Genomic DNA, 144179 nt, shown 5'->3' on the forward strand with positions numbered 1-144179 from the left:
GCTAAGTAATAATTTCTCACACTCACTGTCTCAAGCAAAAGTAAGAACAAAAGAAATTTTAACACTTACTTACCTGCATGCTCATTATTAAAATACGTTCGGTGATTATTTAGGTGTTATATTAGTATCTTGGATAAAACATTTATAGTTTATTATTTTCTTTCTAAGGTGCAATCAATTATTGTCACTGTTCAATAAAGTTAAACGGTTTTTTTCTATTAAGACTCTGCAAAATATGCAAACAAGAAAAATAAAGACACAATGAAACTCATGTACAATCTGTCACTTATTTTGGTATTGATAGCTTGGATGTTGAAATTCAATAAGTCATAGCAATTAGCTAAAGCAAACACGCGGGTATGACTGTGTTGTTCATACTTAGGTTAGTATAACTCAATACTCACAATATTTGCAATTATGTAAATAAAATGCTAACGTAGTTTATTACAATACGATTAAATCAGCATACATTGTGAGCACCCCTCCCCTTGATATCCAGCAGCACAACCAGACCGACATCCACCTGTAGCTACAAAACATGTCTCAGTTGGGTCGTTACAGTTGCAGGTCTTGGTACATTCTAGGCCGTATTTTCCATGCTGGCAATACGTGTCTAAAATTGGTTTATAAAATAGACAGTATGTACATGTTAGACGTGCTGACTAGTATTCAGTATTGCTAGAAAGCATATTTTAACCAACTGATTAACTGTTTAATTTATAATCCCATTTAAGTATGCAAATGATTAAAATGAAATCAAAACCAATGCTACCAAACAGAAATTTAGTTTTACAACCTAAACAAAAAATAAATATCAACCGATGATTAAAGACAATGATTCAAAAAAAGTAGTATCAGGTGAAGATTGTTAAACAACAAAAATGATAAATAAAAAAGGTTGAGCTTAATACTTTTGAGCAACAATTGCTAAATACATTTTAAATATTTCTACAATAATAATTTATATATATATATAAATATATATATATATATATATATATATATATATATATATATATATATATATATATATATATATATATATATTGTACAATGATTATTTTGTCTTGATGCGTTTATGGAGAAGTAGATAAGTTAAGGCAACTAACCACTAAATATTTCAACCTCACATAAAGTGAGGACATCCGTAACGGTTATGACAACAGTCCTGACAGCCATTGATGTTGTTGTGATGGTGTACACAGACTGAGGTTGTTCTTCTTGATCCGTGTAGTTCAGTACCACAGTGTTGTTTGAGTTGTAGGCCACAAGGTTAAACCCTTGGAGGCGATACTGACTTGCGTCTTACAATATACAATAACATATACTGTATATACATATATATTTATCCATACAAATATATATATATATATATATATATATATATATATATATATATATATATATATATATATATATATTTGTAAATTAGCGCCCATTATCTAACATTACAAAATTTGAAAACTGACCTCGGTTGTAAAGAACATATCTGTGCACATTTTCTACATTAGCCAAAGTAACTTTCCAGGAGCTCTTATCGCCGCCAAGTGTGTGAGAACAGGAGAGATAGGTGTAGAAGTTGTTGAAATTATGGCCGTCTACTGCTAGATAGGAACCAAACTCAAAGTTAGGCTCTCTATAGACAGATGACTGCCAGGTAGCTTGCTTCACAGCAACATTGCGACCTAGAGATAAATTACTAATGAAACGTAATGCAAAATGTTCATACATAGACATTTTTTACCATTAACTGAGGTGTTTCTATGGAGCAAATCTTGCTATAAATTTTAATATAGCTATATGTTCTTTTATAACCATTTGCTGTAGTGTCGTTGTTGAAAGAAATTTCCTTTTAGGGCCTTATTTTACAATGGTTAGCTGAATTTAGAATCAAAGACATTCCACAATTTTTATTCCGACAATGGAGGATTTCTTTCTTGGTCACTGACCTGTCTTCTTATTGACCCTACTGTCCCATTACCCTTTAGATGAGCCCTGTATGAAATAACGATTTAAAAGCTTCTCAACCTACCACCATTGATGTTGATGGTACATAGTGAGATGCTGGTACCAAAGTCGAATGTAACTACCATGGCGAGTACACCACGGGTGAGTACAATGTCTGTGAGTCTGCCGTCTACATGCAGCAAAGTTATATCCCTTACGATTACAGAGCAATTGTCGTTACAATTCTCTGTTACGGACAGTGTTATGTTTGAAAGTGGTTCTGTCAAAACAAAAAAATTAAAAGTTTTCGTAGGTATACCTGTAGCATACAATACTTGGTAGGTAGGCCTACAGTGAGACCATTATACAGTGCCATCAATGCATGTTAACATATACTTTTCAGAAAACATAACAAAAAGAATATATCCTTTTTAAATACAAGCTTAAGATAAAATATAGGGTATTTCAGTTTAAAATATTTAATTAAACAAATCTGCTATGGATGCCATATATAACTGTTATATACTTGATGTTGGTTGTAAATAAATCATTAGCGCTAAAATGAAACAGCAAGAAGGGTGTTTTTATTTTGTTAAAAACCTCGGACAAGTACATATATAACTTTAGCTTTTGTGTATTGAATTAATAATAAATGTAAATCAAGTGAATATCGTGCGCAGATTGTAATCCAGCACTCAGTGAGATGAATAACACAAAATGAGGAAACTGTCAACTTATAAATCAAAAGAAAATCGGAATATCCAGTATCACTTTCATACCAAAACGTACAGCAATGCACAATGCTAAGGTTCTTAATTTCACACATATATCCATACACAAAGATACTGTGATTACAATTACATAATTTTGTTTATCTTAATACTTTTCAAACCTATAGACCATCTGACAGTAAAGATTATATTTGGTAGGTTTTTCAAAAAAAAAAAAGAATCAAAATAAATTTGAACAATTATATACATGACTCCCATGTTTATTCAATAAAAGAGAAATGCTGTTAATATTGTACCTTGTCCAATCAACTCTAATCTTGCCCACGTAATCTGGTGTGTTATATCCCACGTGATCGTTATTGATTGCAAGCTGGAACATGTTTCGTCATTTCCGTCATTGACAAGACTGTTGGATGGTGTCACAGTAGCTCCGACCGTCGCCAGGTCCTCTAAACACAATAGACAGGTCATCAAAACATTTGACATTGGTTAAATGATAGAGTTACTAAAGTTAACCTTTCTGTAAACTTACGGTACTGACAGAGTGGACCAAACCAGCCCCGCTCACAACTTGAGCCAGCTAAACACAGACCTTGGTCATCACATCTGTTGTTGACACAGTGACATTTGTATTGGCAGCTGGAGCCAAACCATCCGTCAGTACAAGCTTGTTGAACTACACGGAACATAATTTAAGACTTAAAGATAATTTGCTGTTACATTATTGTATACTATGAGTAAAACAAAATATAGTGACATTTTGATAAATCCCAAATTACTGAACAATTAATCGGAAAAACTGTGTTTTTTAATCTAGGCTATGTGAGTATTTGAATGTGTTTGTATATATATGTGTGTGTGGGGGGGAGGGGGTGCGTATGTGTCGTATTCAATTTGTAATTTTGTCATTCTGACTGATATGGTATTAAAGTTATAGTGTTTACAAATACACTCTCTCATTTGTTTTTGTGAGAGAGTGTATTTGTAAACACTATAACTTTAATACCATATCAGTCAGAATGACAAAATTACAAATTGAATACGAGGTCGTATTCTTTGTTATCTATAAATGTGTAAGCAAGCAATTGATGGTAATCGGAAGTGGAATTAACTTATTTCCAGTTTTTCAGAGCCGATAACTTATGTACCGCTTTAGTTAAAATGAGGAAATTGCTTATGATTGTATATCAATGAATTTTTAACGATTTTCAATAAATAAAAGTAATCTTTTCATCTATATCTTCGACAAGTTAAGTACTTTTTCAGACAAGCAATAATCTTTTGAGGTACTAAATAGTTTTTTGTTCAATATTTGTTCATGCGAATCCAAATGCTCGACATAGTTAGTGAGAACGTATTCTAATATTAACAAATAAATCACAGATCATATCATTAGATTAGTCACCACTAGAATACTGGGCCACGATAAAGAAATAAAAAGTGTACCGCGCGCCTAAATACACGATCAACGCGCGCATGTATAGGTAGCGTTGACACAATTTACGACTTAAGTAGGAATTGAATACTACTCCGGCTTGATAGAACCTAGGCTAAAAACCATGTTTACAGGTTTTCTAATTATCATTTCTCATAAAAAACTGTTATATTTGTTTATGTTTTGTTTAAATTATAAGATTGTCAGCTCTGATGCACTGACTGGGCTGGACGCCGGATTACAAGGACCTGATTTGAACAAAGTAACGGACGTAACTCAAAGCGTATCGGTAGTAGTGTGGACAAACTAGCGCCCCAACAACTAAGATGGTTCGTATTGGTGGTAGTATGGACAAACTAGCGCTCCAACAACTAAGCTGGCTCGTATTGGTGGTAGTGTGGACAAACTAGCACCCCAACAGCTAAGCTGGTTCGTATTGGTGGTAGTGCTGACAAACTAGCGTCCCAACAACTTAGATCCAAGAAATAAAGTGCCGAAATTGTTCACATGTATTTACCACTGTTCTAGAAAACAAGGCAATCGTCTCAAATAGGCCATTCACGTTTGATATTGTTTATATATATATATATATATATATATATATATATATATATATATATATATATATATATATATATATATATATATATATATATATATACTGAGATCATTTGTCCTGAGATCATTTGTCCGTGAGATAATTTGTCTGAGATATTTTGTCTGAGATCATTTGTCCTGAGATCATTTGTCCTGTCACCATATGTATATATATATATATATATATATATATATATATATATATATATATTATATTTGAGGGGGACTAACAAAATTGTGCGGGGTGGCCCTTTTTTTCTAGCTCCGCCGATGGCTAGTAAATATATGTTTATACTTACTCGTGTTGTTTCCAAATACAAGTCAATACACTTTCAAAACATGTAAGCATTATAACAATTTTAAAAAAAAAATAATTAGACTTCAAATGGTTTATGTTGTAAACATACCTGCTTCAATCCGCAAGAATTTAGATAGGAAAATGCAATAGTAAAACAATATAAGCGTCATTTTGTAAGGGGCTTAATTTCGTAATTAATAATCTATAATTAATGTATTAGACACGTGTAGTCTTCAACATATTTTATGCTTTCTTGTTATTGTTTAAAATTCTCAGTTAAGAACAATTCACCGTTTAAACAATGCGACTGTTGAAAAAAAAATGTTAAATGGTTCCTTGACTGTAATTTTTAGAATGATAAGAACAGCGTTAGGGCTCACCAATCGATATTAATTTAATTTCCTTGCGTTTTCATCTGGATTCAATTGTGCTTTTGACTTTTGTATTTTTAGCCTTTATTCCCCGCAAAGTTGTTTGGTGGCATCGAATATCATAAACTAATATGTGCATAGTGGCATCATATTACCAAAACTTGTATGTGCATAGTGGCATAGGTTACATAAACCAATATGTGCATGCTTATTCATATAATATGAGGGAACCGTTTTTTTTTCCAAAATGTAACGGATCTATAACATTTGTTTAACTATAGTTAAACACAACTAAACTAGATAGTGGATTAGCTTCTAATTTCGCCTCACATTCCAGTTTTTATTTATACAAATAGCGATTTACAATAGTCATAACAATTTGTTCCTGTATTTCAATTTTTTTACTTCATTTTTTTAATTTTTTATTGTTACTGTTAAAACTACACTTGCATATAAAAAAAGTGAACTTTGACAGGCAAGAGAAAAAATACTTATGACGAGAAAAACGTACCATAAGTATACGTTAAATATGTGGAACCTACACCAACATAAGACACGTGTATAAAAGCAACCCAGCAAGTGATCAAATTGGCTGACCCATCACAAAGTGGTACAGACATTTTAGATAACAAGGAGTGATTACTTTAATCATTCTTGAGTTCAAGACTAACATAGTTATTTCCCGTCGATACTTCGTCACCCAACAACCGCTACAAGGTAAAACAGATTTATACAGTTTCCGTGGAAAATTTACTATCAAGACACTTGTTTGTTGCTGTTTTTTTATTCCGTTTAACAGGTTTCAAAAGTTGGTGTAGAAAATCAGAGCAATCCAATTTATTATCAGCGAGCCAAAGTCGCTGTCAAATAACTTTTTAAATGTCACCATCTAGGCTCAGTTTCATGAATTCAGTCGCTGCCGACATTTGTGACTCATAGTGTATTAACGTTTGATTTATTGTTTTTTTAAATTAACTACAGCTTCAGGTATCCTTAATCATTGTGGTGAGGCAGAGGCGTAGCGAGAGCGGGGTGGGGGGGGGGGGGTAACCATTTAGGGGGATGACACCAAGTCAAAATATTGCATTGTACAGAAGAAAAATACCTCTTTGCCATATCCATTAGTGATTACTTTAAGTTAAATAGTCTTTTATGTACATATCGACAATTACTTCAAGAGGGTGGAGGGTGTGGGGTGATACCATGACGTAAACGTGCTAACAATAAAGACTGTATTATTAACAGACTATAGATAAACATTCTTACAACTAAGTCTGCAGTTATTAAAGCTTATACACATACATGTAGCCTCATGTTGCATATATTAAATTATATGTCTATCTAGGCCGATACACACACAAACACACACACACACACACACATATATATATATATATATATATATATATATATATATATATATATATATATATATATATATATAAACTTTATTTCTTGGCGGGGGGGGGGGGGGACACACCACAAAGTGTCATACCAGGTGACACCCGACCTAGCGACGCCACTGTGTATGAAAGGTGTGTGCGTGGGACGGATCACTGCTGGTTTGCTTACGTGTATGTTGTTGTACGGAGCGAAGGGAAGCGACTGGTCGAGTGATAGCGGGTGTGACAGGGAGAAAGGAGGTGTGTATGGGGTGAATGTGGATGGCAGTTGGAGGTCTCATTTAGACAGTATAAAGAGAACAGAGTAAAAAGACTTGTGTCCCAAGCTCAACGATTTGCGTTGGTGTGTCCTTTGCATGTTTCGTATGAGGTCCATACGCTCATAACACAAAGTATAACATTGTTTGTATATTGGCTTTCTTTCAAATATTAACTTAAGTAAGGAAAGCTTGTACTGATGTAATAAGCCGAATTGAACTATGAACTTAAGTCACGGGGTCAGAGATTCGAAGTGTCTATTCACAGTCGTCTGGAAATAGTCGCATTAGGGCTATTCCCACTCGAGATTTTTTTTGATAAAAGTAATGTTAAAAACGGCAAATATTACACGAAGTTGTGGTCGAATGGACATGCGTGTGACTAGCATGCCGTATATTGCGGGTTCGAATCCATGTTAAAATATATATGGGTTTCGTTGAAGGAATATCCACCCAATGCGACACTTACAACATGGACGTGCTTCCACAACCTGCAAGCAGCCCTGGTGCTCAGATAGTTGTATACAGTTTCGTACCATGTGTCTTGCATGTTACATTGTACTGCTATATAAATCGAACTATTTGCATTTATACTGCAGGAAATGTAATTGTAATTATGAAATATGCAATTGTATTTTTTAACAAACTAAATTTATATTTTATAAAATACAAATGTATGGACAGTAAAAATAAATCAATACAGTAACATTAGAAAAAGTTGTATTTATATATACATGTAAGTACTGCAATGAGAAATCAATCAATGCCACAACAACAGAAATATAAACAAAAAATCGCTAATTCAAACTAAGCCGAAAACTCCCGATAAACTCGCAACCGACATCTGTGTAGGAATTTGATTCTATTCTGCAATTTTAAAACTATTTTTTTACTACGCAATGAAACGCAAATGCTTTAAATCAAATATTAGCATGTCAAACTAATACATGTTTAAATAGTCCATACCATAAAAACGATATTATACGTATATAAAAATAACATGTGTAGTTTGCTTTGAGTTGTGATTAACATGCAGCAGAACCAAAAGTAATAAATCTGTTGATTCTCTTTCGGTGTGCTAGAACTGCTCAGACGGATGTAATGCTCATCTATCGATTACATTTCATTTCGAGAACATTTTTAAAATTCAGTTGTTTTTCCAAATTAAATCACATTTTGAAAATGTAAACGAATGTTTCAATCAGAGATTAAACGCGGTGTCTGATTACATAATCTAATCATTTCGTGAATGTCCATCTCTAATGGATATCAGGTTCACAAAGATATCAGGCATTTGCGCAAGTGATCTGTCATGTATATCATATATATATATATATATATATATATATATATATATATATATATATATATATATATATATATATATATATATATATATATATGTCGGATATTGGAGATGCACACTAGCCGGCCAGTTCGCGAAGTGGCCGGTCGACTTTAGTCTTTTTGCGTGACATAGATATAGGACAACATACAACATCTATAAATAGTCCACACAAAAGTATATGTTTGTTACAATAAGTTTATTGCCCTTCCTGATGTCGAAGTGTTGGTTTGAGTAACTTAACAGGGTGGCTGGAAAGAACCGCAACGGAAAAAAGCGCAACGGAAAAAAGCGCAAAACAAAAAGCGCAACGGAAATAAGCGCACACGGAAAAAAGCGCAAAGAGAAAAAAGCGCACACAGAAAAAAGCGCAAAGAGAAAAAAGCGCAAACGGAAAAAAGCGCAAAGAGAAAAAAGCGCACACAGAAAAAAGCGCAAACAGAAAAAAGCGCAAACGGAAAAAAGCGCAAAGAGAAAAAAGCGCACACGGAAAAAAGCGCAAAGAGAAAAAAGCGCAAACAGAAAAAAGCGCAAAGAGAAAAAAGCGCACACAGAAAAAAGCGCAAACAGAAAAAAGCGCAAACGGAAAAAAGCGCAAAGAGAAAAAAGCGCAAACGGAAAAAAGCGCAAACAGAAAAAAGCGCACACGGAAAAAAGCGCAAACGGAAAAAAGCGCAAACGGAAAAAAGCGCAAACAGAAAAAAGCGCAAACGGAAAAAAGCGCAAACAGAAAAAAGCGCACACAGAAAAAAGCGCAAACAGAAAAAAGCGCAAACGGAAAAAAGCGCAAACGGAAAAAAGCGCAAACAGAAAAAAGCGCAAACGGAAAAAAGCGCAAACAGAAACAGAAAAATGCGCAACTTGAAAAAACACAACGAAAAATGTGCAAAAGAGAAATTTAGCACAAAGACCATATGGACTAGATGACACATTTATACATGACTGTTAGGGCTGCTGTGAGAGTGTCGTGTTTGATCACGTGATCTACTACCATTTAAAGCGTACCACTACCATCTGCATTCCCATCACCACGATACAGGCGATAATCACTTTACACAATGCCTATTATTTTCTTGGTCAATAATTATTCAACTACTATTCTCGTATAAACATAAAACTATCGACATTACACGAAGTATCTTTCACATTCTCCCTAGTCCGAACTACCTAGCTTGCATACTATAACAACCCGTTCCTATGGCAAAACTTCACTCTCTTTCATCCGCGTCATCAAACATGCATTCGTCATATCTCTCGTAACAACATTCATTCGCACCAAAATAACAATTTTGTATTTAATATTTTTTCACATCATGACGCACCTACCTACCTACCTACTACCCACCTACCCACCTACCTACCTACCTACCTAACTACCCACCTACCCACTTACCATTTCCCGCCTACATACTTACCAAACTACCCACCAAAAAAGTATCGGCGAAGTTCGTAAGTTTCGTAAACTGTACTAGACATCATTTTTTTAATGAAAATTCATTGACATCATTGACATTTGTTACATATATGTTACATTTTGCGACAACCTTAATTAGTGCGTTGGGCTTGTATGAAAACTCACTTCGAACTAACTCAATTACATGCTATTTATTTTAACATTTATAAACTTCATCTCTCTTTGTTTCTTTATAAAAAGGTTACGGAAGGTTTTTAAGGTATTTTACTGAAATGTTTACCGGACGAATGCAAAATGATATAAACAACCATAGCTCTTCTGTTATATAGGCTACATGCAGTGTTTCTTCCAGACTTCCCCCCCCCCCCTCAAACTGTCGATTGTACCCCCCCCCCCTCAAACTTTCGATTTGCATATATATATATATATACCGAGGGGTCTATTGGGGGGGGGGGGTTATGACCCCCCATAAACCCCCCCCCCCCCGCCTACGCCACTGCATATAAGTATTCGCATAGATTTAGAGTAGCGTCCCTTTTGTTTACATGTTTTCATTACCCTTCAAACAAAAGTCTATTTTAGTTATATTGAGATTAAAGAATGTAAATAAATAGTATACACAATTCTGTAGAATAGGAACGATTGGGAGGGAAGTGACATTTAGCGCAGTAAATTTAGAGGTTAGGTAGGGTATAATAAATGGTGGGGTTAGGAAAGTTAAGGGGTCCATTCTCTAATAGGCAATCTATGTCTCTTTCGTACTTTCGTGTTGGTTTATTGTCGAACCTGTCCTCACCTTACATCACAACAGTTGGGTGACGCTTACCGTGTAATGTTAAAATAAATAGCATGTAATTGAGTTAGTTCGAAGTGAGTTTTCATACAAGCCCAACGCACTAATTAAGGTTGTCGCAAAATGTAACATATATGTAACAAATGTCAATGATGTCAATGAATTTTCATTAAAAAAATGATGTCTAGTACAATTTACGAAACTTACGAACTTCGCCGATACTTTTTTGGTGGGTAGTTTGGTAAGTATGTAGGCGGGTAAGTGGGTAAGTGGGTAGGTGGGTAGTTAGGTAGGTAGGTAGGTAGGTGGGTAGGTGGGTAGTAGGTAGGTAGGTAGGTGCGTCATGATGTGAAAAAATATTAAATACAAAATTGTTATTTTGGTGCGAATGAATGTTGTTACGAGAGATATGACGAATGCATGTTTGATGACGCGGATGAAAGAGAGTGAAGTTTTGCCATAGGAACGGGTTGTTATAGTATGCAAGCTAGGTAGTTCGGACTAGGGAGAATGTGAAAGATACTTCGTGTAATGTCGATAGTTTTATGTTTATACGAGAATCGTAGTTGAATAATTATTGACCAAGAAAATAATAGGCATTGTGTAAAGTGATTATCGCCTGTATCGTGGTGATGGGAATGCAGATGGTAGTGGTACGCTTTAAATGGTAGTAGATCACGTGATCAAACACGACACTCTCACAGCAGCCCTAACAGTCATGTATAAATGTGTCATCTAGTCCATATGGTCTTTGTGCTAAATTTCTCTTTTGCACATTTTTCGTTGTGTTTTTTCAAGTTGCGCATTTTTCTGTTTTTGTTTGCGCTTTTTTCCGTTTGCGCTTTTTTCTGTTTGCGCTTTTTTCCGTTTGCGCTTTTTTCCGTTTGCGCTTTTTTCTGTTTGCGCTTTTTTCTGTGTGCGCTTTTTTCTGTTTGCGCTTTTTTCCGTTTGCGCTTTTTTCTGTTTGCGCTTTTTTCCGTTTGCGCTTTTTTCCGTTTGCGCTTTTTTCCGTGTGCGCTTTTTTCTGTTTGAGCTTTTTTCCGTTTGCGCTTTTTTCTCTTTGCGCTTTTTTCCGTTTGCGCTTTTTTCTGTTTGCGTTTTTTTCTGTGTGCGCTTTTTTCTCTTTGCGCTTTTTTCTGTTTGCGCTTTTTTTCTCTTTGCGCTTTTTTCCGTGTGCGCTTTTTTCTCTTTGCGCTTTTTTCCGTTTGCGCTTTTTTCTGTTTGCGCTTTTTTCTGTGTGCGCTTTTTTCTCTTTGCGCTTTTTTCCGTTTGCGCTTTTTTCTCTTTGCGCTTTTTTCTGTGTGCGCTTTTTTCTCTTTGCGCTTTTTTCCGTGTGCGCTTATTTCCGTTGCGCTTTTTGATTTGCGCTTTTTTCCGTTGCGCTTTTTTCCGTTGCGGTTCTTTCTGGGAACCCTTAACAGCTACATATTTGATCAAAGACAGTCTCGCCACAAGCTCCATAAGACAGCAGAGGTATGCTGCAAGTAGAGATTCACATTAAGTATGAACAGTGTTTGTGTATACAAGTTTAAAGCTAGGCTACATTTAACAAGTTTTAAACCGACCTCGTTTCTAAGGTAATATACCTTATAGGTAAAAAAAAGGCCCTAGAATGTTTACGATGTTAAATGCAGTGATTCTTCGAATATAACATAACAAAGTTGCTTTTTCTTTGTAAAAGAATTCGTCGCTAAAATGTGTAAGATAATTTATTCGCAATAACTAAATTGTTTTGACATTTCTTAATGAAATTTAAATAAGACTAAATATGCTGAAAATAAGAAAAGTATAATCCATAGCTTGCGACCTAAATTGTTAAGTCCAAGGTAGGTCTCAGGCATGTAGGCAATCATCCTATATGACCTAGATTTTCACAACCGTCCACATGACTGAGCGAGTATCTATATCTATATATATAATTCTCTGTAAACGCGTGCCCTACCATCCCCACCCCTACATGGTCTGGTGAGCTGTGGTTCACGCTGTTTACCTTCGTGGAGTCGGGTTTAGTGACGGCTATTAGGGGCAGAAAATTTAGTTTGAAACGATTTTAAACGTTGGGGGGGGGGGGGGGGGGGGAAGGAAGGGGGGGGGGGTTATGGTCCTTAACGAGCTACTTATAGTGTTTTAAAGAAATATTTTCAGCTTCAGCGTTGGTACTGTCGAATTCACAAATTATGAATTACTGAAAAGTAGAAAAAACAATTACTAAATAGCGGCGTATGTTATGCCGCGGGCCGGCTCGTGTTTGTTAATGCTCAATGACCGCAGTTAAATGTCCCTGCTCTTTTCCTTATTGACCTAAGTTAAATTTCCTCAATGTATCGTAACGACAACAGTTAAATGTCCCCTCTAATCTCCGTAAGGACTACAGTTGAATGTCGTCTCTAATGTCCTTAAGGAAGACATATGTTGTGCTTTTTAAGGACTACAGTTAAATGTACTCTTTAATCTCCTTAATGACCAGGTATAAAAACCATGCTCTTTACTTTAGAGATCGAGTGTATTTATATGGTACCTGTTTATCTTCCAGAGAGCGTAGGGGATCCTGCTGAAGACCTCAGGGAAGATGTTGTTTAAAGTAGAGGCACCTGATATAGAGTTACAGCTCACTATTCCAGTATAGGTTGCAATTTTCTGGAATTAAATAAAACCCATACATACAACTGGTGCTATGTAGTTGTCGAAGCTGTTAGATTAATTGTCCGATCGTAGACTAAATATAAAATGATTAGGTGTAATTCACGTTTAGGTTTTTAATACTCTTTAAGGTATACACATCACTTATTTATTCGTCCCGTTGTTTGTACCTTTTACATAATTACCTATTATTGAAACCTAGCAATCATTTGACTAATATCGTCTCTTGACTCTCTTAGCGATGAATTCTACTGTTTATTACAATTTCTCGCCATAATATTATTTTTCTCCTCTAATAAATTGGTTATTTTTCGTTTCTGTTCTAAGCTCGTATATTCAAATAACGAAGTTAAGTAATAAGTCACAGACAATAAAAAAGTTGATTCGGTTAAATATGTAGAGCATGACACCGTGGAGTTTCCTTTCTTGTAAGAATCGTTTTATGCACACGTATTGAGTCAATGAAAAAGATGAATGTGCTTTGTTTAATAGCGTTAAGCATTGGTACATAATACCATTATGTTATGGGTTTAACACCCATAATATGTCATCCGCTTACGTAACTACATGCTTGTCACGAGACAAGTATTTATAACATGGGGCTTGTTTAGATTAAAACTACAAGCTACAAATGTTCAACCATACTTAATCGGAAATATCAAAAAATAAATTATCAGCAGTCAACGGCCATTTTCTCGACATTACCATAAACCAGAGGCGTAGCGACCCTTCCCAGCGCCCGGGGACAAACTTTTCGATTTGCACCCCCCTCCCTCAAGATTTTGATTTGCACCCCCCCCCTCAAACTTTCGATTTCCCCCCCCCCCCTTAAACTAACGATTTGTACCCCCCCTCGACCTTTCCATTTATTTTTCCAACCCATTTTGGAGCCCCCTAAGGTCGGCGCCCTTGGACATATGTCCCCCACCCCCCCTCTCGCTACGCTACTGCGATAAACTGGCAATTGATATGTCACTGATAGCTCTAACATGATAAGCAGTGTGAGAGTTAACTCCCGTTTGAACTAATACTTCTTTACTTGACTACTTGACAATTTTTAGTTTTCCAGGTCAGTTATGTCTTTTCATCCTCCCACATACCCCGTCTAGATGACCACTACACTCTGGAGAGGCTCCAATGAACACATTGTACTCCACTGGTCTGTAGATGGTTTCACACTCCGGACGTGTTGAGAGTGAAGAGAGAGGCAGGTCGCTGAACATGGAGAGATTCAAGTTCCCCGACCTGAGAACACGTGATAGAATCATGTACGGCAGACCGATGTATACAGTATGTTGTCCTGGTACAGTACATACACTGTTGTGTACAGATCTAAACATGAACATGTATAGATGTATGAAATCTGATCTGGAGACTCGACTGAACAAATCAGTGTTTAGAGGCGGCAGTTGTAATGTGTATGTTGTAAAGTCGGCTTAATGTTTTATTTATTGGATACTTTGCAATCGATACGAAATTTAGACTGAAGTGTAATGCAGCCGAAGAGATAATTAAAACTTGTGTAGATTATATTTGACTAATTAACACATTTAGTCATTGATTTTGAAATATCTTCACATTTTGTGATTCGAAATTATCAATTATTAGATGGAACAATATTTTTTTTTAATTGTAAAAAAAAAAGTTTAAACAATTTAAATATGAAAATGGAATTAGGTGACTGGCGATGTTGGCTGTTTGAGTGAGGTGTGATTCTTCTGTATCTACGAAATGTGAGACTGCTTAAGCATTTACTTATTCAGTTGTACTGTTGGTGTGTCGAAAATATCAATATTGGAATATTTTGTTGCATCATGTGCTGTTATATACTTGTAATAATAATAATAATATCAAAGCCATGCTCAACTTTTTGTATTATCACACCACAACGTCTTTAAAAATTATCGTAAAAAGATATTTGAGTTGTGTCCCTTACCCCGCAGGTAGCGTGATTGTATAGGGTAACATCCTGATATAGCCCTGGCTAGTCTGGCTTACCGCCATGATCTCACGTCTAAATAGAACAGAGTTGATTTTCTCTTCAAAGTATAGAGATTTACTCTGAAATAACACGGATAGGTAGGTTAAAAGTTTACACCACGGCAAAGGCGACATACAAGTAAGCAGCTGTATTCTAGAAGAGGAAAAAACAAATAAACAGCTTAGCGTATACTAATATGAAATTCTTGGTATACTATTACAGCTACACGTAATATAGTCAGATTATCTTAGTTCGATAAAGCATACCGGCTCTACACATGCTACATCATTGTTATATGTGCTAAACACAACGATAAGATTTACTGAAACAAAAGTTGGTGATACAACGAGCTATCACATAATTCGTAGCCCACAGAAGGGTGGATTAACTTTAGATACTATGCGAAAATTATTAAATCCACGTTGTAGAGGTAGTTAAATTAAGTACGTATATATACAATCTATTTTTTTTTTACGCAAGCTCATGTTTGCTAGACCAAAATGTCTCCAGTTCGAACCTTGATGCGGATAATGCTGGATAGCTGCGGACAGCTACTCTTCTAGGAGAGACAACTCGATAGCTGGGAACAGCAACTCTTCTAGGTGAGACAACTCGATAGCTGGGGACAGCAACTCTTCTAGGAGAGACAACTCGATAGCTGTGGACAGCAATTCTTATAGGAGAGACAACTCCAAAATAAAACAAATGCTGCCTAGCAGTTTGTGCTTGATTGGGCGCAGGTTATCGAAGAAATCCAAAAAGGAAAGCGGGCTGAAATCGGAGACAACTGTCTATTTAACGTATTACATTTTGACACGTAATATTTACTAGTTTTATAGGGAATCCCCTACAACACAAAAATAAGAACGAAGAAGAAGAAAGATTAAAACAATAAGTATGCAATCAACCTACAGGTTCGAGGGCTGGGACATCCACCTGTTGAAACTTCATGTACAGAACATCTTGTGTTGAGGCTGGGCCTACAGTCCCAACATCCCCAGCGTTGCTGTACTCACCAGATATCAGGGCCAGGTACCTGGTCACTAGTGGACACCCACAGTCTGGGAAACGAGGGTCAAAATTGTGAGTGATCATTAGAGTGAGGTAACCTACATACACTCTCACACATATACACGCAGGCTACACTTCCATACAATATACTATTGTTTATTTATTTTTAGTTTTAGTTTTTCAAAAGTGAATACACCGTTTTAATGCCACCTTTATACTTAAAAAATAATGGCATATAAATAGCACAGTGAACTATTTAGTGTAAATTTACTCACCAAATGTAGACGCCTCCCCCAAGACAGATGCTAAACAGAAGACAACAAAGGCTATTTGACTAACAAGAGACATCTTTATATATTTTTCGAACGGTTAAAAACATCATCAGATTCAAAGTTGTATGTAATAGATATGCATTAGTAACATTGCCTTTGTCTATATAAGCGTGAGTAATTTAAAAGTCCAAGTATAACTGGTTCGTTTTAAGACAACATGTGAATGCTATTTTATTGACTATGTGACATCATTACATCACAAATCTGTTAAACTCTGAGTTTTTCTTCTGTGTGAAAAGTCTATCATGTCACACTGAGAACACTCAAATACGTGAGTGATATACTATAGCAAGCAATAAGAATCAAACTGTAGGTTTTAGTGAACACAAACACTTCAAAAACCAAACTGTAGGTTGTATTGAACACAAACACATCAAAAACCAAACTGTAGGTTTTAGTGAACACAAACACATCAAGAACCAAATTGTAGGTTTGAACAAGTAAATAGAAGGTTTTTTGACTCCCATTTCAGCTGCTTTTCTTTGGATTTGCTTCCATAGCCTTTGTCCAACCAAGAACAAACCACAACGCAGCAGTTGTTTGATTTTGTAGTTGTCTCTCCTACCAACCATGAGCTTTACCGACTCAACCACGCCGACCCCCACATCTAAAACGAAACTGTAGGTTTTAGTTAACACACACTTTAATAACCAAAATGTATGTTTTAGTAGATACAAATCAACCACCAAACTGAAGGTTTTAGTAAATACACCCAGATAAAAACTAGGTTTTATCACGCATAATAAAATTGAAATTTAATCGAATGCAAGCGCCATCTATTTTTGTCAATGTTGTTGCACCTGTTTATATGTATGTCTTGTTGATGATATGTGTTTTACTAAATATGTTGTTCATGAAGTACCATTGTGGATGGAAGTTATGCGCTGAAGAATTTAAGTGAGTCTGTATTGGCTGTGTTTGTGTAGGCTCTATCTATGATTAAGTGTATGGACGATTGAGTGAGTCCATGTTTTTTTTTTGTGCCTAGGATTAAGTTCGGGTTGTCTATCTGTTGTTTCATGTGTTCGCTTTTTAGTGTATGTTTGAGCGATTCTGTGTTTTAGTGTGTCGATATTTTAGTGCGTCAATGTTTAAATGCATTTGTGGTCTGATGACTTTGTGTTTGAATGTTTCTGTATTAGCTACTTTGAGAACGCTAGAGCAACCCTATTCAATATTGAGCGTTGGTTTCTACTCCAGTCTAATAAAATAATAGTCCGATCAAACGACACTTTCGCTCCAAGCACGTAGACACTCTACTCCAGGGGTTCCCAACCCCGTGCCCGCGGGCGCCATGGCGACAGAGACATATTTTTTTTCATAAACATTATTGAAAGGTTGAAGGGGATGGAAATCGAAAGTTTGAGGGGGGGGGGGGGGGGGGGATGCACATCGAAAATTTTGTCCCCGGGTGACGGGAAGGGTCGCTACGCCTCTGGAAGGAGTTTGTCGATTTAAAATAGGTGGTGCCCGCCACCCAACCGATATTTTAGAATGTGCTCTAGATTAAAAAAAGGTTGGGAACCCCTGCTCTACTCTTTATAGAACAGTTAATTTAATACGTTAGTTTAATGCTTCAAATGTGTAAACAAATAGCGGCGAGTTCAACACCTAGTACTAATACCCAATGGTCTTGTTATACAAATAATCTTCAATATTGTGGTCTTTAAGCCCTAACATTAAATTAGGGAGAATTTTTGTTTGAAATCAAATATTGAATGTATGCAGATATATTGATCTAACTTTAGATATTCTACAGCAGACTTTAACTTCGTCCATACCACATCAATTTAAAGTACATGTATCCAGGTATCGTGTTTTAACACACAGTGTCGACCTACTCAATACCTGTGTGTGTGTGTATGTGTGGGTGTGTGTGTGATTTATTTGTCAGTTGTACGACGTGTGGGTTATTGATTAATTTATATTAAAGCTAACACAAAAATTGATACATGATGCGATTCGTTCACAATATGCAGGACTGTATAACCCAGCCTCTCAGATCGGTAGAGGGGGGGGGGGGGGGGTCAACTACACATATCTTCAAACTCATCATGTAAGGTGAGTGTGTGGGTATTGCTGAGATGACACATGTTCAATACCTGTCAGAGATATGTTAACATGGATGCAGACGGTATCACAGGGGTTTAAACTCTATTTTAAGGCTATTTTCAGCATTCGTATGCACAACCCACTTGCACAACACAATATTAAATATTTAATATTCTCCAGATTGAAATAGACCGTACACATATTACAAACAGCTGAGTTATTTCTCTTGATGTTAGTATAGCACTATGGAGCAATTTTCTCACAGTGTTCGTTAAACGTAAATCCAATAATGTTAGCGATTATTGTCCGTATATGTTAGCTTCCAAAGGCCCTAACATTTTTGGGGGTATTTTCTACTTTGATACTCTCAAACAAAATCGTTCCTGATCTGTAATTGATGTTTAGTCTTAGAGTTTGTACATATACACTACAGCATTCATGTGTATATTTTTCTTTGTGAATATGTTATATAAATCATCATAGAATAGCTTGTAATAGATGTATCAAAATTCTATGGTCTATGTCACATTCATTTTAATAATAAAATGTATTAATACATTGTATTAAAATGTGTTTTATAACCGCTGCTTTTCTAAAACAATCTGTATAATACAGTGTTGATACAATAATAATACATAGGTTAACTTTTAAGTGACAAGAAACACAAAATCTTACTTTTCTAAACATGGGTTTTTATTTCATTGTGTTAAACTCAAAAAGTTAAACACATTTAAAAATTATCAGTTTCACCGCCATTCGTGTCAATGTGGAAATTGCGTCAACAGGTGCAAATGTCATCTAGAATAGATTCACCACAAGAACCGTAACTTAACAGTGGCAAGCTGAAAGTAGAATAGAACTTACAACTGGCTGTTAATTATTAATCTTCAATTTTCTAACTTTTAGTGAATCAGTGAATGTCTATGTTTGGCATGTATTATTATTGATTGATTTGCCTGTGTTTAATATTTTCTTCAACTTCTAGCGTATGGACGCTCATGGTATACACTTGAGAAAACGTTCTCACATATATATATATATATATATATAAATATATATATATATATATATATATATATATATATATATATATATATAGTTATAGTTATAGTTATAGTTATAGTTATAGTTATAGTTATACAGGAATCTATTTTATATCGTTCAATCACCGAGACTGTACTGTATTTAGAAAGACAATCAAACCTTGATTTAAATCCACCCGTTACTGTCTCATGAAAACACCAATCACTACTGTGTAGGGACTACTGTTACGTATGTTCTTTTATTCAATGCGAAAACGATCCGAGAAAATATTCAATTCTTTATTTGTTCTCGTCTTTACACATAACACAGCAGCCCTCGTCCCTAGCTGCTAACTAAAAGTCCCTTACAACCGTTCACTCCTTCTTTTATACCCGCAATGGACGTTGGGATACAATTAATATACACCCCGGGATTAAATCAACTCATACACCAGTGGCGTGCAAATCGGAAGTCTGAGAAGGGTGCAAATCGAAAGTTTCTCCCCGGTCGCCGGGAAGTGTCGCTACGCCTTTGAGGGGCCCACTAACACTTTTTGCATGGGGGCCCAAAAATCCTAGCTACGCCACTGTCACACACACACCTCTTTCCTACGTTCTGGACTATTCTTGCCTATTCTAATCTAACGAACAACTGACCCGAACAACTATGCCTAGGTGTGTCCATCTAACTTTACCTTTTAACCGGACTAAATGCTTCTCTGCCTGACTTCTGTTACTGCCACGCACAACTGTGGCTGTCTTAATTACACTATACACAAAAATGCACGTAAATGTGTCTATCTAACTAACTCCACACACAACACACACACATACAGACACACACACACGTACACACAATGTGTCCACACATCTTATAAAACAACAGTACCTGCTAATTTTCCACATAGAGTAGGGAATATGGCTGGACGCCTCAGGGAATAGGTTGAAACTTGTCACAGTTGCGATAGAGTTACAGCTTAACATAACAGCGTAAGATGCGACTTGCTGGTACATAAACTTTGTGTTAATAACTTAAAGTAAGTAGTATAAAAACAAATATGTAATGCCATTTAAATACATTCAATCGTTTACATAATCAACTTTTTGTTCAAACTATTATTTTTAACCAGATTTATTAATAGCAAACACGTTTTATATCAAGTAAAATAATAAATAAAAGCCAAGTAAATATGTTAAATAACATCTTCATATTATTGATGTTGTATATTACTTGCAGTAAAAACGAATTCTCAGAAAAAACAATTGAAAAATAAAATAATTGGAACTATACGGTTACAGTTTACATCACGTCTCTCGTATGACTTGTACTAAACTCTCGTATTGCTATTTATAAAACGTACCCCATCAAAGTGCCCTGTGCAGTCAGGATAAGTTCCGATAAAGATGTTGTACTCCATAGGTCGGTATATGGACACACACTCAGGGCGGGATGAGAAGGCGGATAGGGGCAGGTCACTCAGTAGCGAGGTACTGAAGTTACCGGACCTTGAGAGACAACTTAATTGTTACAGTCGACAGGTGTATATGCAGAACTCTTCAATTTGACAGGAGAATTTCGGTGTGGGTTATTTTTTGTGTGTGACTCAAAATGTGTGTGTTTATGTGTTGTGTGTGTATGTTTGTATGCCTGTGTGTGTACGTATACATTATTTTAAACTTAAGAAAAAAATAATCTTTAACTTCGTGCACCAGGAGCTTTGATAAAAACACAGACATAGCACTGCGATCAAAACTTAGCCCAGACACCTAGGGGTCATCCATAAATGACGTAGCACTCGTAGGGGGGGAGGGGGGTCCGTAATTTTGTGACGGTGTGTGATGAGGGGGAAGGGGGGGGGGAGTTCAGATGTTGCGACGTCACATTTTTGCATTATAAAAAAGCAATGTTAGAAAACGAATTTTAGACGTTATTTCGCGTTTAAGATAACTGTTTTAATAAATTGTAATAGTTTAGACAAGATTTTGGAAAAATATCGATGTTTAAAAAGAAATGCAACAGCAATTTTGAAGGGGGTTGTAGGTTGAGGTGTGACGTTATTTTAGGGGGGGGGGGGTCTTGCTTTTTGTGACGACGTGTGACGGAGGGGAGGGGGGGAGGTAAAAGTCGTCAAAAAAAGCGTGACGTCATTTATGGATGACCCCCTGCACTGTAATTAGACCGTTACAAAGTGTCTCTCCCCCAAACACTCTACCCTGTAATTAGACCAATATCTACTGTCTCTACCCCATACACCGACACATACCTACTGTCTCTACCCCATACACCTACACATACCTACTGTCCCTATCCCAGACACCTACCATGTAATTAGACCAATACCTACTGTATCAACTCCAGACACCTACCTTGTTATTAGACCAATACATACTGTCTCTACCCCATACACCTACCCTGTAATTAGACCAATACCTACTGCTTCCACCCCATACACCTACCCTGTAATTAGACCAATACCTACTGCTTCCACCCCATACACCTACCCTATAATTAGACCAATACCTACTGTCTTTACCCCATACACCTACCCTGTAATTAGACCAATACCTACTGTATCTACCCCATACACCTACCTTGTTATTAGACCAATACATACTGTCTCTACCCCATACACCTACATATACCTACTTTCTCTAGCATAAACACCTACCCTGTAATTAGACCAATACTAACTAGACCAATACATGCTGTCTCTACCCCATACACCCACCCTGTAATTAGACCAATAACTACTGTATCTACCCCATACACCTACCTTGTTATTAGACCAATACATGCTGTCTCTACCCCATACACCCACCCTGTAATTAGACCAATAACTACTGTATCTACCCCATACACCCACCCTGTAATTAGACCAATAACTACTGTATCTACCCCATACACCTACCTTGTTATTAGACCAATACATGCTGTCTCTACCCCATACACCCACCCTGTAATTAGACCAATAACTACTGTATCTACCCCATACACCTACCTTGTTATTAGACCAATACATACTGTCTCTACCCCATACACCCACCCTGTAATTAGACCAATACCTACTGTATCTAACCCATACACTTACCCTGCAATTAGACATATACCTACTGCCTCCACCCCATACACCTACATATACCTACTTTATCTAGCATAAACACCTACCCTGTAATTAGACCAATACTAACGATCTCTACCCCATACACCTACCCTGCAGGTAGTGTGAAGTTGTGAGAGAGAGTCTGGATGAAACCCTCGTCTGAAACACCGACGACAATAACCTCTTGTCTCAGAACATTTGAGTTAAGTCTCTCTTCAAAGTACAACACTCGGTCCTTAGAGTAAGTTAGGCATATTTATCTACATTAGTCATAACACTGTCATGTTTGCTAAAAGTTAATAATCAAGCAAACATGAATTAACTAAAAATTCATTTTTTTGAGTAAGATTGATTTAGACTAATGAGTATGTTTCTGGTCTTTCGTGTTTGATTTTAGACATACAATTTTTAGATTAGGGATACTAGTTTGGTTTTACATTTAGATTGACATGTTTGATTTTAGACTTTTAAAATAATATCAAACTTATAGGTTTAGTTTTAGACTTACAGGTTTAGTTTTAGACTTACAGGTTTAGATTTAGACTTACAGGTTTGAATGCCGGAATGTCCACCTCATATAAAATGAGGTTCACTTCGTCTTGTGCTGGAGGGGGGCGTTCCCGTCCTAAATCTCCAGCATTACTGTACTCACCGGAAATCAGTGCCATAAAGGTCGTCACTAGTGAGCAACCACATTCTGAAGTATAGGCACAGTGTACTTAAATCACCTTAGTCGAAATATTATACACAGTATATACGAGATAAATGGCCCGTTGAGGAATTATACAACTGGCGCTAGTTTGGTAGTGTAGTCTTTTTTCACTAAACCGAAACCAAAACCAAAGCTACCACCTTAACTACAAATTGAACAGGAACCGAAAAATGACACTGGAAACGGATTTTTATCCATAATCATCATTTTAATCGGAGTTAAGCTGGATCTACAAGTAGTTACTGCACATTGATACTAAATATAGTCGTAGCCGTACCCCTAAACCTTGCACTTAATCTCAATCATGACAAAAGTCGCATTTTGGAATTTCTTTCAGGCGACTCGACTTGGGGGGGGGGAGGGGTAAATATATATATATATATATATATATATATATATATATATATATATATATATATATATATATATACATGTTCATGTTACAGTATAACAGAAAGCAGTCATCTGAATAAATATGAATGTACATTCTACGTAATGAAACATGTAAAAAAATAACCGCAAATGTAGTATTATATATTGAATGAGGTAAACGAACCATTGGCTGAGGTTGGAGACAACCACAAGAAAAAGAACACGACTGAGACTGCAGCTCTCTGTTGAGGTAACATCGTTTGTACATCTATATCTCTCAATGAGGGCTGGATTAGTAATATCAAGCTTTGTGTGGCTCACTCGAACTGTGACAAGCTAGGGTGAGATGTACATGACATTAACTATCGCTACTGCAGGAATGTTGTGACTTGTGTTGTAATCAATACATGACATGCTGTTGTTTACATCTTGATGAAAACAGATGTACATTTAAAGACCGCTGGAGATGAGGTGACCAGAGACAATTTATTACCCTCCTTTCTTTTTACTTTTAAAAAATCGTATTTGCACTATCACATTAGTTTTTCGGGTGTATACTTGCACAGGAGATACATATATACGAAGGTAAAGGAATACAGAGATAATTTACTTTTTATTACGAAAACAATAAACGGGGGTTGGGGGGGGGGGGGGTAATTTCACACGCTACAGTAATACATAAAAAAAAAATAACCTAATGTGAAAATAAGCAGATAATTCCGGAGACTTGTTTACGTGCAGCCACTCTTAAATCACTGGTAGTGCTCCACATAGTCCGTATTGGACATCATTAAAGTTATTAGTAACACAACGTATTAAGTTAACGTAAAAATCAACAGCCAGCTGGCCGGAGTTGAAAAAAAAATGTTAAATATTTTTAAAAGTGCATGCGTTAGTAAGCTGAAAGTTAAATGCAGATAAAATAAAATAATTCCTTTGATCGAACAATTTTTTTAATCGACCTCTTACAAATAGAAAAAGGTTTAGTTTTATGTAAATTAATTCACTTTAAAAAAAGGACAGTTCAGTGTAAATGGTATGTAATTGCCTCGGGTTACTCTAAGTCTATCATTAGCATCAACCACGGCTACATTGTTACATTAGGACGTATAAAGCGATGTGACTCTATGAGGTGGCAACTCATAGTTAAACAACACTAGCGTCTATGTAGGACACATATTAGCCTACATATGTTGTATCGAATAACATGTGATGGACATAATGAAATAGAGTTTAATATTTGAACATAAGTAATGCACTTATAAAAGTATAACTGATAGAAACAAAAGCAATTAGATTGTACTTCAGGACGACTGATATATGAAGAAATAAACTGAATCAAGCAATGGAAGAAATATCAGTAACCGCTTATACATTATCAATTACTGGCTAACGCTGTAAACCGACATACACCAAACACCACACATAATTTCGTAATGTTTTGTATTGTTGACTTTATAGTGAATTACATCTATACTTTTGACACCATACTATAATCCAATGGTAGTGGGGGATATAGCATACTTAAAATGTGCAGTAAACACACATTTCTGTATTTTACATAAACCTCCAATACAGTAAGAATGTTATTAACTATATATGTAACATTTTTTTTAAAAACTGATCATATAATATAAGCATTGTATAATTTATCAAATTATTAAATGCATTTTTTTCTTTTTCTGGTTATTTAACACGAAAAAATATTTTAAAGTGGGATGTTACTCTTGTAAAATATTATTGTAAAATTATGCTCTATTTTGAGGATTAGCTCCCATTTACTATGTTTTAAACATAAAATAAAATAACGTATTATTCTTCTGGTTATCGCCCTTGAGTTAAGAGGTTTTATATAGTGTTATGAATTCCCGCTAGTTGACGGGAGAGTGCGGTAACCCAAGGTGTCAAGCCCACCCTCACAACCACAATATTTGGGTACTTAAACTAGAGGCTATTTGGTTTATATCCCTTCCGGATGGTATCACATTGCTGTCGGTATATTCCAAAAGTTTTTAACTAAATAGTTTAAGGGTAGCATCCACAGCTATATTATCTATTTGAAGGTTTAGATTGTAGTATGTGGACGGTTAGGCAACCTATTTTTGATTGGTACATGATACATTTTTTACAAGCAACGTCTGTCTGTTTGTTTGTTTGTTTGTAGTTTGTTTGTGGGTTTGTGACAAATCTTGTAACTCAACTTTGAACCACTTCTAATGCAGCGATCTCGTTCAAACTTTCCAGATCCGTTCCACTTCAATGACAATACAATTATATCTATTTTTTATTTGATTTAATGTTCAATTAGTCAATAAAAAGAATTAAACGGTTTCGAAACTACGGGAAAAACACAAAATTAAATCACTCGATAGATTACTATATTCAATAACAGAAGGGGCGATAAGCAGCTACACGCGGCCACCCTAACAGTCTGGTGAGCTGTGGTTCACGAGAATGATTACAATGGTCGAGCCGGTCGATCTAGTGAAGGCTATGAAGGGAAGATAATATAGTTTTTAAAAAGATATCAAACTAAGGGGAGATAACATGATCTACTTGATCTGAGTGATGTCGTCTGTAAACTGCGGTTATGGGTGGCTGCTTTTGGGAGAGGGGTGTGATAATAATCTTTCATGAGCTACTGATAGTGTTTTAATGCATATATTTTCAGTTGCAGCATTGGTAGATATAGATTATTCATTACCAAAAAGTAAAAACTAAAACAAATATTAAAAACTTTCTAATAGCAAGCTTTTAAATGCAACGAAGATTAAGAAAATAAACTTGCTTTCTCTCATAAAAGCTATGTTTGTTCACTAAAATATATATATATATATAATTCTCTTCTGGGAGACGCTAAAAAACAAGCTGTAAGCGCGCTCCCTACCATCCCACCCCTACATGATCTGGTGAGCTGTGGCTCACGCTAAATGTTTACAGTCGTAGAGCCGGGTTTAGTGACGGTTAATAGGGGCCGATAATTTAGTTTGAAACGATTTTAAACTTAGGGGAGGTAACTAAGAGGAGGCTGTTTTCACGGGGGTGGGGTAGGGGTTGGGGAAATGAGGGGGGTGGTATCGTCCTTAACGAGCTACTGATAGTGTTTTAAAGCAAATATATTAAGTGGCAGCATTGGTACTGCCGAATTCACAAATTGTGAATTACTGAAAAGTAGAAAATAAAACAACTAAATAGCGGCGTATGATACGCCGCGGGTCGACTCGTATGTAATAAAAAAGCAGGTTTTCTTAGTTTCAGTGCATTTAAAAGCTTGCTATTAGAAATGTTTTTTTTAATATGTGTGTATTCTCACGTTATAACATAGGAAGCCACCATGTCAGTAGTAACACATACTAGTGTAAGTACAAGCAATGTACATTTGGCACTTAGTGTGTCACGTAATGGTGACGGAACACCATACTACAAAAGTATTTTTTACTTTTAAATTTTGAAATAGAGCTTTAGGAAAAAGAAGATGGATATGCCGAAACACAATAATTTGCCTCGAGAATTTTTTTTCTTTTATGTATAAAAGATAAATGAAATCGATTTCCCACTGTTACCCTTGTTGTTAAAATAGATGGTGAACTGATCAAAGTGGTCGATTATTGACGTTAAGTAGTTAGTTTACACAGATGGGTGACGTTTATTTTTCTGAGGTTATCTGATGTCTGAAACATAATATTGAGCTAATGTGTTTGTATTGACAAGCTCTAGACATATTTGTGTCACATATTAGCTACAGGTATCATACAGCAGTCCATTCAACGACTTATCAATTTTTAGATCAGCATTTTTATATATCGAGAAAAAGCAATAACTATTCAATTTGTGTAACGTCAAGGTTTATTTATTGTTTAGGATTTTGTAGAGACAGCTGTTACTCAGTTTTTTACTCTATTCGAGTGATGCATTTCGACCATTGTGTTTAGTTGCCTCTAAAATTGCCAATAAAATGGTAATAATTTCGATTTAAATTCGACAATAAACACAGCTCACTAACAAAAACATGTATATAAGGGGAAACTACTGTGGGAAACATCACCCATTAGATCGTTCAGGCTAGTTAAGTTTGGAGAATTAAAAATGTAACTTGGCCGAGACGAAACCTAAAAAGAGAACGTATAATGAAAATTGTAATGCATTATAAAAACAACTAAGGCATTTTTATCGTAGCTAAAGAAATACATTTTTATTTATTTATTTTTCCCGAATCGATAAAAGTTATACAGTTATTTTATTTTTAGTTTCTTATTTAATAACTCATAATAAACATTAATTTTACAGTATTTATATAATCCAGAACACATTTTTAAAAGAAACGAATGCTCTAGAGTTAAGCACACATGCACACAACGGGGAATTCTTGTCTAAATGATTGTATCTTATGCTAATGCTGAACGCATCGGGTAAACGCGGCCACAGAAGGCAGATCAGCAGGTACAGATATCATCGAATATGGTTTCTCCACAGGTTCCGTAGTTCAGCAGTGGATAGCTGAAAGGAGATACCAGTTAGTGTTTTATTTCACAAAAATGTTGCAAGCAAGTCACGCACAGCGGTAGATTTAGCAGGTGAGTCTAATTTGTTTAAAAAAAATAATCTAATATAAAACAATATTTAAAGATAATTATGCGTACACAAATTGGGGCATTGGTTTATATTTTTTTGAGAGTTAAAATATCAACTTTTTGGCTGATTACTGTAATGGGTCATTCATGCAAATGAAGAAAGCTTTATACTTTATTCAAATATTAAAAGATTAGCGAAAACAAATGATCATGTTGTTTCAAATATTTAAAAAAAAAAGTTCTTCAAGCTCTATTTCAAATCCAATCTTTCAAACGTTTTCGTTCATTTTTAATTGGATACTTTTTAAATATTTACAATAATTGTTTAAAGAAATCATATGTTAATACCTACATCTAGTATATCTATGGTGTAATGGCCGTGACACTCATATAGAACTAATGCCAATTGTTTAGTGAAAAACAAATCGTAACAATATTTTTTTTTATCTAATGTTGCTCCAATACATTAAAAGCTGCTTTATTCATACGTCTTTTTTATCTTTCTAATGCAGTTGTACTACCTGTTTATTTTCCAAATAGAGTAAGGGACAGCGCTGGAAGCTTCAGGGAAAATATTAAAGCTTGAAACCAAGGCGATAGAGTTACAGCTCTGCATAATTGTATACGATGCAACTTCCTAAAAAAAGATATTGATCTACCACAACATTTTATCATATCTATGAAAGCTTATTTACTATACTTTTTACAAAGTAAAATATTGTTGATCGACTGTAAAAATGTATAAGATAATTTTATTTTATTTTACAAGTTAATGTCAAATACATGTTTTCATTGCTCTGATTTCATATCGAACAGTTTGATATAGTAAAGTGAATATTTGTTTAGACCAACATTGATTGATATTGAGTTAGTAATTACCGCGAAATAAAACAAACATTCCCATCTATAATACAGCATTACTGTTTTACTGCGTTTGAAACGAGTCAATGATGTGATTCTTTACCCCATTAAAGTGCCCTGTACAGTCAGGATAGGTCCCAATGAAGATGTTGTACTCCATAGGTCGGTATATGGACACACACTCAGGGCGCGAGTAGAAGGCAGATAGAGGCAGATCATTCAGGAGGGACACATTGAAGTTTTCAGACCTAGACAGACAATGTAGAACCGTAAATACATACACAAATACATATATATATATATATATATATATATATATATATATATATATATATATATATATATATATATATATATATATATATCTTTACAGCGATCTATCTTTAAAACAGTAAGATAGTTACTGTTGCAGCGATATACTAACCCACTAGACAGGGTGAAGTTGTAAGACACCATCTTGACGAAGCTTTCATCTGTTACACTAATCACCAGAATCTCTTGTCTTAATATCTCTGAGTTGACTTTTTCTTCAAAGTAGAGCACCCTGTTCTAAATTGGTATAGCATACATATGGTTTAGTATTATTCACATTCAATCTTAATAAGAGCATGAGTAGGTATTAACTGTTGTGCGCTGCTTAAAACGTATAATACAAACTAAAGGTAGCGTTAAAGTATGCATTTTAGTGTTAGTTATTATAGTGTAAATGAGTGCAACGGCCATAATTCAGACAGTATTAAAAGAGTTGTGTCTACTGACCGGCAGGAACGCTGGGACGAAGACTTCCTGTAGAGTGACCTTGAGCTCATCTTGTGCAGCAGTGGTGCTCTCACGTCCGATGTCCCCGGCATTACTGTACTCACCAGATATGATCGCCAGAAACCTCGTCTCCAGGGAACATCCGCACTCTGTGGATGTACACATTAAAGTTATATTTGCTCCTGTACTACAGGGAACATCCGCATTCTGTGGATGTACAAAATACATTTATATTTGTTCCTGTACTACAGGGAACATATGCAATGCTTAGGGTGTACAAAATACATTTATATTTGTTCCTGTACTACAGGGAACATTGGGATCCTTATTTCTGATACAATATGAATATTTTATAGATATTTTTTTGAAATTCCAGAATCTTGGCGCATTGTTGGGTCAAATATTTTTACAAATATTGCTAAGAAATTGAAAATGTCATAAATATGTAATTCACCTAGTTCCGGATATAAGTGATAACTTGAGATAGCTATCTTCTTATGCTGTATTTTCTAGAACTGTAGTCCATATTGTAAACATAAATAATTGGTTTTAATGAGTAAAATTTGAATACATTTTTTTGCATCATAATGGGCATTTATTTATATTCCAATTTATAGCTATTTGATCATCATCACCTTGGTTGGTAAAAAATGTATTTAGGAATTTATAGGCCTAATTGATTTTTTGACATTTTGATTTAAAGCTTGTAGTTTGCTGTTACTTTTATGAAATTTACACAAAACAATGACATATTATTTTACTTTAACCAGATGTTACGTTTAAGAAATGTGTTCAGAAAAAGCAATAAAATATATTTTATTTTACCCAACCTGCGGTCGATGTTTGTCCCCGACTCAGGGATATGCTCACGGCAATAATCACAGTTTGTATTAGAATAAACATGGTTGTACTGTGATCAACACTATCGTCGACTGATAAACCTCTAGACGCATGTATTGATTGTTATAACTAGAGAACGTTTATTGATGTCGCAAGCTTGACGTTTAGTGCTGGGTGTTGACGCTCACAGATGGCTAACTTCACATCAAAGACGACCAAGACAAATCGATCCAAAGATAATTAAACTCGTTAAAAATGCGATACAGGTATTACATACATACTCCCATGGCCGGTTAGATAGGGCCTATTTGAGTGAAGGCACACTCGCTTGAGACTGGTTTCATAATAGAAGACCGCTAAAGATACACAATTCTTAATCTCCATAAGGCTGGCGAGCGATATGATTACAGAAGTGCAAGGTAGAAGAGATAGTCTGAAATGCTTCATCTAGCATCTTACCCAAAACGCTGTTAATGCTTTATCTTTCCGTCGATTTAATTGATGCATTAGTTTTAACTTTTAAATCTACACATGAAACGTATGAATTTGAACTTAATTGAAGTTAAAAACTGTTGCACCGTTGTTTTTTTTTCTTCGCTTAATTTGAGCCACTGCTTTCTCTTCACTAAGACTAGCATTAATCTGTTTCGCAACGCTCCCCTCATTTTCACATGCAGGCCATTAAAAAACCTGTCCAATGTGTTTCTGTTTGTCTTCCCTTTTTAGAATGTTGCGGACATTAGTCAAATAAGCTTCACTCTATTGAAAGTACATGTTGATATTTGGCAGCAGAAAAGTATATGAGTTGAGTATTATAACTGAAATAATAAAGAGTAAAGGGAATACAATTTTAAAAGGCATATAAATTGTCATGCTTGTGTAGTGAAAAACGTAAGACACGTGTATATGATTCTGCAGATAAAGGAATACCCTTTTTATCAATTTGTAATTAAAAGAGATAAACTCACAAATAGGCCTACATTTGAACTGAACTAGCAATGCCAAAAACAACATTTTTACACATTCAAACAATAGTGCTTATATCGTCAAGAAATTAAAACGGTGCGTATTTTCTGAAACGAATATCTAAATGTAACCAACCACTTACTGAGCGCCTAAAAGTTTTAGAAAAAGGCAGATGATAGCAGCAGTCATTAACACAGTAAAATAAATCTACTCGGGTGCCAAGTATGTCTACACATATTTGCGATGGTGTGGGTGGGGGAGGGAATATTCACTTGCTCCTCCAAGAAAAAAACCCTGAAAGAAAACGAAACATTTTTAATGGAGCCTGATATGGCTTAAATTAAATCGAGTAAAAATATTTAATTAAATATGCAACAATAGGTGGTAAAATAATCAATCAATTTCTAGCTTGCAATCTATTTTATAGAAAAGTATTTGAATGTTATATAATGGAACACGTACTTGTTTTCCAGATTACATTTTATCAAGATTAAAAAAAAAAACACATTTTAGACGATGACAAAAGTAGGCTAGGTTTAAATTTTTTCACAAAAGGCGTTTGTAAAAGATGCAATTAAATGTGGATAAACATCAGCATGTTATTATGGGTGGATCAGTGGATCCTTCAGTAGCGTAGGGACGCAACACAACTTTTTCACTGTTATGGACGATTTCATAACGGCTACTTCGGCTTCACTGACAACTGACATTTTCCAAGTTTATTTGGGGATTCCAATGGAATGCCTGTCCGGTGATGTTGCTTGTTGGTTTACGCAAGGTGTGTGCCTTTTTAATCAACAGGGTTTTACCTAGTGTACTTATACAATACTATTTAAAATGTAGAACAAACGTTTAATTTGTTTGATGCATCTTTTATTTATTATCTTAGAATTTACTTTTTGTAATAGAACATGTTATTGTATTTTAATGATTGCTCCATACATTGGCATCAACGTACCTAAACTTTCATCTTTTGAAATTAGTTGTATTTAGGATTTGTTATCTAAAACGGCGACATAATTTAAATTTTTTTAAATCAGCTACTCAAATTTTAATAGGTCAGATATTTAAAAAATAATAAGATTCGTTAATAATTTTATATGGAAAAAATGCATTAAAAAGGGATAATTTAGAAGACAAATATGACGGCACAAAATCGATAACTCATCCAAGGCATTAGTAGCTAATTAGTTTTTTTAAAAGTTTTTTTATTTTTATTTTTTATTGAGGTATGTAATAAAGCGGATAAGAAATGTTGACGTTTATGTAGCGTACTAATGAGCTAAGACTTGGTTTTATGAGGAACATTTGCATTTTGTACATCTTTGCCCCTCTGGCATATCGATAGGTGTGTTTGATGGTTCGCGAGTGGGTGAATACAGTGAGCACACACATACAGATAACTACTTCCAGCAAACATCGCGCAAACGCATGTGTTTTTGCTTGGAGAATTATAGGGTCTACTGCATTTATTTATATGTAGTGTAACTGTATTCTAGGGAACTGTAAATGAAATTATTTTAATATAGTGTGATGTGATTACAAAAAAAATCAAGTAACTTTTGTTTTAACTGAAATCACGGCTGATACTTACGCTGTAGAGCAGGAACATCAACTTCCTGATACACAAAGGTCACTTCATCGTGTGCTGTAGGTAGCAGCAACCGTCTAATACCTCCTGCGTTGCTGTACTCTCCTGATAAAATTGCCAATTGTCTGGTCTCCAGTGAACAGCCGCAATCTTAGGTATAGTACCTAACAGATTAACACTCTTTTCAATTGACATTTTAGAATAGCAATGTCTTTTAAATCAAAGGGGGAGGGGTGTTAACTAAGCCGGTAAATACACATACACTTCAATATAAGTCCACATTATATAACATCTATGCACATTAGGATGTTGCTGATTAAATACTCTTTATTATGTACATTATGTTTATATATGTATGTATATTATATTTATATATGCATATACATTAATATAACAATATAACCTATATGAGTGTGTGTGTATGCATGTATGTGTATGCATGTGTTTGTATATTTCGCTTCGTAAGAAATTGTACACATGTAACTGTCATGAATAAGGTGCCGAGTATTTTCACATTTTAAAAAATAAGGAGAAATATTTTTGAGGAAATTATTTTATTGTGTATATCATATACTGTAAAACAAGGTTTTTTGCAATTTCTGTAAACTAATTCTCGATCAACAGGTACACAGTTCTTCTAAGATTGATTCACCACAATTACCGTAAGACTTCAGTGGCAAGCTGGAATAAAATCGTTCAGAAATGTAAACATTGGCTTCACTCGGTAGCAGATAATAATCTTTGTCACCTAGCGTAATACAAAACATATTATCTTGCTTGCGTAGTGAAAAGAATATAATTTGATATGCATGTATAGTAAATGAAAATATACTTTTGTTATGATTTGATAATAAATGCAAATAAAGTATTGATGATTGTGTATTTTGAATCCTTAATAATCAGGAATGCAAATATATACATTATTGAAAGGGTAAACAATTTATTTATATAGTGTATGGCACGTTTAAAAAAATAACACATCAAAATATTATTAAAAATCAGAAGACAATGAATTGATTGAATGGTACTATAGAAATCTGCAATTGAATTAACTACTCGTTTGTAACGCAACACGACAACACGATATCACACATGAGTAGGCTACAACATACAGACATAATACTTGTATACACATAACTTTCTATTGTACTTGGTAACTTTAATGACCATTACTGCACCTGTTTATTTTCCAAACAGAGTATGGGATGTTGCTTGCAGACTCGAGAGAGAATTTAACTCTCCCCACAACAGAGATGGCGTTACAACTAAGCACAAAAGGGTGCGGTATGGTTTGCTGAAGTTAAAATATACATTTTTTATAGGGAAGATGACATATAAATAAGACAAATGAGGGTAAAGTGCTATAAAATCGACAACAAAATAGTTTTTCCATAACACCGCGTTTACATTTTCGACATTTATACTATAAATATCTGGGAGAAAAAACACTTGCAACAAATAAGTATACATGTTCCGTGGGGGGAAATGTTTTTATAAAACGCCTTCCGCCACATATGTGCATACATACGTTAATTTACCAAAAATAAAGAAACAGGTAAGGACACAGTTATACACAAATAAATAGACCATGTATGTAGGATACCAAACATCATAGTACGAGCATTAGAATACTTTGCTTATGCTTGCGATGAAGATGAAATCAATGTGAACGTGCTGTTTGAATAAGCAAAGTGACACCCACCAGTTGTAGCCGTCCAGAGCAGTCTGGATAAATGCCAACGAATAAGTTGTACTCTACTGGTCTGTATACGGTCACACAGTCAGGTCGGGATGTGAAGGCGGATAGGGGCAGGTCGTGTAGAAGAGACACGCTAAAGTTTCCAGATCTGAAAGTGTTTTAATGAGATTAGTATTGTGTTCTTTATCCAGACAGGCATTATGTCAGATATTTCGTATTACACAACAATTGTAATTTAATAGTGTTTTAATGTAAACAAAAAACCGAGGAAAACAAATTGAAACGGTTTTGTTGTGAACATTTTTAAAAATGGCATAAGGCATGTTTCTCTGGAAGCAATCTGAGATCAGTACTACAGTGATAGGTCTCGTCAAAAGTAAATACCTTGAATGATGTGCGAAGTGGCCAATAAGTGCAACAGTTATATGTATCAGCAAAAATACGTACTCAGCAGGAAGGTTGAAGTTGTGAACCGATAACTTGACAGCACCGTAAACAGTCCTGTCCAATACCAAAACCTCTTGTCTCAGTACGACCGAGTTCAGTTTTTCTTCAAAGTAAATCACCCTGTTCTAAGGTGACAATAGGAAAAATATTGTTGCGTACAGGTGGACTTAAAGTTAATCAACAATATTAGGCTAACAAACCTACTTTTGAAAAACATGCAATGAATATAAGCTAATATAACATTAATATTTTTTTAGAGACTATTATTGATTTATACAGATCCGAACCGTACTTTCAACTTACATGCTGTAGAGCTGGAACATCAACTTCCTGAAACACAAAGGTCACTTCATCGTGTGCTTGACCTTGACGTAACCGCCCGATATCTCCAGCATTGCTGTACTCACCACATAAAATAGCCAATAGCCTGGTCTCCAGAGAGCAGCCACACCCTTAGGTAGAGAAAATATAAACACATACATATATCGCTCAGTTAACAAGGTGGATTTTAAAAATAAATCAATTCAATAAAGCAATATAGAAACTAAGATTCCGCTTACCCGTGGTCAATGTTTGCACCAAATGAGCTGCTAAACTCACCACTAAAACAGCTGTTAGTAATAGAAATGTCATTGTGATTAAACAGACTTCTCTTTGATAAGATGTGGTAAACCTAAATATATCGATTACACTCGTGAATGAGCCAGCGACGGAGCAGCTAATTGACGTTAAGTGCTTGAGTTTGACGCCTGATGTGGTATGTGTCACTGAACTGATCACCAAATCGATGTAGCACAAACATTGGTTAATATATGTCAAAGAAAAAAAAACATGAACAACAGAATCAAGCTACTAGCTACATACAACACTACCGTATTTTTATATAGTAATGTGTTAATTTCTATTGATTTCCGTGTTAAATAATATATAATAAAAACTAGCCTTAATAATATGGTGGAAAAACAATGTATTATATGATTATAAATGGAAATATAATTTTTTAAACGATGACGTTTCATGTTTTACTAAAATATTAATGCATTTTTTAATTCAACAAGAGGAAATTAAAAGCACTGCATTCGTTATCAGATTGATTTTTTTTTGTTATCGCTTACATTTGTTTCTAATTTTAATTGTGCTTATTTAATGCACAAGTATGTATGGCTTAATTTTACTCTACGCAGGTTAACACACACACTAATTCGCACGTATCAAATGTGATGAGTGTGTTCATGAAACTTCAAGTTAAAAGTTGTTTCAACGAATGCTTGTAATGGCTCTAAAACATAATTATGAAATGCAAGTCTTACTCCAAAGAACTTTGACAGGCAAAATAACTAATTTTAGCAATAGGATTATTAGAAAAACAGGAGTTGTCTCGCCTTTGCAACTTTTTTTTTGCTTCAACATAACAAAATATTTCGTAGAGAAGCTTATGATTGAGTTGTTTTCTTTTTTACTTTCACATATAGAGAGTATAGAGGAAATATTGTAATCGTGCACAAAAATCGCATGAAATTTTGACAGTTTTCACAGTTTTACACCTCGTATACGAAGTATAGGGCACTTATTTTTATTGGGGGGAAATTATAAATCCAGCTGAATCAAAATTTCCGCGTTTTATGCGTATTCGAGTCAGATAAATTTGGCTTTGTAATTCTGTCCGTATGTCTGAGTGTGTGTGTATGTCTGTAAACAGGATAACTGAGTACCGTTACAGCTAGGTAGATAAAATTTAATTTATAAGTATTATATCAAATTTGTAGTTATTTATCAATTTTTCAGTGATTTCCGATAACAGCGAAAGATAACAATGACAAGAAGGGATAAAAACGTATACACATTAAACAGTTGCTTCTCACTACTATTTGCAGACGTTTTGTAAAGAAACTTAAAAGAATAAACCCAAACCTATGTTGCTACTTGTTTCAATAATTGTGATACCTCTTAAAAAACTAATGCTAAAAAAGCACTGTACACATGTCCTATTGACTGTTGACAAGATAACACACTATCAAAATGTATACACAAGAATTTTTTTCCGCTTGAATAAAGCTCTTCGGAAGTTGAATAGGTACAGTCTGAAAGAACCCGTCTTGCTAGATAAAGCTAGGAAGGTTGTAAAAGGAAATTATCAAAGCGTCTAATTCAAAGCGCTATGCTTGAGACTGCCAAATCTAGCTCAATGGGCTGCAATAAAAAGAACATGGAGATTAAAGCAGCAATTTTCAATAGATGGATCAAGGATAGTGTGTATGTTTTTTGATGTTGCTAATAAATAATGACCACCTGCCGGAGAACGTCTACATATGTTGGTGTGTGTGTGTGTGTGTGTGCGTGTGTGCATGCTTATGCTGAGGTGTGTTTGTGTGTTTATTTTTGTCATGTGCATTTGCGTTTGGGATTCCCGTAACCCACAACCCTCACAACCCCTATCCTCCACACACACACACACATATATATATATATATATATATATATATATATATATATATATATATATATATATATATATATATATATATATATATATATATATATATATAAAGAGAGAGAGAGAGAGAGAGAGAGAGAGATAGAGAGGGGGGGCGAGAGAAAAAGAGAGGAAAAAGTCTTTTAAAAAGAGAAGCAATATTTACAATAAATAAAATGTATAAATTACACATGAGAGTTATAAAACGTGTGGAAAAAACCCTATCTAGAAATCAATATTTTTTTCTAGTCGAAGAAATTTATAGAATGAAAAGCTTTTTTATCTCTGACCTAAATACCTGGTCATGCGTACAGCTACTATTTGTATAATGTTTTTAACACGGTGTGTCGTTAGTTCATGTAAAAAGAAATTCATAGCACTACATTTATAGCAGATCTTTTTTTTTCAATCGTTTTGTAGATACATTTGTTTAGGCAATGTATGTGTATCCATCGCCAGTTGAAATATATATATATATATATATATATACATAAGCAGATGTTATAATATAAACATTTAAGTAACTGAAACATATATATGATTAATCTAACAAGCTACATAATATTCCATAAAAAAGAAACACGTTTGTAAATGCAAAGGCTATAACTTAGAAATGGTAATGTATTAATACATACATGTGAACCTCTAATATATGAATAATCAGTTTGGATCACATGGAGATAAAGAATGTTTTCTTAGTAGGACTATTTGTTTTTTGCTGGCCGATTGCTTCTGTTCTATCAGGTATGGTAAATTTATTACACTTACTAAACGTCTTTGTCAGTTAATGCACTAGAGGTCTTGTAGCTTGTTATTGGTTGGACAAAGGCTATGGAAGCAAATCCAAAAAGAAAAGCAGACTGAAATCGGAGTCAATGGCCTCAATGGCGCATAACCAGTTGACACGTATCCTTAATTGTGTTGGAGGCGTGGTCGAGTCGGCAAAAAGCTCATGGTTGATAAATTCGAAAAAGTCTCGAGTTCAAACCCACTGGCAGATAAATCTCGATCCCTTTCAACACTAAAAAATTAAAAACGAAGAAGAAGAAGAAATTGCACTATGTTATACCCATTTTTCCGATTCAGCAAGTAATAAGGATTAGTTATATTGTAAAAAAGTAAAACTGATTGAAATGAACCATAAGACAAATAGCCTATACATTTCTTGAAGCCAAGACTGAAGATAACATTGATTTTGAAGTAACATCATTACTAGTCATCTATTTATAAAATGTATTAAATGTTTAATTCTGCCCCTAACATAAATTTTAATTTAAAAATCATGTTATTTCAGAAAATAACAATAAACAACGTTAAGCCTATAAACATAAGCACTGAAATTAAGAATTTAAAAAAAAATTAATAATCCCTTTCTTTAAAAAAATTTGTTAATCATAGTATTGCTTAGAAATAGCCATAGCAAATGGCGATTCTTATTAACAAATATGCGTAACTAAAATGGAAATGTGGCGAATGATTGAGACTTTTATCGAGAATTACATAATCTATTTATCATTTTTTTCCAGAATGTACAACTGGATGGTTTGGCGACAATTGTCAATATAAATGTCATTGTACTGACAATAATTGCGATGACAATGGTCTGTGTTTAACAAACTCTACTTGTACAGGAGGATGGTTTGGTCCTCTATGTCAGTATTGTAAGTAGCATTTATTCAAACGAAGATCATATTTAGTTCAAAGTTGAGCAACAACCGACTAAAATTTAGGTAAGAAATGCCTATTATAACAATCACTCGTGATTTTTACTGTTTAAAATAATAATTATACACATTTTTAGAGGTTAGTTGAAAAAAATTGTTGTGTTAATACAAGGAGTTTTATTCTTTGATAATTCAAAATTAGTCTGAAGAACTTCTGAGGTCACTAAAAATCTTTTATCTATGAAACTACTCAATTTATTGTTGTTTTTTTTTAATTTGTAAACCAAAACGTAAGTAAATTACCACTTCCAGATTATGGAGATCACTAAAAAAAATTAAAAATAATTATATGCGAAAAACTTGTTTCTTTGCTGAAACAGTAGGCAAACTCCATTTGTTGCATTCACGAGGAAATAGAAACTTTAAAACTTTAAAACGTGTGACTATAAGTGGTTAGTTCAGATTACATTTCTAAAATTGTATTTAAAAGGTTGACCTTTGTAAATACTTATGTACAAACATTAATTCTATAGCTACGAATGAAAGGTTTAATATTAGATTATACTTTAAGCTTACCAAATGCAATTTACAAAGAAATGTATACTTTTTAACAAGAAAAATTGTCATATTTTGTTTTTGTAAATTCTGAACCAGTAAGGTTATAAAAAAAATAATTCAGCTTGTAAATAGAAACATTCGATAGGAAAATATTTTTAATTGTAATGATAAGAGAAACTTTGGATGTTACTAAAATTAAGAGAAATCCTGTTTAGCTCATCCAGCTTAATCATAATTATCAACCAGTTATGGCCCCACAGAGTCTTTTCTATAATTCAGAATAAACGTAGAACGTCTTTATCACTCCAACTTCATGTATAAGGTAGATTTTAATTTTAGTTGATACAACAACATGAATAGGCCTATGCGACATTTTAAATAACACTAATTCAAAACATAGATTTAATATTTAATCGATTCATGTTTCAAAAAATTTAAGATATTTGGCCCATTAGGTCCATAGAATAGATGTTTATCTCGTGTTACAATTTGAGTCGTTTTTTAACGTTTACGCGGATCAGGCATACGGGTCAAGGATAAAATGTGTGTATCTTGTCTGTTTTAATAATTGTCTTCTCATTTAAATGTTAGTAATCCAATTTCTATTACTTTAGACAGCGTTGCTTTATATACAGGCCTACATATTCTAAACAGGAAACGATAACAGCTATATTTGTTACACAAAGGGGGGGTGGTATTGTGCGGAGGTAGAGTGTGGTCATGTTAACATGTTTCACTTTCTATCAGATAGTATTTCTCCTAATATGTGTGGACTTTTAGAACACATACACAATGTGGTTATGATTCGATAAACTAAATTCTTCAAGTTAATTGATGTTTATTAAAATTTAAACAATTACATAAAAAATCCATTACATTCATCGTTTTCCAGACGATCTTGCACCGTTAGGTTCAACAATAACGTCAAACGTAACTGACGGAGATGACAGTACATGTGTTCTTATACTGAACTTTACAATCAGCTGGTCAATAAGACACGGGCTGACATCAGTACGACTAAAGTATCAAAACAATGGTAAGCTAACTCTTAGATAAAGTTACTGACATCATAATAACAATTCTCTATGAAGTACGTTATATATATATATGTATATATATATATATATATATATATATATATATATATATATATATATATATATATATATATATGTATATATATATATATATATATATATAATTATGTATGTACTACATAAACAAAGTAAGTAAAATTCGTCAAGTTTAAGGTTTAAAGCTTAAAGCTTTAGGTTAAATGTTATAAGCCTGAGGTTTTAGCTCTAAGGTATTGCAATATAGTGTAATGTATTGTAATGTATCAAATGGTATTGTAGGGTATTTCGAGATATTGTAATGTCTTAAAAGGTTTTTATATGGTTAAAACGTTTTTAAAATGTGCATAGTATCATAAGCTTTGTTGGTAGTTATCAGATATTAATATAACGTCATTGAGTTATCATTCCCTTATCTTTGTTTTACTTTGCCAAAAATAACTGTAATTCACTGTTGTTACCATAGCCACTCCACCAAATTGGTAAACCGTTACCATAAAACTAAATCGAGTTCAGACTTGCAACACTATTTTTACATAAATTAGTAGCATGAGCTCTAATTTATAGTTAATTCCTATGCAGTACCTTAAGCAGCTGCTATTTTATCATGTGGATTTAAAAACTTATCTGAATACACATTAAATAAACTGTATTAGCCCATAACTTGTTATCATTTTATGAACATGAAAATTTTTTTTTTTTAATAATTTAATATAATTTAACCACGATAATGGGGGAATATGCTATGCCATTTAAACTTGATTTCAGACTCAGTATCTAACATCCGTCTTGCTGTAAAAGAGACCAACTCTACCAGCAGCTTTACACCGTGTACCAGCCAGACAATGTCCACAGTAGACGACTTTACCGTAGACATCTACTGTAATTACAACGCAACTGTTCAAGCGGTTGATATAGACTTTGGAGAGATAATATCTGTTTGTACTGTTAATATCAATGGAGGTAGGCCCCTAAGCAATAAAACTATGAAGATAATGATTATAAATTTTAAACTATATTGTATGCTGCTTATTGTTTCTAACATCACAATTTTCTGCCGTAACAGTAATACCATCATAAACAACATAAAGTATGATATACATCAACATATATCAAGTATTAAACATGCAAAAATAGCTTAATTTATATCAGAGAAAATATGTTTAATTAACGTTTTTTGGAAAAATAAACTTTCAGGACGAAATGTCGCCTTAAAGCAACAGACCTGGCAGTCCAGCAACTATAACGACAGATACGTTTCATCCAAAGCTGTTGACGGAAACACTAATGGAAACATTGTAGAATTCGAATCTTGTTCACACTCTTCAGAAAAGAGTTCAGGAACCTGGATGTTGAAATTCCCTCAACCAATGAATATAAACAGATACATTTTATACAACAGAGGTAATTGGTATGCATTTAACTTTCTATTTAATATGTAATTATATATATATATATATATATATATATATATATATATATATATATATATATATATATATATATATATATGTATACATATCATATATATATATATATATATATATATGATATGTATACATATATATATATATATATATATATATATATATATATATATATATAAATAATTGCAATGCCATATATAAAAGCAGAGGCGCCCGGGGACAAACTTTTCGATTTGCACCCCCCCCCCCCCTCAAACTTTCGATTTTCACCCCCCTCGAGATTTCCATTTGCACCATGCACCCCCCCCCCTCAAACTTTCGATTTGCACCCCCCTCAACCTTTCAATTTATTTTTCCAACCCATTTTGGCGCCCCCTAGGTCGGCGCCCGGGGACAGATGTCCCCCCCCCCCCGCTACGCTACTGTATAAAAGGCCCACCCATCGAACTAATGAGCGCACAGACATTTACATCGCCATAAATCAAACACAAATGATTAGTCTTTGCTAATCATTACTAATCAATTTTCACATATTATATTTAAAAACCGTTAGATAGGCTTTATATTATTTATACTTTTTAATCGATTAAAAGAAACTGAGAAAATTAAAAGTTTAAATTCTCCAGGGAACTAATCCCCTTTAAGAAGACCATTCAATTGTGTACATTTTACGCCCCGCGATATGACATTTCCCGAGAATCTTATATTTCTCCAGGCGCTTATCGTATCGGAACTACACAAAATGAAGTTAGTGTCGCATCAGCAATGATCAATCAAACTTAAACAGTGTTAAGATGCAATGTTTATAAAAGGCCGTGGTCAGGCTTGGTCCGTTTAAAATGACTATTCAGAGGGCTTTAATGTCATCGCTCGTTAGTTTTAATAACCTGCTTTGGTTAAAGAAAAAAAAAACATATATCCGATAGGCCTATTTTCCTGCAAATATCTTATCTAAATAAAATGTTAGTAAGAAAACACAGACACATTGTTTTTTTAGATTTGATTTTGTATTTATAAATAAAGATACAAAGGTAATTAATAATATATATAACATATTATATAATGCGGTTCGCTACTTATGTTATTACATTTTAAGAACATTCTGCTTTAGAAGTAGAAATCTTAAATATTGATGTATGTAGCGTGTTTATAAAAAACAAAATAAATATTTCCTTTTTTACTCTCTAATTAAAATATTTCAAGTTGATTGCTGCCCAGAGCGTCTGTCTAGTTTTACTCTCACCAGCTTCAGTTCCAGCAACCAGACTTTGTTCACCTACACTGATCCTAACACTGTTGCTGCTGTTTATACTGTGACGTCGTCATCAACACCTTCTGTAACCTACGTACAAATAACCTCAAGAAATGCGCCATTAACACTATGTGAAGTGGAGATTTTTGAAGGTTTGAAAGATTTATTTAAACAAATATATGTTGAATTTCCTGCATATTTCGAATCTTAAACAATGTTTTTAACTATTTGACGATGACGAGTCTTTAAGATTTGAATGTTAAGATATGAAAAAGGTTTTTAAACTTCAGGTTGTCCCATCGGATGGTTTGGACCAAGCTGCCAGTACAAATGCCACTGTACCAACAACTACTGTGACGTGTCTGGTGGATGTTATGGTGGAGCAAGTTGTGATAGAGGATGGTTTGACCCACTTTGTCAAAATAGTAAGTGATTCATTTCATGTACTTTAATATAACATGATCAAAGTTCATTAATTCAAAATGATCCATAAATTTAAAATAAACATTTAAACATTAAACAAAGAAATATTAAATATATAAAATTCAACATCAGACAATGTTTAACTAACTCTTTTAAAGAGGTTTATGATTATATTACTTTGCTAAATTACGTCGAATTAAAATTTAGTTATAATTGGATAATGCACATAGTACAAGGGGAAAAAGATGTAATAAAAAGAAATGACCAATAGCTATTAAAAGAAAAATATGTGTGGTGCTACCTATCGGGTGCCATGGGTTTAATGTTATCCCTATGTTAAAACCAAGCCCAAATCAAGTATATTGCTTAACATACCTTTTTATCAAACAAGACATTAAACTTAAACCCCGTCAATTGTCAATAACCCCTTCCGTCCGTCCCCCCAACCTGGTTATAACTTTTTACATTACTTACCCACTTATTATTAACCTCTTAATTAAATTTACGTGTCTGAACATCGGAGTAGGGGATCATCATTTACCACGTTCAAATCGATTCTAAATTTAAACCTAACATTAAATGTAACCCTGACCATTACTAATAATAGTTTCACTATTCTGTCTCTCTGTCACTCTTTCACCCGGAAAACACAAGGAAAGTAAAATCTTTACAATTAAACGGAAAAAGAAACGTGACGTCACATGCAACATATAGGAAACATATTCTAAAGCCGGAAAAGTACACACAATAATCTGACGTCGTTGATTCAAGGGAAAACATAATTAAAAGGCCATTACCCTTATCTCCAAAAACCCCCACACACAACCGTATTTAACTCTCTCATCTTTAAAGGGGCATGCGTGAGGAGTTTCTTCCATGCAGCTCTTTGATATATATATATATATATATATATATATATATGTATATATATATATATATATATATGGGTGGGTGAGTGTTTGTTTGTTTGGTAAAATTACCCATCACTAAAATATTTTCGATCTAGTTGTGGTAGTAAACAGGTATAGAGATCAGTTAGTAACCAATAGGCTTAATTCTAGAAACTATTTCTTACACTAACGTATCTATAAAGTTTCCACCCTAACAAAGTCTCCGCCACATAATATAACAATGAACAAAATACTATCATAAAATGAAATACAAAGTCCTTAACGTAACTACGTGTTAGTGATGTTACTAACAGTCCATTTTAGTCTCCGTTCGGTCTGTGCACTGTCTCATGTTTGAATGTAACCCTTAGCCGAGTCCCATAGGAATGTGCACCTCACGTAATGTTTTTTAATTGTTCGTCTAACATTTAAGACGCATGTTGTTCTTTATTCCAGGTGATCTGGCACCATTAGGCTCCACGACGACAGCACACCTAACAGACGGAGATGACAGAACGTGTGCTAGTTTGCGTAGCCTCACAATCAGCTGGGCTCTATCTTACGAAGTGGCATCATTAAGGGTTAAGTTTCAATATAATGGTGAATATCATTCTTTATATTAATCAGAGTGGCAAACGTTAAAAATGCAGATTTTTTATGGGAACTTTATCCATTTAATTAATAAATTAATTGAGATTATTATTACAATGCATTACTTACGTATGTTAATTCTAAGAAATTTATAGAAACACGGATGTGTCATTAGTTTTCAAAGTTTCACAAAAAATAAAAGAGAACGACATTAAATGTGAAAAAAATGCCGAAATGATTAAAGGAAAGCTGTCTTCAATTTAAGAATGTGTCGCTTTGTATTTGTGTTCAGTAGGCTAAGGCATTAAGCAGAGTGTTAAAATGCTCTCATCGATGCTGCTTTTTATTTAGAAGGCACATCGGTTTTATGCTAGATTCGGGTGCTACACTAATTTAACTTAATTGAGCAGCCAAAAAGTCACAGTGTATATTCATAGGTTTGAGGGTTAAGGCTGCTCCATGGGAAAAAAACGTTTTAAATCAGTATTTTTTTTTCTTTATGTATGTGTATTTACGTTAGAGAAATTCAGACAAAAAATATGCATATGTTAGGTGCACATGAAAATACTCCTGCAGCCATCAGTGAAAAATAACCTTTGTGGAGGTCTCATGGTTTGAAAATTAATATATATTTTGATCATATAATCGTTGATCCGTCTATTACTAACTCTAATAGTTTGCTAGTTTTGTAAAAGAGAACCCTATACAAATAATTTAAAGTAATGTTTTAAATATATGCAACAACAAAAAAAAAATACAAAACACAAAACAGCTGATCACACAAAAAAAAACACAAAACAATACCACCTAACACAATTTATGCAAAGAGACGCAACATAATAGGTTTAATAAACTTTGTAAAAAATGGCATAATGTAAAATGTAATTCTTGGGGACGGAGTGGTCTAGCGGTAGAGAGCTGGAATGCTAACCCGTAAGTCGCGAGTTCGAATCCGGGTTCAAGTCAGTAGACCGACCCTGAGTCCACCCAACTCTGATGGGTACCTAACTCACGTTAGGGAAAGTAAAGGCGTCTGGGCAAAGTGCTGACCACAATATCTCTTCATATACCGAGGTCACAGAAACAAGTTGACTCTACTTCACTTGCTCGATAGACGGTCAGGTTTAAAAGGGGAAGCTTTACTTACTTTTTACTAAAATGTAATTCAGTGTAATACAAGTCTTAGTAAGTAGTCAACAGCACTTAATTTATATAATATCATTTCACGTAAAATGATGAAAAGTGTAATTCGTATATTATGAACAAAGGCAAATTATGAATAATGTTGTGTGTCGTAAAAATAAATTAAACAGAGGTAACTTCTCTATTTTCTTATTAGCATTTAAGTATTGTAAAACAATATTTTCTGTAAGAGATGTAATGCAATGCACACTTTATTTCAGACTCAGTATCTAAAATCCATCTTTCTGTAAAAGAGTCAAACTCTGCCAGTAGCTTTACCCCGTGTACCAACCAGACAATGTCCACAGCAAACGACTTTACCATAGACATCTACTGTAGCTACGGTAAAACTGTTCAAGCTGTTCAAATAGACTTTGGAGAAACAAAAAATATTTGTACTGTTAACATATATGGAGGTAAGCACCTTTAAAGATAAAGAAAATAAAGTAAATGATATGTGTGTATAACGTATAATTTAAAATTAATGCTAATTAGAACATTTTTATATTATAATATTCGATACAACTGTGACACCGGATAAATGAAGTAAACATAAAAAGTTCCGCTAGTTTGAATGAAGATGTGCTTGAGTAATAATTGTGTCTATTACTAGATAATAAAAAAAGACAACCAACCTGTTGTCAAAGAAAACCATTGCACACAAAATCAAAGTAGAAAGATTACAAGTACATTGTCAAAATTAAAATAACTTTCAGGACGAAATGTCGCCTTAAAACAACAGACCTGGCAGTCAGGCAACAACAAAATGTTAATTTCATCCAAAGCTGTTGACGGAAACACTAATGGAAATCTTGTAGAATTCGAATCCTGTTCTCAGTCTGCAGGATCCTGGATATTGAAATTTCCTCAACCAATGAATATAAACAGATATATTTTGTACAATAGAGGTAAATTACTTAAATTTAATATGTAGATCAGGAATTGGTGTCAGGCAGTAGTTTAGAATATTCTACTGACTAAATTATTTGAGGCAGAATGCAAGTATACATCTCGCCACTGCATAATTGGACAATATAGCCGAAATCGGATTTGAAACTTTTAGTATTTATTTTTTTAATAATCAGACACAATTTAAATGGGATTATCATGATCGTGATCGTAGTCGTGATCGTCAAAATTAATATCAGTGCGAGAGCAAAATGCGAACACAAACACAATTGCAAATTCAAAATAAAACAAAAATGCAAAAGCTAAAGCTAAAGCTAAAGCTAAAGCTAAAGCTAAAGCTAAAGCTAAAGCTAAAGCTAAAGCTAAAGCTAAAGCTAAAGCTAAAGCTAAAGCTAAAGCTAAAGCTAAAGCTAAAGCTAAAGCTAGAGCTGGAGCTAAAGCTGGAGCTAAAGCTAGAGCTAAAGCTAGAGCTAAAGCTAGAGCTAAAGCTAGAGCTAAAGCTAGAGCTAAAGCTAGAGCTAAAGCTAGAGCTAAAGCTAAAGCTAAAGCTAAAGCTAAAGCTAAAGCTAAAGCCAATGCCAATGCCAATGCAAATGCAAATGCAAATGCAAATGAAAAGGAAAGGGAAAAGGAAAAGGAAAATTGAATGATAGTGAAATGAAAATAAAATGTAAATGCAAATATTTGTGTTTGTGTTTGCGTTATTTGTGTTTGTGTTTGTGTTTGAATTTGCATTTGCACTTGCATTTGCAAACACAAATACAAACACAAAAAAACGATAGCTTTAAAATTGGATAAATGTTCAATATGTAAACTCTGTTCCAATCTTTAAAGTTTTATTAGAGACGTAGATATATGTAGCATTTTTTTTAGAAAATTTAACATTTCACACATTTGAAATTTCTATTCTTATTTTTTTTTTTTACAGCTCATTGCTGCCAAGAACGTCTCCGGGAATTTACAATTACCAGCTACAGTTCCAGCAACGAGACTTTGTTCACCTACACAGATGCCAACCCCTACACTGATTCAACTGTTTATATTGTTACGTCAACATCAACACCTAATGTAACCTACGTGCAAATACAATCCAAATCGGATGTTTTAACACTTTGTGAAGTGGAGATTTTTGAAGGTTTAAAGGATTGTTGTGAATTATATTAACAATACATATTTTTAATTATTAATACTAACTTTTGTATTAATTAAAAATTAACTTATTTTGTTTAAAAAGTAACAAAATAGTAAGCTAATTAAAAGATTCTAGAAATAAAACATTTTTTTGTCTTTAAAAAATGAATTTGATATATAAATATATATATATATATATATATATATATATATATATATATATATAGATATAGATATATATATATGCTTTGCTACTGCTATTTTTAGCCGTATATTACTTTTAATGTTAGCGTTATCTTTGTTCAAAATACTATATGAAAAATGAAAAAACATGTCTTAATGCTGCGCCCAAATTGCCACGAGAGTACACTTTCACGTTACTTTAAATATTAACTTACGCGCAACCGGCTATTCCACAATTACGGTTCGCTAAACAAATATTATAAGTGAAGGACGTACACACTCATTCCCCGTCTCATTTCCAGGTTATTTACCTCCTGTTAATTACCACCCTGCGTGATTATTTCACTTTAAGGTAAATATTATAACAATACGTTTAGTTTTCTTTGCCCATTGTCCTATCTCAATCCCTAAACCTATTCCAAACAAAGATAATATGTTTATATATAATTTTCATCCAATATCTCTTGGCCAATGCCTTTTATTTACCGACACCGTTACCGTTAAACTAATGGGTGGTTATTGTCAGGGTGTATGTAATGTATAACAGCAGTTTTCAGAGGAGGAATGCCCTGTGATCTAGGGTAATTCATCTAAGGACATTGTTTAAATGATCGATGGCAGTTACCCTTAAGGGGTTAGTGTCATTTAGAAGGTTCCCCTTAGACCACAACAAATATATGTACATGTTTGACCCACTCACACGAAGACCAAATTTAATACGAAAAAGCACGTATTAATTAAAATTAATGAAAATAAAGCCTCACTCAATATCACACAATACTATTTACAATATTATTTCTTTGAAATAGCATCAAACATATTCTTGTAAGCTTTACGAAGATGTGTTTTGAAATCTTTTTAACCGTCTATCAGCATTGGTCGAAGCTGTTTGCATTTCACTTTCTTTGAATTGTCTCATTAATGTTTTGCACTAAATAAGTATTAAACAACAGTTTTAAAAAAATAACTTTGCAATGTCTTATTGACAAGTTAAAACCCGCGTGACTATGAAAATATGCACCAATTGAACAATAAACGACACCGTTGATCTGTGACATATTTCTTTGGTTTATATCAACCATAAATCAAACATTAATTATTAATTTAATCATTTTTATTTTTAATGCTATTTGAAAAACTGTTGATAGCATACATTTTAAAGGATATTTTCTTTCACCAAACATTTTCTTTTTAAAATGTGTGTGTAGTTAAAGATTCGGGTAAAATAAACGTTTAAACTCCTGACTCAGTTATGTCCTTTTAATGCGTAAAATTAAATTAAGCAGACACATGGGTAAATTTTTAAATCTTTAATATGGAATTTCTGATAATAGGGTATTTTTCAAGGTGGTTAGGGCATCAGAGCTATTTTATTACTAAAAATGAAGTTTGTGTCGCATCTTAAAATGGGCGATCTAATCCAAAATATTTAGCTTATATGAGGCCGCAGTCAGACTATGCTACTTTTCGATCACGTTCAACACGGATATTGAGATCATTATAGATTTCCACAGATTATGGTTTAATAATGCCTATTATTGGTGATATTTTATTTCAGGATGTCCCGTTGGATGGTTTGGACCAAGCTGCCAGTACAAATGCCACTGTACCAACAACTATTGTGACGTGTCTGGTGAATGCTATGGTGGAGCAACTTGTGTTAGTGGATTGTATGGTCCACTTTGTCAAAATAGTGAGCATTATATATATACTGTGAATTTTAATACTTGACTACTTCTCTTTTTTCCATATGTAGAATACGGCCTAAGCTATATATTTGGACGTTGCGTATAAGTCATCCCTACGATCTGTATTTCTATTAAGATCACTCCATTATCGGGTTTTCTTTGGAGTCTTTTTTTTTCTTCATGTGGTTCCACTCACACGCAGAGGCGTGTCACGATTGTGTATAATTTTCGCCGAATCCAGCTTAAACTCTCGCATACTTATTTTTTCTTTCCTGGCTTGTAATACATAGGTGTTTGTTAGGCACCATACCCTCCCAACTCAATTTCAGAATCTCAATAACTGAATTTTTTAAGTCAATTTATTAAAAAGTATCAAAACAACAAAAATTAAAATGGTTACACATTAGAAAATTGTATTAAATAGAATGCCGTAACAAAATTTAACATTATAGGTCAGACTATTGTAGCACAAGCAATTGTGATGAATATGAGCTCACACATTTTGGGTCGCAAGCATTTCACCACAATCTTGTATTTTGTATAAAAGTATTCAATAATTTAACATCTTTTCGTAAGAAATATTTGTTTTGGTTATGTTAACCCAGAAAAGCATAGGTATATAAAAAAGATGTTGACTGATAAAGATATGTTTTAAAAAAGGACGTCGTAGACATTTTAGAATACAATACAACTTAAAGGGAACATGCTTAAATCTTTAAAAAAGCAATAACTTTGCCAATTAATGGTTTTAATTAAATTTGTACTAAAATATAAGAGCAGTAAACGAAATTATATTTTTTCTGATAGCAAATAATTTTGCTATAAAATCACCCGTATTTATAACGTTAAGATTGCAAAACATATATGCTTACTTCATTTATTTTCCAGAATGTACATCAGGATGGTTTGGTACCGACTGTCAATACCAATGTCACTGTAAGAACGACTACTGTGATGACAATGGTCTGTGTGCAGCTGGGTCTGTTTGTACAAGTGGTTTTTTCGGAAGTCTATGTCAGTATCGTGAGTAAAATTTATTAATCAAACGTAATTCTATATTTAAATTGACGGAAATAAAGTGCATCATATGCTTGGTAAGAATGCAAACAGCACTACTTACATCCAACCAACCAACCAACCAGACAACTAGCCTGCAAGCAAACCAATGCATAAAAACAAACAAAAAACTCCAAAAGAACAAGTAACCAACTGGCCAACCCAGTAAAAACAAACCACCGACCCACCAAATAAACCAGAAAAGCAAATAACATTCCAATCAACACATGTCCGACCGACCGACCCATTGACTTACTGAGAGACCGACCGACTCACAAGTTTCGTGTTCGGTTTTGGTTTATTCGTAATTTTCTCTTGTTTTTTTTTTCTATCAGATACATTTGTTCCTCAATAAACGGTGACTTCTAGAACAATTATACCTAACGTTACAAGTGGTTATTGTTTAGTAGCATCAATTATTTATTATCACAGAGTATTAATATTTTAAATTCCTATTTCTATTAATTTTATAATAATGTTTCACTAAAACAATTACTAGTTGTTATTTTAAATTAGGGAATCAACCATGTTGCAACTTTCTATGCACATTGTTATCAAAAAATTAAAGACAAAACTTGGTTTTAGAGGATCTGGCACAGATAGGTTCGACTACAACGACTTATCTAACAGACGGAGACGACAGTAGTTGTGTCAATCTCCAGATGTATACGATAAGCTGGTCTGTTGCATATGAAGTGGCATCTATAAGGGTTACGTTTCAGACTAATGGTAAGCTTATTTTTCTACTAAACATTAACATGACAATTAAATATATTATGTACTTCTAAATGTCACCTTTATATTCAAGTCTGTATAATGTTTTTGTGTTTATATTTTTTTTGCACGATAGCAGAAATCAGAAGATAAAATTAAATGTGTGTAGAATTTTTAAATGCGTACTTATAATAAAAATATTATACTAGATACAAATATATCAAAAGAATTATTTGTAGACCTAAGCAGCCTACAATTTAGAGAAATATTCGAATTTAAAAGCACACATTTAACTATGCGAACAAATAGCTATGTCTGAATTTTGAGATCCATTTGAAAAAGAAACATGTAGACTAACATGGGACGCTTTTTCATAGTTATCCAATGTCTTCGAATTAGGCCTGCATACAAGAAAAATTACAACAAAAAACAATACAAAACCAAAACAGCTGATCGCACAAAAGAAAAAACACAATACACCACACATACAATTCATGAAAAGAGAGGCAACAGAATTGATTTGTAAAATTAGTCATGCTGTAAAATGTAGTTCTATATATCACAAGTATGTAGTCGACAGCACTAAATCTACATATCATATAACGCAAAACAATATAACGTGTAATTAGTATATGATGAACTAACGTAAAATATGGAAAATGTTGTATGTCGTAACATAGATTAAACTTAGGTAACTTTTCCAATGATTTTGCCAATACTTATGAAAACAGTATTTTATTATTAGTATTTATTATTGTAAAGTCTTATTTTCTGTAAGAGATGTATTACAATGCACACTTTTTTTCAGACTCAGTATCTGACATCCATTTTTCTGTAAAAGAGTCAAACTCTGCCAGCAGCTTTACCCCGTGTACCAGCCAGACAATGTCGAAGTTAAGTGACTTTACCATAGACATCTACTGCAGCTATGGTAAAACTGTTCAAGCTGTTCAGATAGACTTTGGAGAAATAAGATCTGTTTGTACTGTTAACATCAATGGAGGTAAATGGGGATTTTTTTTTCAAGCGCTTCATTTGTGAATTACGAAATATAATTAATAAAAATTAATTAAAAACTATTTTTAAGCATCTTTTGGTTAATTATGGAGCTAAAAATAATGCCATATTTGGACAAAATTGTTTTGTCTTAATGAAGATTATTAATTAATATTTTGTAAAATAAACTTTCAGGACGAAATGTCGCCTTGAAGCAACAAACATGGCAGTCCAGCAACTATAACGACAGATACGTTTCATCCAAAGCTGTTGACGGAAACACTAATGGAAATATTTATCTGTTCGAATCTTGTGCTCATACAACTGATGTTCCCGGAACCTGGATATTGAAATTCTCTGAGCCAATGAATATTAACAGATACATTGTGTATAACAGAGGTAAACCACGTTAATATATATATATATATATATATATATATATATATATATATATATATATATATATATATATATATATATATATATATATATAAATATATATATATATATATATATATATATATATATGTAGAGAGAGAGAGAGAGAGAGAGAGAGATCAGTTGTTTGTGAAATGCATGTACCTACCACGAACTTGTCCTACACGGAAGTAAGATTGTCCTATAAACACATTTAGTTGTTGCAATGTAAGAAATAATTTGATTTTTGTTATATTAAGAAGGCTTAAACTAAAAGCTTAAAAAGGTAAACAATTATTAGTTCATTACATATAGTTTATTGTGTGCAATAATCACTTGTAAACAACGTTTTACACCTCCCTGTGTCGAAAAAAAATAGTTTTGCAATCTTGTCCGTATATCTGTGTGTGTATTTGTGTGTGTGTGTGTGTGTAAACACGATAACTTGAGTACCGTCACAGCAAGGTTGATGAAATCTCAAATATAAGTATTTTATCAAAATCGTAGAAACGGAAGTGGTACTTTTTCTACTTTGAATTTTTCAAAAGCCTATAACTTGAGTACTATTTTATATAAAAATCATGTCTATATACCGAGTTTCCATCCCCTGTTGTTTTATATAAGAATATTCGAGAAAGTTTAGCGGACATCAGTCCCGGTTTCATTATCTTCTAAAATTATATTATCTTCTAAAATTATATTAACTTAAAAAAAAAAGCTATGATAATATTAACAAGCAGGAAATAAAAAGTAATTCAATAGCTATGCAATCTCAAAATGTAGAATAATTAATAATAAATACTAATATATTTAAAACAAATGCAGAGGCTTCTTGAATGAAAAGCATAGTAATTCTTAATTAAATCGTAATCCTTAACAGTCTTATGATTCTAAACTTATATATAAAATTAAGAAGACAGCAAAACTCAAGTATAAAGTAAAATAATACTTCATTTGAACATCAAACTTAAATCCCTGTTTGATCTTAAAAACTAAACGTAAGCATGTTATTATAACCATGCTTCTACCCTTCACATTCATTGTCATTAGAATACATAGAATATTAACAATATTTAACTACGACGGATATCGAAAATGTATTATTATATTATCTTGTATACTATTATGCACTTGCATATTTGTACTTGATGTTCATGTTCATGTTCATGTTCATGTTCATGTTCATGTTCATGTTCATGTTCATGTTCATCTTCATCTTCATCTTCATCTTCATGTTCTCATGTTCATGTTTATGTTCGTGTTCGTGTTCGTGTTTGTGTTTGCGTTCATTTTCGTTTTCGTTTTCGTGGTCGCGATCATGGTTATTTTCGTATTTGCGTTTGTTGTGGAGTTCGTGGTCGTGTTCTTGCGCATGTGCATGCTGACGTTCATTTCTGTTTAGGTGTGTGAATACTCGTGTCAGTATCAATGTTCGTGTTCGCGTTGACATTCACGTTCACGATTCATATTTAGATTTAAAATTAAAATTGAGGTTCAGATTTTTGTTCAAATTCTGGGTTAGGTTCAGTTACAGTTAACCAAAATTGTAGGCACTGAAAAAAAAACATGATACGTAAGAAAAGGGTTTTGTTTTATTAAGATTTATTCCCTTATAAAAATGTATGACTTACTTGATTCAACGGTCAGACTGTATGAGGAATAACGTTTCGTTTATAAGAATACCTTATACTTGAGACACATCTGACTACAATAATCGTTGACTTAAATTATAGTCGTCAGCCAGTGAAAACATTCGTTTTTAGAGCACGCAACTAAAGTGACTTTGTAGGATACTATAATATCTGACTAAGCCGAACCAAGGACACACCCGTCGCACTTTTATTTTAGCCCCATCGATGCTTTCCGATGGCACCTCGCGAAGTCTCTAAAATATTCAGGCGATTCCCGATGTCTGATCTACTTAACTATCACGGAGGGTGATTGAAGTACAGGAAATTGCTGAAAAGATGGTAAAAAAAACTTCACAAATTGATAAAATTCATGTGTTATATATTTCGTCAATTTAATTGAAACAGTTCTCTCGTTATTGTGTTTGCATACACATAAATACAGACAAGATTGCATAATATTTTTTCTGCCTCGGGAAGAAGAAAAAAGTCTAGATTTGAAAAATGTGTCGAAATTTGTTAAATGTCAATCAGGCATACGGACAATATTGTAAAACGAGAGTGTTTTTTACTCAAGGAGGTGTAAATGATACATAGATCTCGAATTTGATTCTTAACACGATTACAATACTTCCACTATACTACCTATGTGTATAAGTCAAGAGAGGGTTTCATGTCTAGATGTTTAGTTTTATAAACAATCCTTATGCCAGGTCAAGTGGTACGGTAGGTAATATGAGTCTGCAAATATACAAAAAGAAATTATGTAAATAAAGTAATTATGTAATATTCAATGAAAAACTGAACAACCTGTTACAATATTTATCTTCTGCTTTTTATAATTTACAGTTGATTGCTGCCCGGATCGTATCCGTGGATTTACACTCACCAGCTACAGTTCCAGCAACCAGACTTTGTTCACCTACACGGATCCCAACTTTTACAGCTCTGCAGCTGTTTATACAGTGACGTCAACTTCAACACCAAATATAACTTATGTGGAAATAAAATCAAGATTTGACCTTTTAACAATTTGTGAAGTTGAGATTTTTGAAGGTTTGAATGCTCTATTATTTAAATACACTAATAAAATACATAAGCGTGTACATTACAAGACAATATTTTAAACTTAAGCAAAATATTTTAACATTTAGCATGCCTAAGATAAAACTTTGCCCGTGCGTATAACGGCAATCGAAATATTTTTTCTTTTTAATATTGAAAATATAATATTGATAGGCTGATTTTTTTTACCAGTTTTTAAAGATGAACATTCGTGTTAGTAAAATAATATTTTAATTTATGTATTCTTGTATCAAATACTAAATATATATATTTTTTATTTTCAAATTCAGACTTAACACTATTAACAGTTTGATCTTTTATAAAGATGCACATATTTATTTACATAAGATGATCCATGCGTATGTTTATTAAGCCAGCGTATATGTTTATACTTTAAAAAATATATTGACCATTTAGTATAAATTACATCAGCATTGTAAAGTCTTGTGGAATAAAATAGACAATTTGGTTTCATGTAGTTAAACTGTAGGCTCTATGTCTTCTGCACCAGGCGACATTCAACCTCTCACAACTATCTCAAAAATCCAAATCACCGCTTCCACTTAACAATAACATCTAATATTGCATTTCGATGCAATCAACTTTAGACCTGAGTCGCTTAAAAAATTAAGAATAACCAAGCTGTTTTTTTTTCTTTCTAACATGTTATTCCCCAACTGTCAAGGCTAAATTTTACAAAAACAAATAAACAACCAAATTTTTTAATTAACTATTGCCCTGATATCAACTCGTTAACTGTGTTTTTATAAGACACATATACTTGTAGCAATTTACCAACACAAACTTGGAGGTAATGACATACTTTATATCGTGTAGTCTGTGATGAACGCCATTATGGATCGGACTGTCTTTTTAATTGTCCATTAAATTGTGAAAACTCTCAATGCAAGAAAAATGGAGAATGCTATAGATGTGTAGCGGGTTTCTATGGCCCACTTTGTAACATATGTAAGTAATCTATATTCCTTTTAAAACTTTACATATTTAAATATATGCTTAGTATTTAAGTTTTCCAACCTGAAATAAACACACGCTCTTACACCTCTATTCTCAAATTGTGTTTATTGTTTCAAAATCCAAGCTTGCGATTCGAAGCACTTCGGACCTAACTGTGTGTCTAACTGTTCAGCTGATTGTGAGAAGTCTGAATGTAACAAAATAAATGGATATTGTAACAGATGTAAAGCTGGCTTTCATGGAGATTACTGCAATATGTGTAAGTAGTACATTTGTATCGGTTACCACATTGTTATCAATCTGTCTGTATATGAAAAAAATATCCCTGATTACATTATACGATACGCTGATTACTTTTATATGAACTATAGTATATACTCTTTTAAATTATTTATCAAATGAGTTTAACTTAACCGATTGGACCCCTTTATAGCGTAATTGTGCATCGATGTAATTTGTGAGTTTTTTCTCTACTTAAAAAGTATTTGCAAATAAATTAATCCAATTTAAAGCATGCAACAATCGACACTATGGCCCAAGATGTATCTTCAACTGTTTATCAAGTTGTGAGCGTTCAGAATGTAACATAACAAATGGTTTATGTTATAGTTGCATAGCTGGATTTCAAGGAGATTTTTGCGAATACGGTAAGATCTAAATGAAAAAAAGAATATCATCAAATAGTAGTCTACACCTTTGAAAAATTCAAATTTTCAAATTTAATATTTAAAAAACGCGTGTTTGATTTGAATTAGTTGATGAATGTGTAATCTTTCCTTCATAAACAATTTTTAACAACTAACCTGCAAGTTGTATGAGTAAGTGATAGGCAGGCATAGCAATAGAAGATAACTCCGAAAAAATAAATTAATACATTAATTTACAATAGAATGTGTAGCCAAAAATAAAATAAAATAGGGATCTATTGTATGGCACTTTGGCTATACGTTACACAAGAATATCACTAAACAAAGCATATATTTATCTAATCATCTAGTTCTTTTCATACATAAATCTTGTTCTAGCGCCTCGTCAAAACCCAACTCACATAATTAAGTGAGGTCAGTCTGATTGCAAACACATTTAATATTTTACAAACAATGTTCACGTCTCCTACAACAATGCGCAACGGAAAACGCGCAAATACAAAAGTATCATTCTCATACACTTTCTATTGGAATATGGAAAACTATTTTATTGATCCACAAAGTACATGTGGTCACTCTTTAACAAGGTCTTTGACAATTTAAAAAATGACCCCAAGTGCACACTTTCAGTTTTCACTCACGATTTTGCCTTTGTGTATCTTTCTTTTAATCAAAATGATCACAATGATATCACCATGAGTCTTACAAATATACAAATATACAAATGAAATCACTAATTATTATAATACTTGCGGATTTTATTCAGAATGCAGTAGATTAAAATAGCTGAGCAATTGGTTTCTAAATTTAATTGCATACAACTGTTATGATTTTCATTTATCTGCAATGGGATAGAATAACATTACATTTAGTATAGTAATTTACATATTGTTCAATTAAAGCTTGCGACAATGGGCACTATGGAGCAGGCTGCACGTCAAACTGTAGTCACCTGTGTGTACGTAATGAGACACAAGCCTGGTGTAACAAGACAGATGGCCAGTGTCTACTTGGATGTGTGCCTGGGTTTAAACAAGGAGATACAGAGTGTAGCAGATTCTTGGGTCAGTGTCTTAAGTTAAAATCAACGACTTCATTATTTTAAGATCACTGACTGTATGACTAATTTCAATGGGCCTACCGTGTTAAAATCTAAAATACGGCATATTATTCGTGTAATTTCCACGACGAAATGTTGCTTTTTGTTGCTTTTTGATCAACATGGAGTAGACCCTACATGTTAACGGAGGACATCATGTTTGTGAGTATATTTATAACTTTGTAAATGATAGTAAAGTTAGTTTTGTACTATGCATACTTTTCATCAACATTGCATATATTATTGTTACAATATTTTTTAAAACATTGAACCTTTGAGTACACAATTTTTCACATCTGGCAGTATCTGTATTGTGAGAGTATTTCAAGTAAGTGTTGATTTCATTTAATTGTTGCATAAGGGCCAGAAAATGCTGGCTAACCTGAACTTAGTAGCTATTTCTGCACTGTTATCTAATACTGTGTGTTTTATGTTTCACCTTTTTTTACATTTATATTTATCTATCTCACCTAGTAAACTCCTAAACTGACGATTTCTTATTGCAATTTGATACATCTACTCTATTTTTAGATTCATCACAGGAATAATGAATACTTGTAAAATGCTTGGTATGAGGAATGAGGGTAGTGCTACAGAAAAGACTGAGTGCTATCAACAGTGCTCTTGTGAATTCTAGTTCACATGTATTAGTTTTCAATATATTGATAATATATGTTTTGTTCTGTAATATTACATTAATTAATATAGTGGTTTACATTAATATAGCCTACTCTGTAGGTATTACTTTACAGTACAATTATGTAAATGAGTAGGTGGCATACATGGTGTATGCTGTTAACATAATTTGCTTTGTTGAGAACAAACCTTGTATACCACATCAGGGCACCCACATAAAGTAGGCCTACCACACTTGAGATAAATATTGGATACCAATCGTGAAATCGTGGCTGAAGGGTATGTATTTATTGATCTACAGTCAAGTGTATAATGTGCGTATTTCGCAATCGAAAACCAAAGCGTACTATATTATAGGCGGTGCCAATCAGAATAATACTGCCATCAATAGTAGTGAGAGTGGTAATTTAGTTGTTGCAGGTAATGAAGATTATTAAACATCTGCTTTCATTGTGAGATTTGTTAACTAAAAGGCTATCATTTACACATAATGACATGTGTGATTAAAAAACAAATTACATTAATTAAATATAAACCACAATCAATGTCAATATTTAACTTTCTTATTGTTTAAGTGAAAGATGCTAATAAGCCAGAGACCAGATACTGGTGGCAATGAACAGACAAGTTCATTTGGTGTCGAGGATGGACGTAGTAATTCAACCATTTATCGCCCTTAACTTTCACGATAAAAAATAAAGTTGGCTATTATTATATTTCTATGTAAATGTAGTCCTAAGACTAAAGTATAGACAGTGATATATTTGAGCATATTGATTTCGTTAGCCTAATTTTATTTGAGTCATTATCCATATCATCTGTCGTATACATACTACAGTACAAAGACTACACCATTGATTTAAAATGTATTTGACTCCACTTGCACAAGATATGTGTACCAGGGAAAGATAGAGCCGTAAAATAAGTTCGTTTGGAAAAATAAAAACCAACATTACATTTTAAAAGAGACCTATAGTATGAATGTTTTATACGAGCTGACAATAGTCTTTTTTTCTAGATGAAGTGTATGGGTATAGGCCAGAAGAAGGTACAACCACATTTGGTGACATCAAAGTTAAGCTGGCAGCTACTCATGTTTTTGCTTATTAGACTATCAGGAAGTTGGAGCTTATAATTTGTTGACATCTCGCCTTTGTTTGTGAGCCGGGCTTTGTTTATTTGTACTTCTCTCACTGATCTTTCAAACGGTCACCTATTGACATTAGGATGAGATAGTTAATAACAGTCATTTTTACGCATATGTATATTTTTAGCCGAAGTTTCGTTTTTACATTTCTAATAAAATTGTTTATTTGATCATATTACTAAAATATATTTTTTTCTATCTTAGACTGGTGGAAAAAGTGAAAAGTACTATTACGAGTAGATGAAATACGAGTAATTTATTATTTTTTCAAGGTAAGGGAAGTAAGTTAACTGTATTATTAACGAAGCTATGTAGGCTACGTTTAAATTACTTTACTGTTTTTCTTTTCATTTGGTGGTAAGGGCCATCATTTATTTCGACTCTAATTATGTTAAATATTTTCCAATACGTCGGTATGGAGCCTTGTGGTAACTACTAAGGCTATCCTATAGACCCATAGGTATTTGCCGATTGGTTTGTAATAGTTAAGTGTGATTGCTAAATTAGATTTTAGGGTAAGCTTATAATATTTGCAATGAACAGCGTTAAGGTTTTTGATATAAAAAATCATAAACAAGAAATTAGTTAATATTAGAATGCAATATTGCGTAAAAACGGATGATAACTTTTATTTCTTTATTAGCATACTACTGTACCATTCTGTTAATTTAAAAACATCGAAAAAATACTTAGGAATCATTGCAACAATATGTGCTGTTTGAGGTAGTAGGTATAATATATATAGTTTTTGTATAATATTAAGGTTCTTCGTGTGTCGCGAGTGGATTGAATAGGATTGGTGGTGGACATTTGGGGGGGGGGGGGGAGAGAGCTCAGTGGGCCATCTTATTGTACAAATGGTGTTAGTTTGATCGTAGTGGTGGGGTGTAACGGACGCCTTCTGTCAGACGCAGAATAACACTGGAAAAATCACACAACTTTGTGAAATATCACACCTAAACAATGTATCTTAAACACTGGAGTGATAAACAACTCATATGGTGAGGAACTAATATATATATCACCACGAACTGAATAATTCAAGTAAAAACCACACACACACACCGCACTGTTGCCTCCCGGAGTCTAGGTCAAAGTTCTCTTTAGAAGTCGTGTCTCGACCTTTTATCAGAGATCAAACCCAAGAGAGGCTACTATAATGTAGCAAGGCCATTGGTCGAAGATCGGTTAAGGATCCTCAATACTAAACAACCATTGGCCGAGGTTCTGACAAGGATTAATATCCAAGTCACATGCCGTGACTGAGTTCAGTTGACCGCTGTGTACCAATGAACTGATAATTCTCCCAAGGTCAATAGTAAAACTCAGGAGACTAAATAATAAAAGGAAATAAAGAGACCTAAGCAGGTCACAGGGGATACAATTTTACCTGATTTGCGGAACATGTACATGACATGAAAGGTGACTGTTTTTAATGTATATTTTTTCTGCATAAAATTAGTATACTACTAAAGCTACTGCGTTACGGCTATAAGAGCAACTTATTTTTTTTCAAAAATGGACTTTTACAAGGTTTTACAAGGATTTACAAATTATCCCCTTAAATATTAGTTATAAGGTCAAACTTCGTATGTGATGAATTACTGAGGTGTGAAACTGTGAAAACTGTCAAAACATTATGTGATTTTGTTATTTTTTGCAAGATTAGAATACTTCCTCTATATCCTGTATACGAGAAAGAGGAAAAAGTATCGATTTATACTTTTGTCGTAGAAAAAATCTATTAGCGAACTAAGAAAAAAGAAGATTGTGAAGTATTGTACACATTTTTTTTAAAAAAGTAGTAATAAAATAAAACCTTTTTACGATATAGATATAACTAAAACATAAAATCCTACAAACATCAGGACTTTGGTCCCTAAAGTCGAATATATTGTTTCAAAACTATACCACAATGTGTGTCTGCGTTATATAAGAATGTGATGAAGACCAGAAGTTTACGTGATAGTGCTATACGCCTTATTTCTATTTTTTTATTTTAGTTGTGTTACAGGGGAGTCTAAATAAAACATTTTGTAACGGTTGGCTAATTATGACATTAAAATCTTCCTACGCACACATTTTTCCCATTCAATAAAAGTACACGCTATCCTGATAAAATGCGTTAAAGCTCGGTGTGTTGTAGTAAAAGTAACATAAAGTTATAGTAGAGGAAAACCGGTCTCATGGACGACTACAGTTAGAACGAGGAAGTAGATTCAGCAGATATAATGTAATTTTTTCCAACCATGTTTACGTTACTAAGTAGCTTGAAGGTTAACATTAAGACAGTTCAAAACAAGTGTGCAATACAAAAATATTATCCCAGGACAAATGATCTCAGACAAAATATATCAGACAAAATATCTGACAACAATTTTTTAGCGCAATTTCCATACTGGCAATTGCGTTTAATAATGCGTCATTTCTGGATGGATGGGTGGATGTGTGGATGTGTGTCCGCAGCTTTAATTCGTATCTCCTCAACGAAGCAATATCGAGGACAAGTTCCAAAGCAAATATGTTAAGCAAGTTCCAAGGATGATTGTGGGCCAAAAAAATTCCGGGAATTCCTTCCTGGATTTCCCGGAAAAGCCAAAAAAACTCGAACAAGTGCAGTTTTTTGGGCCCATATCTCGGCAACCAGACCACTTAGCGACTTTAAACATTTACCAATCGATTCCTGCTATAATTTAGAACAATATTGCCGAAGAAAGTTTTCAAAAATATCCTTTTGTTCGGTCACAAAAAATTAATTTCTTCTATTTTGTATTGGCTAAGATTACTAAGAATATACAAATATTTCTACCACACTCATCCATTCGCGTCTCACCACTAGAAGAAGCGAAGCGGTGAAGTTCCTAACCAAGCACACCGGCTGAGGCAGTCGCTAGTGAGAGGTAACGTCTACTTATTTAAACTGAGCATCGTCTAGGACTACCGTTGCTATAGGTTATTCCTGCCATAATTTAGAACAATATTGCCGAAGAAAGTTTTCAAAAATTTATCTCGATTTAAAATTGTTATGGATAACATAAGGAAATTGCGCTTAAATTGTCGCTAGACTTTTTATTAACTTGTTTTAGTATCTAAGATAATTTTAATAGATTTAAAATTTAAAAAAAATTGATTGTCATTTCGTTTTTACGAATATATTTTTACACATAATTATTGTGATAAAAGATTTTTCGTTTATGTTTGTGACGCTACTAGTTAAAACCTAAAATTAATCAAAAACGTGAAAAATAATGATTCTCAACTTAACAAACTTTATTAGAAAATAAATAATCGAAACAATGAATACTAAAAATAACAAATAAATGCGCTACAATCTTTCTCTAGTTATATAAAACATCTAAATACAACAAGCAACCAACCAGGACACAAAAATAGCAAACTCCTTAAACAACAAAACAAACCAACAAACAAAAATCAACAAACAAAAATCAACAAACACTCAGCCAAATTACTCATAAATAGGCCTATATGGTGCGAGGATCGCCCACCACGAAATCGATCCTTGCGATCTACATTCTCGATTGGTGGTAGGAGAAAAGAACGACCCAAATGGGTCTTAAATAAACCTTGACAGGGAGCATCGTAGTATTCGTCCACTCTTAATTCCAAACGCATAATCGCACACAAAAAAAAAATATATGCATCAACCATTCATCCGCTCTCTCATATACACACATGCTATAATCCACTTACATATAATTACATGCATATATGTAAACACGAGTTTGTGTATATTTATAGTGTTTGTATAAAATAAAAAATCTGTATATTTTGTATTTCATTGTAGGTATAACCCTTCCTCGTCTAAAGTATTTTTCATCCTAACTTTCTTAGTTTAAATCACATCTTGAACTTGTTCAACGGGATTTTAAAATCTGCCGATGCTGAAATAGTTTCTTTATGTTATTTTAACACGAGCTCTATTATGTATACAACGCATCTTGGTAACAGTTGTATGCTGTTGTAATGGGAGATATTGAAGGTGTCTAGTATGTAGAACTTTAGCCTATTTAGGACTTAAGTAGGACTTAAAGATGATGTTTAATTTCAATAATCCATACAATCATGTTTTAAATTGAATAGTTATTGTAGGACGGTTTACTGCAAATTGTTGATTGATTAATTGTGCATTTAGTTTTAAAAAAGGGTGTAAAAAAAAAAGAGAATTTAAACAGTACGATTAAATCAGTAGCGTACGCAGGGGGGGGGGGAGCAGGGGGAGCGGCCGCTCCCCCTCTGGCCTTTTTCAGCAAAGTGGCGCCTTTTTGGAAACTTTTTAAGCTCAGAGTTTTAAACAATGATATTTGTTAAAAAAAATATTTTTGGTCGGCACATCTGTGTAAATCACAAAATTTCTTTTCATGCAGCAATTAAGCATTATTGTACTAGTCTAGTAGTGTCTACGTTTACAACACGTATTAACAGCTGCAGCAATTTGCCATTCTAAAAATAACCATTATGATGCATTGCAATGTTTAAAAAAACTCTACGGGTAGTACCACTTGGCAAGAGGGGTGTTAAGTTTAAGGCAACTGTATAATGTATTTGCTTACGAATAATTGAATTAGAAAATGTTCTACATAAAACTTCACACATAATTACTTTATATATACAGTTTAAATCGTGTGATTAATTTTTTTTAAAAATTACAATACAGAAACAAATACAACTGATGTGGCACCTCTATTTAAATTTACTTATGAGCAAACTGCGTAGTGGTGGGGAAATGTTGACAAAGTCAATAACGTCATCACGATGAAGTAGTAGTATTCTTACAGTTTGGGTGATAGTGATTACGATTACAAATTATATGAAACAGTTACAACCCCCCTCCCCCATGGACCCCTCTGTAAAAAAATATTGTCATAATACCACTGCTACTTATTTAAATCTATTTCTGTAATATATATTTGTGTAATATATATTTGTGTAATATATATGTATGTTTAGAACAGTCATCTAAAAACTGACGCTATGTTCACTCTGAGTTGGTTATCTCCCCCCCCCCCCCCCCCAACACACACACACCTCACCTCCACAATTGTGTAGAGCGACATTAATGTCACACCTAGGTATACACTGGGTTGGATAATTGACCTAAAGTGACCGGACAGTGGTGAATGAAGTTGAACCCACTCCCCCCCCCCCCCTAACCCACCCCGAACTGATCTGTTAAGTACATGTAGAAAAACGCGTAATGATGTACCAACGTACCATGCCGCCAGAAAATTAGCTTTTTAAACGTAAAACTCTGTGAATATTGTTTTTGCAATTACCAGTAAAAAGGTGTGTGATCTAACCCATACCTATCACTTTGTTAAAAAATTATCTTTAAAGAACACAAAGAAGCAGTAGTTAATTAAAAATATGTGATCTGAACTAAAAGACCGGTAGTTAGTTAAATTTAGGCTGTTATTCCGAATGTTTTTCTATTGTAGCCAAAAGCGTGGTTTTATACCAGCTCTGATTTAAAAAAACTTTCATTATGCTGTAATACTTTAGCATTTATGATGACGATATATTAAATTCTGATTATAGACAAAAACATTTTGTAAACACAAATAGTGTTAAACAATTTCATTATATTCTAAAGTAATTATTTGTTTGTTTTGACATTTATAATTAAATGTGTAGATATATACATATTTATATTAAGAGAGTGATTATTTCCCCTATTTCACTTGTCTTAAATAATTTCCCAGGAATTATTATGTAAGAATTTTTTTTACAAGAATTACAAAACAGATTGTGTTACGATCTTTGTTTTTGGTTGTAGTATGTGTATATTTTTTTAGCGCAATTTCCATTCTGGAGAATTGCGTTTATTAACCCGTCATTTCTGGATGTATGAATGGATGAATGGATGTGTGTCCGCAGCTTTAAGTCGTATCTCCTCCTCAACGAAGCAATATCGATGACTAGTTCCAAAAGCAATTATGTTAAGCAAGTTACGAGGATGAGGATAGGCCATAAAAATTCCGGGTTTCTTTCATGGATTTCCCGGAAAAGCCAAAAAACCTCGAAAAAAAGCAGTTTTTGGCCCATATCTCGGCAACCAGACAACTTAGCGACTTGAAACATGTACCAATCGATTTCTGTTATAATTTAGAACAATGTTGCCGAAGAAAGTTTTCAAACATATCCTTTCGTTCGGTCCCAAAATTTTTTTGAATTAATAAAAATTTGGACCGAATTAGTAGGCAGGTTTATCCAACCACACCACACGCGTCATCACGTTCAATAGCTGCGCCATCACGTTCAATGGCTGCGCCATCACGTTCGGTAGCTAGTCATGTAACTCTATTGTAAATAAAACATGTAAAATACTGAATTTTTTTTTAATAAAAAACGTTTTAATATCTAACCAATGGTTTTACTAACCCTGCTCTTGATTTACGCTACGACAGAGCTATTTTTAGATAACATAAGGAAATTGCGCTTAAATGTTACTAGACTATTTGATTAACTTGTTTTTGTTTAGACTGATACAATTTTTGTTTTGTCGGCCTACATTGTGTATTTTTTTTCGTATTTCTTCAGAGTGCTACTTTCAATTTTTTTTTACATCTTAGCTAATAATTATATATATATATATATATATATATATATATATATATATATATATATATATATATATATATATATATATATATATATATATATATATATATATATATATATATATATATATATATATATATATATATATATATATATATATATATATATATGTATGTGTTAAAAATTCGGCGCCTTTTTTTGCTCTTTTCGCTCCCCCTACAACGAAAACCTGGATACGCCTCTGGATTGAATATACGTGTAAAGACACATTTATTAATAAATATGTTCGTTAGTACACTGCCCCTACTTTCCACCTCAGTTTCCGACAGCTAATTAATATTTCAAAAAGAGAAAACAATATTAAACTCATTTTGTTAATTCACTTACCATTTGCAGTAATTGCAGCTGTATAGCCGTGTATGGTGCCCAAACAACTGAATGTAATCAACTATAGCTACATAACTGTTTCTGTCATTTTACTCTTGTCAAAGTTTTTCAAAAGTTCATGCCTGATTTTCTTAAAGTGGATGGAAGATTTAAGTCCTATTCTTTAAACGTCCGATAGTCTATAAAATTAATATGGAGAATAAACGTTTACAAGTACATTTTCTGTTACAACTGCGTTTTACACATAAGTTTATTACGGTTACTTTGAATGTATTTATTGTAACAGATATCAGCACGTTTTAATATAATGTATCTGTATTTGTTTTCGCGCGATTTATTTTTAATACCCAATAAATACTTGTATTTAAATAAATAATACATCTGTTGTAACACCTAAAAGACGGTCTTAGCGAGAGTTAATTAATGGCCGCAAAAAAAACAAACCAGGAAGTAATTTAGTTTATTTGTAAAGAGGATTTAAGTTGGGCAATACTCATTCAATCTGATGGCCTAAATACCTGGTCTTTAGATGGCAAGTCAGGCGTGCGTCCTTTGGCAGGATGTCTCGCTACTTCCTGAAAGAAATCAAATTATATGTTTGTAGTGTCGTTGTTAAAGCTCTAGACTACAGATGGTAGTCTATGCCGTTGTTGGATTTAAAACGTAAATATTCTTTTTAAATCAAACATTAAGATTAGATACAAGAAATCTACCGTATGCATGTAATATATACTTAAGGTTTTCAACTAATGAGAATACAGTGACACTTATGTGAAATCAATATATAGAACTTTATAAGAGCCATTAATTCAGAGCATATGGAGCCAAAGATCTGTTTCTATTTATTTGTTTTCTGCTGTCAGTGTGCGGCTACTGTAACAGGTACAGTCATTTTATTTCAAATATTATCATTATATTACAAGGTTTCCAGAACAGCCAGTAATAGTGTTACTTTTTGAGGCCTTGAGGCAATCCTTTATTTGATTAAAACCCAGATTGAAAGAAAATATAATGGGTACAGCCAATCTTCTAGTAGAGACAACTACAAAATTAAACAACTGCTGCCTTCTAGTTAGTTATATGTTCGACAAAGGTTTTGAAAGCACATCCAAAAATGAAATTAGGCTAATAGGAGTCGACGGCCTAAATGGCGCATAAAAAGTTGACGCGTAATACTTAACTTCAAACTATTCTAAAAACAATCGAACATTTCTAAACAATGTATGAAAATAAATCTACAAGACTAAATTGCAGTAAACGAGTGTGATGGTATGAATTATGGTATTAGTTAGACTATATACTACTCTCTCCCCATAGACCATCAGGTTTGAAAGAGAACTTTACTTACTTATAAAATACTGTCTAATAATTACATCAAAACCATACACGTTTAAAATACATTTTGTATTGTCAGCTTGTACAACTGGATGGTTTGGCTCCAGCTGTCGATACAAATGTCACTGTGTCAACAACAGATGTGATGACCAGGGTCTGTGTTTAGCTGGGTCAAGTTGTGAGCGGGGCTGGTTTGGTCCACTCTGTCAGTACCGTAAGTACCGATTATTTTTAATGCTGATGCAATTATTAATGCACTGCACAGTTACATCAAGGATAGCTATAAATACATTTGAATATGATGCATATAACAAGTGACGTTAATTTGTGGCACCAAGTGTAACACCATTTGCGGAGAACCTCTCAAAGAATACACTATATATATATATATATATATATACTAGGCATACTGTCTAGCTTCGCTTAGGTTTTTTAAAACATTTGAGAATTTGAATACTTAATTATTTAGCGATGGATTGGGTGTTGAGTGCTTTAATTGAAACAGTAATGCTAACTTTAGAAAAAAATTGTTTGTTTGTCATTTAAATGTTTTTTATACAGAGAACTTTTGGAAAGTACGCAATGTATAACTAAAATGGAATTAGAACTACACAGGTTCCATGAACAGTATATCTCATAGTTTATATTACATTGCCTTTCGAAATTAATTAATGTATTTAATTAGGATACGTACCTGAATTAACATCTTAATTTTGTACTAAAACAAATGCTATACTTCGTCATTTTCTGTTTCTGTTTAAAATAGTATACAATTATTTGAAAAATAATAATTTTAAAAACTTTACTTCCCTTGAAAACTGAACGTATGACGTATGTCTTTGTTTACTTTTTTTAACAAACACTTGCTATGCTTATATAAGAAATTACGGTATATGAACATATTTAACGACTATAATGGCTGTTTCCCACGGGAATAAAGATTTTTGTTACCCTCCAGGGTCGGTCTGCGACTTCACATAATAATAAGGGGATCGTTCGTCAATTTATTTATATATATATATATATATATATATATATATATATATATATATATATATATATATATATATATATATATATATATATATATATAGCTCATATAAGGAGAATTTCACTCACGATCATCTTTTAGCCCTCGTCGAGGGCTTTGATTCTGACCAACAGTTTTTCCATACTACCTAGTCATCTATAGTAGTGTATGCAAAAACTGCACGATTTACAGAAGTTAAGTAACCTAAAAATTGTGTTAAAATTTCACGGTTTTTGCCATAAAATACAAAGATTATATAGGGAAATACGACTGGTCAGTTTTGACCCGTTTCCCGATTTTCCCACGACATGGCGTGTTTTTTGTGACACCCCAAGGCGTTGTCCTACCACCTCACAAAATTTCAAGGGGGTCGTCGGAGGAAAGAAAAATTCATAATTGAGCTCATATAGAGAGAATTTCACTCGCGGTATCGTTTTAGCCCTCGTCAAGGGCTTTGAGTGAAACCGACAGGTTTTCCCTACGGTCAAGCCGTTTACCTATAAGCGTACCAAAAATTAGCCAGATGTAAAGAGGGTAAGTGCCCTAAAAGCCGTTTTCAAACTACCCTCTGTTTTTCCCATAAAATACTAAGATTATATAGGGAAATACAACTGGTCAGTTTTGACCCCTTTACGAAGTTTTCCCAGATATGCCGAGTTTTTTTTGACACCCCAAGGCGTTCTCCTACCACCTCACAAAATTTCAAGACGGGTCGTAATAGAGCTCATATTAAGAGAATTTCATTCGCGGTCACTTTTTAGCCGTCGTCGAGGGCTTTGAGTCAAACCGACAGTTTGACTCTAAAGGTCAAGCCATTGTCCTAAGAGTATGCAAAACATTAGCCAGATATAAGAGTTTAAGTACCCTAAAGTCTACGTTGAAATGACCCTCTGTTTTTCCTATAAAATACAAAGATTATATAGGGAAATACAACTGGTCAGTTTTGACCCCTTTACGAAGTTTTCCCAGATATGGCGAGATTTTTGTGACACCCCAGGGCGTTCTACTACCACCTCACAAAATATCAAGGGGGGTCGTCGAAGGAAATTTTTTTTTTTTGTAACAGAGCTCATATAAAGAGAATTTCACTGGCGGTCACTTTTTAGCCCTCGTCGAGGGCTTTGAGTCAAACCGATAGGTCTGCCCTACGGCCAAGCCATTTACCTATAAGCATGCCAAAAATTAGCCAGATGTAAAAAAGGTTAGTGCTCTAAAATCCGTTTTTAAATTACCCTCTGTTTTTACCATAAAATACAAAGATTATATAGGGAAATACAACTTGTCAGTTTTGGCCTCTTTACGAAGTTTTCCCAGATATGCTTAGTTTTTTATTACACCCCAAGGCGTTCTCCTACCACCTCACAAAATTTCAAGGGGTGTCGTCGGAGGAAATTTTTTTTCTTAATATAGCCCATATAAGGCGCCGGTCAGTCGAGGTCAGTTTTGACCCCTTGTCCGTAGACTTTTCGGCAAACCTTTACCGGCCCTCGTGTTCTATCGCCCCAAGGCACCATCGTGCCAAATTTGACGCGCCTGCGGCGCCGGGAAGTGCCCTATCTGGCACTTGACCACTTTGCTTTATATATATACTAGGCAGTGGCGTAGCGAGGTCGGGTGTCACCCGGTGCGGCACTTAATGGTGTCACCCCCCCCAGAGGCGTTGCGACCCTTCCCGGGGACAAACTTTCAAGTTTTCGATTTGCACCCCCCCCCCCCTCCTCAAACTTTCGATTTGCACCCCCCCTCAAGTTTTCTATTTGCACCCCCCCCCCCCCCCCCTCAAACTTTCGATTTACATCCTCCCCTCAAGTTTTCGATTTGCACCCCCCCCTCAAACTTTCAATTTGCACCCCCCCCGTCAAGTTTTTCTCTATATATTTTGCTATTTTTTGCCTTGGTGTCACCCCCCTAAATGGTGTCACCCGGTGCGGTCCGCACCCCCCGCCCCCCCCCCCCTCGCTACGCCCCTGATACTAGGTATACTGCCTAGCTTCGCTTAGTTTTTCAAAAACATGATAATTTGAATACTACTTTTTTAGTGATGAATGAGGTCTGGAGTGCTTAAATTTAAACAAACAAAAACAAAACAAAAAAAAACAAAAAAAATAAAATAAACAGTAATCCTAATTTTAGAGAACATGTTGTTGTATGCAGTCTAACATCCGTTTTCAAAGAAAACATTTGAAAGTACGCAATTTATGACTAAAATGGAATTAAAACTACAGAGGTTCCATTAACAGTATATCTCATAATTTATATTAAATTGACTTTTAAAATTATCTTTTTTAATTTAATTATGATACGTAGCTTAATTAACAACTTTATATTTCACTAAAACAAATGCTATACTTTGTCATTTTCTGTTTCTTTTTAAAATAGTATACAATTATTTGAAAAATATATATTTTAAAAAGTTACCTCCCTTAAAAACGGACCTATGATGTATGTCTTTGTTTCCTTTTTTTAAACAAACAGTTGCCATGCTTATATGAGAAAATACGATATATGAACATATTTAACCACTACAATGGCTTTGTCCGACGGGAATAAAGTTTTATGTTATCCTCCAGGGTCGGTCTACGACCTCAAATAATATTAAAGGGATTGTTCGTCAATTTATTTATATATATCTCATATAAGGAGAATTTCACTCGCGGTAATCTTTTAGCCCTGGTCGAGGGGTTTGAGTCTGACCAACAGTTTTTCCATACGGCCTAGTCATCTATAGAAGTGAATGCAAAACATTAGCCAGATATACTGAGTTTAAGTACCCTAAAGTCTGCGTTGAAATGACCCTCTGTTTTTCCCATAAAATACAAAGATTATATAGGGAAATACAACTGGTCAGTTTTGACCCCTTTACAAAGTCTTCCCAGATATGCCGAGTTTTTTGTGACACCCCAAGGCGTTGTCCTACCACCTCACAAAATTTCAAGGGGGGGGTTCGTCGTCGGAAATTTTTTTTCGTAATAGAGCTCATATAAAGAGAATTTCACTCGCGGTCACTTTTTAGCCCTCGTCGAGGGCTTTGAGTAAAACCGACAGGTCTATCATACGGCCAAGCCATTTACCTATAAGCATGCCAAAAATTAGTCAGATGTAAAGGGGGTAAGTGCCCTAAAATCCGTTTTGAAATTACCCTCTCTTTTTAACATAAAATACAAAGATTATATAGGGAAATACGACTGGTCAGTTTTGACCCATTTCCTGATTTTTCCCGGACATGGCGAGTTTTTTGTGACACCCCAAGGCGTTCTCCTACCACCTCACAAAATATCAAGGGGGGTCGTCTGAGGCAATTTTTTTTCTTAATATAGCCCATATAAGGCGCCGGTCAGTCGAGGTCAGTCCTCTGCGTAGACTTTTCGGCCAACCGTCACCGGCCCTCGTGTTCTATCACCTCAAGGCACCATCGTGCGAAATTTGACGCGCCTTTGCTCTCTCTCTCTCTCTCTCTCTCTCTCTCTCTATATATATATATATATATATATATATATATATATATATATATATATTTATATAAATCATGAATGTTTTGTTAGGTAATCAGTTAGGACCATAGGAACATGTATGTCCCAGGCTGAAACGGTTACATTACTTACACACATTTCTCGGAGTTAACGCTAGTACTTTATTATTACATTCACGAGCTCAGACAACGAGTCACTGGCTCTACCTTTTGTAAAGTGACTAAAATGTAGACGACATCAACTACGCATCACAGGAGACACAGTGAACACTCAAGGGACGTAACCATTAATTCAAAAAACTATTAGGAAAACAAACTGAAATATAATACGTAATTATTAAACTTGTGAAAAACCAACTTTAAATCTCTCTGTTGCACTTAGTACGTTTCGTATAATTATTTAAACTTGAGCATTGCGAGTGGACTTAGATGGGAAAGTTTCCATAAATATGACAGCATATATACGGAAATCAACCTTATTAGTATTAAGTTTTTTTTAACGTATTACGTATTTAAAGCAAATTCACCAGCACTGAGTTATTTTAATTTTATTTTGTGTTAGTTTGAAATAAAAATGTTAAATTAAAAGAAATGTCGTCACCCCAAACTCGTCTAAGATCACTATAGCCCCAAAATTAGTTGTATAGAGGGTCCTACATAAGGAATACGGTATACTACTCGCAGTACTACCTCAGCGGTAGTGTAACCCTTGCCTTTTAGGAACACTTCCCCACGCTCCTGGCAATAGGCTCTGCCCAATGTGTGTTCTACTTAATATTTTCAGAGAGTGATCAAAATACTCTAACGGTTTTCATACAACACACCCTGTGTTATGTGGGTGATATTATGGACAAAGCCGCGTCACAACAACTAAGATCATGCTATAATCAGTGTTCACATTTGAAACCTTCGTGTATTTAAGATAGACGAAACCGGCGGAAAAACTATCGTATAACCACAATAAATGAAATAAACAGAAATAAAAAATACAATACTTTGAAGAGTTTTCGATATCGTAGTAAATATTAAATTTCACTGAAACATTGTTAGTCGAGGTTTATGTTGCGGTAGTCTTCGAATTTTCTTTCTTGTTAGATTGTAGCAATACTCAAATGGTAAGCAAGTGTTATATTGCACATTTTTCTGAAAACTTACATACACCATGTTGTTTTGTTTCCAGAGGATCTGGCACCGTTGGGTATTAATTCAATGACAGATTTAACAGACGGGAATGACACTACATGTGTTACTGTACAGAATTATACAATAGCATGGACAATAAGCTATACCGTGACATCGATAAAAGTGAAGTTTCAAACTAATGGTAAGCTTTGATCACAAATAGTGTTTCGGGCAAAACGGACCTCTTTGGGCAATCGGTTTTTTTCTCTATTGTTTACAGTTTTACATATAAATCATTTTTAATTTTTTTTTCCAGGTTTGGTTCACGAAAGTAAGTATTAGACATCAAATAGACGTTTGAAAAAAAAAAATTCGGTTGTCATTGAAACAAAAAAAAATGCCTCTTTGATTTTTTAGGCACTTTTAAAAACGCTGAAGCCAGTTTATTTTGCAATTATTTGACAAAGTATCAAAGTGCAAATCAACTATTATGAAGAAAAAATCATGATTTTTAGTGATTTTCTTTTGAGCATATCATCATAAGGAAAACGGACAAATGTTCATTCGTCTATTTGTCTCGCTAAGGTAAATGTCCATTAAAATTTAGACATTTGTCCTTTCTGGGGAAACGTACGTTCGGTCATTGTTCGGATTCAGTCAAACGTCTTTTTTTGACAACCTGCATCCGAGCAAATGTCTTTTCGAGCAAGTGTTCATAGGGTATTTTTCTTAGACAGTATTGAAACGCAGTATTATCCGTTTAATGTAATGATATTCTAAAACGCTTTTTAATAAAAATTTTAATGAAATTGGCGCTTTCTATTACATTCATTATCTGACGTGAATATTGGTGTAAATGAGATAATATAAAAAATCGTATTTTTTGTTTATGATGCGTTACATTAAAAAATGTACATATTGTATTTCAGACTCAGTATCTAACATCAGTTTTACTGTCAAAGAGCCAAACTCTGCCAGCAGCTTTACCCCGTGTACCAACCAGACCATGTCAAGAGTAAACGACTTTACCATAGACATCTCCTGTAGTTACAATACACTTGTTCAGGCTGTTCAAATAGACTTTGGAATATTAAGATCTGTTTGTACTGTCAATTTTAACGGAGGTAAGAACCTTTGAAAATAAAAATAATAATTAAAATAATGAGTGTACATAAGGAAAAATCTAAAATATCACGTTCAGGCAGATTTATATATTTTTGATGCGAGCAGAACATACTGATTCTGTCCCCATCTATTTTTCTACTGTCAATTCACCGGCTCCACCCCCGCCCGCGTCGTTTTACCATGTACACCCCCCCCCTAAACATGGTAGTAAGATATTACTCCAGGAATTACACCCCTGTTATTGAGAGATGCATGGGAATGCGAGTACTTAAATGTAAGTTAGTGGTAAGGTAGCTGATAAGGTTTGGGATGTGGTTAGTCATAAGGTTTGTTAATAATTTTTGGGATAGGGATAGGAACAGGATTTCAGATAGAGTAGATGCTATGGAAGATAATTGATTTGACGGAAGGAGGTGATTTTTCAAATTGGGGTGGGGGTGGTCATATACCAAATCTTATTATAATTTTAATACAAGTGTCCATATTTGCTTTTGACTGTACTGCTAATGTCGACTTAGTCATCGAGTAAAGTTACACATTTATTTAAAGTTAGGTAAATAAAATTGATATATTGCTTGTTATCATGTTAAAATAAAACTAGTAACAATGCATAGAAATGAATTATGATATTATTATCTTTTTTAAAAAAACGTATACTTAGGAAGAAATATCGCGTTGAATCAAGAGACTTGGCAGTCCAGTAACTTTAATGACGTATGGACATCTTCCAAAGCGGTTGATGGAAACACTGATGGAATAATAGGACACAATTCTTGTACACATACTGCCGAAAAAAAAACTCTGGAAACCTGGAGAGTGACATTCTCTAATGCAGTTTATATTAACCGATACATTTTGTACAACAGAGGTAAAAGATATAACGTTTCTTCTTAAAATGTGCGGATAGAGCAATTCTTTTGATAGGTAGGAGCATATCCATTAAAATATTAACTGGAAAACATCACGTAAAGAACCAACATTTAGAGTAACGTGTGCAATAATAAGAATCACTTAGCTTCACGAGATGGTGGTATGGACATTAAATTTTAAAATGTGTGAATTTAAGTGTGCCAGATTCTCTCTATTCTACTGGTATTATATTACTTGGTGTAATTATAGAAAGACTACAATGGCTAAAAACGGATAAAGCATTATTTCATTACGTAGCATATGTTACATTAAAGTTATCGTTAGCAATATTTTTCCTTATTTGAATTTATTGAATAAATTGAATAGTTTCTGGGTACATTTTTCTTTCTTAAGAATTTTTGTTTTAAAATGACTTAAGGTTATATATGACTTTAAGTTATCTGGTCGTTTTGAAATGAATACTTCAAATTAGAAGACTATAAACATAATAGCTAAGAAACATAATTAAACTGAGATAACTTAGTTCTTTTTTAGAGATTTAATAGTAAAACGTGTAAATGGTGATTGGAAACAAGTATGGAAAACATTTATATTGCGACCAACAGTTTTACTTTTATTAAACACTAGTCGACCCGCGGCGTAATATACGCCGCTATTTAATGATCCAATACGTCCTGATAGACACAGTTGTCCGAAAACGGTGGGTTTGGGCAAACTACTGTGAGAGAATGATAGGAAGTAGCTCTGGAGAGAGCAACATACAATTGTCCATGAGTGAAAACAGGTTTTGGAAGATACAGGCATATCTTTTTGAATGTTTGGCCATGTGCTTTATTAATTGTCATGGCAAAGGCTAATCTGACAGGAAATTGTCCGCGCGTAAAGGTGAAAGGCAAATTTGAATCTGATGGAGTCAAGGATATCCGTGGAATAAGGACAGATTGTGAGGTTGCAGCTGCGATAGTTTTACACCCCAGTACGTTGGACAGTTTGTGAGGTAGCAGCTGCGATAGTTTTACACTCCAGTACGTTGCGGTGACTGCTGGTAACAGTCAGTCTAGTGCCATTACAGAGATCTCTTGCTGGCACGAGGTTTCTTAGAAGCATGACAACTGAGCCAACTTTACTTTTGAGCTTATGCGGAGGCATGCCAGTAGGGGTAAGACTGTTAAGAAATTCTACGGGGAAGGAAGGTTCGTCTGCGTGATCGTCTGTGACGATGGAGTCAACGCTGGTGAAAGTTACTTCGTCGGTTGGGATAAGTTTCAATACTTGTTCATTCAGGTGCAGGGAGTCTTCGTTCGTGACACTTAATATAGCTCGCGTACTGAGTTGTTTCGAAGTGACAGTTGAGAAGTCGATGTCGCCATATAGTAATTGAACGGGATCAGAATGAAGAGGGAATGAATGTGACGGTAATGTTACAGGTGTTCCAATTGTCCCGTCTCCAACATCGAGAAGCCATTTTGCAAAATGCTGTTTGTCAGGAAGAGCTCTCATATTTGTCGTCAGTGTAAGTACAAGCATGTGACGCCATAAAGGTTGCTTGTTAATGCAACTGGCGACAGTGTAAGTACATGCATGTGACGCCACAAAAGTTGCTTGTTTATGCAACTGGCGACTGTGAGTGCTCGGGAGGCACGCAGAATGACGGGGAGTATTTGTCGGAAATCTCCACCCAATAGAATTGTTTTCCCTCCAAATGAGTGCGTCTCACCTGTAAGATCACGTAACAATCTGTCGACTGCCTGAAATGCGTATGCGTATGTGGAAGTAGGAGTAAGCTTCAACGGGACTTTAAATACCGAGTGTGCAGTACGTCCACCCGGTAACAATGTTGCAGCTATTCCTGTAGATGCAACGGTTATAGGAAAGTCTCCCCTGGCTCTGATGGTATGGATCAGAGCTTTATAGACAAAGGTTTTCCCTGTTCCTGCCGGATCATCTAAGAAGAAGCAGGTTTGTCGCGGTCGGGAGTCTGTGTATGCAGCGTCTAAAACAGTGTCAACAGCGTACATTTGTTCAGTGTTGAGTTTGTCGTAGTGTTCCATAGAGTGGGAGTGTTCAGCCTGAGCATCGAAGACGGAAGATGAATGACACATTAGAAGAATGTCAGTGAGGGTTAGGCGTAATTTGTGCAGGTTGAGGCCATGTGGTTGAAGCATGTCATTAATTTCTGCTAGAGCATGCATGCAACCAGTGCGTGTGGAATATGTTCTGAGAAAGTCCTCAGAAAGGGAGAGTTTATGCGTGTCCCAAAGGTGTTGAACGTTTTGTGGTTCGCCGAAGACACAGATGAAAACGAAAAGTTGTCGCAAAAACCCTGGCATTCGTATCTCAGATGCCTCTATAAGTGTATCATGCCATATCATCTCGTCTTTAAGAAGACCCAATAGTTGGCACGCCTTTTTGAAAGCGTTACATTCCACGCCGTTGACAGTTCGTAGATGCTTGAAACTCGTGATGCTTACGGAACGGGTAAGGAGAAGCCTGAGGTAATAACGTTCGGTGTCGTGAATGACAACAACAGGCATTCTACCGATCACCTTTGCACCTCCTCTAATTCTCTTTTGCCATTTTCCAGAGGATTGTTGGAATGTGTAATGTTGGGGAACATCAGTGTAATGTAACTCAGCTTCAGGATCCGTTTTATTGAGTTCAAACCAAGCTAAGTACATGGTGTTTTTGTTTGCCTGTCTTTGTAGTGCTCGTTCTTCCTGACCCTCATGAAAGAAGACGACTTGTTGTTCTGGCAAATGAACTGGTAATCGTGTTATAACATGCGATTTTTCTGAAAGCCTCGTTTTTGGAACTCAATGACGAAAATGTATGCGACTGCATTGCCGAAAATATTCCTCTCCAGAATGTCAGTTAGGAACTCACGCAGTTTGATATGACAGACGCGGGCAGCTACATCAGGCCTGTGTTCTGGTCGCTCATGATGGGAAATAGTGTTAGAAATTTCCGGCCAAGCAGGATTGCAGGTGAATGTTAGGAATAAGTCAGGCTTTCCACATTTGCGGACAATCGCCATCGCGTCATGGTAGTTCTGTTGCATGTACCGTGGACTGCCTTGAAATGTAGAGGGAAGAATGATCAACTGTCCATGGTGAATGTTATTGCCTTGTGCTTTCGCAGCGATAGCATCAATCAGTCCCCTGTATTGTTCTACGCGCAAATCTTCTTGATGGGAGCGTAGGTAATGTAAACGCGCGCCTTCTGTTCTGACATATGCGTCGACTACATATTGCTGGAACAGTTTGCCGCTGGAATGCAAGATGCTGAATGCAGATCTCATGGCAAGCCTGTAGGCATAAAATTGGAGTTGTGTGACTCTGGTTCTGTTTGCTGTTCGCTTTTCTTCAACATGGGCCAATTGTATGTGCCAGCCTGGATCTCCGTAAGGAAATAGCAGCCATCTTCCGAAGTTCGAGAGCAACAGTTTTGTCGAAGACATTTTTCCAGAAATACGCGACTGATAGGAATAAACAGTTACCTGATGAAGGAATTTCGACTACATGGAAAGACCTGTTGACTCCACGAAATATATTTGAAGCGGTGGCTATTGTTAGGAACAAAGGGGCAAAATCAAAACAAACCTTCGGGGACAAACGTGGCTCAGACGACTGTAGGAGATACCAAAGCAACTCAGGACACAGGAGCGACTGAGGTGCACACTGCTGCGGGTACACACTGTTTCGCATGCCCCCCCCCTATGAAAGCAGCCTTCCGTGACGAAGGTTTACAGGCGACAATGAAAATATCAAGCAGAACTTGTTATCTCCCCTTAGTTTCAAATCATTCAAAAACTAAATTGTCTGCCTCTAATAGCCGTCAATTATTGGAGCCGTCTCTACTATTGTAAACATTTGGGGTGAACCACAGCTCACCTGACAGGTGGGGATGAGGAAGTGGCTAAGCTGTGTGGTGTTTTTGTATGGTCTCCATTTGCCGCTACTTAGCTGTTTTATTTTCTACTTTTCAATAATTCATAATTTGTGAATTCGACAGTATCAGTGCTGCTACTGAAAATATTTCCTTTAAAACACTATCAGTAGGACGCTAAGGACAATAACCCACTCCCACACTCCTTTCCCCCAACCCCTACCCAACACCCCCTCCCCCCGTGAAAGCAGCCTCCTCTTAGTTACCTCCTCCAAGTTTAAAATAGTTTCAAACTAAATTATAGGCGTCACTAAACCCGGCTGTACGATTGTAAACATTTAGCGTGAACAAGAGCTCACCAGACCATGTGGGGGTGGGGGAGGTTGCGATATGCCTAGAGAGGAAGAGAGGGGACTGCTAAGCGCGCTTACAGATTGGCGTTTTCTAACGTCTCCAAGAAGAGAATTATATATATAGATTGTTTTCTATTTAACGTTGTGGGTGTCCGTGATTAGCCCTGGGGTATGCACACAGCTTACATAAACCAATTTGTATTAAGTTTCGTTAATTCGTAATTGTCTAACATTTTTTTTTTCAAATTATATAATATTCATCAAAATGATTTTCAAAGTTTAATTTATTTATATATATTCTTGAAAGAAATGGATCACAATTTTCTTGTAAAGTTTTAAAAAGAACAACCTCCAAAACAATTCTTCCTTTCTTAGAAACAGATCGTAAAATAACCTTCGAAAAATTGAGTGAAAATGAAAAGTAGTAACGAGAACGAATTTTTCCTAATTAGTTATATAAATATTTAAATATAGCTATAAAATTTTAAGTGGTATGGTAAGTATGTTATATGGTTTATTACTAGTCTGCTTATAAATGTAGCATCTAGACATTTGAGTTTGTGTTTAATTTTCCACGCAGTTAATATTTCTACTATTTAAATCTTTATCAGCTGATTGCTGCCAAGATCTTCTCCGTGGTTTTACACTCACCAGCTACAGCTACAACAACCAGACGTTGTTCACCTACACAGAACCTAACACTGTTGTCGCTGTTTATGCAGTGACCTCAACATCAACACCTTCTGTAACCGCTGTGCAAATACAAGCCAAATTCTATATTTTAACACTTTGTGAAGTTGAGATTTTTGAAGGTATTAATTTTATATATTAACTAATACAGTGGTTTTTAAGCTGGATTGGAACAGTGTTTATTTCAACAACAAAAATTCCTGGAGAGGGGCGGGGGAGCACATTAAAACATTTGAGCGATTGACTAAAATTTCCGGGGAGGCGGACAGTTGTAAAAGTATATATTCAGATTCTGATTGTGCGGACGAACACTTGGCACCACAGATGACATTTCAAATACAACAGTGTAACATAGCAATAAAGTGCGTCAGAGTGAGTTGACAAGTTTTGGTATCTCGACAATTCTATTTCGTGAAATATTTGACGTAAGTACACAAACACGTCACTTATCTTGTGAACTTCACATATACAGGCGCGCGTTGATCGTGTTTATACGTGCTGCGGCGAACACAATTTTTATTTTTATATCTTGGCACAGTTGTTGACGTGTGCTGGTACATCGTAGTGTGATTTCTTTCTTATTAATTTAATTCCTTCATACTTTTGATATACAGCAAAGAAATCAAGTGGTTTTACCATAATATACAATACGAGCTAACCCGCGCCGTAAGCATACTCCGCTATTTAGTTGTATTATTTCTACTGTTCGGTTATTCATAATTCGACACAACCAGTGCTGTGACTGAAATTATTTGCTTTAAAACACAATCGGTAGCTCGTGAATGACAATTACCCCCCCCTCCCCCCCCCCCCCCCCTGAAAGCAACATCCCCTTAGTTTGTAAATTGCTTAAAAACTAAATGATCTGCCGCTAATAGCCGTTATTAATTCGACCCGGCGTGAACCTCAGCTTACCAGACTGGTAGTGGTGGGGGTGATAGAGATATACTTAGAGATCGAGGGAGGGAACTGGTACGATTCGGTACCCCCAATAAGGTTGTGAAACACTGAATTCGGGATACAAGATACATAAACATGTTTTAGATAAAAGTGACATTTTGCTCATTCACATTTTTATTTCTTAATTCGCTACTAAAACTTTTTAGCTATCTTACCCGAAGATTTTGGTCTTCTTTATCCTTTTATCATTTTAATGCGATGTGAATCTACCCCCCGGCAAATTTTTACACTACTACGTGGACATCGGTTATCTTCGAGCGTTTATTACATCTATTATTGCCTGAGAGGCACAATAAACTATACAGCGATCTATCGGCCAAGCTATCGTGTAGACGCAGGTGTAGTGATTATGTTTCAGTTCTACAAATAAGTGGTTTAAAGGTTGTTTTCGTCAAAATAAAATTTGACGCTAAACTCCTTATAAGGGCATGCGCGTAAAAATAATGCAAATTCATTGCTACACTTGACTAATCCTATTACAATACAGTAAATCAAAATAATTCACGCTAGGCATCGCTAGGCAGCTATCGTGTTTATATATAAACAATCACCTGTATTCGTGTGTATACTTCATTTGCCTATACCGCTTTATATTCTTCTATTTGTTGTTTTAAAAGTATACAACACATTTAGGTTAACATCTGAAACGTTGCCAAGAAATCTATTTTTGATTGTCATTCGAACACTATTAAACACTGTTTAGTACGTTTTATACTTAGCTAAAACAATCCGTCATGAACATGTCTGTCGGTTTTAAGAATGTATTAAGTCCATCCTCTTCATCACTTTCTCGCTATTCAACTAACGACCAGTTTATAATCTTGTTACATCATGCAGTGATAGCCTTGAACGCTATCACCAGTTTTTATATCGGACTGTAAACGACACATGTGTTAAGGTGTATGTTCTTCCCTACCCCATCCCAACCCCCTTACGACAATCGACTGTCACGCAACATAAAATCTGTACCAGAAAATTATTACTTCTTTTCACGCCTAAAACCGCAACTTTACCATAGTACTGTACTGTCTGGAGTAGGCTATATCAAAACAATTTTACCGATACAATTATTAATAAATATTATATAACTCAGTTCATCAATTAATACTTTGAGAATATACAGTGAATGACTAAAATAGTACTCACACAGGGATAGTTCTATGTAACGTAACACTCCTAGTGAAGACTTGTGGGGAAGTCGGAATTTTGAGATGTGTGACGATGAGGGCTTGTATAAAAGGGCATACAGGCATGATATGTTATATTGAAACCGATTGGTTAACAAAAGATTTTTAAAAAAACAGGATGCCCCATTGGATGGTTTGGACCAAGCTGCCAGTACAAATGCCGCTGTACCAACAACTACTGCAACGTGTCTGGTGGATGCTATGGTGGATCTAGTTGTGTTAGTGGATGGTTTGGTCCACTTTGTCAATACCGTATGTATTAAGTTTCATTGAAAGTAATGCAAATAGCTAAAATGGTTTTAATCACAGAACAAATTCTATTGTTTAAAGGTAATGTATATTCAAGGTTTCAATAATTGAATATAGTACCTACATTATTACAATGATACCATATCCCATAGCGTCCCTCAAAACCAAGTATAATGTTCACGTTTGTCCAGCCTACTTTCTGACCTTTACACAACCCACATCATTCAACGCCAGTGTTTCTTCCAGACTTTTTCTCGGGGGCGGCACTTGAAATTGTCGGGTGGGGGGGGGGGGGGGGGGCGCTCACTATAAAAAGTATATATTTTCTATATCTATTCCCTTTCGTTAGGGGGCGGGGGGGGGGGGCGGTAGACATTCTTCAATCTGTTCAACTCAGCAGTGTCCCTTTCTTAACTTTTATCTCGCAGTAAATGATCAAACGTATATACATGTCCATCAACCTCAGTGTACCCTATTTGCAGTGCATTGTTTCAAATAAACTAAATTTACATCGCATGAGCTGCTTAACCATCACAAAAAAAAGTTGTAGCACTCTGGTACTTTATATGCAACAATTAAAACAATTGTTATTTTAAGTACATTAGACATTTCTTTCAAGACGAATGTGTTGATGTATTTAAACTAATGTTTTCCTCGTCCCATTTCTTCCATGGGCGGGTGTTTTCACTCATGGTTTCTATGTCAAGTTAAAATAATCTCAATTTCCACAATACGGATGCTCTTAAAATTATATACGTACAATTTTAATTTTTCGCGGCAATTACACCGCCCTGTTAAAATGTGTTCGAATAATTTTGTGTGCAAATATAAACTATCCATACAGTAACTGCTATTGAAGGAAATATTGTGAAGGCGTATTATACAGTGTAAAGAGTGTGGTTTATTTTGTAATAAGTAATTTAATTAAAACATAAAATCAAAATATTAATTCAAATTATTAATATCTATATTACTTATAAACTTGTTTAGCTTGCAACGCTACATTTTACGGATATAACTGCACAAGCCGATGTAGTACAAATTGTAAAGATCAGCTTTGTGAGAATGTTGGTGGAATTTGTGTTGACTGTATACCTGGGAAAAAGGGAGATTTCTGTGACCAAGGTAGTACATTTTATTCAATAAATATAGATTTTGATTTACACTTATAACATTATTGTGGCTACAAAAATTAATGTACTACTTTCAGTCTGCGATTACCACCATTATGGATCAAACTGTCTACTGAATTGTTCTTCAAATTGTGAGGACTCTAAATGTAACATAACAACTGGCGAATGTTATTCGTGTGTAGCAGGATTTCAGGGAACATTTTGTAACATCTGTAAGTTGTGTAATATTGCGGTTTTTTTTTTCAAAGAAATTTTTAATAAGCATAAAAACATATAGTTGTATTCAAATGCTAAAAACATATAGTTGTATTCAAATGCCCTTATTTATCATGGTTAATATATAATTTTGTTTTAAAATCCAGTATGCGACAAACATCATTTTGGTCCAAACTGTGCCTACAACTGTTCCTCCAACTGTGAGAAATCTGAATGTAACAAATCAACAGGGGAATGTTTTTCGTGTCCAGCGGGATTCAAGGGAAAATTTTGTGATATATGTGAGTTGTCTTACTACGAATTTATTACATTGGAATATAGTAAAGTAAAGAATATACAATTTAAAGTTGTATTAGTATGTTATTGTATGATTGACTAATGTATGTATTTGTAAAAAATATAGCATGCGATTCACAACATTTCGGCGTCAACTGCATGTACAACTGCTCATCCAACTGTGATAAATCTGAATGCAATAAAAGCAATGGTTACTGTAATACATGTAAGGCTGGGTATCAAGGAGATTTCTGTAATAGCAGTAAGTAATAATGAATAGTCTCAAAAGAAGTTTTAAAATTGATTCTAATTTTCCTGTAGGCTACTAGAACGCTAAATTAACCGATAGTTTGAAAATCACTTTAAAGACAATATCACTGATACAGCTCAACAGCGTGCGACAAACTCATTATGGCACTGAATGTATTTACAACTGTTCTACACCGATGTGATTATGATCGTTCCAATGATGTATTTTTTTATTCATTAGCTAATTTTTATAGATTTAGTAAGCAGTTCGTTTGATAAACATTTAATATGCCCTTATACTATTGCATCAAGGGTGATGCCAGTTAACTTCATGATCTTACTGAACGATTTTTCATAGTGTGTCATATTACCAGTTATTTAGATTTAATAGTATAATTTTTAGCTTCATAACGTAAAACTAAATTAGAAACTATTTCAAACTGCATATTATCACATTTATAATTTGAGTTGCAATAAGATTGTAAGCTTAAATGGTTCGTGTAATCAGCTTTTTATTACATTAATCAGGTCAAGATAGACTAGCAGAGGGTATCGGCATTGGCATTGGAATCATGTGTGGAGTTGTTGTACTCATCGTAGCTATAGCTTGCATAATTCGTAAACATATTCCCTCATTAGCACGTGTAACGGGCAATCAGAACATTGTGAATGGACAAACACTTGACAATGGAAAAGCATCTGGTAATATTTAAATATATATCTTAAATGTAGTTTTCGACATATTTTACATTAGTGTGACCCATACTTTATTTGTATAAATCTTTCAGAGAGCCAGACGGTGTATACAGATATTGATGTACAGTCGTCAACTGTCGGATCAAATTCTTATGACATTATTCAGAAAGAAAGCAGCCCATATGATGCTTTAGATACTGAGTATAAAGAGAGTGTACAATATGAGTCTGCTTGCTTGTAAACTATGAAGAATATAGCATAGGTTCCTTTTGTTTGAAGGTTATAACTTACAAAGAGCAGTTGTTTTTATTTATGTTTTACTAGCTTTTATTTAAAAATTGCTTCATCTGTATGTCTGTAGTGTTTTTATCATTAAAGATGGAAATTTCGAGCACTTCTAACCGAGTAAAACTCGGCACGGAAAAAAGTTATTTTTTAGACGGTTGACCTCTTTTTCTAGACACGTGGATGTGCCCACAAAACCATACAAATACACAAGTTTTTCTAATTTTGAAAATCAGTATGTATATTTATTATCCTCTGCAATGGTGTCAGTAACGTCGCAGAAGGAACTTGTAAATTATCAGTCACGCTAGGCGGGGTGCCGGGTTTCACCGCTGGTTCTGTTGAGTCATTGATTGTAGTAGCCTTGTGTATGTCACTTTGGAAAACGAATGTAGATGGAGCCAAGGGCACTCTGCAGCTACTGAACATTTCGTCAGAAGAGACCTATGTTATTTAATCCTTTTAATTGAACGTAACACTTGACCCTCTGTGTAGCACGCCGAATAAATACAGAACTCGGAGTGCCCAACCATATACTATTTCTGGCGCTTCAGAGGGCCACCTTTTTCAGTAAAATCCGCCATTATATTACCCAACCGTATTCCTAATATGGGGCACTTTTTAAATCATATGGAGAATCAAGTACTACCGCTGAATCCCTGTTCAGAAAGATAAATCATCAGACCCTAGTGCTAAGATAGCTGCTAAAAACTTTAGGCACCAAACCACACATTACCGCAGGGGCACAGCCCCTCCCATATTTAATTTTTTTTTACAGCATATACTTTTGAATCAGTCTTCTGGACATCTTCCCAGATTTTTATGACGATTAGCTTAATAGTCATGTAATGCGTAAGAAAAATGTACACACCTTTACACACACACACACATACACACACACACACGCACACACACACACACACACACACATATATATATATATATATATATATATATATATATATATAATATATATATATATATATATATATATATATATATTTGTATGTGTATATATATAAGAGAAAGTTTCAACCAGAAAGAATTAAATGTTCAGAGTTCATTGCAACTTCAGGCATACGACTTTATTAGTGAAGAAATGCTCCTTGCGACTCCTAAAAACACATTTAAATTTTCGTTAGATTCTGCACAGACTGCTTGATTACATGCTGTACTTGATCGTATAGGAATGCTTGTAAGATGAATAACTACCAGTATTCTATTCAAAGTTTAGTTCAGCTCTTGAGCCTGCTAACCTATTTTAAAACGTTTTTCTTAACTCAGCTTCGCGTTTGTTTGTTTGGTTGTTTGGATGTTTGTTGTTAAAATTGACATCGAAAATTAGCCCACTTCTGATTGCTCTAGAGACCTGAAATTTGGCATGCATGCTACTTTCGCCTAACAATTTCAGATGCAATCATAAAAACTAGCAATTAGTGACCGTAATTAGCTTAATTTAATTACGCCCCAAGGACCATAAAATTGAGGACATGATTTCTAAAGATACCGACAAGACTGGAGTCCTAATGACACAGTTACTTCGGCCCCAATCGATGTGAGCGCGCTGGCCGTGATCGTATAGTTGTTAGTACTTCGCGTTGTGGCCGCGACAACCCAGGTTCGAATCCTGGACGCTCAAGATTTTTAGTCCGTGTATTTATAAACACTTTTTTAAAAACCACGTTTTTCATGTGTAGCAACGGACTAAAAAGGAGAAAATAAAATACTTAAAAAAAACTTTTAAAAAAACCACGTTTTTCTTGTGGACTAAAAAGTAGAAAATAACTATTTACATACATTTGATGACAAAAAACGTGGGTCGGGCAGATGGGTCGGGAAATTTGATGGTGAACGTACCCACGTTTTTTGTCATCAAATGTATGTAAATAGTTATTTTCTACTTTTTAGTCCACAAGAAAAACGTGGTTTTTTAAAAAGTTTTTTTTAAGTATTTTATTATTGGGTAACCACGACACAGAACCAGGATGTTGTATGAATGAATATTTTCAATAGGCAAATATTTTTACTTTCTCGTATATAGGAAGTATAGACAAAGTATTCTAATCGTGCAAAAAAAATGTAGATTTTTGCAAATCTGGACGTTTTACACCTCCCTGAGTCGGAAAAACATAGTTTTACAAACTTGTCCGTATGACTGTGTGTGTGTGTGTATGTGTGTATATGTGTAAACACAATAACTTGAGTACCTTTACAGTTAGGTTGATGAAATTTCATATAAAAGTATTATATCAAAATCGTAGATACGTATCAACTTTTGAGCGATTTCCGGTAATCGGAAGTGGAACATTTCTACTTTGAATTTTTCAAAAGCTTATAACTTGAGTACTATTCCAGATAGATACATAAAATTCCACATGTAAGTAAATTATCTCATTCTCTGACTTCCGTCAAATTTTGAGTAATTTCCGTTGATCGGAAGTAGTAATTTTCACTATTTCCGATTTCTCAAAAAAACGCATGTGAATTTATAAAGTACTAATACTATTCCGCACTATTTTGCACATCTGTATTCGGCGTTCGCTTGGTGCGCAATTCTCTTTTCTATGAGATTCTATTTTATTTTAAAAAGTTTAAGTATTTAAAATGGATTAAAATCATTACTATATCCCGAGTTCCCATCCCTGTTGTTTTATATAAGAATATTCGAGAAAGTTTAGGGGAGATCACTCCCGGTTTATTATTTTAGTGATATTTAAAGGTTAGAATAAGTAAAGACATTTTTTGTGCATCAAACACTTTTAAAATTGAAGTTATGTTTCTACTATACATCACTTAATTTTATTCGAAATAAAAAATTTAAAAATCATATTTTTGTTTTCTCGTTATTGCACTGTCATTATAATTTTCATGTAAAAAAAAGACATGTTTCATTAGACTAAAAAAAATAAGTTTTTTTTTTTTTCTCATTTTCCGTTTTTATAATATTGAAGTTTCAATTGTCGAAAAGGAGTCGGCGACGATCGGATAGGTAAAACCTCTTAATTGCTTTAAAAAAGGTCCCCAGTTCAAGCCAGGCATATGAGGCTCGATTACTGGAAACAGCAAGAAATTAAAAAAATAAACAGACTGAAATGGGTGTTAACGGCCTATAAGGCGCATAACAAGTTAACACAATACTTAATAGTATCGGAGGAAAACCATGCAAACCGTACAATTAAGAGCTACGTAGAAGAATACTAAGTGGCAGATAAAATAAATCAAGTGTCTCTGATCATCCTTACATACATAAACATTTGCATTTCCCCAATCCCAGCGTCCTTATAAGAGATTGATCGTGTTTTAATTGTACAAAACCACCACTGATTATATAATATTTCTAAATGCCACTTGATCTAAAACAAAGACAGTTTTTTAAGTTGAAAGGTGTATTATTTAAGAAAAAGTTTCCCTTTCAAACCTGACGGTCTATGAGGCAAGTGAAGTAGAGTTCACTTGTTTCTGTGATCTCGGCATATGAAGAGATAGTGTGGTCAGCACTATGCCCAGCCGCCTTTATTTAAGAAAACAATAGATAAATCACTTGCTTCATCTTAAGTAAAACTTTTGTCAAGTCTATTTTTAAAGAAACACTTGTCTATGCCAATGTTGTTAAAAATTCCCTGCACCCATTTTAAAAGCAAAACATTACACATAAGCAGTGGCGGAACTAGAAAAAAAGGGCCACCCCGCAAAAAAATTTTTGGGCCCCCCTTACCATGATTATATATATATATATATATATATATATATATATATATATATATATATATATATATATATATATACAAACCAGAATAAAATATGAACATAGGATACTCATTTCTGGCCTGATCGGGTCTTGAAAAAAAAGTCTTTTTTTTTCAATTAATATAAATTACAACGTCTCATGGGTGTGAGTGTATGCCCCCTATATAAGTTTATTTTGAAATTCTGTTTTATTAAAAGTTGGGCGTACTATTATTTAACATAAAGTCGGTCAAAAGAATATGAAATATCAAAGCTTTTGTAAAGTAATGGTTTCTCGTGTTATGTTTATTTTTATGTATTTTTGTATTTATATTATTAATTTTAAATAAATTTCCTTTTTCTGCTATGTCATTCTTTAGTACATATATTTTTTTAAATATTTAAGAGAAGTAATTGCTTTTTTAATCGTTTAGTACAAATCTGGGAAAAGGTGCTTTTGAGAACCCCTATTTGACTATTTAATAAAGGGAAATAAGTCATGAAGGTGGTTTAAACGTTTGCCTGTCTTTCACAATGGTTTAAAAATAAATGGAAAAAAAAATATACAAGAGCGTGGGATGGTGTCTATAGAATAAAGATAATCCAACCGCAGCTACAGTTTTCTTTTAACAAAACAACCATCAAGTCAAAAATGAAAGAAAAATATGTTTTTTAAGTAAAAAAATTGATTATGGTCGGCCGAGGGCCCCTAATCGGCGTGGGCCCCCCCCCCCCCCCCCCCCGCATTGCGGGGTCTGGCGGCACTGTAGTTCCGCCCCTGCACATAAGTTCAGTATTACTGTGTACCACCTTACTCTGAAAAGGTATAACATAATGTCAAACCAGGTCAAACCGCCTCATGTTGCAATCGGTTTGTTACAGTTCAGAGGCTACGGTTACCTTTTTTAAATATTTACTTACCCAAGGTGGCCGGCGATAGCATAGATCAAGAATGCATTAATAAAATTGGAGCACACATACTATATAGTAAGTTGTAAATATTATCTCATAGATGATATGTTTTATGTTTTTTTATGTTTGTAATTATGTTGCAACTATGTTAGTCAGATCTATTTTGAACAAATTAAAGAGTACGATTATAATTTACGATCTTAGTGGCATTCTAGTCTTTGATAACAATACTGACAAGCCTATTGCCCACAGTCAATCAATATTGAAGTGACTTTATGCATGCAAAGAGACATGACTTTTTCAGTCTTTGATTTAGACTACTGCCTCAGCATAGTGGCGGGATAGTGGCCGGACATATCTAGCCCCCACTGTACAGGATGGTTAGTCTTCAATTTTTTAAACACAAATTGCATTTTGTTTCATTTTTTTAATTATGCAGAAAATTAGCAATGCTCGACTTATTGTGAACAATGCAGATAGTTTAAAAATAAAATAAACACGTATTTAAATGAAAACGTTTTTCTACTAAACATTCAAATAACATTCTTGAAGGGTAACATCGGTTTGGAGAACATGGCCAGACATATTTTTCTCCCAATATTGGTTCTCTGGTTACGTTGTGTCTGTATTTTAGCAGGTAAAATACTTTTGTCAAACGCTTCAAACTTTCGATTATATTAAATTCAACTCAACTGTAATAAACTCAATATCCCACATCTCAAAATGCTAAGAAAAGAAATGATAACAGATAATTTTAAACTCATATTAGCTTTACAATTTTTAAAAAGTATTTTTGAACTCTTAAAAAGGTTACTGCCAAATGCTAATTTATCTCTTTAAAATAACTACGCTGCTTAAAAATGTAGATCATTGAAACTAAAATTGCTCTTTTATTGTGATTGCATTGAGAGACAACGGAAAACTCAATAAAATATGAAATTGTCATTTTTATCCAGCATGTTTGTCTGGATGGTTTGGCTCCAACTGTCAATACAAATGTCACTGTATTGATAACAATTGTGATATCAATGGTCTATGTTTAGATGAATCTACTTGTGCTAGTGGATGGTTTGGTCCGCTATGCCAGTATCGTAAGTAGTATAAATCAAATTATATATGTAGTACTGATTGTATTTTAATTGCATTTTCATTTTTTACTTCATAGGAAAAGCCTGGTGGGGCTGCCGCCACGGGCGCCTACATTTAGTTGGCGCAAATGGGGTAGAAAAATATAAAAAAGCTAATTTTTCGAGGAGCATTACTTTTCATTCGAAGAAAATAGACTGCTAATGGCGTTAAAATAATTAGCAGGGAATCGTTACTAATACACCAATATAAAGAAGATTATTTTTATTTTGTGACTTAATACTAACATAGAGAAATTCTTAGATTATTAGCTACTGAAAGTTCAATACATATGTCGTATCGAATTGAATATCAAATACGTTAAAATATTAACGTGAAATATATAGCATACACTCTAGGTAGCCTTATTATGTATACCATGAAAACTATAATCGTTTACTTTATTATCTGTGCTTCGTTTTAATTATTAGGAATGATTAAAATTTGCAGTAAAGCCGACTACTTCGTTGTTATGTAATTCCTTTACTATACTTTAGTGTAGGTGACTATACATGTATAATGCAAGATTTTAGAATAATGTGTTCTCAGAGGACCTTGCACAATTGGGTTCAACAAGTACAACGATTTTGACGGATAGAGATGATACTACTTGTGCAAATCTGCAATATTCTACGATAAACTTGGCGAGAAGATATGAGTTGACATCCATTAGGGTAAAACTAAAAGCAGATGGTAAGTATAACTTTACTGTACACAATGAACATTTCATTACAATGTATTTTTTATGATTTGTACTGTGTTACTACACCAAATTTAGAAGTGAGAGATCAAGCAACCAGTTAGACATTAGTTACCCCATTGAACCTGGTAGAGTAAGTAATTAAGGATTACTATACCACCTGAAAATGAAGGGAGAATATAGTCGGAAATATACCCCACTCATTATTTTTTCCAAATGTTACTTATGAAGCTCCGTGATTGGTGGTTATATAATCAATTTGCTTTTAAGGATTTTCATTTTTAAAACAGCGGAGAAATAGGATGTATATTTTTCTATTAAAGAGTTGTTACTTGTGTCTGTGTCTTTTTAAATCCTATTCGAATGGAACGTCAACTGGTTTCTTAAAATATGAGCTGTAGGAATTTCAAGCACTTTTCGGTCACACTTGTAACGCAAGTATATCCTAGACACATTACAACCCACCATGTCGTTGCTGTAACATCGTCCTTTCAAAAGTTTCTTTTTTTAAAGTTCAAAGCAACTATAATAAAAACAGTCTATTTTTAGCACTAATAGATTAAAACACGTTAGATGTAAAAGATACACATTCATCCAAGTGTAACCGGTAAATGTAATCCGCAAGTTTAATCCCCGAGTATGCCGGCAACTTCTAAACAACTTCTAGGCGCAACCGAGGGTGACGACTACGGTTCATATTACACACTATTTATACTTGCTACCGCGTGTAGTGAAATATCGGGTCCTACCGTGCACAGCTTTCCCATTTGCTACTAGATCTTAAGTTATCACTTAGCTTTTTGTTGATCGCAATACCACATTACGCAGATCCATTATACAGAAGTGGTTTAAGCTCAGATTTGACTCACAGTTTCATAAAAATCCTACTCTATAACTACTAAATACTAACTCAATCGGAAGTTCATCTTAATCTTTTGAGCTATTTCTTTTTCTTCTAAATTGTGGGAGAGGACATATATATATATATATATATATATATATATATATATATATATATATATATATATATATATATATATGTATATATATATATATATATATATATATATATATATATATATATATATATATATATATATACATATATTAAACTTGCTCAATATACTATGCATTGTTAGTTAACATATCCTGCTAAAAGTTTTTTTCTATAATTTGAGATTCCTTATCAGAGTTACGTCTTGCTGTTAAAGAGACAGTCTACAATAGCAGTTTTACCCCGTGTACTGGCATTACCATAACACAATTCAACGACTCGACTAGATACATCTACTGTAGTTGCAACAAAACTGTTCAGATGGTTCAAATAGACTTTGGAAAAACAATATCGCTGTGCACAGTTAATATTAATGGAGGTAGGGGCATTAATATTCAAAGTTTAAAATCATGTAGCCCTAAATTCTATATAAAATAATTCAAAATAATATAATAAGCTATTGTTAAATATTTCCTTGAGTACATTATGTGTATGTGTGTGTGTGTGTCTGTGTGTGTCTGTTTGTGTGTGTGTCAGTAAACACGATAACTTGAGTACCGTTACAGCTAGGTTGGAGAAATTTCGTATATAAGTATTATATTAAAATCGTAGATCAGTATCAACTTTTGAGCGATTTCAGATAACCGGAAGGGGAACTTTTTCTACTTTGAATTTTTCAAAAGCCTATAACCTGAGTACTATTTCAGATAGATAAATGAAATTTCACAAGTAAGTAAAAGATCCAATTCACTGCCTTGATTAATTTCTGTTGACCGTAAGTAGTAATTGCTGCTATTTCTAATTTCTAAAAAAACGCATGTGAATTTATAAAGTACAAATAATATTCCGCACTATTTTGCACATATTATTTGACGTTCACTTGGTGTGCAATTCTTTTTTCTACGAGACTTTATTCTATTTAAAAAAGTTTAAGTATTCAAAATGGATTAAAAATCATGTCTTTATTCCAAGTTGCCATCCCCTGTTGTTTTATATAAGAACTAGGCATGCTGCCCAGCTTCGCTTAGGCTTTCAAAAACATTGAGAATTTGAATGCTTAATTAATTCGCCTGAGGGTCGGTCTACGACCTCAGGAGTTATGAAGAGGTTCCTACGCGGACAATTTTTTTTTCGATTTATAGCTCATATAAGGTGCCGGTCAGTCGAGGTCTGTTTTGACCCGCTCATCGTAGACCCTTAGGCCAACCGGCACCGGCCCCCGTGTTCTGTCGCCCCAAGGCAAGATCCTGTCAAATTTGAAGCGCCTGCGGCGCCAGGAAGTGCCTGATGTCGGGCACCCGACAACATTGCTTCAAATATTATAGAGATTAGCAAATTGAATAGATAAACAAAGATTTCCAAAGTAGTTCCTTTCTTAATAGTCTAAAATAGGAAGATTTACATATAAAAAAAAATTAGGGCTGACTTGGTGTGTCTCGATCCGGCACCACCTGTGTGGTATCAAGTACACTATCATCTCAGCTAATTAGGTACCTTTAGAATATGGAGAATAAAAGAAGTGTTTAAAAAAAAATAACTTACGCGAATATGCCTATTTTTTCAAATTAATTTTTTTACCCAAAATTAGCCAGTTTCATTGCTAAACAAACAAAGATTTCTATAAAATATTTAAGTCCTGAAAAAGTTTATTATAGAAATTTATTTTTGGAATAGATTCTACAGTAGATAGAGTCTAAATCTAGATCTAGAATCTCTAGATCTAGAATCCAAATAGATAAAATAATTTTTTTAAGTTTAGACCGAGAAAATCGTATTGTATACATTTTATTGCGTACATAGCTCTATATCATATTTGAATGATTTTTAAGAAGTGACTACCTCGGAAGAAGATTTTTCTCCCCAACGTCTCCACTTAGTCGGCAAAAGATAGCTCTGCGCATGCGCAGTGACCTATGGCTAGGGTTAGGGCTAGAATTAGGGTTAGGGCTAAGATTAGGGCTAGGGTTAAGGTTAGGATTAGGGATAGGATTAGGGCTAGGGTTAGGGTTAGGGATAGGATTAGGGTTAGGGATAGGATTAGGGTTAGGGTTAGGGATAGGATTAGGGTTGGTGTTAGGGTTCTGCGGTTGTAAACACACGCATGCGCAGTACCATCGAAAACATCTCCGAAATGGCAAGTCGTAGTTGCTCTCCATTGCGCATGCGTATCTTATTCCGGCTAGCATCGGCCTTCTTTTTATTATAAACTCGAAAGATGACGTCATCAGTTTTGTGCTCTTTTTTTTAGTGTAAACAATAAGCGACGTCATTGTTAAATGCGTTCTTGTCCCAAGTTTAAACACTTTTCCGGTTGCATAAATAAAATTGTTTTTATACATTCGAATACGCCTTTTTTTTATTTTTCTTCTTTAAATAAAATTGTGGTTATACATTTAAAACATCTACCATATTATTTTCAACAAAAGTCCGTATAAAGTTCTCAATATATCGCTGTAGATTCTGATGTGATGTCCGGCGAAAATATTTTGTGGACAGACAGACAGAGAGAGAGAGAGAGAGAGGTGCGCACGGGGGGGTTAATATATTAGGATATTCGAGAAAGTATAGGGGAGATCACTCCCGGTTTATTTAAGCTTGGTGCACAGTAGCCTAAAGCTCTGATTTTATTTGTATATTTGTGAACATTAGCTGGAGTATAAATACATGTTTAGCCTAAGTCAAAATAACACTTATTAATAGTTTTCTAATCAATAATTTTAGCGGACTAGACGCCTATTATGCTTAGAGTGTATTATTTTTCAGGACGAAATGTCGCTCTGAAGCAAATGACGTGGCAGTCAAGTGATTACGGTACTGTATACACGTCTGACAAGGCAGTAGACGGGAACACTGATAATAGAATAGCCAGTGGTTCATGTACACATACAGAAGACAAAGGGATATGGGGTCTCACATTTCCAATACCACTGTACATAAACAGATATATTTTGTACAACCGAGGTAACATCAATTAACTGATGAATTAAAATGTACGTAAAGATTTCTTTTAATTCAGTATAGCTATTAGAATAGTAGACAATTTATGCGTTTTTACAAGTTGGTCTCGTTTTAGGCAACGGTCTAGCTCGCGTGATATTAGGGTAATAATGATTTGGTTACATTTTCAATAGAGGCAGAATGCTTAATAGTGATGATTTTTATTATGAACAGAATGTTATTAGACAATTTAGTATATAATTGCAAGTTGGTAATCCTGATCAAGAAAAGTAGATCATTTAAATAATCTAAGCAATTAAAATTAGTTTAAAATTTTTATGTGCGAAAATCAAAGTATGTTTGACTGTCTATGGGTATGTTTGTCTCTTGTGCATTGGTACATAGTACATATTTCATCAAATGCCAAGTGACAATAGAAAGTTTTGAGAATACACTTGGGGAGGTTACTGCGGTAAAACAATTTCGAAAGGGCGGCTTCACGGAAGAAGGGTTTGGTCTGGCGCCCTGAACTCTCCAGGGGCTATATTAACACCTGGGATCTATTGATTATGCGTCAAGGGGTCAAGCGCACTACTTAATCTGATGGTCAAACTGTGCCAAGTCACATCTGCCGGCGCCATGCGCGCATGACCGCACTTGGAAGCCTAGTTTCGTTTCAAGTTCACTATACAGTATAAATACGGTGGGCTACTTTGACTAAATGCTTTGGGCGACCCGGTGCGACCCGGGCTCACACAAAAGTATTTTGCTGCCCACATCTGATTTAAAGAGAATTCGGACCACTTCAGCTAGGTACTACTTAAATCATCTGCCAACCAGCTAAAGTGTTGGCTTTGAGGGCCCAATTTCATGTGATCCGGGGCGCTTCGGAATCCTTTATGAGCACGGTGACTCATATATTCATTTAAAGAGCACCATACACAATGGGCTATAACATTCGATGATTAAACAGAACAAGGGATGTCATCCCTGCGGTATTGTAACAGGTGTCTACACATGACGCACCTAGCACCCTATCGTTCACCTGAGAGTGTTCTATCTCACTGTTGCAGAAGGTGATGCAAGAAATATAACTCCTTAGTTTTACGAGCGACATGTGTAAATAATAATCGATTTTTAAAGTGTTGCATACAATGTTCCGTCTCTGTGTTAGTCTACATTCCGGCAATGTATTCTGAAAGGGGGTGGAAGTTGAATTAACCGGAAGGATACTATTGATATGGTTTTAATTGTAAATAGAAAAGTCAGCCCCTTTTCAAACCTTGCAATTCATGGGGTAAATACACTAGAGTTTAGGCCTACCTGTTTTCATAACTCGGCATACGATTTGAATAGACATTTGGATATTTTTTTTATTCTGGTGGATAATGTCAGTGGGTCGTTATCCAGGGGTTATAAAGGGTGGTTAAGTTCTAGATCCAGCCATCGTACCTGTGGCTGCAAATAATTCCACCAAAAATTTATGTAATTCAGATACGTGCTTTCCAATAAAACGTTTATTAGACTTCATTTTTTAAAAAGAAATCAATTGCACAATACAATTACAATACATTGTCTAATTATTCTATCTATTTAAAAACGGTAGGTGACGTCCAATTTCGTCTACGGGGATTTACACTCACCAGCTACAATTTCAGCCAGCAGATTGTGTTCACCTACACAGATCCTAATCTGAACACCGATGCGGATGTTTATATTGTGACGTCACCACCTACTCCTTCTGTCTATTACGTGGAGATCCGTTCAACCTCAGCCCTAACACTGTGTGAGGTGGAGGTTTTCGAAGGTTAGAATATATTATTGAGATGGCAACAGTCCATTATTTTCATGAGCAGTTATAGTTTAGTTTGAATTTGACTTGAAATAACGTTTATGCACAAACCTGATTGTCTATGAGAGAAAGGAAGAATGCGTGGTCTGTTTCTATACTAATAAAACATTGAGCAAAAATTAGTATTCATATTATATTCTCTCAGACCTAATTTACTAACATACCATTGACTTTAAATTTCTCTAACTGGAGGGGATGTCGATTATTAGCTTATTTTGCATGCAGGCAGTAAAAATAGGACTGGCGAAATGTATATTATTAAACTTACCTTAAAAATACAAAAAAATATAAAATAAAAACTCAACAATAAGACAACATTCACTATTTTGATCACAAAAAGAAGAAATATAGGTTTAATTGTTTTGAATAACTAATAATTATGCGTGTCTATTATATTAAATCTCATGAAATCGTAGTTCAACCGAAGGAATCTCTATTCGACGATATTTTTTCTCATTTAGCGTGATCAAAAAATGAATGTATGTTATAAAGTATTTATAGAGTTTTTATAAGGGTACAAGAGTGGGTGTGTTGTAGGAAAATATAATTAAATATATAATTTAAAAATCCGTATGTTATTACCGTGTATCAAAATATGTTGTTGATTTTAGTTTACAATAGATGGGATCTTGACAAATTCAAACATATTTTTAAAGTAAATTTTACCAATTTTTTAAACTGTAGCATGCCCCTTCGGATGGTTTGGACCAAGCTGCCAGTACAAATGCCACTGTACCAACAACTACTGTGACGTGTCTGGTGGATGCTATGGTGGATCAAGTTGTGATAGTGGATGGTTTGGTCCACTTTGTCAAAATGGTAAATAATCCAGCTCGCTTTTTGTTTTATTTTTTTTTAATGTAGCAATTTTACTGAGAAAAAAATTGTGCTTGTTTAACGAGCCATGAACATATCTGTACATAATTAAAACAATCATTATAACATATTTTCTTTTCCGGAAAAAAATTAGTTGTGAAAAATTTTTAAAACATATAAATCTGTTTGGTTTTGGCCTTTATTTACACATACGTTTGACTATTTGAAGAGTTGGTTTAACCTGTTGGTTTGTGAAAGAAAACAATATATATTCTTAAATGATGCCTTGTTTAATGTTATTTAATCAAATGTATTTTTGTCCAATCAAGAAGTATGTAAAATACAGTTACTTTTAGACTGATCATTATATTTCCCAGCTTGTCCTGCTACATTTTATGGAGACAATTGTACACATAAATGTAGCACACATTGTCTGGACCAAACATGTGAAAACGTCAATGGTAAATGTGTTGATTGCATTTCGGGAAGAACAGGAGAATTTTGTGAACAAGGTTATCTTTTTCTTTTACTGCGCAGATAAATGAATCAACAGTTCGACATAAATTTAAATACATCATTGCTTGTAAAGTAGCTAGTAGCCGTAACATTTCTTTGTTCCAGATTGCGACAACACTCACTATGGCCCAGGATGTATCTACACATGTTCAACGAATTGTGAAAATTTACAATGTGACAGCATAAACGGTCAATGTAAAAAATGTTTACCAGGCTATACTGGTCACTTTTGTAACACTAGTAAGTCTTGCCTGATTATTTGAACGTAATGTATTCATAGGGTAGTACTACTATTGGAAACATTAACATCATGGTGGTCTTTATGAACAAGGTAGTATTCTATAAAACTAATATAGTTACCCCTATGGACCTCAGGTGGAATGGAATAGGTAGAATAGGGGAACATATATGTGACCCTGGCGTTTCAAAATTTAGGTGTACTCGTCCGATTCTAAGATTTTTTTTACTCTACTACACAACCACTACTCTCTTTATGGTAGTGTTTCAATGTATATAATACATTACTCAGAAAAGCATTTTCATACATTTTCTTATCTACAATTATGAAGCGTTCGAAAGTAACCGACTAGAATGGAATTGCAACCTCAAGGATGGACGGTGTTACAATTGCACAGAAATATATCAAGAGCCATCTAAAGAACTATGTAAGAAAGTATTATATAATGTTTTGATTAAAATATAAACATATTAAAAATATCATGTTATGAAGCTTTTTTAAGTACTTAAGTTTGTTAAAATAAACGATTTAAAACAAATTCTCTAAGTATAACATTAAATTTAAAAGCTCAAATAAAACCAAAATTCATATTTCGAGCTACTTTTGCTACATATAACACTGTATAAAACGTCTGTAGCCACCGCCCTTGTAAGTTATAATATTTTTAGGAGCCAAATACAAATAATTTTAAAATAACACATTTTTTGTGACGTCTTTAATGATTTCCTCATTGTTTAACACATTAACTTATCAATCATTATTTTACAACATATGGTCACAAAGATATATCTATTTGAATTACAGAGATAGCAGCTAAACGCGATTTTTTTCCCCCTTAACTCTTATGCATAACGATAGAAATTACGACTAATGTTATGTTAAAAATAGTATATCCATATATAGATAGGTCATCAATCAATATCTCTACCTTTAAATGAAAGTATGTAGTTTTGTGTGTGTCCTATTTGCATTACTTCACCTTTCATCCCATAGACGGGAATTTTTAGAAAATTGGTTATGAATACTCCAGGCGAGTACTACTATATTCGGCGATAAATATGCAACAGACGCAGTCGCCGGCGCCCCAGCGCTTGCGTGACCCGATGAGCAATACACTAAAGACGCGATAAGCAACAATAATCTTTCACTATATCGAATCAGGCTTAGACTTTCTTTTGAGACCGCGGCAACGCGCAGTGACGGAGACGCTAGTTCTATATAAGGAGTATTATTGATTATAAACCGATGTGTTTTCCACTGTTCAGGTCATGAGAGATTAATAGAGGGTATCGGCATTGGCATTGGCATTACGTGTGCTGCTGTTGTACTCATCACAGCCATTGTCTGCATTATTTGTCGATGTAAATCAAGAAAACTAGGCAACAACATGAATACTGAAGCACACACTAAATCTAATGAAAACTTAAAAGGTAAGGCTATATTTCATGAATAATAATTCTTTATATGTAGAAAAGCTGTGTATTATATAACTGCAAATCAACTGTGACGTACACGCTATAATGTTTTTTCCTGACATCTCTCTGATGTGTACTCATCCTCCCCTGAGCTCGACACCCACGACACCCCCCCCCCCCCCCAGGACAAAATAACAAAAATATATGGTATACATTTAAGCAGTATCTATCCTCGAGTTTTAAGTGCCCCTGCTTCGACGGAATATATCTTAGAGAAACCCTGATGGCTTTGTATAAATATTTCAGAGAGCCAGACTGCTAACAACGATCAAGATATACCGTCAACAAAGGCTGGATCAAACCCATACGATGATAATAACAAAGAAAACGGTCAATATGAAAACTTCGACCCTGATTATAAAGAGATTGTAGAATATGAGTCTATTGGTATGGAATCGACGAACATACATTCGTTGTAATATTGAGCCACACAATATAGGAGTAGAATGTATGGATAATGTATTGTTATTGTGTTTAGAAGCGTTACATACTTTTTACTCACAAGGCATTGTACATATTTAAATTAAATTTACATTATATATTAATTCAACTGCAATTAGAATTGAAAATAAATGTTATTCCTTAGCTATTGAGTCTTAATTAAAATAAACAATTAGCAGAAAATATCTCATTTTCAACAATTCTTTACAAGATTTACTAAGCAAGCTCACATTACTCTATCTGTAAGAGAAGAACATGTTTTACTTTAGTTGAAGAATGTATATTATTAGAGTAGTGTCTATTATAAATAAATACTATACAAATTAGTTTAGGCTTGTTTTTATTTTGTTAATGAAACAATTATTAAAAAAATTATTAAAAAATATAGCAAGTTTTGTTACTTTGTAAACTTTTGATCGCTCATGAGATTTCTTACATATCGAAAAGGTTGTTATTATCCATGTTTTTATATGTGTTAAATATAACACTTTTTATTAATGAATCAATGTTCTAGTGAGCATAGGCTAAGACTAAACAAATTAACTTTAAAATACGATAAGTAGCTCGCTATCTATTAAAGACAATGACACAACCGTCCGTTATCAAAAGTTCACAGACGACAGCAAGATGATCAAGCAATTGCTTGATCTTAATCTGTTCGACCCCCTTTAGGGCAGGTAAATAGGTCAATCAACAGGTCTATGGCTCATGCAGGTTTTAATGAGCCATATAACTGGTTGGTGACCTACTTACCAGCCCTATAGTGATAAACAGTACAACTGATTTGAGATCGCAAGATATTATTTTATCTCGTCATCTCCCGTTTTATTATTAATGTTTGTAGTTCTTAAATTAAATTTTCTCCTAATTAAAGTTGTATTATTGAATTGTCATTGAAGAAGTGTGTATCTGGAACGTTTACACGACATCACTGCACAAAAAAATGAGTCAACATTGAGTTATGGAATTAGATACAAACCCAGACACGGACGCCGTGAACAAAGTGAAGGCTTGTAAAATCAAACCAACCACATAGCTGTGAAGGGATAACTGGGTGTGTTTGAGTCAATGCTGGTGTACTTTTAACCTACTATGTCGTTACTGTTCGCTCACAATTTGTCGTCATGTTGTTATTGTACAGTTCGTTCCAGTTGTAGTAAGGGTAAGAGATAGATTAATGTATGAACTTAGCCTGCAATTTCTACATTTCTATAGCTATGTTAGCCATAGCAAGTTGTGTGTAGAATAATATGTTGTATATTACAAGCCGTCGTATTCTAGTAGCTTTGTCAGAGTTTCTTCCAGGCATCTCTTGGGGGGGGGGAACTCTCCCGAAGAAAGTCTACCGCACCCCCCCCCCCGAACGAGATGGATTTTATATAGTAAACATACACTTTTACTAGTGTCCGCCCCCCACCCCCGAAAAATGTTGACCCCCCCCCCCCCCGGAGAAAAAAGTCTGGAAGAAACACTGATCTTTGTATCGGTGTTCTAATATCTACAGTAATTTGCATGATAATTAAATTATTTTAAATTTGCATTTTCTAAACAGACAATATTATTTTATATTAATAACATTATAGCGACAGCTGATGCACACACTTCTTATACTTACAACAATCTGGGCACAAACAGCACGTAACCTAGACATCTGGTACACACTCATCACAGAGCCGCCACCCCTAGTTATAAAAACATCACATTGTTACCAGACCTTTAAAACAACTCGCCCAACTTATAGATAATCATTGTTTCAACACAATAATAGGTGATTACATTATAGGTTATCCGTTAGTGCATTGTATATTTTGTGATTTTATTTTTTTATCCCGTCCCTAACATGTTAGCAAAAAAAAAAACACCGGTAGCATTTGATAGATAAATAACATCTTTGATTGTTAATTGCCGTGGAGAAAATGATTTCAGTACTAGAAAGAGGTCGATTTTAATGTAGGCCTACAGTCTACTTTTTGTTGAAACAAGACATAATAAAACAAAAGCTGTAAACAAAATTATATAGCCTACACTTAAAACAGTAAATTCTACAACGATTAGAACTTTGGTAACTAAAGTCAAATAATAATATATTGTTTCAAAAATGTACCACACGATATGTAAGAATGTGCTGTAGACTAGAAATCTGCATTATAATGTTAATGTTATACGGTGTATTTCTATTTTATTTTAATTGTGTTACAGGGAAAACATTTTGAAACGGTTGGCTAAATATGACATTAAAATATTCCTATGCACACATTTTTTCAGTTGCATAAAACTACACTCTATCCCTGGGAAAGGCAGTGTATAGTAACGTTTAAACTTGGTGTGCTGTATGAAATAATGTCGTGTCAAAGAAAAGAGCTTGAATAATAAAATACGGCGCTTAAAATATAGCTATAAAAGACGTAAACCGATCTGATGGATAACAACAATTGCAACGAGGAAGTAGATTCAGCAGATATGTGTTCGTTTCCAACCATGTTAAAGTTTCTCTGTAGCTTGAAGGTTAACATAAAGTCAGTAGAAAAAAAGAGTGCAATACGCTAATATATATATATACATATATATATATATATATATATATATATATATATATATATATATATATATATATATATATATATATATATATATATATAGGTGTTTGTGTGTGTGTGTGTGTTTATAAATCGATATTTACATTCTTATTTCCATACACAAACACTATGTGTATAGTATTTGTATAACGTTAAAAGCTGTCAAATTTTTAATTCATTGTTAAACCTTTCGTCGTCTAATGTATTTTTCATCCTAATTTTTATTTTAATTTTAAATCACACCTTGAATTTGTTTAATGGGATTTTTTTTTTAATCTGCCGAAGCAAAAATAGTTTCTTCTTGTGATCATAACACGATCTCTATCCGTATATAGAAAATGCAATGTATGTTTGTTTGTTTGTTTATTTTTTATGCATTACTACACCTTTCATCCGATCGCCATGAAACTTTGGGAAGTTGTTGAGAATACTCCTGGGGAGGCTTCTGCGGAAAATAAAATTCAAACTCACATAGGTGGCTCCCCGGCAGGGCACAATGTTTTTTCTCTATATGCGGTATGTAAAAATAAAAATCGATTGATGTTTGACACCGATCCTCCGATCGCTATCAAACTTTGGTGAGTTGATTAGAAAACTATAGGGAAAAATTGTGTTAAAAAATCATTTTTAATTTCGCAAGGGCGGCGACACGGAAGGGTGCGATTTTTCTCTATACACGGTATATAAAAATAATAAAAGTGAATCGCACGATCGCCATGAAACTTTGAGAAGACCTTAAGAATACTCCTGGAGAGGTTTCTACGAAAAAACCCTTTTTTCAAATTAGCAGAGGTTTTTCTCTATATACGGTATATTTAAATAAAAGTCGATTGCGGTTTGACACCGATCATTTGATCGCCATGAAACTTTGGAGACGTGATTAGAAAACTGCAGGGAAGGGTTCTGCAAAACAAATCTTTTTTTTTTTAATTTCGCAAGGGCGGCGTCACGGGAAGGTACAATTTTTCTCGATATACGGTATATAAAAAATAAAAGTCGAATGCGGTCTGACACCGTCCATCCGAGTGCCATGAAACTTTGGGAGGGCTGATTAGAACACTCCAGGGGAGTTTTCTGTAAATACATTTTTTTTATTTACAGGGATGCGTTTTTCTCTATATACGGTATATAAAAATTAAAAGACGATTGCGTTTTGACACCGTTCATCCGATCGCTTACTAAATTGAATCAGGCGTGTCCACCGGCGGCCTGCTAGGGTGCGATTTGGCAGCAAACAAAAATTTCAGTTTCGGCCCTCAAAGGCTCACATGGGCAATTAAGGACCCAGTAATATCTTTATTTTAATAACCAGAAAAATTAACCAAGAATAGATTATTAACAGGGTTGTTTCCTTTTATCCGTAAAAAAAGTCCAAACAGTTTCGTCACTTTGCAAATGATGCAATTAGCATATATTTTTAGACGCTCCAATCACAAATTAAGATTGAGCTTTTAAAACTACACCATTAGTGATGCTAACACGTCGAATAATTTTTTTTCTACGTGTTAAAGAGAACAAAATCCTGTTGATTTGTATAACGCAATGTGTATCGTTGTTTCAGAATGCTGTGTGGCGCTCTGGTTTATCATGTGAGCGCTATGGCGCCAATTTTAGTTTTCAGGAGCCAGAGGCCGTACGCGGCGCCTCTGCGGTAGTGTAATCGGGGGCTCCAGAGAACGCCTCTATACGTCATTGACACATGGGCGGTCAGCGAAGTGTCTTCTACCTCATTATTTCTGTTAGTGATTAACGTAAGCTCAACGTTTTTATGCGGTGGTGTAGGTAAAAACGTGTCCCGATATTTATGATTCAAGCGCAAACATTGTTTACATTTAAATAACTCACTTTTACTAAACAAGGTCAGGCTTCTAAGAATATGTGATTGGTAACGCATTGATGAAACTCTTCTTATATATTTCTTCAGACTTTCTTCTATCCGCGCAGCAACGCGTGGGGACGGATACGCTACTTATGAATATAACACATCTTGGTTACAGTTGAGTAATGCTGTGATGGGTGATATTAAGGTGTGTAATATGTAGAACTTTAGCCTATTTAGGACTGTTGTAGTTACGCCACAGTGGGTATTTATTTTCAGTAATCGTACAAATGTGTTTTAAATTGAATAGTTACACCTCAAATGATTTACTGTAAATTGTTGATTAATTTAATTGAAAATTAAGTTTTAAAAAATATTGTGAAAATAAAACACAATAATTAAACTGTATTATCGAATCTACGAGTAAAGACATATTTATTTATACATAAATATGTTCATTAGTAGACTGACCCTAATTTCTACCTCAGTTTCTGACAGCTAGATAATATTTCAAAACAGGAAAACAATATTAAACTCATTTCGTTAATTCACTTACCATTTGCAGTTTTGCAGCTGTAAAGCTGTGTATTTTTCCCACACAACTGAATGTAATAAACTATAGCTACATAAACTATTTCAGTCAGCGTTTTTAAAATTTCGTGTATGATTTTCTTAAGGTGGATGGAAGATTAAATTCCTAATATTTAAGCTTATCTAGTTTTAAAAAAAATAATACGGATAATAAACTGTTACTATTACATTTTCTATTAAAACTGTGTTATTACGCACAATTTTATTTCAGTTACAATGAATGTATTATTGTAACAGATATCAGCAGCTTTTAATATAATGTATCTTTATTCATTTTAATTATCTATAAATACCGTTATTTAAATTATAATACAATTATTATAAAAACTAAAAGACGGTCTTAGCGACGGTGAATTAATGATGTTCATAACCAGGAAGTAACTTTTTTTTGGAAAGGGGATTTCAGTTGGGAAATGTTCACACAAATCATGGCCTAAATACCTGGTCTATAGATGTTACGTCAGGCGTGCGTCATTTAGCAGGATGTCTAGCTGCTTTTAAAAAAAACATAGCTCTAATACAGATGGTAGTCTATGTCCGATGATGTATGCAAAACATAAACAAGTAGTCTTTTTAAATTAAACACTAATATTATTAGAGGCTAGAAATGTACTGTATGTTTGTGATACACGTGCAGGTTTTCAACTGTGTGAATACATCGAGACTTGTGTCAATTCAATATATAGGTGTAGAATTTAAAGTTAAATGTAACATTATATTTTTTTATTGAACTTCAATTTAGGAAATAATAATTCGGATCAAATAGAGCCAAAGATGTGTTTCTACATAATTGTTTTCTGCTGTCAATGTGCGGCTTTTGTATCAGGTACAGTCATTCTTTTAGCTATACTATCATTGATTGTGCTGTGGGGTAATAGCTTTCCAAAACAGCTAAAAAAAATGCTAAATATTGGGTCTTGAGAAAAAAAATTGTGTACGGGAGACTGTTTTAAATTAAATAATTGCCACTGAGTGGTGGAAGAAAAATAACATTCGAAATGCATGTCCAATTAGATTATATATATATTTCGTATTGTTTATAGTCTATTTTATTTTCATTAAAAGTCTACGTCTTTATTTGATATACAGCCAAGTCATTTTAATGTTTTTTAAACACTCCACACTTCACCCATGTAATCATTTTAGATTGTTTAGTAGTCATGACATTTAGGTTGATAATATGTTAATAGTTAATTAATTAAGCAAACAAATTAGTTTTATTTACATATTTATTTTATCCCCTATACTAAAGACAGAATCAATATTAAGCGGTTCAAGCTCTGTTAAATATTTAGAACCACAGTGTTATGAATATCCTTTGTATGATTAGTACTGATGATGGGTTCCCATCATGTGGATAAATAATTATCCGGTTTCTATACGTCCACTGGTCCTTAAAACACGGGTCTTCCCAATTCAAAACTTCGGCAAACGATTTTTCTTATCAAGTCTCTTCATAAACGGGGTTTCAAATACAAGTCTTCGTAGCACGGTCGTTGAGGCTAACTGTCGTTACACTGCTGCCCACCAAATGTTACGAAACGTGTCATTTATATGGTTGGTACTGATGGTGGTGATGACTGCAGTGAGAGGTTCAAGTAAAACTGAAACACAATTTCAGCTAGGCAACTATAATGGTTACTACTTAAGTCTTCAATAAACAGGAAATAACTTAAACATTAATAGTGACCAGCCTTAGGGGCCAGCCCTTTTACACATTACACATTATAAAACACAAAACACGACTACATGCTAGAAAACCTAACGTTCAACTTTCCTATCTTTCTGGCCCTCACCACCCAGCTTGGGGTCTATGCCTCGAATACAATAGGGTATCTCATTACGTTTTCCCCCAAATTTGCATACCAGGTTAGTTGGGTCGGGCTCAGGTCAAAGACCAGCGTCCTGTATTTCCCCTAGCCTGCACATTGCTAGGTAGGGTAGGTTGAGGGGGGGTGGGGTGTTAAACGCTGTCCTAGTTCAGGTGTGCAACGGGAGGGGGTGGGGTAGATAACCAACTAGCGGTGAGACGATGATGCATTGTGTCCCAGGTCAGGTGTTGGACAGGAGGGGGTGGGTAGATAACCAACTAGCATCAATAATAGACTCAGTCATAACACATAGTATATGTTTGTCGTTGTAAGAACATACATTCTATGAAATTAAAAACTGTGCAAGTTAAATAAGTGTGATTGTATCGATTGTTGTTTTAGTTAGACTTGATAATACTCTTTACAAAATACAATAAGACCATAAGCGATTGAAATACTTTTATTATAATCAGCTTGTACAACTGGATGGTTTGGCTCCAGCTGCCAATACAAATGTCACTGTACCAACAACAGATGTGATGACCAAGGTCTGTGTTTAGCTGGGTCAAGTTGTGAGCGGGGCTGGTTTGGTCCACTCTGTCAGTATCGTAAGTATTATTTATTTTCAATTGTGATTACAGTATTATTAGTTTATTCTTTTTTAACACCATGGCCGAAAATAAAATGAATACTGTTTTGATGACTCTTATTCAATGTCGTCAATAATTGTCACCCAGTTCGGCACCACATGATGTTAACCCCTATAAATATATATATATATATATATTTATATATATATATATTAATATAAAAATGTATATATATATATATATATATATATATATATATATATATATATATATATATATATATATAAATATATATATATACTAGAATACCCGTCATCCGTTGGATAACTGTGGGTTTCGGGGGTCATACATCAAAAAACATCACGTCTGTCACTCAGAGGCATAGCGACCCTTCCCGGCGCCCGGGGACAAACTTTTCGATTTGAACCCGCCCCCCCCCCCCGCAAGATTTTGATATGCAACCCCCCGCCCCCCCCCCTCAAACTTTTGATGTGCACCCCCCCCCCCCCCCATTAAAACTTTCGATTTGAACCCCCCTCAACCTTTCAATTTATTTTTCCAAACCATTTTGGCGCCACAACATATGTCCCCCCCGCCCCCTCCCCCCTCCACCTCCCCCGCCTCCCCTCCACCCCCCTGCCAAGTTCAGATAGGCAACTTTATCATTCACATATAAAAAAAAAATAATTGAAAAATAAATGTCATTGACGTATTGGTCTAGAACCTGTGCCACCCGTATGAGAGCCGATTACACTACCAACTTAGCTATTTACTCGTGACGTCACAAGCGAATTTTTATACTATACTTTGAGTCTCCTTATGCAACTTGATTTACGCGCATAGATCTAAGTCTAGTAGTAGTAACTTTCAAATTAAATTTTATCTTAAATTAGCCAAACAAAGATTTTTATATAAAATAAAGAAGGTCTGAAATTATGCAACTTGATTTACGCGCATAGATCTAGATCTAAGTCTAGATCTAGTAGTAGTAACTTTCAAATTAAATGTTATCTTAAATTAGCCAAACAAAGATTTATATAAAATAATTAAGGCCTGAAACAGATTCTAGATGTATTAAGGCCTGAAATAGATTCTAGATGTAGAATTTACATTAAGTCTAGATCTAGAATTTACATTGAGTCTAGTGACCTAGATCTAGGCTAGATTCATAACTTTCCTTCGACAGCTGATCTTTAGATCTAGAGAAATTTATTGTTAAACTAAATGAAAAAAGACAGTTGAAAATTGATATAAGTGTTGGAACGTAATAAATACAGCAAACGGACGTATTGTTAAAGTTATGACCGACAGAAAATTAGATTTAGAATTTTGAATGGGAACACAATTTTCTTCGATAGACGCCGCCATTTTATTGTACTAAAGAGTAAACAAAAAACTGTGACGTCACGGTCCCGCCGAGTGTAGTGGTCGTTCTAAACTTTTTAAAAAAATAGGGTTACTCTACGTATGAATAAATCAATAAATTAATTAACGTCTTTAAATAAATTTGTGATTAACAGTCTGTCTGCATTAAAAAATTATTCTCTACCTACATACTATTTTACAGCTCTCCAGATAGAGTAGAACATATCACAATACTCGATCGGACAAACAAAAAAACAAACAAAAAAACAAACAACAAAATAAATATTCAAACATGTAAACAAACTTGAGTTTTAGTAGTATATATATATATATATATATATATATATATATATATATATATATATATATATATATATATATATATAGGTCTATATATATATATATTATCTTTGTTATTAAGTATTTTTTATACATTATACTATCACATATTGCTGGATCTACGTTTAACATGAAATAATAGCCTTATAAAGTAAACTAACATTAGACAATTTAGTACATCCTAAAATGGTGTTTCGAATTTATTTTACGATAGGTTAGTTTCAATACTACACGGCTAATCTAGAGTTATTTGCTCATGTTTCTACAAATCTACATAAACTATATTGTTTTGTTCCCAGAGGATCTGGCACTGTTTGGTAACATTTCAATGCAAGCGTTAGCTGACGGGAATGACAGTACATGTGTCAACCTACGGAGCTGTATAATAAACTGGCCGATAAGCTATGAAGTGACATCGATAAGGGTGAAGTTTCAAACTAAAGGTAAGATTTGATCATCAGTATATTTTTGGGCAAGTGTCCGTGGTATTTTTCGTACATCATATTGAAGTGTATGAAAAGCAGTATTATCAGTTTATTGTAAAGATATTCTAAAACACTTTTTGTATAGAAAATTTAATGCCTTTGATATATTATTCTTTTACATTGAAAATTTGAAATCAATATTGCGAAAATCAAAACAATCTCTGAAGTTTTATCATTTTAAATAATTGATTCATTAATTGTATTGATTTATGAAGTGTTACGTTATTCATGCTTTTATATTCGTTGTTTTTCTTTTACATGGATAGTCTGTTGTGTTTGTTTTTAACTCGGGAGTTCAGATGGACATTTTGGGATAACGAATTAAAGTTTTAAATTGTCAACAAAACGTAAATTATTTATTTCAGACCCAGTATCTGACATCCATCTTTCTGTAAATGAGACACACTCTGCCAGCAGTTTTACCCCGTGTACCAACCAGACCATGTCCACAGTAAACGACTTCACCACAGACATCTACTGTAACTACAGTAAAACCGTTCAGGCCGTTCTAATAGACTTTGGAAATGCATTATCTGTTTGTACAGTAAATTTTAATGGAGGTAGGAGTTTTTGCAAACATAATGTTCAAGAATAATGTTGTCTGTCCGTCCGTCCATCCCCCCCCCCCCCGAAAATATCAAGTCATCCCCACTCTCCCCCCCCCCCCCCGAGAAAAAAAGTCTGGAAGAAACACTGGTGACAAGGCAAAGAAATAGCTAAAAATCCGACCCATTTAAAATAACAGGCAACCAATACTTATTAGACAAACAAAACTATGGCAGAATGTAATTACTGGCCTGAGGTTTTGAACCACACTGTCACACCCGTACAAAACAAGTGTTCTCTGGACGGTGACTACATGGGGATAGTCGACAGATTCAGTCACGAGGAGTAAACAGCCAGGAACAGATAATAGATTCGGGCGGGGGGAATTGTGTTTACAGACTAAGGACGGGTGCGGCTGGTGCCGACGTAATAGTAATTTTTTACTTTCATTTATTGTCAGGGGCCGGAAATTGCCACGTCCTCACTTTCTATAAAAAACTAAAGTAATAAAATAATTCAAGTAGTAATTATTCTTTAAAAACAGGAAGAAACGTTGCGTTGAAACAACCGACCTGGCAGTCTAGCAACTTAACCTTTGAAGGCGTCGTTTACAACTCTTCAAAGGCGGTTGATGGAAACACGGACGGTTATTTTATATCAACCCAATCTTGTACACATACTACTAAACCCGATCCTCTAGGAACCTGGAGAGTGACGCTCCCTTATGCAACAAAAATTAACAGATACATTTTGTACAACCGAGGTAAGTATAAGTTATATTACGCTTTTAATTACAAGAAAAAGCTCCCCCCCATCCCCCCATTAGGAAAAGCTGGAAAGCCATTGTTGCTGGTCACTATTTCTTAAGGTATTTTTTTTACAATTCACAATCAAAGTAGAAAACATTTAAATCAGTAATTTTTCTTTTGATGTATATAATGTTTTAAAAAATGGCATGTTGTGTAACAAAATATTACTGCAATACCCTTATCATCGAATGGAAACTTTCCAAATGCGACAAACGCTCAAATGCCCTTTACATGAAAACATCTTAATAATGTATATATCAACCCAAAACACAACTTTTTGTTAACAAATTGAATTTGACATTTTGATAATCGAAATATGTTTAACAAAAAAAACTGTGTATAATATATATTACCAAGTAGGCAGACTTAAAAATAATGTAATGCACGTGGAACTCTAAATTTGCTGCTCCTATTTATAAAACCTAGCAACAAGATGAGTCACATACGATAATCTACAGGCATAGACTTCACTCCTTCCTATATGAAAGCGTGGTGGATTTTACAACCAACCACACAGTCTCGTCTTAAGATGGTCTCTGTTAACAAAATCTTCAACTACGGCAACTCACTGAGCTACGTTTTTCCTTTGTTGCTCTCTTCATACATTTGATCGGCTCAGTTCACATGTTTTCATGCTGAATGTACGCGTGTAAAGCCTGATTTGGCCACGACAGATAGCTAACCGTGTTTCGTGATACATCTTTTTACCAAAACATACATACATTGACAGTCAAGTTAGATAAACAAACGGAGTTAATAAAAATGTATCAACATCAAACAAGTATGTCTGTAGTTAGATGATAAATTAAATTAGGATAAATTAATTAACAGTTGATAAATCAACACCAACGTTAAGTTGTGACGGCCCTCAGGTGTGGACACACTTTTTAAATGTGAAATGATAATCTTTAAAATGATTTTCGCATTCTACTGTTTTGGTCGCATTAGATTAATATATATTATTGCGTTCTCGTTAGGGATGCATTAGTCTGAAATCTTTGAAATTTAGCTGCAAAATTTGCAAAACAATAAATGCCTGAGTATCTAATGTAGTAAAGTATTTAAATTGTACGATCTCTGTTTAAAAAGACTTATTCAGACATATGGCCATTTAATTAATAGCTAAACGAGTTTTTATAATTGTATATCTTTCTTTTAAAAATATTTACAGCTGATTGCTGCCAAGATCGTCTCCGGGAGTTTACACTCACCAGCTACAGTTCCAACAACGAGACTCTGTTTACCTACACAGATCCTAACCCTTACACTAATTCAGCTGTTTATACTATTACGTCAACATCAACACCTAATGTAACCTACGTGCAGATACAATCAAAATTGGAGGTTTTAACACTTTGTGAAGTCGAGATTTTTGAAGGTTATAACGCTTTATTTGAAATAGAAGCATATCAATATACATATTATCATTATTAAATGACTTGTCTTTTAAATACACTTTACGCTAATGAAAACAAAACAAAACAAATTGGTTGACAAATAAATAAAACATTCTCCTTAAGTAATGTCAATTTAATTTTTTTTCCAATTTTAAATTGTGGTGCACAAACATTTAACCGTAGGTACTTTGACCATAGGGGCTTTGGCCATAGGGGCTTTGGCCATAGGGGGTTTGGCCATAGGGGTTTTGCCCTAGGGGCTTTGACCATATGGGGTTTGGCCACAGGTGTCCTTGATCACATTTGGTTTGTCCAATGCGAGCGTTTGGTAACAAGATCTTTGTCCATATATGGTAATGATTAATTTTTAAAGTGCGACGGGATGTAATAATATGTTAATTCATCATGTATAAATACAAGTCATCTAAACCACTGTATGTCAAAACCATGGAGAATCTCAGAGAGTATAGCACGTCAAATAAAAAAGAACTTGATTGTAGCATGGACATGAATTTTGGTTTCACAGCGAACGCCAGAACGTGTCACGCGTTTAGCAGTGTACGAAGAATCGCACTTGTACGTGCAAAGCAACAATAGTTGCACAAGATCTTAATATACTAACATAGGGTCAAACAGATATAATAAGATATTTACGTGCTATAGTACATTTATCATTTAGTTAACAAAACAAGTATGACTTCTTATACTATACTTTTGGCATTTTTTTTATCCTTTATATATGCTATGTATTTTCAAGTAGGCCTACATCTACATTATTTTTTGTGAAACTTATTATGTCTCATTATGTGCGTTTAAAATAATCTATGAGATCTAGCTCCAGCATTTATGTGGCAAAAATAAATCGGTATTGAATTTTTTAGTACATGTTAATTTCTATTAATGTATAATACATGCAAATCAATTAACAGTTTCTAATTCCTATTTTAAAATCTATATATTATGGTTAAATTCTATCTGTCGTCAAAGCACCTGGGGTCAAATCACCTAGTTCCTACATTGTGCCTACCTTATGTACATGGGTTACATGTTAGTTTGTAAAATAGTCGATTTAATTTTCGTGTTAGAAACGGTTGTTTTCAGACTGAGATGTTTTTAATATTCTGTTTAACCATGTTGCTTTATTTTTTTAATTGCAAATATTTTCGAAAGATATTTGTTTGACATCAAACAAATTAGGGCCTTCTATCCACCTATTAATCTTGCATTTCATTGTACAGATATATTATTCATTTTTTTCAGATATTTTTCGGTAATTAAAAGCTAAAACTTCCTTAATCGTATTCATACAACTAGTGTCTAACAGTTATATGAAGTAAAGTTTATCTATTTCATAAACTAATCATTTTAAAGAATTTAAAGGTGAATAGGATAATTCCTATAAATGTGTGTCTGCTACACTAGGCTACCGACTACGCCACCAACAGCTCCCTTGACTATCACATTTGACCCAGCACTCCTACAACACACACCTCGCCACCTGTCTCTGACAACCACAATTTCCAGTGTACCCAACAATAGCGAGTACAATCTGAACAAAAAAATGATTTTATCTGGGCAAATAAAGTAGTATCCATAGGACGCCTTTTAGCACACAAGATCTGACAGGTAAAGGCTCCGGGCATAGAGGTGACCACAATATTCTTACATGTAGATGTCACGGTATCAAATTAAATCTGTATATAGCGCAAACCGTATCCTTTAGTAACTTTCTGAGATCAAAGCAACAAGTAAATCAGCTGTAAAAGCTAATTGACCTTCACGTTATGTATTTCAACTTATTCAATCTTTCTACTGTAATAATAAATATGATTTACATCAGCTTACTATTAAAAATCAATATCCATTTTATTTGACGAATATAAAAGTTGTATGTTCTTGATTTAATGCATTTCATTAATTATGAATTTTAGATAGTCGTTGTTATTTTTGTATTTAAATCAACTTGAAACAGCCAAATCATAACGATATTTCTGCTGCACATTAACACTTTAAAATGGCCTGGTATATCATACGCCCAATAATGCCGTATTAGCATCAATTTATTTTATGGAGTTTTTTTCTCCTAGGTGAGCGGCAGACACCAGCTATCGAGCTTCATGTGCCCGGGAGTTCGAACTCGGGACTTTTCGTTTTAACAACCATTAGCTATACCGATCCGACCACGTGTATTAATAATATTATTAATACTAATAGCAGTAAATATATGTAAAATGTGTATTGCACAACACCTTAAATTTACTGATAGATATTGAGTTGAGGTATCCTATCAGCCAAATAATAAAAACATGCTTCGCGGATACTGCTGCAATGTTTACAGACGTTGAAGAATAGTTCGTTTTTAATTATATGTAATTAACTAAGGATAACGTACGCATTAAACACAAGTAATATTATGATGTAGCTAAAGTAAAATACTTTTAATTTTTATTTTATTTTTTTTACTTTTGGGCTTTTGTTTGAAAAATATAATTAAAACTCAGGATGTCCCATCGGATGGTTTGGACCAAGCTGCCAGTACAAATGTCACTGTAACAACAACTACTGTGACGTGTCTGGTGGATGTTATGGTGGAGCAAGTTGTATTAGTGGATGGGCTGGTCCCCTTTGTCAATACAGTATGTATTAAGGTTCATTAACACGAACAAGTAATAACTAACATATTGTTTCAATCATAGGACAGACTCTATTGTTGAAATCCAATCTATATTCAAGGTTTAAAGAGTTTAATATATAATATCTAAATTATCACAAGAGCATCACAGCCAATAGCTTCCAATTAACCAAGTTTACTGTTTACGTTTGTCCAGCTTACTTTCTGTACTTCACACATTACTCATCAAACATATATACACGTCGAACAATCTCAATATACCCTAATTGCAGTGCATATTATCACATAAATACAATTTACATCACCACATATCTCCATTTATTGCTAGCGGAAGCAATCATTGCAAGTATAGAATTTCCATTAGAAAACTTTATATTATCTTCTTTGACAATTATCACATTTGTTAAATTTACTGCAAAAAAAAAAATATTAAAATGTTACAGACTTAAAATTTTCTGTAAAAAAAGTAAAATGCGTTGCTTGTATAAACATGTGTTATTCAAAGTACATTAGACATTATTTCAAGATCAATGTGTTAATGTATTTGAACTAATTACTTTCTTTTCCCATTTCTCACATTGACGGTTGTTTTCGGCGTATGGTTTCTATGTTAATTTATAATAGTTTCAGTTTTCAAAATATGGCACCGGTAAAACAATTATGCATACAATTTTAATTTTCCGCGGCTATACTTTTTCCTGTTAAAATGGAGTTCAAATAATTGTATGTGAAAAGCATGCATCCTTAATGTTACTGCTATTGTAGGTAATATTGTGAAGGCATATTACTCAATGTAAAAATGTGATTTATTGTATAATAAGTAATTTAATTAAAACATTAAATTAAACTATTAGTTCAAATTATTAATATTATCCATATTACCTATAATCTTGTTTAGCTTGCAACGCTACATTTTACGGATATAACTGTACTAGCTGCATCCCGTGCTCCGCCACGGTAAATCTTTTTTAAATGTACCAACTTGGGAACAGAACAAAACTAAACACAACACAAACGAACGCAAAAAAAAAAAAAACACAAACGAAAAAACAAACACAACACTCATAACATAAACACAATTTAAATGCAATCATAAAGGCATATTGCTCACAGTCTAGCCCGTAGCGCCAAATCGCGCCCTTTCCGGTGATTTGCAGCCCCCTCAAACTTTCGATTTGCACCTCTGCCCCCCCCCCCCGCCCTAAAACTTTCGATTTCCACCCCCCCCCCCTCGCAAATTTTTTCCAACCCACTTTGGCGCCCCTTAAGGTCGGCACCCGGGGACATATGCCCCCCCCCCTCCCCCCTCGCTACGCCTCTCCTATTATACCCGAAAGATAGAATAATAATTAGAAAACAGTATAAATAATAGGCAGTATTTAAAATACCGTGTTTTACCTACACTATTTCACTTTATCCATTCGCGCATTTTTTTTCCAGTACTTTAAATTTTAAAAATTTACAAAAGAGTTTCATAACTAAAACCATTGCGCACCTAATGAACGTGATGACGCGTCTATAATAGTGCTGAATAGTTGATTAAAAATTATAAGTAATAAACAGTAGGGCCTACAATTCAGTGAATAAAATAAATAAAAGATTGCCTTTTATCAATCCATGCTAATTATAATTTTCTAACAATAATTTCCTCTTACACATCCGAATAATTTGCATTCACATTTTGCTAATTATATTATTGCAACACTAATTCCTTCTATGACGAACGTATATTTGCATTCACATTTTTTATTAGCGTGAGTTTAATGTATTTTTAAATTACCTCCTTTGTCAAAATTAGAAAAAAAGAGTTAAATTAATTTGATTTTTCTACCGTACTGTTATTATGTTATTAAAATGTATCCACTTTTTCTAGGAATATTAACGAAAACTATATTTGACATTGATCCTTTTAATATGTTTTAGCAATGTGCGTGTATTTAATTTTTTCTTTACGTTATGCAAAATTGTACAAACAGTGGAAATTATAAAATAGCTCTATGCCACTATATAAACAAACCCTACTCTATTACTTATAATAAGACACTGCGGTGCACTGAAAAGCACTGCGTGGTGCGAATGTTTACTTTTATGGTTCTAAAAGCTATAGCGATGACGGAAGGAAGGACTGACACACTACTTGCCCGCTTATATTATAGATAAGCCGATGTGGTAGCCACAATATAGTAGTCATAAAAAGTATATACGTACCATTTTTATTTTTCGCGGCAACAACACTGCCGTGTTAAAATAGTGTTCGAATAATTTTATGAGCAAAGGTAAACTATCCATAAAGTAAGTTTTATTGTAGGAAATATTGTGAAGTCGTATTATAAAGTGTACAGAATTTTATTTATTTTGTCTTAAGTAAAAGTATTGAAACATTAAATGAAATTATTAACTCAAATTATTAATATTATCCATATTTCTTACAACCTTTTTAGCTTGCAACGCTACATTTTACGGATATAACTGCACAAGCCGATGTAGTACAAATTGCAAAGATCAGCTTTGTGACAATGTTGGTGGAATTTGTGTTGCCTGTATACCTGGGACAAAAGGAGATTTTTGTAAACAAGGTAGACCATTTTATTTAATAAATACACATTTTGATTTACACTTATAACATTTTTGTGGCTACAAAATAAATATTTTACTTTTAGTCTGTGATAACCACCAATATGGACCAAATTGTCTACAGAATTGTTCTTCAAATTGTGAGGACTCTAAATGTAACATAACAACTGGTGAATGTTATTCGTGTGTAGTAGGTTTCCAGGGAACATTTTGTAACTTGTGTAAGTTGTGTACATTTGCATTTTCTCCAGAGGAATTTTTTAATAAGCATACACTCATATAGCTGTAATCAAAAGCCATTATTAATTATGTTTTATATATACTTTTGTTTTCAAAATCCAGCATGTGACAAATGTTACTTCTACTCGATCTTTTATTTGGTATTTTATTGTATATATATATATATATATATATATATATATATATATATATATATATATATATATATATATATATATATATATATATATATATATATATATATATATATATATATATATATACATTTATTTATTTATTTAATTAATTGATTATTATTTTTTTCCAATTTTTTTTTATTTACTTGTCTAGCATGTGACTCTCAAAATTTTGGCCCAAACTGTGCCTACAACTGTTCATTGAACTGTGAGAAATCTGAATGTAACAAAACAACTGGGGAATGTTTTGCGTGTGTAGCAGGATTCAAGGGACAGCTTTGTGATATATGTGGGTTGTCTTACTACGATTTTATACACTGGAATGTAATAACGTAAAAAGTATACATTTAAAGTAGCATTAGTATGACATTGTATAAATGGACTAATGTAAGTAGGCCTATTTGTAAAAAAAATATATATATATATAGCATGCGATTCACAACATTTCGGCGTAAACTGCATGTACAACTGCTCATCCAACTGTGATAAACTGTGTACTAGAACGCTCAATTGACCGATAGTTCGAAAATCACTTTTAAAGATAATATCACTAATACTGCTCAACAGCCTGCGACAAGACTCATTATGGCCCAGGGTGTATTTACAACTGTTCTACACATTGTGACAAATCAGAGTGTGACAAAGCTAATGGCCGTTGTTACAGCTGCTTACCCGGATACACAGGAGACTTCTGTAACACGCGTACGTTTTTATCAAAGTAGTCTCTAATAAAAAGGTATGAATGGTGTTTATTAATCGCCAGATCAAATACCTTTTAAACATTTTCGAATAAATTTTTATCTTAACGCATCTTATCATTTTGTCAGCTGTTGAAACCAGCACGAATGGAAATAACTGCTACATAGACGTACGATTCAACAATTGTACAAACGAATATCAAGCAGAATCATTTAACCATTGTAAGGAAGTATTTTCAAATATAATTTGAGCTAAAACATTGAAAAAGTGATACCAAGTATTTTTTTAAAATAGTTTAAGTGATTTGCTCTTAAAAATTTCTTATGAAGGTTTAGCGTTCTCTACTGCTCAGTTGTTTGAAATGTAAATAATAAATAAAGTATGTTAGGTGATTTAAATATTTTTTTCCAAACCATCGACATTCTGTTCTATTCTTATATAACACTATATTAAAAGGGTAGGAATTCCCCTAGATGTGATGATAATTCCAATGATTTATTTTTGTAGATATTAGTTTAGCTAAAATTGATAAATTTTATATATTTAGTAAGCAGTCCGTTTGATTAACATCTAATAGGCCCTTATACTATTGCATCAAGGGCGATGCCAGTCATAGTGTGTCATATTACCAGTTGTTTAGATTTAATAGTATAATTTTTAGCTTCATAACGTAAAACTAAATTAGAAACTATTTTAAACTGCATTTTAGCACATTTATAATTTGAGTTTCAATAAGATTGTAAGCTTACATGGTCAGTGTAATCAGCTTTTTATTACATTGATCAGGTCAAGACAGACTAGCAGAGGGTATCGGCATTGGCATTGGAATCATGTGTGGAGTTGTTGGTCTAATCACAGCCATAGCCTGTATAATTCGTAAATATGTTCCCTCATTAACACGTGAAACGGGCAATCAGAACATTGTGAATGGACAAACAGTTGACAAAGGAAAAGTAACGGGTAATATTTAAATACATAATTTAAATGTAGTTTTCGACATATTTTACATTAGTGTGACCCATACTTTATTTGTATCAATCTTCCAGAGAGCCAGACGGTGTATACAGATCTTGATATACCATCGTCAACTGTCGAATTAAATCCGTATGACACCATTCAGAAAGAAAGCAGCCCATATGATTCTTTAGATACTGACTATAAAGGGAGTGTACAATATGAGTCTGCTGGCTTATAAACGATGAGAAATATACCATAAATTCGTTTTGATTGTATGTTATAATTAATGAAGGGAGGATTGTTTGTTTATTTAATTTATTTTAGTACATTATACATTGTGTAATGTTTTATTGCAAAGCTATTGAGTTTAGAACAATTATAATTATCTCGATTTTCATAACGAATACACAGCATTTTTTTTTAAAGTTTAATTATCAACTCATATCAACTTATTATCAAATTATAATCGCTCGCATAAAATACTCACATATACAAGCCCATGTGCGCACTTCTCTCTCTCTCTCTCTCTCTCTCTCTCTCTCTCTCGCTCTATCTCTCTATGTCCGCAACATTTTTTCTTGCCAATGAGATCAGTATCTTCAGGGATATGTCCGCAACATTTTTTCTTGCCAATGAGATCAGTATCTTCAGGGATATATGGACAACTTGATGATACGGACTTCGATTTAAAATAATATTATGGATGTACTAAATGTATAAAATAAATTTTATTTTATTAAGACAGATTTGAATGTAGAAACCCATTTTTAGGTATGCAACAGAAAAAGTTTTTATAGTTAACAAAGTAACACAAAAAAACAATGACGTCACATGCCATATGTCTAAACTATGGAAAGTACACAGCACTAATGGTGTTATGGATTTTAGGATACAAAAGGAATTAAAATTAGAATGTTAAAAATGTAACATTATAGTAATTTAAGAATATGAAAAAATGAACTATTTCATTAAAATTTGATATGATCTACACATCTAGTCGCACGCTATGAAATGTATACAATTTTCTTGGCCAAAAAAAAAAAAAATTATTTTGAAAAACAACAAAAAGAGGCTACTGTAGAATAGCCGGGTTTTTAACGGAAAAATTTAAATAACTAAATCAGTGTGAGCATTTAATATGTTGTTGCTTTGATTAATAATGTATAAATGTTGTTCTAATTTTTCTAATTGGTATAGGTAGTCTATTTTATATTAAATGTGTCGGATTATTAGCTATTTCGTTATTACTTTGCTTTTTACACCTATATCATTCAACGTTTAGTAAAGCACAAAGCGTTTTGACTAATAACTATTTCATAAATATATTTCTCAAACAAGTAGGCCTATAACATCTTTAAAATGTAGGCCTATAATTCACATGTAACGGGTAACGATGACTAGTTGTAAATAAAAGCAGTTTTTTTTAAAAACTTTAACAGCTAGTAAATAGAAATGCAAAACCCTAACTTTTTTTTGAAGTAGTGTTGAATTTCGTTGTCGTTTTTACTTCTGTATAAAACATTATTAAATGGGAAATGAGTTCAATGGTATGTAATATATAGATACCCTTATGTAATTCGAATCGTGGTTGGGCGACAGTGTGTATAGTTCCTAACCCGATCTGCAACCAGTTCGAACAACAGAGCAGATGAGGATCGTTCGCATGGGAAGTCTACCCATCTAGGTGAGAAAACACAGAAAAAAAGCAGTTAAGCCCCTTAGATGTCAACTGTGATTTATTCGCGACACACGCGATGCAAAACTGTATCCTTTTGGTTCATTAGTTGTGTTGATAGAGAGGAGGTGTAATGAATACGTAAATATTACTCTTATCACCTTACTATTCTCGCTTTGCTCCTTGATTTCCAAATGCATGTATTAATAAATATGGTTACGGGGGGAGGGGGGGGGGGGGAAAGAGTGACACCAAATTTTATAATTTACTACAAAAACAATGATTTTGCAATTGAACTAATAGCTGTTAGAGTTGTGCCCCAAAATGATTGTTCTTTGTGAATTAATATAATGTTTGCACACACATGACGCCTTTCGACAAACATTTAGGTAGGGCTGACACCAAATACACAGTCCATCGAATTGCATTGGGGTGAAACCACATATGAAATTTACAAATCTATATATCTTTCGATCTAGCAAATTATTATACATCAGCCTACGAGCGTGTAGGCGTTTGTATTTGCACGTGTGTGTGTGTGTGTGTGTGTGTGTGTGTGTGTGTGTGTGTGTGTGTGTGTGTGTGTGTGTGTGTGTGTGTGTAAAGTGTGTGATACCAATAGAACAATAGCTTAACATTTGGTAGTGCTGGTAATTTAGCCTTGTGTCAATGTTCTTACTTTTTATGTTAATGATTTGTTATCTCTTATTTGTGAAATGTTTTATAATTCTATCAAAAGTTGTGCGATATATATGGCTAAAATCATTCATGGATTTGTATCGTTGTCATAAATGTTTTTCAATATATAATAATTAAAATGAAAACATTTTGTTCTTTTTAATTAATATATAATTTAATAAGTTAGTTTAATACTCTAAATGTGTAAATAAATTAATTGCTGCGAGTTCAACACCTGGTACATATAACCGATGGTCTTGTTGTACAAATAATCTTCAATCGTATGGTCTTTATGCTACATAAAATTAGCGAGAAATTTTAGTTTAAATTAAAATATTGAATTTATGATGATATATTGATCTGACTCTATATATTCTACAGCAGACTAACTGCGTTCATACCACATCAAAGTAAAGTACATGTATCCCTGTATCGTGTTAGAATCAAGTTAGAATCCTAACTCAAACTAGAATTCTATACCTATATACTACTTTAATCCAAACCTTAAGAAAAATACGAAAACCTAAGCATCCAACTTAGCCTAAAACTTCACACAAAACCAAAACCAACGCTAGACACAACCCTAACCCTAGCTCTAACCCTAGCCCTAACCCTAACCCTAGCCCTAGCCCTAGCCCTAACCCTAACCCTAACCCTAACACTAACCCTAACCCTAACCCTAACCCTAACCCTAACCCTAAACCTAAACCTAGCCCTAACCATGACTATAACCCTGTCCGGGGGGTAATGTCCTACTAGGCGGGGGGTAATTGACAGGGGGTAATTACTCCGGGTGTAATTAATCCGGGGGGTAATGTCGGGGGGATGTACGGGGGGGGGTAATTGACAAGGGGAAATGCCCTGCTCCCATTTAAAATTGCGTGTTACAAAATGACACAACTTTTAATTATTTTAAAAATTTTAATCTTTTTTAAAGAACAATAATAGTTAAGAAAACTTAAGTAACGAAAATGAGCATTAAAAAGCAAGTAACATTTAAACGGAACTGTCTGGATTGCCGTATTGACAGATAATAACGCTTTTCGTCAGCCATTAAGAGATTTGCCAAAGGTTTTGAAACAACTAATTCTAGTCTTAAATCAGTTTGAACTTTAAATTTCTTAAATTTTGCAATGTTACATTATAACATTTTGATTACAAATGTATATACACATAATAGATAAATAATTTCAAACGGATTCATATGTTTAAAAAATTAGGACGAAGTTCAGCCCACAAAATGCGTAGACATATTTAAATACATATACACATGCGTATACACAGTGGCGTAGCGAGGTCGGGTGTCACCCGGTGCGGCACTTAATGATGTCAACCCCCCCCCCCCCCAGAGGCGTAGCGACCCTTCCCGGGGACAAACTTTCAAATTTTTGATTTGCATCCCCCCCCCCACCTCAAACTTTCGATTTGCACCCCCCCCCCCCTCAAACTTTCGATTTGCACCCCCCCCCCCCTCAAGTTTTTCTCTATATATTTTTCTATTTTTTGCCTTGGTGTCACCCCCCTAAATGGTGTCACCCGGTGCGGTCAGCCCCCCCCCCCCCCTTCGCTACGCCCCTGCACACTACACATACTTTGAGGTTAAAGTGGAAGATACATTTTTTTCTTTCGTGGAGGAGGGGGGCTGACACTGCACCAGGTGACACATGACCTTATCACGTCACTGCCACGAACAAAAACATTCAGCCCCTTTCATCCACTTCACCGTTGCACTAGATAGGCAGCTGCAGGTTCCGTTTCTAATAGAAAACTAACACGTCCAGTGTTTCAACAATATGTGTTTCCACGCTGTAAAGGGTTTATTTAATTCTTAGCTAATTGTTAAAGCGTTCAATTTCCTGTTTATATTTAGTTACCCACTACTTAAAACTTTAGCAGAAAATTGTAACATACGGTAAATAAATACCACAACAAAAATCGATTTACACTTTTGTCGTAGAAATTATTTTTTTTTGACATTTGTAAAGGAGTGTACTAACTTGTTTGAAAGTATAGTAATCGTAAAATACAAAATTATATACAACACAATTAGGAAAAACCTACAAACTCTATGACTTTTGTCATTAAAGTAAAGTATTTTGTTGATAAAGTATACGAGTGTATGTACTCCCGTTAAATAAGAATGTGCTGAAAACCAGAAGTCTACATTATAATGTTATACGTCGTATTTGTATTTTACTTCACTTGTGTTACAAAGATACACTAAATAAAACATTTTTAAACGGTTGGCTAATTACGACATTAAAATATTCCTACGCACACATTTTTTTCCAATTGAATAAATGTACACGCTATCCCGGGGAAAGGCGCTGTATAGTAATGGTACACACGATGTGTTATATAAAGCAAGGTCGTGTCAATAGAAAAGGGCTTGAATAGTAAGACACGGCGCTTAACATAGAGATATAGAAGAGGAAAACCGGTCTGATGGACGACTACATTTTGAACGAGGAAGTAGATTCAGCAGATATGTTGTTTTTCAACCATGTTTTCATTACTCTATAGCTTGAAGGTTAAAATAAAGTCCGTAGAAAACAACAGCGCGATATGCAAAAATGATCTCAGCACAAATGATCTCAGACAAAATATCTCACGGACAAATGACCTCATTACAAAAGTTATCAGGAAAAATTGCATCAGGACAAATGATATCATGGACAAATGATCTCAGACAAAATATATCAGACAAAATATCTGACAGCAAAATGTGTAGGCCTATAGCAGGGGTTCCCAACCTTTTTTTACTCTAGAGCACATTCTAAAATATCGGTAGGGTGGCGGGCACCACCTATTTTAAATCGACAAACTCCTTCCAGAGCCGTAGCGACCCTTCCCGTCACCCGAGGTTGGGAACCCCTGGCCTATAGTATTGAAGATCATTTAAATAGATTTTAACATTTAAAAATAAACCGGGAGTGATCTCCCCTAAACTTTCTCGAATATTCTTATATGAAACAACAGGGAATGGCAACTCGGGATATAGACATGACTTTTAATCCCTTTTAAATACTTACACTTTTTAAAATAGAATAAAATCTCGTAGAAAAAAAAGAATTACACACCAAGTGAACGTCATATAAAATGTGCAAAATAGTGCGGAATATTATTAGTTTTTTATAAATTCACATGCGTTTTTTTAGAAATCGGAAATAGCGAAAATTATTACATCCGGTCAACGGAAATTTGATAGAAGGCAGATAATTAGATATTTTACTTACATGTGAAATTATTTCATTTATCCATCTGAAATAGTACTCAAGTTAAAGGCTTTTGAAAAAAAACTAAAGTAGAAAAAGTTCCACTTCCATTTATCGGAAATCGCTCAAAAGTTGATACGTATCTACGATTTTGATATAATACTTATATATGAAATTTCATCAACCTAGCTGTAACAGTACTCAAGTTATCGTGTTTACACACACACACACACAGACATACGAACAGAATTGGATAATCCAGTTTTTCCGACTCCATTACGCATAAAACGCCAAAATTTTGGTATATCTGGATTGATAATTTTTGCCCGATTAAAATGAGTCCTCTACATCCCGGATGTGATGAAGGACTGAGGAGTAAAACGGTGAAAACTGTCCAAATTTAAAGTGATTTTTGTGCACGATTACAAGACTTTCTCTATACTTCGTATATACGAGAAAGTAAAAATGAGTGTCATTTAGTTTCTACTTACATTTTTGTACACATAATAATTGCGAGAAAAGGTTTGTCTCATAGTTTTGTCACATTACTGGTTTAACCCTAACCTTAGTCTAAAAACATGAAGAAAACAAAGATAAACAGCTTAACAAACTTAATAACAAAATAAATGATAGAACCAATCAATATTAAAAAGAATAAATAAATGTACTACGATATAATTGTAGTCATAAAAAAAACACCTAAATCCAACAAACAATCATCAGAATTTCAAAAACAGAAAACATCTCAAACAACAAAACAAACCAACTAACCAACGAAACGAAACATATACAACAAAACAAACGCCCAGCCAAGCTACTCACATACATGTGGTTCGTGATGCGCCCACCTCAGAACCGATCCGTCGAGAGCTACATTCTTGACCAAAGGTAGTAAGGTAAAAAGAACGACGCAAGTTGGTCAAAGCTTGACCGGAAGCCCGCGTGTCTTCGTCCACTCCCACTTCCACACACATATTAAAACACAAAATAAAATAATAAATATACGCATAAACCATTCTCCCACTCACATACACATTATATATATATATATACTTATATATATATATATATATATATATATATATATATATATATATATATATATATACCCACTCATATTATTATATGCATATGTATACACGAAGTTTTGTACATGTATAGTGTTTGTATAACATAGAAAGTTTTCAATTTTTTTCAAGGTATAAACGTTCATCGTCTTATGTATTTTTCCTCTTAACTTTCTTAGTTTAAATCACATCTTGAACTTGTTCAACGGGATGTTTTGAATCTACCGATGCTAAAATAGTTTCTTTATGTGATCTTAACACGATCTTTATCATGAACATAACGCATCTTGGTTGCAGTTGGCTGATGTTGTAAAGGGTGATATTTATGGTGTCTAGTGTGTAGAACTTTAGTCTAATTAGAACTTGAAGTTACGCCACAGAAGTTATTTTCAGTAATCATACAATCATGTTTTACATTTAATAGTTACTTCTAACACGGTTTACTGTAAATTGTTGATTGATTAATTTTACATTGAGTTTTTTAAAAAGTGTGAAAAAAAAGAATAATACTGCAGGATGATTGAATCTACGTGTAAATAGACATGTATTAATACATACGTTCGTTAGTATACTGACCCTAACTACCTCAGTTTCCGAAACAATTTAATATATTTAACTTCTATTTATTATTACATAATATTTAATACATCGAAAACGGAAAACAATAGAATTAAACATTCTTTTTACCGTTTGCAGTATTTGCTTCTGTATAGCAGTGTATTGTGCCCACACAACTAAATGTAATAAACTATAGCTACATAACTATTCAGCTATTTTACTCCCGTCAAAGTTTTTCACAAAATTGTGACTCATTTTCTGAAGGTGGGTGCAAAAATAAATTTCTAATCTTTAACCATCTCATAATTTTTTTATACAAACATGGATAATAAACGTTTACTAGCACATTTTCTTTTAGTATCCAATAAATTACTGGTATTTAAATAAATAATACAATTATTACAAGAACTGAAAAACGAGAGCTAATTACTGGCCTAAAAAACCCGAACCAGGAAGTAGTTTCATTTATTTGTAAAGGGAATTTCGGTTGGGCAATGCTCATTCAACTGATGGCCTAAATACCTGGTCTTTGGATGGCAAGTCAGGCGTGTGTCATTTAGCAGGATATCTCCCAACTTCCTAAAAGAAATCAAAATATATGTTAGTAGTGTCGCTGTTAAAGCTCTAGTACAGATGGTAGTCTAAGTTCGTTGATGGATGTAAAACATAAATTGAAATTTTAAATCAAGCATTGATATTAGAGACACGAAATTTACCGTATATATATACGTCAAGTTTTCAATTATGTGAAATCAATATATAGGTGTAGAATTTAAAGTGAAAAGTAACATTATATTGTTAGAGAACTTTAATATAGGAGCCAATAATTCGGAGCATATGGAGCCAAAGATCTTTTTCTATTTATTTGTTTTCTGCTGTCAGTGTGCTGCTATTGTATCAGGTATAGTCTTTTTTTTTAAATACTATAATTGGCCTCGTTTTGTGGAACTAGTTTTCCATTACAGCTAGTAATAGTATTACGTATTGGGTCTTGAGGTAATCCTTTATTTGATTGTAACCCAGTTTGAAAGAAAATATAATATGTTCAAAAGAATTAATTACCAGATGAGGCGAGGTAGCTTAGTACAGCCACGCTTCTAAGAGAGACAACTACAAAATCAAACAGTAGATTGTTATTGGTTCGACAAAGGATTTGGAAGCAAATCAACAAAGAAAAGCAGGCTGCAATCGGAGTCAACTGCCTACATGGCGCACAACAAGTTGTCACGTAATACTAACTTCTTTTGGAGGAATCTCTTCCAAATATAGAATTAAGAACGAAGAAGAAGATAGAAAGTGGAAATTTTATAATTTTAGAAACACATGTTTAGCGTTAAATTACAAAGTTATTTATTAAAAGTTTTACTGTTTTATACAAAACGTGTCATACTTTTAATGTTCGTTGTTAATTCTTCACGCAAGTTTACTTTCCATTTATTTCATCTAAACCCAAGTCATTTTAATATTTGTGAAAACACATATTGGACGATACATCTTTATTGTAAGTATAGACCTAGGTCTAACTCATACAAAATCAGTAGTAATCAGTTTATCCTCAGATTAATTGTGTGTTTTAAAAATGCTGTGTTTTATAATGTTTACTTAGAAGCAATATTTAGAATCAGTGTCTATTGTCCTTGTAAAAACACAATTGATTACATACCCCCTGATGTTTAAAATAAACTCTCATGAAAAAGATATACATAATTCTAGTGTAGGCATACCCTTACATCAACAATAAATAATTAGTTAAAAAATGTACATGAAAGTACATTTGTATCACCCCACCCCCTCCCCACCCCACATATCACTTGTCCACAATCCTTTTTTTTGGCTTCAGGTGGTTTAACCACAGGTAGTTTCATCATAGGTGCTTTGAACGTAGGTCTGACCTCAGCGGGGATTTGACGATCGAGGGGCTTAACCTCAAGGGCTTTGTGAATTGGTGGTTGTCCACATAGGCTAGTTGTTATATTAAAGAAAAATAATGTTGTTTAGTTTAAATTTATGATAAAATTGATTTAATTTAATTGAATATGACAAGTTATTTTTTTCGAATTGCCATTTATAGAAATGAACATGCAGGTCAACTACATAAAAGTCATGAAAGAGTTGTTTTAGTTCACATAGAGTATTCTTCATACAAACAATGCATTGTTCTAATTGCTTGCTATTAATTGGTGGTTGTCCACATAGGCTAGTTGTTATATTAAAGAAAAATAATGTTGTTTAGTTTAAATTTATGATAAAATTGATTTAATTTAATTGAATATGACAAGTTATTTTTTTCGAATTGCCATTTATAGAAATGAACATGCAGGTCAACTACATAAAAGTCATGAAAGAGTTGTTTTAGTTCACATAGAGTATTCTTCATACAAACAATGCATTGTTCTAATTGCTTGCTATTAATAACTATTCCCCCACAAATTATTAGTGCTAATATTTTCACACTTTTTGTATATATTTTTAATATAATATAAGATGAAAACACAATAAATATAAATATTAAAGTGCACCTTACAGACACACAAACATACATAATTTGTCGAATCCATTATCTATATCATGAATTATGATAGATTATTCAAGTAAAATAGAATATTAGAGAGAAACATATATTTTTACAAGAAATAACACAACCTGCATTTTTACTTTCTCGAATATAAGAAGTATTGAGAAAGTTTTGTAGCTTTTTGCAGATCTCAACGTTTAACACCTCCCTGAGTCGGAAAAAAACATAGTTTTGCAATCTTGTCCGAATGTCTGTGTATCTGTATGTGTATGTGTGTATGTGTGTGTGTGTGTGTGTGTGTCTAAACACGATAACATGAGTACTGTTACAGCTACATTGATAAAATTTCATATATAAGTAATATCAAAATCGTTTATCCGTATCAACTTTTGAGCGATTTCCGATAAACGGAAGTGCTACTTTTTCTACTTTGAATTTTTTAAAACCTACAACTAGAGTACTATTTCAGATAGATACATGAAATTTCCCACTTAAGTAAAAATTCTAATTCTCTACTTTCTGTCAAATTTTGAGTAATTTACGTCGAACGAAAGTAGTAATTTACGCTATTTCCGATTTCTAAAAAAACGAATGTAAATTTATAAAGTAATAATAATTTTCCGCACCATTATACACATTTTATCTGGCGTTCACTTGGAGTGCAATTCTTTCTTCTACGAGATTTTATTCTACTTTTATTCTAGTATTTAAAATGGATTAAAAATCATGTCTATATCCCGAGTTCACATCCCTGTTGTTTTATTTAAGAATATTTTGGAAAGTTTAGGGGAGATCACTCCCCGTTTATTTACACCATACGATGGCCGAAACTAAAGTCAAGTAAACGAGTGTGATTGTATAGAATACTAGCGTACCCGTTGGACGAAATATATAAGAAGGGTTTCATCAATGCGTTACCAATCCTATGTTCTTACACGCGTGACCTTGTTTTCTAAAAGTGAGTTATTTAAATGTAAACAATGCCAAGTTTTCATGGCTTTATCTATCTATCTATCTCTCTATATAAAAAGCAATGATGTGTGTTTGTCTGTTTGTTTGTTTGTCTTTTATGCATTACTACACCTCTCATCACATCGTCACGAAACTTTGGGAAGTTGTTGAGAATATGCTTGGGATGGTTCTTGCGAAAAAAGAAATTCAAATTAGCAAGGGTGGCGCCCCGGCAGGGGGCGATTTTTTTTTCTATATGCGGTATATAAAAATAAAAAACTATTTTGGTTTGATAGCGTTTATCCGATCGCCATTAAACTTTGGTGAGTTCATTAGAACACTCCAGGGAAAAAATCGTATTTAATTTCGCAAGGGTGGCGCCACGGCAGGGTGCGATTTTTCTCTATGCTCGGTAAATAAAAATAAAAGTCGTAAAAATTAAGTCTAGAAGGGCAACTCAAATCAAAATTAAAAGTCACACTTCTAAAAATAACTTTGTAACGCGAGGAAATCCTTCTGTACAGTTTCGTCACTTTGCGAACGATGCAATTAGCATATATTTTTAAACGATTCAATCAGAACTTCTAATATTACACCATTAGTAACGCTAACAAATTGCATCAGCCACACTGATAGCACGAAAAATGTTCATGTTTTGCTGGGTTATACTGTGAGCACTATAGCGCCTGTGTTAGTTTTAGCCAGGGGCCATACGCGGCGCCTCTGTGTTAGTGTAACAGGGGCTCCCGAGAGCCCACTCTACGTCCCTGACACATGGGCGGTCATGGAAGTGTGTTCTACTTCATTATTTTAATGAGTCATTAACGTAAGGTTTATATGTTGGTATTGTAGGTAAACCCGTGTCCCTATGTTTATGATTCAAGCGTAGGCATTGTTTACATTTAAATAACTCAGTTTTAGAAAACAAGGTCACGCGTCTTAGAACATAGGAGTGGTAACGCATTGATGAAACCGTTCTTATATATTTCATCAGACTTTCTTATATCCCCGCGGCAACGCGCGGGGACCGGTACGCTAGTATTATATATAGATAGATTATGTAAGTTCGTCTATAAAATACTCTCTACTAACGACAATAATATTGTAAACGTATAAAATACTTTTTGGATTTTTAGCATGTCCTGTTGGATGGTTTGGCTCCATTTGTCAATACAAATGTCACTGTACCAACAACATTTTTTAAAGAAATACTCTGGACATTTTTTTTTCAAAATTTTAAAATTGTGTATGGTGAAATACAGTTCAATTTAGCAATCTTTTTAACAGTATTTCACAAAAATTTGAAAAGTTGAAAAAAACACTCTTTCAAGAGAGTTATCTGTTACAAAACCTAGGCATCTGACTATATTAGAGCTAGTGACAGAAAGATATATGACTTTATGATCCATATATATATATATATATATATATATATATATATATATATATATATATATATATATATATATATATATATATATATATATATATGTGCAATTTTATGGACATAAAAAATGTCAAAAATGACAACGGTCACCATGGAAACCATTCCTCCAGAAGAGTTCCAAATGTATTCAAGCAGTTTCTATTATATACCCTAACTGAGATGCACCCACAGATATACATGAAGTTTATTTCTTAGGTTGTTTTTTTTCTGGATCCTATAAACTTCAATATCACACTTGAAGTTTACGGCTAACCCAAGCTATTTTCATACATTTAAAAAATGTTAATGGAAAAATTATTTGATATTGCCTAAGTAAGTTTTCTTTTTTAAAACCAATATAACTTGAATTATCTCCCGTGTAGTTCAACAAGCGTGTAATGTTGGATGGTTTGGCTCCAGCTGCCAATACAAATGTCACTGTGTCAACAACAGATGTGATGACCAAGGTCTGTGTTTAGCTGGGTCAAGTTGTGAGCGGGGCTGGTTCGGTCCACTCTGTCAGTACCGTAAGTATTATTTATATATAGCGTTTTTAAAACTAAGTAGTTGATAGAAGATTGCTCAGGTCACTTAGACAAGGCAATCTTTTCCTTACAATCCTTAGACGAATTCCCAATTTAGCCACACAGGTCGAACTTCTTTACACAACGAGTATCAAGAAAATGAATTACTCACACACAATCCTCAACAACCAGTTTTATCTAAAGACTTTACTGACACATTTCCGTTTGTTCATTATTCATTTGCTCAAATATTAAAACCTTATAACATACAGTCGATTATTAATACAAACTTAATATAGAATTGTTTTCTTTGTCGTGAAATGTATGTCATAGTGTCACCACTCCTCCTAACTCTACTAAGGCTACTTGTAAATTGGTATAAAATTACTATTTTTCTTCGACGCTTTTTGCAATCTTTTGCCTTATCTACTAGAATTGGGTACCCGATTCACGTGAATTGTATGCCTATATATTGTAAGCATATTAATGTGATACGTGTTTGGAAAAATTAATTTATAAAATAGTTATGGCCAAAACACAATGTTCTTTACCACACGTTTAACGATATTAGTAGAAAAGTTAAGTATTAAATAATAGCTAAAAATACGACACATTTAAAATAATATAACTATTAGTAAAATTTAAACCAATTTGACCTTATATACTTTAATTATTAATACAACACATACTAAATTCACACACTGATTAAGAGACTTAAATGAGTCCGTTAAAAACCCGGCTGCTCAATGGTATTTATGATGTTTTTTGAAGTAATTTGTATTAGTTTTGGCCGAGAAAATTGTATAAATTTCATAGTGTACGTCTTGAAGAGTAGATCTATAGATCTAAATCAAATTTGAATAAAATAGTTCATTTATACTTATACTAAAAATGGAAGATGAAGCCGTAGTTTAAACATGTGGCATGTGATGTAATAGTTTTTTTTGTGTGTTCTTGTCACAACCATAACAACCATAAACACTTTTCCGGTTGCATAATTAAAAATGTTATTCTACATTTGAATATTGCTTTATTTTAGTTTCCTTCTTTAAGTAAAATTTAGTTTATACATGTAAAATTCCAACATACTATTTTCAACAAAAGTCCGTATCTTTATGTTCTCCATTTATCGCTGGACATACTGATCTCATATACTGTGGACGGAGAGAAGGAGAAAGAGAGAAGTGGGCACGTGGGATTTTATATATTAGGGTTAAGACGCAGAGGGTGTGTTTTACGTTCTAGTAAGTCACGTAAATTATTTCGCAGTTTTCTTAAAGAACACAGATAAAAATAAAAGTCATACGAGGCTCTTTCAAGATCAATATAACTCCTAAAATCGTTGTATAGCGTGTCCTACATTTAGAAATACAGGCTACTGCAAATCAATGGCTCTCACCCGGCACAGCTCCTTACGTGTAACCCATGCCTTTTAAAAGCACTTCCCCACACCTCTTGCAATAGGCTCTTCCCAATGTGTGTTCTACCTTACACTTTCGGAGAGTTATCAAAATGCTCTCAAGGCTTACACACAAAGAACCCTGGAGTATATAGGTTCGAGTGTGGACAAAGACACGTTCCAGAAATTAAAATCCAGCTTCCCCAGGGTTACATTATGAATCGTCCTATTTATTCCTGCTAAACAGGCGGGGGAAAAACGTACAGTGTAAAATAAACGAGACTTTGAAAACGTGTCGATTGAGTTTAATTTTAAATTTACAGAAAGTTAATTGACAGTTTACGCAAAACGCGACTGAAACGCTATAATTATACTAACTGCATCCCGTGCTCCGCCACGGTAAATCTTTTTTGAATGTACCAACTTTGGAACAGAAAAAAACAAACAAAAACACAACACAAACACAAACAAAACACAACCAAAACACAACCACAACACAACACAACCACAACACAACCACAACACAACCACAACACAACACAACCACAACACAACCACAACACAGCCACAACACAACCACAACACAACCACAACCACAACCACAACACAACCACAACACATCACAACACAACCACAACACAACCACAACCACAACCACAACACAACCACAACCACAACACAACCACAACCACAACACAACCACAACCACAACACAACCACAACCACAACCACAACACAACCACAACACAACCACAACACAACCACAACACAACCACAACACAACCACAACACAACCACAACCACAACACAACCACAACACAACCACAACACAACCACAACACAACCACAACACAACCACAACACAACCACAACACAACCACAACACAACCACAACACAACCACAACACAACCACAACACAACCACAACACAACCACAACACAACCACAACACAACCACAACACAACTACAACACAACACAACCACAACACTACCACAACAATAGAATCATCACCAAACAACTCGCTTTTCCGAGGCGTCCGCGCCCAGAGAGAGCCTTTCCAGCATTCTCTATACCAGGGGTTCCCAACCTTTTTTTACTCTAGAGCACATTCTAAAATATCGGTAGGGTGGCGGGCACCACCTATTTTAAATCGACAAACTCCTTCCAAAGGGGTAGCGACCCTTCCCGTCACCCGGGGACAAAACTTTCGATTTGCATCCCCCCACCTCAAACTTTCTATTTGCACCCCCACCCCTCAAACTTTCGATTTGCACCCCCCCCCCCTCAAACTTTCGATTTTCATTCCCTTCAACCTTTCAATAATGTTTATGAAAAAAATTCTGTCTCTGTCGAATAGTGAGAGGCGGGCACATACGAAACGTTAGGGCACGGGGTTGGGAACCCCTGCTCTATACTATAATTCTAAAATTTCACCATCTGTTAACACCGAAAAACAAAAACAAAAAATAGTGATTTTGAGAGATCATAGTCTAATTAGAAAATAATGTAAATAATCTTAACATTTTTCTATTTTACTTATGAACCTTAACATATAATAATCAATGTGGTAGTAATTAAAAAAAATCATTGATGAGTTAAATATATTTTCAAATTACCTCCCTTGCAAAAATTACAACAAAAAAAAGTTGAACTAATTTTATGAAAATGTATCCATTTTTTCTAGGAATATAAACGAAAATGATATTTGACATTGATCTTTTTAATATGTTTTAGCAATGCGCGTGTATTTAATATTTTCTATACGTTATGCAAAAAAGTAAAAACGGTGGCAATTATAAAATAGCTCTATACCGTTATATAAACAAACCCTACTCTATTACTTATAATAAAACACTGCGGTGCACTGAAAAGCACAGTATGGTGCGATGTTTACTTTTATGGTTTCATAATCTATAGCGATGACAGAAGGACTGACACACGCTCAGCCCGCTTATATTATAGACGAGAAAAATGGCCCGTTGAGGAAGGATATATAGGACGCTAGGTTGATAGTGCTGTCTATTTTCTCTAAACCAAAACCAAAGCCACCACCTTAACCTCAAATTGAATCGGAAACGACAAATTTCTTTGAAAACGGATTTTTAGCAAGAATCGTCATTAAAGCTTGATCTACACTTAGTTACCGCGCATTGATATTAAATACAGTCGTAACCACACCCCTAGGCCAAGCACCTGATCTCAATCATGACAGAACTCGCATTTGGAGTTTCTTTCAGGCGACTCTACTTGGGGATTGGGGCGCATAACACTTTTTAGATTAGAAAATTTAAAGTTCCCCTCTCCTCGGAGGAAAAAGTCTGAAAGAAAAACTGGTGTCGCGCTTAGCCACTACCCGAAGAATTCTATGAAAGAAACTCTAAATGCAAAACACTTTTAAGTTTATACACATTAATCATGCCGTAATGTCAGTCTTTTTTATTATAGAGTATCGATGACGTCATATCTTTTGAGTTGGGGGGGGGGGGGGAAGGCGGCTTTGATGTTCTACCGGGGGGAGGGCTTCGCCCCTACCCGAAGAATTGTAAGAAACTCTTCACGCAAACCACTCCTAAGATTAGACAAAATTGTCTTTTTATTCAATGTTTACTCGAGAATCAATGACGTCATATTACTGTGTGCACTCTCCGGCTTGAGATTATTTTTTACTATATGCTAAATGTGACGTCATATTTCGTTTTCGTTTCACTGTGAAAGTTTAAAATTGCTTGTGTTTTCTCTAGAGCGTTCTTGTCAGATACATAGATACACAGATAGATACACAGACAGCGAAACTACTAGTATTAATACACATTTGTCTGCAAAATTTACAAAACGTTGTTTTGTTCCCAGAGGATCTGGCACCGTTGGGTATTAATTCAACGACATATTTAACAGACGGTGAAGATTCAACATGTGCAAATCTTCAGAACTTTTCAATAAGCTGGATATTAAGCTATGAAGTGACATCGATGAGAGTAATATCTCAAACTAATGGTAAGCTTTGATCAGTAATTGTGTTTCATACTAACTCTTCATAAGGTAAACGGCTATCGTGTATGTGCCTTTCATGTATTTGTACCAATCTGGAAAACGTCTATTCGGGCTTTTGTCTCTCCAAGCAAATGTTTTTGAACCATTTTCCGTAGACCAAATTGAAATAAATGAAAAAAGTTTTTTCAGTTTAATCTAATTGTATCTAAAACACTGTTTTATAAAATATGTAATACTATTTACACTTTCTTTTATATTTAACATCTGATATCTTTATCGCTGTAAATTAGACAATCTCAGAAGTTATACCATGTGAATCATTATTTCTAAAATATATTTCATCGATTCATGATGTGTTAACAACATGTGCATACTTTATTTCAGACTCAGTATCTGACATCCGTCTTTCTGTAAAAGAAACCAACTCTACCAGCAGCTTTACCCCGTGTACCAACCAGACAATGTCCACAGTAAACGACTTTACCACAGACATCTACTGTAGTTACAATAAAACTGTTCAGGCGGTTCAAATAGACTTTGGAAAAACACGATCTGTTTGCACGGTTAATGTAAATGGAGGTAGGTGCCTTAATTAACAATAAGAAAAAATAATTACTAAAAATGAAATTAGTATTTGTTGTACTTTTTTAGGATTGCAGTTAAGCGCAATTACTGTGAAATCATAGACTCCATATGATTTACAGATTCTTTATTTTTTAAGTTTAAATCTTAATATTACAGTTTGATATTTAATTATCGAAATAATTTGCTTTAGCCTATTTGAACTTAGTTGCACACTGAGCTTTTGAACAGTAAAAGTTAGTAATAGAAACATCTACAAATGTATATGAAGATAAATAACATATTTTATTTTTAAAATGTTATAACAGTGTAAGATTATATTTTACACAAAATGCCGACAAGCAACTGGTCTATCGGAATTTTGGTTGTCTGCCTTTTGGATGTCGGCCTTATGTATTATTGGACTTTTGGCTGTCGGCCTTTTGTCCAGGTCAAACTTTTGTTAAAGGAAAGCTCCATAAACAATTACAAGTCGTTCATATTTTCTACTGAAGCAAACATGGAAAAGCTTAGTGATGCCATGTAAAAGATAAAGTAGGAAACTTTAAAAACTGCTCCTACTATTTTCCTACAAATATACTCCATTGATGCCCCATTAGGTTACGAAAACAACTTTTACCGCTTGCTACAATATGATATCTTGAAAAAAACAGAGGCTATATATACAACAGCATTACAGGACCTTGCAGATATCACTGAAAAGATGCAAATCAACTTATCTCCACAGTTTATCGTCACTAACTTTGAAAAAGCTGCAATCAATGCATGCATTGAATTCCCAACAGCTACAAGTAAAGGTTTTTTTTTTTATTTTATCCAAAATATATGGCAAAATCTACAAGCGTTGAGCTTGAAAGTTGTTTATGGTTAGGATCAATAGTTTAGCCTAGTGATGCGGCAGATAGCAGCACTGGCATTTCTTCTTCTTCTTCTTTCTTCTTCTTCTTCGTTCTTAATTATTAGTGTCGAAGGGGATCGAGATTTATATGCCAGTGGGTTTAAACTCGAGACTTTGTTCGAATTTATCAACCATGAGCTTTTTGCCGACTCGACCACGCCTCCAACACAATAAAGCGGTACGTGTCAACTGGTTATGCGCCATTGAGGCCATTGACTCCGATTTCAGCCTGCTTTTCTTTTTGGATTTGCTTCCATAGCCTTTGTCCAACCAAGAACAATCTACAAGGCAGCAGTTGTTTAATTTTTGGAGTTGTCTCTCCTAGAAGAGTGGCTGTCCCCAGCTAACGAGCCTCATCTGCCCGAGGGTTCGAACTCGAGACTTTTCGGTTTAGCAACTATGAGCTTTACCGACTCGACCACGCCGACCCCTGGCATTTCTTCAAAGTGCATAGAATGCGGAAGCATTTGATGAACTAGAAAACATTTTTCTACCACAGAACTAGTGAAGTGGTTTGACGAGACATGCGTTTGTTGTCGAGTAAAGCTGTTAAACACATGAGTTGTGATGGTTCCACCGCTTTTTCCTGTCTGTAAATGAGAAACATATAAATGAGATTCCAAGGACCCAAAACACGGCTAAGGGGTGGCACAGGAGGTGGCAGGTAATCGTCGGAAAAGATCACCCTGGAGACTTTTATTTGCAAAAAAACAAGGAATAACAAGGAAGAGTGGAAGTAGAGATGGAGGCTATATTGCTTGGTGGGCCATAAAAAAAAAACAAAAAAAAAACAAAAAAACAATATTTACAGAAAGATGACAGGATAGCAAATTTAATTGCAGAAATGAATAAAGAAGTAGACTTGAATTTCTACGTGACATAGCATAAAATGTATCATACTAGGCCCTATTCTTTTATTCTATTTTGTAATATCACTTTATCATTATGTAGGCTAACTGTTTTTCGACAAAATTTAAACATGTCTGTAATTGTCGTTTTATTTTTTTATAAAATGTGTCGGCCTTTTGCATATCGGCCTTTTAGCTGTCGGCTAATTGTCTTGTCAGCCTATTATCTTGTCGGCCCATTTGTCCATGTCGGCCTTTTGTCTGTGTAGGCTTTTTTGTACCTGTCGGCCTTTTTTCCGGATCCCGGTTAAAACAAACTATTAAGTGAGGTTGATATAATTTGTTTACTTCAAAGTAAAGAACTCTATACAGACTAATTTTTTTGTGTGAAAACAGCAACGTTTCCACGAGATGCCTTGATCACTGTCTTCAAGAATTGTGATTTTGACATCACTAGTTCAGTCTAATCGAGATATAGCAACAAGACTAAAAGCAGGAACAATATTTCTCAACCATGTTAAACATTTATCCTTGTAACTTATATTTCATTACAAACGCTAGTTTATTTACAAATGATATTCTTTGAACAACAAAATAAAGTTTAGTGTTTGAAGGAGCTAAGTCTTTTTACAAACCTTTATTTAGTTCGCAACGTCTGTTTGTCTGTTTGTTTATTTAATGGTTTGCTGTTTGTTTGTCGCTGTGTGGCAAATATTGTATAATAATTTTGACCCACTTTTAATGAAGTGATTTCGTTAAAAATTTTCAGTTAGGGAAATGCATGCATATCGATTGTTTGTTTCTATTATAGAGGCAATTTTATTTTTGAAATTATTATATTCAAATTAATATATGAGATAACGAGATACACTACTATCCAGCGATCGCTTGATCAGAGTGAGTGAACTATCACTCCACGGTTGGCTAATTTCATGAGGCTTGTTGGCTCGAAATAGGGGGAATTAACTATGCTTTAGAAATCAAAAGCTACTAAACCAGTTGTAACTCAAATATTTTCAGTCTTAGTGCCGAGTGAAGTTAGTAAAGAATTTAAACAATTTGAAACCAAGAGGAGGTAACAAGACTTAGAATTAGCCATCGCTTGATCAGCTTGCTATCGGATGTGAAGTGCAGTATCTTTCACGCCCCAGAACGACAATACGCGTTGCAAAAGGGCAGATAATAGACTTTTGGAGAAGGCGAGCTTTTAATGCTGTTTTAAAGCACACATCTCTAGTTGTTCACTTAAGAATTACGGAAATGAAAAAAATAAAACAAATTTAAAAGTCTTACTTTCAATAAGCTTTTAAATGCAATGAAAATAAAATAAAACTATATTATTTTCTTTCATAACAGCTTTGGGCGCTAAAATATGTAAAAGATCTGAGTAGCGACCGATCTCGTTCAAAAACTCTGGTTACGCGCCACTTCAATGGCAATACAAGAATATCTATTTCTTTTAACTTAATTTGATGTTTAATTAGTCATTATACATACAATAAACGATTTCAAAATTTAGGAGAACTAAAAATATTATATGCTGTCGATCAATCGAGAATAAACTGTTTTTTGTCATGGTTGGCTATTTTTCACATGCGCGTCACATACGAAAGAAGGGTAACTGTCTTTCATAGATCACTAGCGATTTGACAAAAACAAGGTAATTAAAAAGTATAGTGACAATTTTAGCGCAATTTCCTTATGTTAACTAAAAATAGCTCTGTCGTAGCGTAAATCAAGAGCAGGGTTAGTAAAACCATTGGTTAAAATACATGTTTTATTTACAATAGAGTTACATGACTAAAAACCATTGCGCGCCTAGCTACTGAACGTGATGACGCAGTCATTGAACGTGATGGCGCAGCTATTGAACGTGATGACGCGTGTGGTGTGGTTGGAAAAAAGGCCTACTAATTCGGTCCAAATTTTAATTAATTCAAAATTTTTTTGTGACCGAACGAAAGGATATTTTTGAAAACTTTCTTCAGCAATATTGTTCTAAATTATGTCAGGAATCGATTGGTACATGTTTCAAGTCGCT

The 144179-nt window shown here is 34.1% G+C and overlaps 6 protein-coding genes and 1 long non-coding RNA gene across 11 annotated transcripts; 2 read left to right on the forward strand and 5 right to left on the reverse strand.

Moving 5' to 3' along the window:
• Positions 1-12004: 12004 nt before the first annotated feature.
• On the reverse strand, positions 12005-14440 carry LOC131942904 (uncharacterized). Its single transcript, XR_009386826.1, has 3 exons — positions 14332-14440; positions 13110-13228; positions 12005-12069 (listed from the first exon to the last, which is right to left on the reverse strand). It is a non-coding gene; the product is annotated as an uncharacterized LOC131942904 (long non-coding RNA).
• Positions 14441-15163: 723 nt separating this feature from the next.
• On the reverse strand, positions 15164-16571 carry LOC131942912 (uncharacterized). Its single transcript, XM_059302877.1, has 3 exons — positions 16499-16571; positions 16125-16273; positions 15164-15292 (listed from the first exon to the last, which is right to left on the reverse strand). The coding sequence occupies exons 1-3, from the start codon at positions 16569-16571 to the stop codon at positions 15164-15166; spliced, it is 351 nt and encodes a 116-aa protein (XP_059158860.1).
• Positions 16572-19302: 2731 nt separating this feature from the next.
• Positions 19303-24131, reverse strand: LOC131942917 (uncharacterized). Of its 2 annotated transcripts, none has more exons than XM_059302887.1 (6): positions 23999-24131; positions 23279-23427; positions 22841-22965; positions 20991-21135; positions 20519-20634; positions 19303-19449 (listed from the first exon to the last, which is right to left on the reverse strand). In XM_059302887.1, exons 1-6 carry the CDS (start codon positions 24069-24071, stop codon positions 19386-19388), a joined length of 672 nt encoding a protein of 223 aa, XP_059158870.1. In that variant the 5' UTR covers positions 24072-24131; the 3' UTR covers positions 19303-19385. The 2 variants fall into 2 exon arrangements, with proteins under 2 accessions (XP_059158870.1, XP_059158869.1); XM_059302886.1 differs by having other exon boundaries at positions 20519-20646.
• Positions 24132-27642: 3511 nt separating this feature from the next.
• On the reverse strand, positions 27643-30966 carry LOC131942916 (uncharacterized). The gene is made up of 6 exons (XM_059302885.1): positions 30836-30966; positions 30006-30154; positions 29671-29795; positions 29350-29494; positions 28907-29022; positions 27643-28311 (listed from the first exon to the last, which is right to left on the reverse strand). Exons 1-6 carry the CDS (start codon positions 30906-30908, stop codon positions 28248-28250), a joined length of 672 nt encoding a protein of 223 aa, XP_059158868.1. The 5' UTR covers positions 30909-30966; the 3' UTR covers positions 27643-28247.
• Positions 30967-34019: 3053 nt separating this feature from the next.
• Positions 34020-36239, reverse strand: LOC131942913 (uncharacterized). Its single transcript, XM_059302878.1, has 6 exons — positions 36109-36239; positions 35852-36000; positions 35549-35673; positions 35105-35249; positions 34581-34696; positions 34020-34083 (listed from the first exon to the last, which is right to left on the reverse strand). The coding sequence occupies exons 1-6, from the start codon at positions 36179-36181 to the stop codon at positions 34020-34022; spliced, it is 672 nt and encodes a 223-aa protein (XP_059158861.1). The 5' UTR covers positions 36182-36239.
• A 2384-nt stretch (positions 36240-38623) lies between these two features.
• On the forward strand, positions 38624-88375 carry LOC131942914 (uncharacterized). The gene is made up of 18 exons (XM_059302879.1): positions 38624-38765; positions 39548-39682; positions 41136-41279; positions 42085-42279; positions 42514-42720; positions 43962-44147; positions 44286-44420; positions 45765-45908; positions 47303-47497; positions 47798-47989; positions 82142-82342; positions 84485-84619; positions 85607-85741; positions 85827-85961; positions 86112-86246; positions 86369-86503; positions 87019-87192; positions 87279-88375. Exons 1-18 carry the CDS (start codon positions 38696-38698, stop codon positions 87425-87427), a joined length of 2802 nt encoding a protein of 933 aa, XP_059158862.1. The 5' UTR covers positions 38624-38695; the 3' UTR covers positions 87428-88375.
• A 3722-nt stretch (positions 88376-92097) lies between these two features.
• LOC131942915 (uncharacterized) lies at positions 92098-103515 on the forward strand. 4 transcript variants are annotated; one of them, XM_059302881.1, is made up of 14 exons: positions 92098-92184; positions 92362-92489; positions 92662-92746; positions 93066-93200; positions 93784-93927; positions 95113-95307; positions 97692-97889; positions 99472-99672; positions 100402-100536; positions 100911-101045; positions 101155-101289; positions 101619-101714; positions 102553-102717; positions 103009-103515. In XM_059302881.1, the coding sequence occupies exons 2-14, from the start codon at positions 92487-92489 to the stop codon at positions 103179-103181; spliced, it is 1800 nt and encodes a 599-aa protein (XP_059158864.1). In that variant the 5' UTR covers positions 92098-92184; positions 92362-92486; the 3' UTR covers positions 103182-103515. The 4 variants fall into 4 exon arrangements, with proteins under 4 accessions (XP_059158864.1, XP_059158867.1, XP_059158865.1 ...); XM_059302884.1 differs by having other exon boundaries at positions 100911-100994; XM_059302882.1 differs by having other exon boundaries at positions 95125-95307.
• Positions 103516-144179: the final 40664 nt, after the last annotated feature.

The sequence above is a fragment of the Physella acuta genome, unplaced genomic scaffold (genome assembly GCF_028476545.2).
Source record: "Physella acuta isolate Inbredline_101_S28 unplaced genomic scaffold, ASM2847654v3 ptg000432l, whole genome shotgun sequence".
Taxonomy (NCBI): domain Eukaryota; kingdom Metazoa; phylum Mollusca; class Gastropoda; family Physidae; genus Physella; species Physella acuta.

Excerpts from the sequence above, each read along its gene's own strand:
- LOC131942912 (XM_059302877.1), bottom strand. The coding sequence starts at position 16,571 with ATGTCTCTTGTTAGTCAAATAGCCTTTGTTGTCTTCTGTTTAGCATCT. Across the intron at positions 16,274-16,498 it reads GGGGGAGGCGTCTACATTTG|ACTGTGGGTGTCCACTAGTG; the intron begins GTGAGTAAATTT and ends CTCGTTTCCCAG. Across the intron at positions 15,293-16,124 it reads ATGTCCCAGCCCTCGAACCT|AGTAAATCTCTATACTTTGA; the intron begins GTAGGTTGATTG and ends GTGTTATTTCAG.
- LOC131942917 (XM_059302886.1), bottom strand. The coding sequence starts at position 24,071 with ATGTTACCTCAACAGAGAGCTGCAGTCTCAGTCGTGTTCTTTTTCTTG. Across the intron at positions 21,136-22,840 it reads AACTTCACACTACCTGCAGG|GTCCGGTAACTTCAGTACCT; the intron begins GTAGGTGTATGG and ends TTGTCTCTCAAG. Across the intron at positions 20,647-20,990 it reads GCACAGGGCACTTTGATGGG|TTTATGTACCAGCAAGTCGC; the intron begins GTACGTTTTATA and ends ATTAACACAAAG.
- LOC131942916 (XM_059302885.1), bottom strand. The coding sequence starts at position 30,908 with ATGTTTATTCTAATACAAACTGTGATTATTGCCGTGAGCATATCCCTG. Across the intron at positions 30,155-30,835 it reads GGGACAAACATCGACCGCAG|AGTGCGGATGTTCCCTGGAG; the intron begins GTTGGGTAAAAT and ends GTACATCCACAG. Across the intron at positions 29,796-30,005 it reads TCGTCCCAGCGTTCCTGCCG|AACAGGGTGCTCTACTTTGA; the intron begins GTCAGTAGACAC and ends ATACCAATTTAG.
- LOC131942913 (XM_059302878.1), bottom strand. The coding sequence starts at position 36,181 with ATGACATTTCTATTACTAACAGCTGTTTTAGTGGTGAGTTTAGCAGCT. Across the intron at positions 34,697-35,104 it reads GCTCTGGACGGCTACAACTG|CAAACCATACCGCACCCTTT; the intron begins GTGGGTGTCACT and ends TTTTAACTTCAG. Across the intron at positions 34,084-34,580 it reads TCTGTTTGGAAAATAAACAG|CTTGCCACTGAAGTCTTACG; the intron begins GTGCAGTAATGG and ends ATTTTATTCCAG.
- LOC131942914 (XM_059302879.1), top strand. The coding sequence starts at position 38,696 with ATGGAGATAAAGAATGTTTTCTTAGTAGGACTATTTGTTTTTTGCTGG. Across the intron at positions 45,909-47,302 it reads GGTTAAGTTTCAATATAATG|ACTCAGTATCTAAAATCCAT; the intron begins GTGAATATCATT and ends ACTTTATTTCAG. Across the intron at positions 86,247-86,368 it reads GGGAAAATTTTGTGATATAT|CATGCGATTCACAACATTTC; the intron begins GTGAGTTGTCTT and ends TAAAAAATATAG.
- LOC131942915 (XM_059302881.1), top strand. Across the intron at positions 92,747-93,065 it reads TTGTGTCTGTATTTTAGCAG|CATGTTTGTCTGGATGGTTT; the intron begins GTAAAATACTTT and ends ATTTTTATCCAG. Across the intron at positions 97,890-99,471 it reads ATATATTTTGTACAACCGAG|GTGACGTCCAATTTCGTCTA; the intron begins GTAACATCAATT and ends TAAAAACGGTAG.